Here is a 144,179-nt window from a genome sequence, read left to right as displayed (position 1 = left end):
ACCAGGACCATACCCCAAGAATGGTAGGCACCACATAGGGGTTAATAATGCACTAACATATTACAATAATACATGTACAGAGGTAATTGTGAAATATATCAACATTATTATATCTCCAAATTGGAGTACATCCATAAATAGTGCAAGAAACAGAAGTCCCAATAATGGTCAGAGGCATACCAAAAATCAAGTGCTGGGAATAAGCAGGCAAAAACCGCAATAGTGAAAGAGAGGTCAGTCGCTGGATCAGGGAACCTCTGGACAGCCCAACGCACGTTTTGATAAGACGATTGTTCTTCTCTTCATCAGGGGAGAGGCACCTTTCACTATTACGGGTCAAAGAGAGAAGACTGCTGAGCCAAAGCAGAAGAAGTCCTCGTCCGTAACTACTACTGAGGTGGTCGCGCGTCCTCCGTCACCTCTCTACGATAGTATGACAGTATGTCCTCTGAGACCTTTTTATGAACCATCCTCCCTACAGTAGCCACAGGGAGAATTAATTTATCTGAACTTAAGTCTAGCCCATTTCTTCCAAGCCTTATCATCATATTTGTCAATTCTTCCTTTGTTTTCTTCTTCTTAAAATCCCCTGAGATTTTTTTTTATACAATCACTACTTGATGCTAAGCCAATATCAATTTTCTCAACAATATTTTAGATTTTGTTCTTATGCGGATGCATTGCTCTTAAAATGTAGTAATACCTTTGTATCTTTTGTGTGGCTCGTTTGTTTTTCTGGCAAAGGTTGAAAACATTTTCCATGAAAAGAGAATTGATTAAGAAAAAAAAGTTAATGCTCCGTTGATAACTTAGGATTCTTTTTAAGCTGTAAGTCAATACTGTAGCATTGGTCCAAAAAAATAAATCAACGTCTATGGGAAAATTAGTCTTCACAGATAGATTTGTGATAAAATTACGGGCACTTCACTTCCTTTATAGGCTGACATCAGTTGTGATATTTTAGACAAGGTATGGCCATATTTGATTTTTAGTTTTAAATTTTAATTGAAATATAAAAATATACATTCTGCTTTGACAAATATTATTTTCATAAGTTATTTAGTTAACATCTGCCTTCCAATTCTAATTAAAACTGCAGGATGGGTTAAGAATGTCAATACAAATTTTCAGCTCTTCATTTGGATTTCTAACAAATTTAGAACTTAGAATATTTAGATACTGAATTCTAACATGTAAAAAATGTACCGTAAGTGTAATCATTGCATGTAGACAACTTTAGTATGTTCTTAGACAGTGATTATGAGCACCATATTCTTTGAGTTCTCTTTCTTCAGTCACATTGTTCAATGCATGGGCGAACCCAGGATCAAACTGGGGGGGGGGGGCGGCAAGCCATGGTCGTTCAGGTTGTAAAATATTAGAACGGAAAAGGTGAATGAAACGAAAATTTTAAAAGAATTAAATGTAATTATAGCAGTGCTTTATTAGTTATTACAATTATTTACTTGCAAATAAATTTGGATTTTTATTCTGATTACATGTCTTATACTAATATAACCTGGAGCGGGACCTTAAACAGCACCATGTGACCGGGCAACGTCACCGGTCACATGGTGCTTCCGGGTCCTAGACCCTACCCACAACACATACTGTATACAGCCCCCCATAGGGCTCCCATCTCATATATAGTCCCCCCTTAGGGCTCCCATCTCATATACCTTCCACCCATAGCGCTCCCATCTCATATACAGCCCCTCCATAAGGCACCCATGTCATATACAGCCCCCCATAGGGCTCCCATCTCATATACAGCCCCTCCAGAGGGTTCACATGATAGGAGCCCTATGGGGGGCTGTATCTCATATAAGGCCCCCACCATAGGGCTCCCATATTCATCCCCCCCATCATATACAACAGCTCCCCAGACCCCCCGACTGTCTGATTTAATATTTACATTTTTTTTACTTGTGGCAGCAGCTCAGCCTCCCAGCAGTCTCCCCAGCTTGTGACTGTGCCGGCCGCTCTGCACTGCAGGACTCGACACAACGGGGCGCAGAGTGATGATGTCAATGTCATCACTCCAGTTCAGTCCACGCTGTGCTGATTTGCAGTGCAGAGCGGCCGGCAGGCACTGAGGACGGGATTTTACAGCTCCTACTAGGAGCGGCTGCGGGAGCAGCGTTCAGCCTGCACTGCGGTACTAGTGGGTGGCGTGTGCCGATGCACCATGCCACCCTGTTGTCACGCTCCCCGGGTCCTCGGCTCCCCTCCCCGGGTCCTCTGCTCCGCTCCCCGGGTCCTCAGCCCCGCTCCCCGGCTCACCTGCCACGCTCCCCGCTCTCCAGCCTCCGGTGCCCGTCCTTCCCAGGCCCCCTGGTCTCCGATCCCGGCGCCCGACGGCTTCCCAGGCCCTGGCCGGCTCCCCTGCGTCCTCCTCTCAGCTTCCTTCCCTGGCTTCTGGCACCCGGGCTGCGCGCATGCGCATTAGGGCGCGCGCGCGGTCACTGACCCTTTCTTAAAGGGCCAGCGTCCTTTAACAGGAAATGAGGCTAAACAGGTACAGGGTATAAAGGGGTTTATTGTCCAAGGGGGCGGGGCCTGATCTTCGTGTTTCCTAAGCTAGGAGTCAGGTCTCCTGGTGTCGCTGTGCATATACTCACCTATCTCTCTTGTAGAGCCGTGCCTGCCTCGCCATCCAGTCCTGCCGTATCCTGAACCCCGAACGCTGTCCATCTGCCATCCTGACAGTCCGCACCATCTCGGATCCCTGCGGTGACCCGTCATCTCGCTCCAAAGGTTCCGGACCCCGCCTGACATCATCTCGGCTTCCGAACCTGAGCTGCGTCACCCGGACTACCACCCGTGACTCCGTGGTCCCAGGGACTTCTCCGCTATACTCGTGTGCACGGACTGTTCTGCTGTTTATAGTGTTCCAGCTACCGGACTCTTTACTACCATCTTGGAGTTCGGCCCAGTGGATCCACCTCCTGGGTCTGCCCGTCCACCTGGCCGTGACAGTAAGATCAGGCCATGGATCCCGCTGCAGCACTAGCAGCCGTACAGGAGGAACTCCAACGCCAGCGTGAAGTCCAGACCCGCATGCTGCAATTCATGTCTTCTGTAGACGCCCGCCTGAACATGCTACAACTGGCAGTTACGACTTCAACATCCCGGGCTTCCACTAGTCAATCCACGGATCCAGCTCCTGTGGCGACTTCTTCAGATACCACCAGACTTCGGTTGGCTTCACCACCCCGGTACGCCGGAGACCCCAAGACCTGCAGGGGATTCTTAAACCAATGCTCCCTCCATTTCACGCAGCTGCCGCATTTGTTTGCCTCCGACCAAGCCAAGGTCGCCTTCATCATGTCCCATCTAGAGGGTGAGGCACTGGCGTGGATGAACCCCTTGTGGGAGAAGGGGGATCCTGTGACCACGAACATCCAGGAGTTCCTGCAGGCATTCCGTGGTACCTTTGATGAGCCCGGACGCGCCTCCGCGTCTGCTTCGTCTCTTCTCCGGTTACGTCAGGGGACTCTGACGGTGGGTCAATACGCGATCCGGTTTCGCACCCTGGCCTCAGAACTCAGGTGGAACAACGAGGCCCTAACCGCCGCCTTCTGGGAAGGACTCTCAGGGCGAATTAAAGACGAGCTGGCGGGTCGTGACGTACCGACCACCCTGGATGCCCTGATTGCCCTAGCGACTCGAGTGGACATTCGCTTTCAGGAGCGATCCAAGGAAGTGTCCCGTGAGAGACGTCCGGTACGGCATTCCTCTCCCCCGCAGAAACCCTCCGTACTTCAGTCATCGACAGCTGGGGCCCCCGTCCACGAGCCCATGCAGATCGACCGAGTGCGGCAGTCTGAACAACGTCGAGCAGAGCGGCTCGCCAAGGGCCTCTGCTTTTACTGCGGAGAGGACACACACCTGCTACGCTCCTGTCCAGAGAGGCCGGGAAACTCCAAAGCCTAGGGTTGGTAGGAGAGGCCACCCTAGGTGCTGGGACTCTCTCTGACCCGGTTACATGGACAGTGCAAGTGACAACGGGAGAGACGCGGTTCACGGCTGAGGCGTACCTCGATTCCGGGGCAGCAGGCAATTTCATCCAGCAGGCCACGGTGGACAAGTACCAGGTGCCTGTTATTCCACTCGACAAGCCCCTAGTGATTGCCTCTGTGGATGGGAGACCCCTCTCTGACACCATCTCCTGGATCACCAGGCCGGTCGAACTGCGTATCGGTGCCCTTCACACCGAGAACATCGCTTTCTACGTCCTCCCACACATGTCCCATCAGATGCTGGGACTTCCATGGTTGCGGACACACGAACCATCAGTCAGCTGGGGCACTGGCTGGGGCACTGGCGAAATCACCCGATGGGGCTCTTCGTGTCATGAGAGGTGCCTAAAGTCCATACAACCCATCCGACGACCTCCGGTTCCAGAGAACCTACCGGGGCTGCCCTCGGCCTATTGGTCCTTTGCAGATGTCTTTGATAAAAAGGAATCCGAGGTACTGCCGCCACATCGTCCATACGATTGTGCCATCGACCTGCTCCCACGCTAAAAGGAGAACTTTATGTCTCTTATTCCCGAGGCGGAGAGGTCAGGCAAAATGCAGCAGTTCCAGAAGGCCATAGTCACGGAAGTAGGCAAAGCATTCCCCTCACAAAACGCTAGCGGCATAGGTCAGGAATCAGTGGACAACCAAGGCGTACAGCCGAGAGGGGCACAAGTCCAATCCACCAGAGGTAGGGGAACAGTCTTTAAGATGTGGGACAGTTTTCTCAGCCCCTCACATACCACAGCCCCTGAGGTGCGGGGTAGTGCCACAAGAAATCCTAAGTTTGCCCAGATGCTCAAGGAGTACCTTTCAGATCGAACAACTGTACTCTGACATTCCTCTGTGCCTTACAATTATTGGGTATCCAAGCTGGACACGTGAAATGAATTGGCTCTCTACGCCTTGGAAGTCCTGGCCTGCCCTGCCGCTAGCGTTTTGTCAGAGCGTGTTTTTAGTGTCGCAGGTGGAATCATTACAGATAAACGCACCCGCCTGTCAACTGAAAATGCTGACAGGCTGACTCTGATCAAGATGAACAAGGGTTGGATTGGACCAGACTTCACCACACCACCAGCAAATGACAGCGGAATTTAAAGTTTGTAACGGGAATTTCCCATGTACCTCCACTCACCCATGGTAACACACTTCTGGACTTTGGCTAATCGCTGGACTGCTCCTCCTTCTCCTCATGCGCCACTATGATGACCGTTACAATAGTTAGGCCGTTGTTTCAGGTATACCCCCAGTGGTAAATTTTTTCGCCCATTCTTTCAGAATGGGCATTACAACGACAGGAGACCCGCTCCTTTGCAATGGGAACAATGTTTTGAGGCCCTCATGCACATCTCTATCCAGGGACAATGTGGAGCCTCCCAATTTTTGGCTACCCTGCCAAAGGGCTATACTACAATAGACCCACTTCCTTACAATGGGCACTTCAGGTTTACAGGCCCTCATGCACGTCTCTATCCAGGGACAATGTGGAGCCTCCCAATTTTTGGCTGCCCTGCCAAAGGGCTATACTACAATAGACCCACTTCCTTACAATGGGCACTTCAGTTTTACAGGCCATCTTGCACGTCTCTATCCAGGGACAATGTGGAGCCTGACGCTGCCACCGACTGCCACACACGTGCGGTTTTTAAATGCAAACACAGACGCAATAAGAACCTAACAGGTTTTTAGGAGCGACAATTACTGAGAACTCTGACACTATCAGACACTGCTGACTGACGTGTATTATACACTACACTTGTGCGTTATATACTAGTTTGTGAAAAACGCACACAAGTGCACCTGTACGCTGCCACCGACAGGCACACACGTGCGGTTTTTAAATGCAAGCACAAACGCAATAAGAACCTAACAGGTTTTTAGGAGCGACAATTACTGAGAAATCTGACACTATCTGGACTGTTTTAGACTGTGTACACCAGCCCCAGATATGATGAAGGCTGGTATACGGTCACCACTAGGAATGGCTATATACCCTGCATGCCTGCCTGTATACAGCTACAATAGTCCTGAGAAGGACTTTTCTCGTCACTAGCCTGTATTCCGACCTGGCTATACCCTGCCTGTATACAGCAACAATAGTCTTGAGAAGGACTCTGCTCCTGTACTCCGACCTGGCTATACCCTGCCTGTATACAACTACAATAGTCCTGAGAAGGACTTCTGGTCACACTTTTTGCAGCCCTGCTACGGAAATAACTATAAAGGGCCGCAAACCTTTCCCTGAAGCAGCAACACTCTCCCTGCACTGACTGTCTGGATGGCTGTGTGCAGAGCACAGCGCGCCCGCCGGTATAAAGGCTCGGTCACGCTGTGCAGGCCGGCCAATCACTGCAATTCCACAACTAACAGGGCTGTGGCATTGCAGTGGTCTGCCAGCCAATCCCTGCATGACGGCTGGCTCTCAAAAGAGCGCCAACATGCAGGGATGAAGACCACGAGTACAGCACAAGTATTGCGAGATTACTCGGTCCCCGCCGAGTAGCCCGAGTACAGTGATACTCGTGCGAGTACCGAGTAGTGACAAGCATACTCGCTCAACACTAATTATTAAGCGTTTTTTCTTCTCAACTTAAAACCTTTTGGAGTTCAGCTGGTGTTTTAATGTTTTATCTAAACTTTTGGAGCATTGCTCATTGAACTTATAAGGTTAAAGCAGTTAGGGAAGCATGGCATCAGATTATCTTTAAACATTTTAATCAGTAGTTGTGCTCCATTGGCAATTGTATATGTATAGACAGTTATGTTTGACATTTTGTGAACCTTTCAGAATTTTCCCTAATTCTGCATAAATTTGAGCTAACACATCATCAGACTTTCACACAAGACCTAAAAGCAGATAAAGAGAATCAAGTGAAACACGTAAATCAAAAATCTTAAACTTTCTCATTTTGTAAATGATAATGATGACCCGATAGCTCATGGTTGTGAGTGGCAAAAGTATGAATGAAGGAGATTTCTGAAGATCTCTTGTTGATGCTCATGAGACTAGAAAAAGTCACAAAACCATCTCTAAAGAATTTGAATTTTAACAATCCACAGTCAGAATGATAGTATACAAATGAAGTAAATTCAAGACCCAAATTACCCTCCCTAGGAATAGTCGAGCAAAAAAGATGACTAAAAAGAGCAAGATCTCTAATAGTCTACTAGGTTACAAAGGAACCCAAGGTAACTTCTAAGCAACTAAAGGACTCTCAGATATTTGCTAATGTAGCTGTTTATGAGTCCATTACCAGGAGGACACTAATCAACAACATTGACAAGGAGAAAGCTCCTACTCTCCAATATGAATATTGCTGCCGATAAGTAGTTTGCAAATGATCACCATCACAAACTAAAAGACTATTGGAACCATATTTTGTGACCATATGAAACTATAATAGAGCTTAGGTTTAAGGGGAAGCATTATGTTTGGAGAAAGAAAAACACTGTTGTAGAGAATTAAAACCTTATACCAAATCTAATACAGGGTGGCAGTAGTATAATGGTTTGGGACTGTTTTTCTGCCTCTGCACCAGGATGGCTGCCACCATTGCTTGAACAATGAGTTCTGAATTATATCAGCTCATTTTAAAGGAAAACATCAGGACATCTACCCATGGGTTGAATCTCAAGAGAACATGGGACAAGCAGCAAGAAAACCATAAAAGGTGGCTACGACAGTTCTGTGAGAGGGTGCTCAAGTATGATCCTGTCCTGTAAATAAATAGACATAACTTCAACACTCCAGATAGGTGAAATGGGGAGGTTCATTATAAAGAGCAATTCAGAATATTAACAAATGTTTTGGTCAACAATAGACAACTCTCTTCCGTACACAGATTGCAATCTTGAACCTGTTAGGAGCTCAGCGCTTGTGTAATTCTGTGGCCTCCACTGCTAGTAGACTGTAGAAGAGAACCCTGCTACCGGTGGATGCCGCAGCATCACAGGATTTAAGTCTATGCAGCAAGGAATCAAAGTAAACCAAAGCACAGACATTGTTCTATAAAAGAATGGTTGAAGAACTATGAAATTAAAGTTTTGGAATGGCCAAATCAAAGTCCTGAGCTTAATCCTATAGAAATGTGGTAGGAGGACCTGAAATGAGCAGCTTATGGGAGAAAACCCACCAATATAACAATTGAACAGTTGAGAGGAATAGGCTAAAATTACTCACAGCCTATGTATAGGACTAATCAACGAATAAAGGAAACATTTACATATGATTATTGGTGCACAAGGCAATCACACAACATACTGAAAATCCTTTAAAGAGAATCTGTCAACAGGTTTTTGCTATGTAATCTGAAGACAGTATGAAGCAAGGGTTTACGCAAAGAATTCATCCATGCCCATCTTGTCAAGGTCCGATCTGTGGTTCATTTGCTATGTTTGATTAAGCAGCAGGACTTATTGCTCAGACTACAATGTCATGTGCACAGCAGTGCGGCACGTTCCCTCATATGATTGGCCCCTCACTATCAATGTACAATCTCTATAGAGATATTGGTGTGGGCGGGTGCAGCTCTCTCACCTCTGCTACATTGCTAACTCTAATTACTGATTGTGTCAGAACGGCTGCACCCAGTAATCTAAGTGATACATCGTTGGATTCAGGATTTTTTTGCCTACATCATGCTGCTCTCAGATGAGGTAGCAAAAACCTGTTGACAGATTCCCTTTAAAAACTGTGTGGAAGTTTACCTAAAAGAATTGATGTAATTTTATAGGCAAAGGGCAGTCACACCAGATATTGATTTGATTTCGATATCTCTTTTGTTGATTCACCTTGCAATTTGGTAATTGATGAAAAAAAATGCTTTTCATGTCTATACTTGTAATCCTTTTTTGCAGGATTTTATTTACCGCATTGCTTGAAAGTTTATAAACACCCAACTTCACTAATGTACATCTATATGTATAGATCTAAGTGAAATATAACAACATGGGTTTCGGGATTGGAGTAAATGGCGATCATGATTCTCGTTGTCATAACGACAGCAACAGATTATCCTTCCACGATGGCCCTGATTATATTAAATTGGAATGATAAACACATAATTTTAGAAATGTGATGATAGAGTCACAAAATGCTTCATTCAATCCTTAAAAGGAGGAAGTGGAAAAGTGATCAAAGTGTTACAGGAGAACTTTAAATAAGAAGAATGGCAATTTTCTTTGTAAAAGTGTGTATTTTCTGAAATGTACTACATTAAATGCGGAGTATAGGCTGCAGTGGATAAAAGAATGAAAGTGTCTTAACTTTAATTCCTTGTCAGTATGATTGGAAGATTGTGTAATCTCCGGAGCCTGACAACTTTACTACTGACTTTGGTTTTAGCAAACTGAGCAAGTGGTGCAATTTAGCCAAGATCAAAAATAAACTAAAAAATAAACCTGCTACAATTATAGTATGAAAGGGTCCAGTTACGGGTGACAGACAGTCATGTGGTTTCGGGCCATAGAAGGTCACAGTGTTTGGCTGCACAGAATGCTGTCTGACTTTCCATTGTTTCTGCTGTCAGTATTCATCGGTATAGGTAGCTTTCCTGCTGGATTCATCTCTCCCCCTTTTGGACCCAGCAGGAGCTCGCCTTCCACCCAGCTGCTGATCATCAGCATTCTTTTGGTGCTTAAGTACCCCTTCCTTCTTTGGCCTGTGCTGGTGATATTTGAAGTTCTTTCAAGCCTTGGTGGCTTGTACTATTCTGTGGTATCATTGCTGAAACTTTGCTAAACTTCTACCTGCGTCATCTGTAGATAAGTAATTCATGCATTTTCCCCTGTGTGTCCTCCTTGTGTCATCTGTAGTGTTTAGTAGGGTTGATGAAGAGCTCATCCCATCCGTTCCCTATTTAGGGTCCAGCACTAGGGATACCTAGAGTGAAGGCTCCTGCTCGGCGCATAGGTGCGGAACCTATCTAGGGTGATGAGGGACCCCAGGGACCAGCGGTAGGTTTGATCAGGGGTCACCATCTTCCCTTTCCCTAGACACAGGGTTTCCCTTCCATTTTGTCGTTCACTTGGTACTTCCTCGTTCTTAGAGGGACAGGTCCATATAGCAATGATGCTAGAGAGCTACTGATGCAGACACATGGCAGTCAACAATTAAAGTCAATAGGCCATTCTGTGCTTGATCCAGTACATCCTAGTCTACAAAATGGCAAGATTGGATTGTACATTCTTAACCAGTCAATGCTGTTAGGTAACACCGGACAACAATTTTTTTTTCGAACATTCTGTGTCCTTGAAAATTTGAGGTGATTATGATAAACTCACTCGAGCTGAGCAAAAATATAATTTCTTATAGTCTGTATCACTTAGCCATTTTGAGAAACATGAGATAAAGTTTTACAGATTATCATCTAAATGTTACCAGTAGCATTAGTTCACTGAACCGAAAGTGTTTTGATTCCGATTTCCATTTACACTCAACGTCCGGTACCTCCCGTATTAGTGTCCAGCAATAGCCAGCTGGCGTTCATGGATTCCAGTAGCCTTGATAATGCTTTACCATCTTGGCAATATCTTGGTGAAATTGTTCGCCATGTTCATCACGGACTGCACCAAGATTTTCAGGGAAGAATTCTAAATGTGAATGCAGAAAATGAATTTTCAATAACATGTTGTACTTCATCGCTTTGTATAGCTTCAAGAAGGCTTTCATCCAATTCGGTGTAGTTTGGTACTCGATAGTTATTGTAATTGAGAAATTTTTACAATATTAAATAAAGTATGAGCAATAAACTCCGTGACACCATACAAAGGTTAGTGTGCGTTTGGATTTTGCCAAATTCCCACATATGGCACAAACTCTAATAATGAAAAGGCAAAAAGGAGTTTTTAAAGTGCAAAAAATTGTACAAAATTTATTAAATCAGGTGAACATCCGTTTTGTTTAAAATAGAATTAAGAACCAGGACCATACCCCAAGAATGGTAGGCACCGCGTAGGGGTTAATAATGCACTAACATATTACAATAATACATTTAGAGAGGTAATTGTGAAATATATCAACATTATAATATCTCCAAATTGAAGTACATCCACAATTAGTGCAAGAATAGAAGTCTCTATAACGGTCAGAGGCATACCAAAAATCAAGTGCTGGGAATAAGCAGGCAAAAACCACGATAGTGAAAGAGAGGTCAGTCGCTGGATCAGGGAACCTCTGGAAAGCCCAACGCACGTTTCGATAAGACAATTGTTCTTCTATTCATCAGGGGAGAGGCACCTTTCACTATTACAGGTCAAAGAGAGAAGACTGCTGAGCCAAAGCAGAAAAAGTCCTCATCCGTGACTACTACTGAGGTGGTCGCGCGCCCTCCGTCACCCCTCTACGATAGTATGACAGTATGTCCTCTGAGACCTTTTTATGAACCATCCTCCCTACAGTAGCCACAGGGAGAATTAATTTATCTGAACTTAAGTCTAGCCCATTTCTTCCAAGCCTTATCATCATATTTGTCAATTCTTCCTTTGTTTTCTTCTTCTTAAAATCCCCTGAGATTTTTTTTTATACAATCACTACTTGATGCTAAGCCAATATCAATTTTCTCGACAATATTTTGGATTTTGTTCTTATGCGGATGCATTGCTCTTAAAATGTAGTAATACCTTTGTATCTTTTGTGTGGCTCGTTTGTTTTTCTGGCAAAGGTTGAAAACATTTTCCATGAAAAGAGAATTGATTAAGAAAAAAAAGTTAATGCTCCGTTGATAACTTAGGATTCTTTTTAAGCTGTAAGTCAATACTGTAGCATTGGTCCAAAAAAATAAATCAACGTCTATGGGAAAATTAGTCTTCACAGATAGATTTGTGATAAAATTACGGGTACTTCACTTCCTTTATAGGCTGACATCAGTTGTGATATTTTAGACAAGGTATGGCCATATTTGATTTTTAGTTTTAAATTTTAATTGAAATATAAAAATATACATTCTGCTTTGACAAATATTATTTTCATAAGTTATTTAGTTAACATCTGCCTTCCAATTCTAATTAAAACTGCAGGATGAGTTAAGAATGTCAATACAAATTTTCAGCTCTTCATTTGGATTTCTAACAAATTTAGAACTCAGAATATTTAGATACTGAATTCTAACATGTAAAAAATGTACCGTAAGTGTAATCATTGCATGTAGACAACTTTAGTATGTTCTTAGACAGTGATTATGAGCACCATATTCTTTGACTTCTCTTTCTTCGGTCACATTGTTCAATGCATGGGCGTACCCAGGATCAAAACTGGGGGGGGGGGAGGCAAGCCAAGGTCGATCAGGTTGTAAAATATTAGAACGGAAAAGGTGAATGAAACGAACATTTTAAAAGAATTAAATGTAATTATAGCAGTGCTTTATTAGTTATTACAATTATTTACTTGCAAATAAATTTGGATTTTTATTCTGATTACATGTCTTATACTAATATAACCTGGAGCGGGACCTTAAACAGCACCATGTGACCGGGCAACGTCACCGGTCACATGGTGCTTCCGGGTCCTAGACCCTACCCACAACACATACTGTATACAGCCCCCCATAGGGCTCCCATCTCATATATAGTCCCCCCTTAGGGCTCCCATCTCATATACCTTCCACCCATAGCGCTCCCATCTCATATACAGCCCCTCCATAAGGCACCCATGTCATATACAGCCCCCCATAGGGCTCCCATCTCATATACAGCCCCTCCATAGGGTTCACATGATAGGAGCCCTATGGGGGGCTGTATCTCATATAAGGCCCCCCCCATAGGGCTCCCATATTCATCCCCCCCATCATATACAACAGCTCCCCAGACCCCCCGACTGTCTGATTTAATATTTACATTTTTTTTACTTGTGGCAGCAGCTCAGCCTCCCAGCAGTCTCCCCAGCTTGTGACTGTGCCGGCCGCTCTGCACTGCAGGACTCGACACAACGGGGCGCAGAGTGATGATGTCAATGTCATCACTCCAGTTCAGTCCACGCTGTGCTGATTTGCAGTGCAGAGCGGCCGGCAGGCACTGAGGACGGGATTTTACAGCTCCTACTAGGAGCGGCTGCGGGAGCAGCGTTCAGCCTGCACTGCGGTACTAGTGGGTGGCGTGTGCCGATGCACCATGCCACCCTGTCCTCTCCTCACCACTCGTGCTGCCTGACGTACCCGCTACCTGACAAAGACAGGTCATAATAGGTGCGTGCCCCTGCTTCTGGGGCGGGGCAGCTGCCCCCCTGCCCCTTGCTGGGTACGCCCATGGTTCAATGGACTTTTGTTTAGCCCCTTTTACCCTGAACTAGAGTTGAGCGAGTACCTAACTATTCGTATTCGCTGTACTCATAAGGACTAAGACACACAGCATGAAAATCGGAGTAAGTAGAATGCAATAAAACATCGCATTTCACTCGGACCAATATTAGCCTGTGTGTCAGCACACATAAGCGATTATTTTCTCAGCCCTAATTGGACCCAGAAAATAGTCGCAGCATGCTGTAGGTGCAATGTGATCCTTGTTTCTCTCGCACCCATTGAAGCCTATGGGTAAAGAGAAAAATTGCACTGCACTCATAGTACACCAGTGTACTGCGAGTGCAGGGCGAGAATGGCAATAGCTGGCAATGGAGGACAGAGGGAGATAAATCCCTCCCTCCCCTCCGCAGCACTGGCCCGCCCCTCCTTAGATCCGGCCTACCCCTCCTCAGAGCCAGCCCGCCCCCTGCAGCTGTGTTCCGATCGCATGATCGGACCGCAGTCGCAGTGACACTCGCATGACATTTGGCTCCCGCTGTGCTGCCAGCATGAGCCGAGTGTTATGCGAGGATCGCAGTAGTCCCCAGTGTGGACCCAGCCTAACGAGTGCTGTCTAAAACTCGCGTATTCATTCCGAATAGCGTGTGCAATGCAACTCAATGGGGAAAACTCGCAAAGTAACGAGTAACCTGAATGCTGTACTTTTCGTGCGAGCAGCAAATAGTGCGGAATTTGGGTTACTCGTTACATTTTCAAACTATTATTTGGGGTTGCATACTACATCCAATCACCCTATTGTTAATGCCAGTGTGCGCCGTTCAAACACTGCAAGCGGCTTACACAGAGCTGATCACCAAGCGTACCTGAGCACAGCGATGCTCGTGCGGGTTAAGTTCACACATAAAGCATTCAAACTCCGAATCCAAGCTCTGTTTTTTTAAGTTGGTGTTCGGTTCGAAAACCGAACCTCGGGTTTGCTCATCGCTAGTCCTCAGTTCAAATCCCACCAAGGACAACATCTGCAAGGGGTTTCTATGTTCTCCCGGTGTTTGCGTGAATTTACTATGGTTTCCTTGAAAACTCTAAAGACATACTGATAGTGAACAGTGTTGCTGGTGTATGTAAAGCCCTATGGAATAGCACTATATAAGTGAATAAATATTATATAAGTGTAAAGAAATGATAACATTCCCCCGACAATTTAGCATGGTTATGAAGATACCAAAATTGCATATTTTTTAAAATTAATTTAAACCTTTGCTCTTTCTGGGATTTTCAGTCCAGTGAGAGATATTTATACAAAGAATTACTGATAAGACGGCCCACTGGACCAAAAATCCCAGAAAGAGCAGAGGTTTAAATAATTAAAATATGGATTGAACTGAATCTTTTCTCACAAAACTATATATATGAATCTGTTCAGCCCTTTCTCCTCTATATATGATGTGTCACAACACTCTGTGCAGAGCATCTTGCCTTTGGAGATGCTCTGCTGCACTTTTCTGTGTTACTAGCTAGCAGTGTGTTTGATAGCACAGGATTCCATGTTGGTGCTGATTACTCAGGTGTTCCACCTGTTACTATTCCTCTGTGAAGAGCATCTTGCCTTTGGAGATGCTCTGCTGCACTTTGCTGTGTTACTAGCTAGCAGTGTGTTCGTTAGCACTGGACTCCATGTTGGTGCTGATTATTCAGGTGTTCCACTTCCCTGGTATTTGCTCAGGTTCTTTACTGAGCATGCTCGCCCAGGACATCACCAGTTGTAATTTACCGTTCTGCAGTTGTGCTGTTGGTTTCTGTCTCTGTTCTGATCTATGTTCTCTGACCCTGGACCGTTATTTGATTCCTCTCTGCCCTCTCCCTGTTCCTGTCATGACCTCCTTCCTGTTTGACCTCGGACCATTACCTGACTACGTCTTTGCTTTCTCCCTGAACTTATTACTTGTTCTCCTGGACGTCTGACCCTCGGCTATTGCCCTGTCTATGTCTCTGTTTTCTCCTTGTGCTTATACAAGTGCTCCTGTTAACAGACCCTGGCTTTCCTGACTACTCTCAAGCCCACACTCCCTTTAAGTAGTGGCTACAATCACATAATGGCTTGTGGATGGGAAGCCACTGCACCACAGGCTGAGCATACTCTGGAGGGGCGTAACTAAGTGACTATTTGGTCTTCATTACGGTCTTTGATGGTGAGGATAGGCTGGGCTGGAGGTAGTCACCAGGTACCACAACAGGGCAGTCCATGGGTCTGCAGCAGCTGACCAATAAGTCAAGGCAGCAGTACCAAGTACAGAGGGCAAAGGTGAAGGTGTAGTCAGACAGTCCGCGATCATGGCAAGCAGCACAGGACCAGTATACAGAGCTGAGTTCAGGAGTGGAGAGATCAGACTGGATGGGTAAGTAAGCCAGGTCAATAAAAGGCAAATCAGAACAGAACACAGGCAAAGTCAGACTACACCTATAATCTGACAAAGGTACATACAGAGTTAGCTGTCATTCACTGAGCAGTGCTGCCTACTTGTATTTTCCTATCAAACGATATATCAGTCTCTCCAGCAACTTGGACTACGTGATTGGCTTTAAAGGTGTTGTCTGGACTTATCACAAAAGTCTGCAGACACTCTATGTGATTGAAGACTTGTGAATCCGCACATCATGTGCGGAGCATGCTGTCAGGATTCTCCAAGTGCCAGCAGCGAGACTAAACAGTCATGTGACCACAAGAATACAATATATATATATATATATATATATATATATATATATATATATATATATATATGCCTCAGTTTCGGGAATCGATCCAGTGACCAGTGATCCAGTGTGGTCAGTTTCCTTCTCTCCTGAGGCACAGCCTAGTTGGTCTCTGTCAATATGCATATGTTTCTTTCATCTTTGCTTTTCTTACTTTGTTTTGCGGGTGTCAGGTGTTTTTATTTGTTTATTTTGTCTCTGTCCTATCACATATCTGGTGGGGCTCCTTTCATCCGCCTTCTTCCTTTGCTCCATTCCATGATGGATGGATATGTGGAGTTGCAGCTCTTCAGTTAAGGATATTCTTGCTTTATTGTTTTTCCCTGCAGTTTGTTTGTGAGCTTCCCTTCCCAGCATTCTTCCCATTTTATAATGTTTTGGATTTTGGGGGTTTCCACTTATTCCATAGTCTTTTGGGGCTTTCCTCCACCTTCCCTGTATGACTGTGTGTACATGTTCTTAGCCTCGTGTCTCATCCTCTCCTGCACTTCTTGTATGCTTATTGTTGTTCTGTGTTACCCTTTGCTTAGGGTGCAGTTAAGAACACGACGTTGAGTGGGGGAACCATAACGTAATCTTTGGGTGCCAAACTCCGCGGTCAGGCAGAGACTAATCAGGGCCGGATTTAGGGCTACTCCTAGTCTAAATAGGGACCTATAGATTGCTAGGTTCACACCTCTCCTGGTTTGTTCATTTCTGTGTGAGTGAAAGGGCTCAGTCATAACAGTATACTTCTGGCCACATTCAGACTAGATTTCTACAGCCTCGCTCAATGCAGTGAATTGAGCGAGGCTGCATATGTCTAGTCTTAATGTGGCCGGAAGTATGCATGTTACATACTTGCGGTAACATGATTGATTGGCTTCACCACTGAACATGTTGTGAGTACAGAATTTTGTGATAAACCCAGACAACCCGGTTAACTCTATATCTACTGTATATAGAGTTACAGTAATTAATTTGGAGCTAGAAAACTGAGATTCAAATATATATATATTATTCAACTCAGAATTAAATGCTGTTAATCAGCACAATATTTGTAATGAAGAACAACAACAACAAAATAAAACCAATTGTGCCTGAGCATGGACATTCCTTTTTCCATATTACCTTATATAACCTTTCCATAATCAACAGCTACAATATGGCTGAATGAGTTTTAATCCTCTGCAGAGCGCCATTTAACAGACATTGATATAGTCTGACACACAAACTCTCGTGGCTTTTATCCTTCTATTGAGGCTTATACACTGTCATGAAAATTAATAATGCTATAACTTGCACTGTATTGTGGATGATACATTTCCGGAGTGATGGCTAGGCTTCTGGAATCTGGTCAAACAGACATATTAATTTATCAGCTCTGAAAAAGCAATTACTACAAATTGAGATACAAAATATCACTTGTCATGGCCTCACTAACCCAACTGTTTTGCCGCCTTTGATATAAATTGTGATGCATATTTTACCCAGAAATTAATACCAATAGTCTAACAAGAACACGGGGATGTGCAGGCTTAAAATTGGATTTTAAAGGTCAAATATACTTTATAGCATTTCTGGAATACAATTGTCACATGTATAAGGACAGGCTCAGGATTAGCATTCTCATTTACCATCTGAGACCATGCATATTTAAACATTGCTTTTTTCCTTTGGGCATTTAAGGGTTAATCCCTTCCCTTGTGCAGCAGCAGAGTTACTGAGCTGTCATCAGTTGAGCATTTCTGGGCTGTATTTAATGTCTCTGCTTCCTGGAGAGGTTGCTGGTTATTCTATTCAGTTAGGAGCTAGCCAGGGAGCAGAAAGGACATGTTCTTACTGCGTCTACTGTGATTGTTTTTGGAGATTGTTGTAAGTTGGTTATTCTACCTCCTTTTCTTTATATCCTTACGTGTTCACCTATGGTTATCCCCTGGTGCAGGTTTTAGGTGTGTTTGAGTTTTTGTTTACCCACGTCTGTTCTGTGTTGGTGGGGGTTTTGGGGTCTCCATCCCGGTCAGTTGCCTGGATAGTGGGGACATAGTCTTCAGGGCCAGGACAGTAGTCAGGGCCACGTTGGAGGCTTGACCCTCACTACCCTTAAGTCTACTTTTGGGATAAGGGACAGCATAGGGACCCCAGTCTTAGGGTCAACCGAGAAGCCCCTGTACCATCCTTGTTTCCCCTTTACAACAAGTTATCCTCATGTCAGATGTCATCTGCTTCATAATAATGTATCATAGCCTTTGGGACAACAATCAAGGAGGAGTGTGGGACTTTACGACTCCTTGGACATTATGAACCACCCATTTGACTCTTTCTGGTAGTACAATCTATTTTACAACTTAAGTTTTTCCTTTATGCTGTAAAAGACATTGCTAAGAAAGACATAAACCTTTTACTACACAACGGCTGGTTCAAGGGCTTTTTAAGGCATGACTTGTTCCTTTTAATTAGATTTAAAAATAATATAATATATTTAAATAAATTATAACAAACTTACACCATTAGTATAATAATATAATCAATAGCACAAAAAATAGGTTTAACATGAACAAATTGATTGTAAATAAATCAAACTCATTTAGAAGTTTGCTAAAAATTCACAGATTTTAGCCAATCAGAATTTTGGGATTCAATTTGTCCAAATCCAGCAAAATGGTGGTCAATCAGTTACCGTTTTTCTGGATTCAAATAGGTTAAAAATCAAAAACATATCTTTTTCACCTCATCCCTTATTTGTCCATTATACCACAGTTCTCCTCAGTTCTTTACTCTCTTCCTAAGACACCACCATTCTGGCTTCCATCTTTTCTTCACGCCTTACCAGTACTTCATTCATTAACTAGGCTTAGACACATGTTATGATGCAGGGCTACCTGACTTCATGGGGCAAAGCATATCATGATGTTAGAAGGTGCGTCAAGGCACCTCAAAAATGCCAAGATGAACAGAGCAGAGTAGGTGCCATAGGAAGCGAGCAAAAGATTATCAATGAGCAGCGGTCGAAGACACAAGTGAGGAACAAGGTGCCTATCATAATTTATTGTTTTTAATTCCTTACTGGATATATTTTTATTATACTTTGGGGCAGGAGACCTCAGAGCTAGAGATGAGTGGTTCCGTGGAGGTTCTGTTCAACGGCAGCCAAGGAGCTGAGCCTCCACTGGCTTGAGCTTGACCCGAACCCCGGAGCAAGTAACTAATTGGCAGTTTGAGTCTCCACCCACAAACAGCCAACCATAAGCAGATCACTTCCAGGAGAGGGTGGGTAGGCTTTTTAAAACAATTTTTTGAGTTACACACTACATTTAATCATGCTAATGTTACTCCGTGCTAGCCGTTCAAACATTGCAAGCGGCTCGCACAGAGCTGAGCACCGAGCATACCTGAGCACAGCATTGCTCACTCGAGTGAAGTTCACACAGCCAAACCTTGATTTTTTTTTAGGTTGGTGTCTGGTTCAAAAATGAACCATCAGGTTCGCTCATCTCTACTCAGAGCATAATAAAAGTCTGGGATATCACTAGGACATATATTTACAAACATTGAGGGCTAGACCTGTGGGACACCTAACGATAATGAGAACCTGGGGCTTGGGACCATTCCAGTCATATTGTGCACAAAAGGTCTGCTAAAGGGTAGAACTGAAACTGTTCAGAATAAAATTTACCTTTGTAATTACTCATGCAGAATTTTTATGCTGTCTATTTATATTAATCATTGTTATTTAATGGTCAATGATTGGTAATGGCCAGATCTTGTGAAGATCAGGAGTAGCACTAACCATCAGTGTTGGAAGTAGGGTTTCTCTGTCTCCCCAGAGGTAATGATTAGTGATGGGTGAGCACTAATATGCTCGAATGCTCGTTCCTCATTTCGAGCTGGTCAGACTCTCGGATGAGCTCAACGCAAGTAACAAGACACTATGGAAAGTCAATGATTGGCCTGTTCATGTCTCCGCCCACATACAGCCAGCCATAACTAGAACATTTCCGGTGGGAGGGTGAGGTTTGTTATTTTTGTCACACTACCCCCGAGAATGTTGTTTTATAGTTTCATAATGTTTAAGGTTTAAGGTAGACTTAGGTTCCTCGAGTTCAATTAAAGATCTAATCTAACATGTTATCCCACGGCAGAGCCATTCAGAGACTGTGAATGGCTCTCCTTGGAGTGCCTGTCCAAGCCTGTACATTGTGGTTGTTGTTTCATGGATGAAATATCAGAGCACCCGCATTACTAGGCCAAGCTCCGTGAGTACCCAAGCACCCTGAGACTTGATTGAGTAATTAACAGTGCTGAGCACACTCACTCATCACTAGTAATGATACTTCATATAGAACATGTGTGTGGCCACTTTTCATTTAGTCAGAATCCACGTTTTCTTTCTAGACACAAGAAATGTTATTAATAATCACTATTAGGTATGTGACCAAACTCGTGATAATTCATTTTCTCCAATGTCACCTCCAAGGAGGCTATCTTCTGTTGGACCTCTCAACTCAGGATTCTCCACCTCTTGGGTGGGTTGGTTTGACCTCACTTATACTATAGAACAATTGGTGTCACATACAGAATGTGCAAAATGAGAGCTTCAATTCTCAGCATTAGGGATTGTTCATACTTAAAGGGAACCTGTCACCAGTTTTTTGACTATTAAACCAAAAGTGTCACCTTCTGCAGCTCCTGGGCTGCATTCTATTAAGGTGCACCTCATTGCTGACCCCCCCTTGCAGACCCCAAAAAGAACTTTATAAAATCCCACCGTATTGTATGCTAATGAGCTGTGTTGGCCAGATGACAGCAGCGTCATCCTCGTACCCGACCATGATCTAGCGCCTGCGCAGATACATCGAGAAACAACATTAATGAGGATGGCACCACCATGGGGTTAATAGGAAACATGCCACCACACATGAGCACAGAAGCAAAAAACAAGATTTATAATGGGTATGTGGGGCACAGCTTCACTAAATGTACCAATCTAGAAAAACCACCGAGTCCAAGTAATCATATGCAAAACGTGAAATAATTTATTTGTACACACTTTAAAACACAATTAAAAAGGAGGAGACTCAAACAAAGAGTCCCTCCATAATGCAGCATGTATACACCATGGGACCTCAGATATTAGTATATACTGTAAAGCATGAACAGGCTAAAAAAAACACTGGTTTGCACTATACATAGTCAGTATACCCCTCAGGAAGCCACTCATGGTGGCGTAACGCGTGGGGCGTGTGGGCATTTACACCACCTCTGATTCATGCTACTTTGGTAATTATCAGTAAGCTTTCTTTATTTTGCACCAATATGACTGCAGGATTGTATTTTTGAGTATGTATAGTGCAAACCAGTGTTTCTTGTTAGCCTGTTCATGCTTTATATACTAATATCTGAGGTCCCATGGTGTATACATGCTGCATTATGGAGGGACTCTTTATTTGAGTCTCCTCCTTTTTAATTGTATTTTAAAGTGTGTACAAATAAATTCTTTCACATTTTGCACATGATTACTTGGACTCTGTGGTTTTTCTAGATTGGTACATTTAGTGAAGCTGTGCCCCATATACCCATTATTATTCTTGTTTTTTGCTTCTGCGCAAATGCATCACCGGCGCGTGCGAGGTAAACTGTTTTTATGCTCAGCCCGCGATAGGGGCAGAGAGAACTGCACCTGGACAACAGTGTGGGATGATGACGGAGGCGCCATCCTTTTCAATCATGACAGGAGGTCGGCGAACAAGGCGACAAGGAGGGACAGGAGCCGAAATAGAGGCCGCCCATCTGGCCAACACAGCCCATTAGCATAGAACACGATGGAATTTTATAAAGTTCTGTTTGGGGTCTGCAAGGGGGGTCAGCAACGAGGTGCACCTTCATAGAATGCAGCCCAGGAGCTGCAGAAGGTGACACTTTTGGTTTAATAGTCAAAAAACTGGTGACAGGTTCCCTTTAACATTTTTGGTGCCATTTTTTCCCCGTTTTTTTTCTATTGAAAAAAACAAAATGCTTTGCTATAGAATGATATTCTCATTCACACTTTGTGTTATTTTTTTTTCCCTCGTGTAAATTAAGCTGCGTTTTGCTGGGAGGTCATATAAACAAAAAATGCATAAAAAAGCTCACTCAAAACATTAAAATTCACAATTAAACGCTGTATTTTTTGCATTTATCTTATGAAAAAAGCAGCAACAACATTGAAGATAAACATGTCCCGAGTTTCTTGTGTCTAATGTCCGATTGGGAACCGTCAGGACGGACATCAGCAATGTGTTTTCTCTCTCCTTTCAGGGATTGTTTATTCTTGTAAAGTACCCCATTGCGACCTTTTAACAAGACATTTCAGTTAGTGGACATCCCCTTTAAATTTTGCTCTTTTCCCCCCCGTTAGCTATAATGAGTTAGTTGCCCATGCTCACCAAGTTAATCCTTTCATATTTGTCAAGTTCATCATAAAGCTGACAGATTAACAGTTTGCCTTTTCTTCCAAACCATCAATAAGACAGTTTTTCTTGAATTCTACGCTGTTTTTCTCCCGTAGAATGTTCGGTGCCATTCATCAGTATAGTACACAAAGGAAAGCTTTAGGGAATACTGGTCATGTCACACTGAGTTACGGCTTGTTCTGACATGACAAAACACAATAATTATAAAGCGAAACAAACAATGCCCCGAAAAGCAAGTGCTGTAAAATATGTAAGATTTATTGGAGACTGTGATTTTTTACGCCAGAGCGTGGCATGTACGATGCGTGTCACACCTTTTATTTTATACACAGCTTGGGGTGAGATTTACAGTCTAAGCTGAGGCTAAGCCTGTTTTCCTTTGCGTTCAATATGCATGCCTTGCATCCCTTCTAAAAGGCTTTAACTCATTATTTTCTTTGTGTTCTAAAATAGAGGTTTGGGAAATTCCAAAATCAAAATGTAATTGACACCGAACAAAAATATAAATGCAACACTTTTGTTTTTGCTCCCATTTTTCATGAGCTAAACTCTAAGATCTAATACTTTTTCTATGTACAAAAGACCCTTTTCTCTCGAATGTGGTTTACAAATTTGTCTAAAGGGTGCTTTACACGCTGCAAAATCGCTACCGATATATCGTCAGGGTCACGTCGTTAGTGACGCACATCCTCGCGCCGTTAGCGACATCGCAGCGTGTAAAACTAATGAGCGCTGATTAACGATCACAAAATCATTCCAAAACGGTGATCGTTGACACGTCGTTAATTTCCTTAATATCGCTGCTGCCACAGGTATGATGTTGTTCGTCGTTCCTTTGGCAGCACACATCGCTATGTGTGACACCGCAGGAGCGACGAACATCTCCTTACCTGCATCCACCGGCAATGAGGAAGGAAGGAGGTGGGCGGAATATTACGTCCTGCTCATCTCCGCCCCTCCGCTTCAATTGGCCGGATGCTTAGTGACGCCGCAGTGACGTTGCTATGACGCCGAACACACCTCCCCCTTGAGGGAGGGATTGTTCGGCGGTCACAGCGACGTCGCTGACCAGGTATGTGAGTGTGACGCTGCTGTAGCGATAATGTTTGTTACAGCAGCGATCACCAAATGTCGCATGAGCGACGGGGCGGGTGCTTTCGCGCCCGACATCGCTATCAATCGCTAGCGATGTTGCAGCGTGTAAAGTACCCTTAAATCTGTGTTAGTGAGAACTTCTCCTTTACCGAAATAAGCCAACCACCTCACAGGTGTAGCATATAAAGATGCTGATTAGAGAGCATGATTATTGCACAAGTGTGCCTTAGGCTGGCCAGCATTATTATTGCATGGGTGCGCCTTAGGCTGGCCAGCATGATTATTGCACATGTATGCCTTAGGCTGGCCACAGGAGGCGTTCATGTTTGAAGGCGCCCGTTACTACATCAACCACAATGAAAGGAAAGTGACTTGTAAGCACACGGTGAGCGGGCAGCCCTCCCAAAACAACTGCATTTTCGTTGTGAATGACCAGTCCTCAGCACTGATGTCCTCTCAAGAGACGAAGCACAGAACAGTCAGCATGACGAGCGACAGCTCCAACACCGTGCCCACTGACAACCCTACCAGCCCCCCGTCCAAGCTCTCCAGGTCCTCCGGGAAGATGCACAACTTTGGGAAAAGGTCAAACTCCATAAAAAGGAACCCAAACGTCCCAGTGTCGATGTGTGTCTGGCTGTATAAGAAGGAGAATTCTGGGTTGAAGTTATGGAAGAAGCGCTGGTTTGTGCTGTCTGACCTGTGTCTCTTCAATTACCGAGATGAGAAGGAAGAGGGCGTCTTGGGCAGCATCTCACTTCTGGGCTTCCAGATATCACCGTTGACGGCAGAAGATCACATAAACCGTGCACATGCCTTTAAGGCGTCGCATTCCAACATGAGGAAGTACTACTTCTACTGTGACACCATAAAGGAGATGGAGTTATGGATGAGGAGATGAACGGAGCCTTGCTGGTGCACTCCGAGCCTGTGCGACAAATGGACATGGCCACACTAAAAGGCCACTCTACAATGTGCAATCTTATCACAGCACAATGCCACAGATGGAGAGGAACCATATTAAAAGTTATGTTCCCACTATCCACTCTACATAGTTGTTCTCAAGTGTCTTTAGTAAAACATTGTTTTTGAATAACTGGTGGTCTCCCTCACTGAGTGGTACAACATCTTGTCCTGGTCAGCCAAAGCCATCAGCACTATGCAGCCAGTAAAGGTGTAATTCCCTTGTCAAACAAGTCCACACAACCAGCTATAATAAATCAGAAAAAAATCCCAGCACTCACTTTGGATCAAGAAAATGTTTTGTCTTTTTAATTACCATCTGTCTGGTCTGGACATTTCAGCTCCTTCCGAGCTTTCAACACCAGCACAAAACCAGCCAGGTCCATCCTCTTCATGTAACATGCCTTGGGGTAAGGGATGACTACCTTGCCCACAAGTGCCACCTCGCGCCACGTACAATTACTGCTGAATGGAAGCCTTGACTACCGCCTACTACCTGATGGCATCTGATTTTATTATTTTGATTAGCCAACCTGACATAAAGTCACATGTTTCTCAAATCACAATGATAACAATGCACTAATTAAATAAAGACCGATCAGATCACAGGTGGCTCTCAGGGCTTGTTCTTCCAGCAGCCCGAACTTTTTTTTATTTCTCAATCAACACAGTCATATGTGGGTTTGCTTTCTACTAAATGAGTTGTATTTTTAAATTAACAAGAATTTACAGGAAGTGAGTCATGACAGCGACAGGGGCCATCTGCTGACCCCCAGCTGTCATGGCAACCCTTTGGCACCCTGTGATCGTGTCACAGAGGCACAAATGGAGGCGGGGAACAGCGTGGTCCCTGTCGGAGCGTGTTAGACGATGCTGCCAAGAGTTTGACAGTGCACTCTAACTAGTTAATAGGTGATCCACCCGGGCCTGTTACTTGCACATGTCTGTTGAACAGATCAGCAGACATGTGCAGGGAATAATGCAGGTTGGCCGTGCAAGCCCGTATTAAAGGGACACACATGGCCAAGGATGTATATACCATATTTTTAAGTTTATAAGAGGCACTGGATTATAAGATGCAAGGGGTCCGTCTTATAATCCAGTGGTGTCTGACTCGTGGGGGATCAGAAGCAGTGGTGGAGCGGGGTCACAGGAGGCAGAGGCTTTGGTGGAGCAGGGCAATGCTGCGGGCAGTGCGGCAGGTGTCCCAGATGGCTTTCCAGAAACTGTCGGCGGTGCAGGCTTCAAAGCAATGGCGCCTGGAGTCGTCACGTGTTAAGATGGATCTATCAGCTCAATGATAAGCAGAAATCTCATCTGCACATGTTCCACCTCCTGGCTCCATTTTCCTTAAGTCGGCTGCTGGGAGATCAATGAGCTAGAGACGGTGCATGTGTGGCGCCCTGGACAAGCCAGGGGCCACAGGTAACAACACACAAACACCCCCACCCCCAGCAGTTTCACAGCAGACATCCCCAGTGAAACTTGATTCCTTTCCTCGGGCTCAGACAGACACACCAGGTGGGCGGAGTCAGGAGATGGAGACGCCCACCCAGGAGTTTAGCTGGCCTGAGGCAGGAAACAAGCCCAGACAAGTCCAGGAGAGGAAGAGAGAGGAGGTCTGCAGAGAGGCAGACGCAGACTGGGGCCTAGGTTGGAGCCTAGGGTTCCCGTGCAGAGAGTGAGGCAGACGGTAGTGGCCGTCTGCAGGGAGCCGGGCAGACAGTTGGTGGAACCGCAGGTAGCCGGGGCTGGGCGGTGGCCCACCGGTACTGAATCGGGGAGCCAGCTGGAAACCGGAGCGCAGGAGGAGCGTACGGAAGGTGCAGAAAAGGACTTACATTACCAACCTGGGGTTAGGGGAAAACACCGCAGCCGCCTGTGGGACCCGTCCATCCAGCCGTTTGTTTCAGCAGAGACTCTGTGTGCATCATTGGGCTGAGTAAGTACCACCGTGCTGTGCGGCACAGCACTGCCCCTGCGACCCTGCACCTCGCCAGGCCCTGTAGCCCGCCTGCCATCCATCCCTACCCCATCACCGGGCCCCGGGACAACCAACCCCCTACCCACGGAGGGGAGAACTAACAACTCAGCTGCTCCCTGTCACTGCTCCCGGGATCCCCGTCCAGAGCAGCGGTGGTGTCACCAAAATCACCACAACTGTGGGTGGCGTCACGGACAATCTCCCTTACCCAATCTCCTTTTTACTGTGGAGCCTGGGATAACAGACCGGGTCACGCCACCGTGATACCCACAGAAGTGACCTCGGGGCCCGGATCTGAGTACCCCTTATCCACGGGTGACACACATGCGCATCTTGAACCAGGAGCTCCATCTGCGCATATGACAACTCTGGGCACCACTAATTGAAGCCCTCTTCACCTGCAGCACAACAGTCCCAGCAGCCTGCAGTGCCCGCAGCCCTAGCAGCTCACAGCTCCAGCAGCACTGTGCACGCAGCCCCAGCAGCACAGCCCCCACAGCCCCAGCACAGTGCCCCTGCCTCTTGCTACCCCTCTCCACCACGTCCTGGTAAGCTACATTCGGATTAGAAAACGGACCCCTCATTTTCCTCCCAAATTTTTGGGAGGAAAAGCGCATCTTATAATCCAAAAAATATGGTATATTTCCTTGGTTGTGAAGGGTTAACAATCTAAATGCCGCTGTCAATCTTTGGCATCTAAGTACTATTATGCCGATCTAGTGATCCTGGTGGATTTCGTACCATAGACCATCAGACTAGCTCCCAATAGTCCTTCTTTTATATCTACCTTAAAGACGCACTCTATCTTTTCTCTCCTTTTAGCTCATTATTTGTGCGTTTGTTTTGATTTCTTGTCACTTTTCCATTTTATTTTCCAGACTGTAAAGCTTTTTTGAATATGTTATGGCTATATACAGTAAATTAAGATGCTTGTGAATATTGGCTTATGCATCTCCATGAACATGGATGCTCTTTTCAGTCCGCGAATATCATAGTGCAATACGTCTATGATCCAGATTTCTTCTAACTTTAAAGGAAATGTAAAATGTAAACAAGTCAGACAATTCTCCATAACCACGTGTGAAAACTCCTTCAAGCTGCATTATTTGTCTACTTAATAAAACTATAACATAGAATGTGTTGTGATAAACCCGAGTCCCCATCGAGCATGAATTATTCTACGGATTGTGTGTAAATTATTCCAGATCTGAAATGTGGTTTGTGAAATTTGCATTATTCTCTTCTTTGATCCGTAAAACTAGAGAAAGCTGCTGCTAATCAGATAGTCAGAAATATCCATTACATCTAAAAAGGGAAAATTGCATTAAACATTAAAGACTTTTTATCATATCCTCTATTATTTTAAGATATGTCACAAATTTTATAGTCTTTATTCTACCGTTATTATGGCAATGAGCATACACATTATTGGTGATATGCGGCAGGTTAACTATTGCATTATTTTAAAGGGGTTGTTAAGGTCTGAGATATTTATGACCTATCCTTATGCTGGCGACACACGAGACGATCTATTGTGCAATGCATCGTCGGGGTCACGTTTTTTGTGATGCACATCCGCCATCGTGTGACACCTATGAGCGACGCAAAACGTTTGCAAATCGTGTGCAAATCGTTTATCTGTCACACATCGCTCATTTTTAAAAAATCGTTTATTTTTCTATGCGCTGGTTGTTCACCCGGGGTAGCACACATCGCTCCGTGTGACACCCGGGAACGATGAACACAGCTTACCTGCATCTCGCGGCTCCCGCCAGCAATGCTGAAGGAAGGAGGTGGGCGGGATGTTTACGTCTCGCTCATCTCCGCCCCTCCGCTTCTATTGGCCGGCCGCTGTGTGACGTCGCTGTGACGCCAAACGTCCCTCCCCCTTCAGGAAGAGGATGTTCGCTGCCCACAGCAAGGTCGCTAAGCAGGTAAGTATGTGTGACGGCGGTTTAACAACTTTGTGCGACACGGGCAGCGATTTGCCCGTGAAGCACAAACGACGGGGGGCGGGTATGATCGCTCGTGTGATCGCACGATAGATTGTACCGTGTGACGCCCGCATTAGATTAGGTCATCAGCATTAGATTCGTGGGGGTCCAACAGCCACCACCATTAGCCATTACCAGTCAGATGAACACCATGAACAGAACCCGAATACCTCCACTCCGTACACTGTGTATTGGCCATTCTCTGGCACTGCAGTTCATCTCCTAAAATAATTTCAATACCAATGTGACTTACTAGATGTTATCATAGATCAATGTTCTCCAACCTGTGGCTTTCCAGCTGTTGCAAAACTACGGGCTGTCAATGAATGCTGCCAATCAAGTGTCGTTATGAGGAACTGACCAGTGACACTAAATGACCACTGATCAGCAACTTGTTTTAGGATTTCCTCCCCTCAATCCAATACATTGAACTCTGGTGTGCTTCACGTTTGACTTTGCAGGTGACTGGTGTGCTCTCATGTAATCATCTGTCGCGGGCGGGGAGGAGGGTGTCAGCACACTACGCTCACCCCTTCTGCTCGGGTCCGGCGGCTGCTGCTCAGTGGTGGCTCGAGCTGTGGGCCGGATCCCGGGGGTTCTCGAGCGGCACTCCTCGCCCGTGAGTGAAAGGGGGGTTGTTGGGTGTGGGAATAGTTTATTGTCCGTGACGCCACCCACGGTTGTGGTGATTTCACCACCGCTGCTCAATATGGGGATCCCGGGGATGGTGATGCGGAGCAGCCAGGTGTTGTGTTGCCCCTCCGTGGGTAGGGGTTGGTGATCCCGGGGCCCGGTGATGGGGTGGAAGGGTGCAGGGCCTGGTGGGCGCAGGGACGTGGGGGCAGCGCTGTGCCTTGCGGCACTGTGGTACTCACTCAGCCTGAGACGTTGACACAGTTTTACGGTAAACCACACGGCTGGAAAGACGGTTCCCACGGACGGCTGCACTTGCTCTCCCAGTAGGTGACGGTGACGTCCCTTTTCCTTGCACCTTTGTTTCTGTGTTGGTAGCGATGGATTTCCACCGGTAACCCGCTCCCCGGCTTCAAGCTGGACCGGAGGAGCTCTACTCTTTGCCCGCAGGCGCTGGCCCTGAGAGACTGGTCCCTTGGCGGTGGCGGTGTCTCTCCTACTCTGGTTGGGCTGTTGCCTTCAATCGGGACTTGGTTGTTGGGGGATCTACGTCCCCTTCACTGATGGATTTGGCAAATTATGGCGACTCCTAGCCTTGCCAGGGTCCGAGAGGCCCCTGCACTGGTGCTGACTGTCCTTCGGTACACTGCTCCAGACCGCCGGGCCACTACCCGTCCGCGGTCCTTCCAGGAACTTCCAAACGGTCCCCCTCTAGACAGTCACCGCCGTTGCTGACCTTGCTGACCTGTCCTGCACACAGCTGGACTACTTCAGGCTTTCTTTCTGTCACCACTCTTGCTTTCCTCCTTTACCACTTTACTTCTTTCTACTTTCACTTCCTTAACTCCTCTTAGCTGTTTACTCAAGCTCTTTCCTGAGCTTTCTGCCTGGTTTCTCCCGCCTCCAGAGCTGTGACCTCCTCGGTGGGCGGAGCCAATTGCCTGGCCCACCCCCTGGTGTGAATCATCAGCCTCTGGAGGAAGGCAACAAGGATTTTTGGTTAGCTTTGGTGTTCCTAACTGGGATGTAGGGTGTGGTGGTGTGATGACCTGTGTCCCCTGGCTTGCCCAGGGCGACACACATCTGCCTACCAAGACACAGACCTGTAAGACTTATAGTGTTTCTGTGTCCTGGCCCATGGCCTCCAGTTCTTCTACTACTTGCCTCTAATCTCCTGCCTTCATGTGGGCTCCAGTGCTTCTAATAACTGCTTCCTGTATGCCTCACCTTCCTGCTGCACCATTGTCAATCGCCCATGTGTCCACCCGGACCTTAGGTTTGGAAAATCCCCCTCTCCAGGTCAGTCAGAACAACTTGTTTGCTAATTAATGCTTGTTTAATAACTTTTATACACATTGTTCTTCAGATGTGCACTCAGGCTCGGAGAACTCAGGCTCAGAGGCAACTAGAGAACAGGAGAGTCCTCTGGTGGACCCCTTTTCAGTAGTATGTCACTTAACCTTCAAGTAAAGGTTCTAGTATGTATCGTGTGGCAGACACTTCCTGTTTGCCGAGGAAACAGAGAGCAAAGTTGGGAGGAGTGAATGATGGCTAGAGGGGTTGGCTGTAGAGACAAGAGAGAGGGAGTAGGGTCCCTGGTGTGTAGACGGTGCTTTACAACTTGAGCCTGTCAGGGAACCCGGAAGTATCTTTCAAGTTTCTGGAGCCTACAGCTCACCACAGTACGGGCTTAAAAGAGTCCAGGGACTAAACAGATGTTCCCAGGAGAGAGAGTTCCTTGGGATGGGCCTAGGCATGTCAAGAGGTTAGAAGTCATCTGAGACAGCGAGTGGACACAGATAGCTGTGGAGAGAAGCGGAGGCTTAGGCTCGGCAGCTAGAAGACAAGGACCCAGGCCGTGGGCTAGGCAAGATGAAGTACCCCTGGAAACTGCAACAGTAGAACCGGATGTTATTGGCCATTTCTGTCGTGAAGGAACAAATAAATTGTTTGATGTTGTGTTGTAAAGAGAATCTCCGTATAATGTGTTGCTCTTCCACATCTACGACTGTGACTGGCTGCAGGGAGGTGGACACTGCCTTCTCCTTAAGACTGAAGTAAATGTCGCACCCCTCCCCAGGGTGGATCACAAACACAGGATTTTTCTGTAAAAGGAGTGCGGAGCCCCCTAGGCCCAGTGTTGACTCCCCACTTCACAGACTGCAAAATTATCGTTAATGAGCGTGCCTAGCAACTCTCATTCATTTCTAATCTTGTAGTACAAATGGACCCTTATAGTTTGTAGAGTTATTTTCCACCTGGCTATGTGCGCACTGGGAAATGAAATTTCCTTGCGTAAATTCCGCATTCTCTCAAAGATTACCGCACCCGCGGTAAAAAACCGCGGGAAACCACACCCGAAAACCGCATGCGGTTTGCCGCGGTTTGCTGCGGTTTTACCGCGGTATTGTTCGCGGTATTGCCGCGGTTTTGCCGCGTGCGGGTTGGGATGTGCTTTATTGCATTCAATGCAATAAACCACATTGAAGAAAAAAAAAAAATACATTTAATTCTGATAGTAGGTAGACAGAAGAATAGATAGAGGGATAGATAGATAGACAGACAGATAGATAGAGGGATAGATAGAGGACAGATCGCTGCATTTCCCACGGTCGGCAGTGAGTTCACATTACCGGCCGTGGGAAATGACCGGTAATTACCTCTGCTGTCTGCTGCTTTCATTCAGCGCTGTGTCTGTGACAGTCGCGGCTGGATGGAAGCAGCGCAGGACCTGTGGATTACGCCGGAGCTTTGGTGCGGGAGGGGTTAATAAAATGGTGAACGAGGCTTGTTGGTTTTATTTAAAATAAAGGATTTTTCGGTGTCTGTGTTTTTTTCACTTTACTTACGGGTTGATCATGTCAGCTGTCACATAGACGCTGCCATGATCAAGCCTGGAGTTAATGGCGGTGGTCCCCCACCACCATTAACCCCTTGTATTACCTTCCTGCCACTGCTACACGGCGGCAAGAAGAGCCGAGATCACGCCGGTACTGCCGCATATTGCATGCGACAGTGCCGGGGCAGCTGCGGCTGATATTCTTGGCTGTGGGAGGGGGAGTGAGGCAGGGGACATTATCCCTGCCCCTCTCCCTCCCCAGCCTGAGAATACCGGGCCGCCGCTGTGTGCTTACCTCGGCTGGAAGGTAAATATGCAGCGGAGCCCACGTTCTTTGTTTTCTATATTTCCGTTTTCTTTCTGCGTGTGTTCTATGTGTCTGTGTCTATGTGTTCTATGTCTGTGATGTGTGTGTGTGTGATCTGTGTGTGTGTTTACTCTCTTCATGGCTTCCTCTTCCTGTAATGACATCACTTCCCTGCAAAACCGCAGACAAGCGATGCACATTACCGGAGGTAAACCGCGAAATACCGCAGGGAATAACGCAGCAAAACGCAGTGAACCGCACAGAATTTGCTGCCTGCGTTATTCCCTGCGGGATTTCATGATTAACATTGGAGTTGATGGAGTGAAATCCCGCAGCGACGTGCGGAAAAGAAGTGACATGCACTTGTTTTTGCTGCGGGATTCCCGCAGCAAAACATGCAGCTGTCAAATTCCGCCCAGTGCGCACAGGATTTTTTTTCTCCATAGGATTTGCTGGTGATTCACTGCAGAGATGTTATGAACATTTTCTGCAGCGAAACATGCAGCAAATCCGCGGAAAATCCGCGGCAAAATCCGGTAAGTGCGCACAGGCCCTCAGAGTCACTGGGCAAGTCTTTAGCTTTTGTAGAGTGTAAACTCTTTTGGTCAGCGGGGTCCTCCCTCTCCCTCTCTCTCTATTGCTCCTGTAGAGCATAAGCACTTTTGGTCAGTGGAAACATCTCTCTCTTCTGTACAGTGTAAACTCTTATGGTCAGTGAGATCCTCTTTCTTTCTCCTGTAGAGTGTAAGCTCTTATGGTCAATGGGGTCTTCCCTCCATCTCTCTATTGCTCCTATAAAGTGTAAGCTTTTATGGTCACTGGGATTCTCTCTCTGTTTCTCCTGTAGAGTTAACCTCTTATGATCAGTGGGGTCCTCTCTCTCTTCTGTAGATTTTAAGCTCTAATGGTCAGTGGAGTGTTCTTTCTTCTGTAGAGTGTTACCTCATATGGTCAGTGGCGCCATTTGCTACAAATCACATTTTTTGGGAGAAATTCAGTGACTTCTAATTTCAAAAGATCCACACATCTCTAGTCTCAACTCCTCCTTAAGCGCCGTATACACTGAACAATTATCACGAAACAAGTGTTCCCAGGAGCACTGGTTTCATGATAATCGTGCATTTTAAACATGCTACCGATCTCCAGAGGAATAAGCAAAACAATTGTTCGTCTGGTGAAATGATCTTTTGTCCCTGGCAGTGCATATGGAAACCACAACCTGCACTTCCGAGAACTTTGGCAGCTTATATGCCTATCTGACACCGAGTCGGCATGTGTAAACGGACTACGAAATGTCTGCTGATGTCTCTGGGGGTTAACTATGCATTGTGCAGTGTAAAGTAACACACCTTTAGACATTGTGAAAAAATCTTTAAACTGTGCCAACTAAAACATTATCTTTTGGAAGTCTAAAAAAGTTAAATTACAAATTTAGGTTTGCTACATCTGTATATATTTTCCCCAATAGATACATATTAATTAAAGTGCAAAACCTCCACAGTTAAAATCAGGTCAGTGTACGTCATATGGTTTCAACAGCAATTTTATGATACATTTTAATTACCAAAAATCCTGCCCTTGGCCACACTTCTTTTAGAAGAGCTTCTGTTCCAGCTGGTCAAATTGAAAACCTCTCTATTTCCTTTTCCCTATAGGGATATATATTTCTCTACAGCAACCGATCAAACTCACTGTGCCAATAACTAAAGGCATCTTCAAAAAGCTATGACAAAATGGAGAAGCAGGATTCTCATCCAGAACGAAGATCAGAGAATATTCAAGCTTTATTGGAAGAGCCACAAACAAATAAAACATATTTAAATATGTTGCATAAAAATGATTAGATATTTTGAGGTATACTTCTCTTTAATCAGAACATAAAAAGGAGGAAGTCTACGTATTTAAAGGGAACCCATCACCTCCAAACAGCGTCGGACTGGATACCGGAGGAATCTCCAGTAATGCCAGGCCTGGATTCGGGTATCTGCATTGCACTCCGGAGCTCTCACCTGAGCTCCGGCGTGCAGCCTAGACTGAGCCGTGAGCGCCAAGTGATTGATTCCCCGGCGATTGCGGTTCAGTTAGTGACAGCTGCAGACAGGCCGGGGTGATCTCTGGTGCGCTAACCTGAACTCCGGAGAGCACCGGAGATCACCCCGGCCTGTCTGCAGCTGTTATTAACTGAACCGCAATCGCCGGGGAATCAATCACTCAGCGCTCGCGGCTCAGTCTAGGCTGCACGTCGGAGCTCAGGTGAGAGCTCCGGAGTGCAATGCAGATACCCGAATCCAGGCCTGGCATTACTGGAGATTCCTCCGGGTAGATAGTCCGACGCTGCCTCTAAAATATACACTGCTCAAAAAATTAATGGGAACGCTTAACCAACCGAATATAACTCCAAGCTAATCAAACTTCTGTGAAATCAAACTGTCCACTTAGGAAGCAACACTGATTGACATTCAATGTCACATGCTGTTGTGTAAATAGAATAGACATCAGATGGAAATTATTGGCAATTATCAAGACACACTCAATAAAGGAGTGTTTCTGCAGGTGAGGACCACAGACCACATCTCAGTACCAATGCTTTCTGGCTGATGTTTTGGTCCCTTTTGAATGTTGGTTGTGCTCTCACACTCGTGGTAGCATGAGACGGACTCTACAATCCAGACAAGTGGCACAGGTAGTGCAGCTCATCCAGGATGGCACATCAATGTGAGCTGTGGCAAGAAGGTTTGCTGTGTCTGTCGGCTTAGTATCCAGAGGATGTAGGCGCTACCAGGAAACCGGCCAGTACACCAGGCGACGTGGAGGGGGCTGGAGGAGGGCAACAACCCAGCAGCAGGACCGCTACCTCCACCTTTATGCAAGGAGAAACAGGAGGAGCACTTCCAGAGCCCTGCAAAATGCCCTCAAGCAGGCCATAAATGTGCATGTAGAAATATCAAAAAACTGACCCGCACATCCAACAAATGTGAACAGGTGCTAACTGAAAAAACATAGTAACTATAAATACATACAGTCGCACACTGAAAAAAGCCAAAAATGTACAAGGGAAAATATGGAACTGCATTACTGCAAAAGAGAGATATTTAGTTTATGTATTGGCCAATTCTAGTGAGTCTTTTTCTGACTGGGCACTCCGCCCTAAGACCTGGCTGTTCATAACCATTATAGCAGGAGCCTAGCTGCCCATACATGGAGGTTTGCAGTCCAAATAGTGGCATTTTGCCCTGACACGGATGTTTTTAACCTAGATAGTGGCATTTAAGTTAGGTTCCCGGATTACAGAGATATACGTTGCCATTGGTTTCCGGGCTTACATGCATTGGCCAATACATAAACTAAATATCTCTCTTTTGCAGTAATGCAGTGCCATATTTTCCCTTGTACATTTTTGGCTTATTTCAGTGTGCGACTGTTTGCATTTATAGTTACTATGTTTTTTTAGTTAGCACCTGTTCACATTTGTTGGGTGTGCGGGTCAGTTTTTTGATATTTCTAGTGAGTCTCTTTCTGACTGGGCACTCCGCCCTAAGACCTGGCTGTGTTCATAACCATTATAGCAGGAGCCTAGCTGCCCATACATGGAGGTTTGTAGTCCAAATAGTGGCATTTTGCCCAGATATGGATGTTTTTAACCTAGTTAGTGGCATTTAAGTTAGGTTCCCGGATTACATGCGACTGTATGCATTTATAAATGTGCATGTGTCTGCACAAAGGGTTAGAAACTGACTCCATGAGGATGGCATGAGGGCCCGTCGTCCACAGATGGGGGTTGTGCTCACTGCCCAACACTGTGCAGGACGCTTGGCATTTGCCACAGAACACCAGGATTGGCAAATTCGCCAATGACGCCCTGTGCTCTTCACAGATGAAAGCAGGGTTACACTGAGCACATGTGACATACGTGACAGAGTCTGGAGACACTGTGGAGAGCGATCTGCTGCCTGCAACATCCTTCAGCATGACCGATTTGACAGTGGGTTATTAATGGTGTGGGGTGGCATTTCTTTGGAGGGCCGCACAGCCCTCAATTGTGCTCGCCAGAGGTAGCCTGACTGCCATTAGGTACCGAGAGGAGATCCTCAGACCCTTTGTAAGACCATATGCTGGTGCGGTTGGCTCTGGGTTTCTCCCAATACAAGACAATGCCAGATCTCATGTGGCAGTAGTGTGTGAGCAGTTCCTGCAAGATGAAGGCATTGAATCTATGGACTGGCCCACCCGTTCCCCAGACCTGAATCTGATTGAGTACATCTGGGACATCATGTCTCACTCCATCCACAAACGTCACATTGCACCACAGACTGTCCAGGAGTTGGCGGATGCTTTAATCGAGGTCTGGGAGAAGATCTTCAGGAGACCATTTGCAACCTCATCAGGAGCATGCCCAGACATTGTAAGGAGGTCATACCGGCACGTGGCGGCCACACACAATACTGAGCCTCATTTTTCCTTGTTTTCACTTTCATTTTGTCTTGTTTTGATTTTCATTTTGACTTGTTTCCATTTTCATTTTGTGTGTGTCTTCAAATCCAGGTCTCCATTGGTTAAAACATTTGATTTCCATTGATGATTTTTGTGTGATTTTGTTGTCAGCACATTCAACATTTGTACAGAACAAAGTATTCAATGAGAATATTTCATTCATTCAGATCTAGTGTTAAGGTGAACTCTTAACCAGAGATCACTAGTTGCCTACTGCCTGGCCTAATTGGTGTGGGTCGAGTGCATGCTTGAAAAATGAGATCAGACACAGTCGGATATTCATCTTTCCTCGACAGAAGTCAGGCCATGCTCTGCTTTATTACAACTGAGCTTGCTCTGATATAACCTTGCAAAGGGGCATGTCCGGATGTGTTCATTGGTCAGTGGGTCGAACAATGTATTAGTCCATGAGCTGATTGGTAGGCGTCATTGTAGGCGGGTCTATGACATCATTGGATGGATCCATGGTGATGGTGATGGGAGGGACGTCATCTGGTGGATCCATGCTGGATGGTCTGGTCTGTAATGTCATCTGATCTTTGGTTTGGTCTTCTCTTATATGGTATCTTCTTAAACCTGGACATTCCTTGCATTCCAGGCAAGGTGTGGAGAAACAGGCAATGACAGCCACCTTTATATCTGTGTCATGTATATGATCTGAAACCTGAATTATGTAAGGCAAATCGACATATTTCCCACAATGCTCTATGTCCAGAGGTTAATTAAGTATTTCATTTTATGGCTCTCCTCAACACTAGGATGTGTTATTTCAGTGTTCCCTTTCATTTTTTTAGCAGTGTATTTTAAATGGACTATACAGTTTTGTAGAAGATTTAGTTACTATAAAAGCCATACTAGCAATGTACAGGTTACTAGTATAGTACCTGAGAATATAACTTTTAATTCATGTGGAAATGAGGCGGACTATGGTGCACCCTTGGCGTGTCCAAGAGTTTGGTGCCGAGTCGACATACATGCCCAGAGTGTGTCAGGAGAGTGGGTGTGAAATCAGAAAAGGGAAACATACCAGCAAGAGGGTTTTGTGGAATTGAGGGGTATCATTAGATTCCCCTAACTCCAAAGATATTTTACTGCTCTGAAAAATGTCTCATTTCTCTTTTATTAATCCCTTGCTAACTCCTCATCCCTTGGTACCACCACTATGCAATTTGGCACCACATACAGCACAGGTGTAAGGAGGCAGAGAGGCTGTCACGTTCACCCCTGAAGACACCAATCGTATTAGTGTAATTTTTGTATTTCTGCAATGTTTTCCTTTGGTAACAAATGTTAATTTCACTGTGGGCCACAGTACTAATGTCGCACCCAGGGATATGGGGTACTCGTTTACGGGCAGATTCTCTATTGGGGATGTCATGGTGGTGGCCGTTACCCGTTTCCGTGCCCTGGGCCCTTTTTGTAATGGGGATATTTATATTTAAGGGAAGAATATGATAATGTTCATTTGTGATGCCACTTGTGGTGTTGCGGCTAAGTGTAGGGAGCCGCCGCTGCAGCATTTCTCTACTGGGGGCCGGTGGTATTGGCAGCTAGAATGGTAGACCCTCCGCAAGTAGGGTTTTACCCCAGAGGGTGTATGGTGCAGTGGTCGTCGGAAGAAGGTAGTCCACAAGTATTCAGTGCAACTTGTTTACTCACTGCTGAATATGTTAACTGGTTGCCCGAGGCCGGCTGGTTTCGCCTCCAGGTCCCCTTCGCCCAGTGCCAGTCTGGTTCTCTGGTACCTTCTTCCCCTGCACCTGTGTCTGGTAAGTGGGTCCCCGTGGTATAGAACAACTGGGGGTTCCTGTTCTGTGGTTTGTCCACTTCTGTCCGCCTGACGGTAGTGTAAACTCTGTGGGGTTGGAGTCTCTGGTCCTATCTCCGGTTCTCCCTTTGCAACTGAGTCTGGGTCGTTAGGGTCAGCAAGGTCCTTGATGGTCCCCTTTGCTGTGCAGCTGTTAGCTCTTTCCTGTCCTAGGGTCCTGTACCCTGTTGGTGCGTAGTTCCAGGAGTACTCCACCGGCAACCACTTCTTCTGGATACCAGGTCACCATTAACCCTAGTTAGGATGTCACTTTGCTTCCACCTTCACACTCCTACAGTTAGTGCAGTTCTTTCTACCATCCACAGTCACTGCTGTTCTGACTACTGACTTCCTGTGTCCTCTCTGTCCACAGTCTGCCCCTCCCACCTGATCAACTAATGGACTGGATTGGCTCCACCGCTAGGCGGCCATCCATTGGTCCCACCCTAGCTGGGTACCATTGTATGGGGGATTGTTTGGGGAAAACTGGGATTACCTGGGTATTTGGTGTTACCGGCACTGTGGTTCTGGGTACCTAAGGGAGTACGCCCTGCATCCTTGTGGGGATGCAGAACCTTGTAGCACCCTGATGATTTCAGGGGTGCTACACTAACCACTGGCCACAAGAGGTTATTGTCCTCCTTTTTACTGTTATATAGACTCTTGTTTCGAAAGGACAGGTCATACCTAGTCAGCGAGGGAGAGGGAGGCGTGATGGAGACCAGGGTGACTCAGTTCCTTTTTCAAAGTCATGAGTTAGAGACAAATTAGTGAGCCACAAGAAAGTAAGGACACATCAGAAAAATAATATCAATCATGGGTGTGGGTGGGAAGAACCAGGGAGCAAGAGGCTACCAGAAATCTACAGTTGCAGCAGTAATTCTCTGAAGCAGGCGAGTGGGGGTACAATGGGATGTACAACAGCTTTAATGCAGAAATAGTGTACTGGACTCTGGGGAACAGCCTTGAAAAGAAAGTGGATTCAGACAGACCTGTGGTGCATTTAGTAGGATGGTAGATATCAAGAGCTTTCTTATGTTAGCATCTTAACGAATGACGTCACCCATGTTGCTGTGTTATCAAACTGTTATTTTCCTGTCAAGTACTTTTTCACTTTGGTCATCGTTGTAAACTTGCTTCTGTACTGTGTAGACGAGAATGGCAAGCCTATCTCCTGTTACTCCCTGTACTTAAGTGGGATTATAAGTAAAAAGAACTTTGTTTTCAAAAGCTGGTGTGGTTTCCTCATCCTCGGGACAAAGGGAGCCGGTGCTAAGTAGAGCGTGGCTGAAATGACCATAGAGGTATCCTTCACAGAACCACCAAAACACATACCCAAGACCCTAAAGGCTGCTTTACACCAATCTATCGTGCGATAGATCGTCGGGGTCACGGTTTTTGTGACGCACATCCGGTATCGCTGGCGATGCCGGCCTGTGTGACACCTCCTAGCGACGCAGTATCGCTCACAAATCGTGAGTCGTGTACTGCTCGCTAGGTTCCATAATATCGTTTAATTTAGTTTTTCATCGTTTCCGGGGTAGCACACGTCGCTCCGTGTGACACCCCGGGAACGATGAACAGCAGCTCACCTGCGTCACGCGGCCACCGCCGGCTATGTGAAGAAAGGAAGTGGGCGGGATACTTACGTCCCGCTCATCTCCGCCCCTCCGCTTCCATTGGCCGGCGGCCGTGTGACGTCGCTGTGACGCCGAACGTCCCTACCACTCCAGGAAGTGGACGTTCGCCGCCCACAGCGAGGTTGCACGAGAGGTAAGTATGTGTGATGGGGGTTACTGACTTTGTGCGACACGGGCAGCAATTTGCCCATGACGCAAAAAGGACGGGGGCAGGTACGATCGATTGTGAAATCGCACAATCGGTCGTACAATGTAAAGCAGCCTTAAGAATCCCCATATTTCTGTAGTGTGCCAGGATGTGGAAAGTAAGTACCTCACGCATGACTCACGCCCCAAGCCATGTTACACAGCCCATATTTTAGCAACTTAATGAAGGCATCTTGTGACAGTTCCAGGCTAGCAAGACAGAACCTAAAACTGGGACCATCTATCTGAATCAGAAATGGGTGCGTAAGATGACTGTACTGTCAGGGTATGGAAAGTATTCAGACCCCTTTTTCACTCTGTTTCATTGCAGCCATTTGGTAAATTAAAAAACAAAACATTTTTTTTCCTCATTAATGTACACTTTGCACCCCATCTCGACAGAAAAAAAAACAGAAATGTAGAAATTTTTGCAAATTTTTTAAACAAGAAAAACTAACATATCACATCGTCATAAGTATTCAGACCCTTTACTCAGACACTCATATTTAAGTCACATGCTGTCCATTTCCTTGTGATCCTCCTTGAGATGGTTCTACTCCTTCATTGGAGTCCAGCTGTGTTTAATTAAACTGATAGGACTTGATTTGGAAAGGCACACACCTGTCTATATAAGACCTCACAGCTCACAGTGCATGTCAGACCAAATGAGAATCATGAGGTCAAAGCAATTGCCCAAGGAGCTCAGGGACAGAATTGTGGCAAGGCACAGATCTGGCCAAGGTTACAAAAGAATTTCTGCAGTACTCAAGGTTCCTAAGAGCACAGTGGTCTCCATAATCCTTAAATGGATGAAGTTTGGGACCATCAGAGTTCTTCCTAGACCTGGCCGTCCAGCTAAACTGAGCAATCATGGGAGAAGAGCCTTGATGAGAGAGGTAAAAAAGAACCCCAACATCACTGTGACTGAGCTCCAGAGATGCAGTAGGAAGATGGGAGAAAGTTCCACAAAGTCAACTATCACTACCTTTATGGCAGAGTGGCCCGACAGAAGCCTCTCCTTAGTGCAAGACATATGAAAGCCCTCATAGAGTTTGCAAAAAAACACATGAAGGACTCCCAGACTATGAAAAATAAAATTCTCTGGTCTGATGAGATAAAGATAGAACATTTTGGTGTTAATTCTAAGCAGTATGTGTGGAGAAAACCAGGCACTGCTCATCACCTGCCCAATGCAATCCCATCAGTGAAACATGATGGTGGCAGCATCATGCTATGGGGGTGTTTTTCAGCTGCAGGGACAGGACGACTGGTTGCAATTGAAGGAAAGATGAATGCGACCAAGTACAGAGATATCCTGGAAGAAAACCTCTTCCAGAATGCTCTGGACCTCAGACTTGGCCGAAGGTTCACCTTCCAAGAAGACAATGACCTTAAGCACACAGCTAAAATAATAAAGGAGTGGCTTGAGAACAACTCTGACCATTCTTGACTGGCCCAGCCAGAGCCCTGACCTAAACCCAATTAAGCATCTCTGGAGAGACCTGAAAATGGCTCTCCACCAACGTTCACCATCCAACCTGACGGAACTGGAAAGAATCTGCAACGAAGAATGACAGAGGATCCCCAAATCCAGGTGTGAAAAACTTGTTACATTATTCCCAAGACTCATGGCTGTACTAGCTGAAAAAGGAGTGTGCTTCTACTCAATACTGAGCAAAGGGTCTGAATACTTATGACCATGTGATATTTCATTTTTTCTTGTTTAATAAATTTGCAAAAATGTCTACATTTCTGTTTTTTTCTGTCAAAAAGGGGTGCAGAGTGTACATTAATGAGAAAAAGAGGAACTTTTTTAAATTTACCAAATGGCTGCAATGAAACCAACTGAAAAATGTAAAGGTGTCTGAATACTTTTCGTACCCACTGTATTTATTATACAAATACATAAAACACTTTTTATTAATACTAATATTTAATAGACTGTTCAGCTACACTGTGATATCACATGGCTAGTATACGCCATAATCAGATATTACACATATATAAAGTTACAATAATAATTATTCAACACCCAAAGTAGTTTCTCCAAATTATACTCCATACTACTGCAGCTTGGAATTATTCACTCCTTCATGTCAAGTGTCTTTAGTAGTTGGTCTGCAGGAAATGTGATACATAGCCAGGGAACTGCTTCTGGTAGACTACCGTAGGCCTGCAGTTTGCAAAATGCTAGTTGTTGTGAATGTCATTCAAGGGGGTGATGGTTTGGAGCTCCCTCTGGTGGTCAGGACTGGGGGTGAAGCCGACTGTGCCTCAAACAGGTGTGGGAGTTAATTGGGAGTTTGGGAAGCTCAATTGCAGATCAGCCTGGGTTATATAGAAGATCAGTGTCTGCTGGCTGGGGTTGGTTATTGATGTTGTTCCTCTGTCTCTGAATTGGCTTGGAGTTGTCCTTCCATTTATCCTGTGCCTGTCCCATTCCAGATAAGTTGCAAGTTATTTGCTTTATTGCCTGATCCACACCTAAGGGTGTTTGTTTTTCATTTTGCTTAAAATCTGTTTTCTTGCAGTAAAGGAATTGTCTTTCTGTTTTGATAAGCATGGGTGTTTCCCCTGTGCAGGTCCCACTGCAAGAAAAGGGAGATTCTCCCTGCTCTATTTCATTATTTGTACTTTTGTATTTCTTATGTTATTTTTGGTATTTTGATTCTCCCATTATTTACAAGAGTACCAGATATAGTGGGGAAGAGTCCTAGTGGTCTCAGTATTTTCTATTATCAGGAGATTGGTATTTTTCCCAGGGTTTTTGCACTGACCGCAATCAGTTATGTGTCCTATCCTGTTCTATCTAGGAAGTTGGGCCTCGCCTTTGCTAATCTTTATTTCCTATCTGTTTATTGTGTTTTCTTACATCACCGTTGCCTTTATATGTTGGGTTCTTGCTATTCCTTTGGGGACTACTCTGAGGCAAGATAGGTTTCCTCATTTCTATCTGTGAGGTGTAGTAAGTTTCTCCGGGTGTGATGAGGCGTTTAGGTGTGTTTAGGAACGCTCCACAGATACTTCTAGTGTGGTTTGACAGATAGGGGATTGCGGTCAGCTCAGGTTCCAAGTACTCTTGTGTTTTTTCTGCTTATGGGATTTTTGTGATCGTCCACGGAGACCAGATCATAACAGCTAGTGTCCTGACACAGGCAGCACAATCAGCTTACTGCATTGCCCCAGCTGCACTGACTCCCTGTTTTTACAAATCAAAGGAAGACATGGAGATTGCTATGAACGTGAATCAAAACTAGATGATTATAAGCTTTATTTTTTATATTATACTGAAAGGCATTTGTTAACTTTTGATTACTTCTCTTCTGCTTTCAAACATGTCACGATCACACCTATCCTGAAGAAGCCATTCCTCAACCCGACCTCTACGTCCAGTTATTGCCCTATATTGCTGCTCACGTTCGCTTCCAAATTCGAACAGTATGTCTATGCTGAACTTTTCTCCCACGTCTCATCTAATTCGCTCTTCAACAACTTACAATACGGCTTCTGTCCCTACGATTCCACTGAGACTGCCTTCAGTAAAATTACTAACAACCTACTGCCAAATCTGATGGACAATTCTCTATATTCCTCCTTCTAGACCTGTCCTCTGCCTTCGACACAGTTGACCACTCCTTCCTACTACAAATCCTCTCTTCCCTTGGTGCCAAAGACGTTTGCCCTCTCCTGGGTCTCCTTATACTTTTCCAATTGCATATTTAGGATCTCCAACTCCAACACTACTTCGTCATCCCACTCTCCCTCTGTAGGTGTCTCTCAAGACTCTGTCCTAGGACCCCTAAATTTTCTCGATCTAAACCTTTGGCCTGGAACAAATTTCCAGTACCACCTAAAAAAATAGTGATGTAGAAGCAATCCAATCAATTCCACTTTTATTATACATTTTACTTATCCAAGTTAGGGCTATCATGGGTATAAATGTGGGAATGTGATAAAAAAATATTTTGGTCATCTCAATTGCAGCACCAACATTTTCATAAGTGGAACGACGAAATTACAATCTTAGCGACATACATACAAGTGACTCTTTCTTTTCATGTTTTTTTAGTAGAAATTACAACTTATGCCTTTTATATGTTAGTGCATAGGTACTGTATATACTGTAAATATATATTAAATATATAAAATATATGCCTATTTTATATGTGTGTGCCTAATGTGACTATACACCCATTGCGCATGACGGAAAGTCTACGCAGACACAAGGCCTACACAAGGGCCCTGGGCTGTCATTGTCCTCTTCTGTTTAGGATAATTGAATTCTATCTATTCCAACCATCCAATAAACCTTACTAAGCCTCAACACTTATAAATATAAAACTTATTAGTTCCTCCATTACATAAAGCAACTTAGGTTTTCCATTTAATGATCTTTTAATATATAGCACGGATAATAAAAGGGTATGAGGAATGCTTATGTGTACGTCTTAATGGTAATGGCAGGTTTTATAGCACACATATTACTTAGTGATTTTTATTTTTATTCTTCTCTGTCTGTAAGTATTGTTTTGCCCTTGAACAAATTTCTCCTTTGTTTTATTGGTCGGTTATGTATGAAGAAATCCCTTAAGTGCAAGTTGTAGAAAATGCGAAGAAAAGACTATGTATGAGAAACTGTAGAGTTGAGTTCCAGCGTCACTCTATCCGGAGATATTGTGCATTATGTAATTCTGTTGTGGACAAAATCCAAGAGGTAGATCGGAGCCAGAAATGAGCAGCCCCTGATTTACACCCTACCCCAAAGTCTTTATTATTGGCTTGGAACCTTGGATGGCGGAATTCGGCCATTTGCTATAAGATCTGGTATTTTTTTTTTACCAGCGAATGCAGCCACAAATTATCAGAATCACAACCCATGAAGTGACCCCCCCATATCTAGTCATATTTATCCCAAAATAAATGTGTATTCTTTACACTAGTTAAAAAATGGCCTCTCTGGTTACCACAGGAGCATTTCTTCTATAAGGATATGTGTCCCGCTAGGTAAGGGTAGTACCAAGTGAACGGCAAAAGGAAATGTAAGGGAAATCCTGTGTCTAGGGAAAGTGAAGATGATGACCCCTGACCAAACCTACCACTGGTCCTGGGGTCTCTCACCACCCTAGATAGGTTCCGCACCTATGGAACAAGATGGATACCTGACCCTAGGTATCGCTAGTGCTGGATCCTAAATAGGGAAAGGGATGAGATGAGCTCTTTGTCAACCCCACTAAACACTATAGACAACACAAGGAGGACACACAGGGGAAAAGTGCATGAACTACTTATCTACAGATGATACAGGTTGGATGTTCAGCAAAGTTTTCAGCAATGATACCACAGAGAAGTACAAGCCACCTGCTTGCAACCAAGGCTTGAATGGACTGAAAATATCACCAGCATCAGTCCAAGGAAGGTATTTAAGCACCAAGATAATGCTGATGATCAGCAGCTGGGTGGAAGTTGAGCTCCTGCTGAGTCCAAAAGGGGGAGAGATGAATCCAGCAGGAAAGCTACCTGATCACAATGAATGCTGACAGCAGGAACAGTGGGAAGTCAGGGAGTATTTTGTGCAGTCAAATGCTGTGACCTTCTATGGCCAGAAACCACAATACTGTCTGTCACCTGTGACACACCTGTGACAATATACAACCAGCCTAGGATATTTTTTTTAAGTTTCTGGAGAGGAGCTGCATGTTGTTTCAGAAGCGGTGTTCTTATCAAATGTCCTCACTATAAAAATCTGTGTATCAAAGTAAATAATACCAAAAAGTTTTTAGGTACTCTTACATTGAGAGGTTTATCTCTCAGCTATGGCAAATAGCCCCTTGCTGATCAACATGCTTGAATATTTATTATTGTGCCTTTTGCTGCATTGCATTGATATAATCAAAATTGTCATACAGAATATGTAAGCATACCATAGATAGTACTGTAGATAATAAAAGAAAAAAAAAAAAAAGTATTGGGCCGATGCATATAATTGATTATGGAGGTTGTGAACCACTTGAAAGCACATTTTAGACCCAGAATTCTGAAAAAGTATATAAAAAAATACTAGTCTGATGGGCTAAATCTAAAGATGATGTTTTGAAATTTTAATCTTCCGACTTTGCTGAATTTTGCACAAAAATTTTAATTTTTGGCAAATAAATTTGCAGAAATCTTAAAGCTGGAAAGCTTGTAATTGCTCTGAAAACATATGTAAGGGATAGGAGAGAGAGAACTCTGGTGACCATAAGAGATTACACTCTACTGGAGAGAGAGGACCCCACTGACCATAAGAGCTTACACTCTACTGGAGAGAGAGGACCTAACTGACCATAAGAGCGTACACTCTACAGGAGAGAGAACCCCACTAACCATAATAGCTTACACTCAACAGGAGAGAGAGAGGATTCCACTGATAATAAGAGCTTACACTCTACAGGAGAGAGAGGACCCCACTAACCATAAGAGCTTACACTCAACAGGCGAGAGAGGATTCCACTGACCATAAGAGCTTACACTCTACAGGAGAGACAGGACTCCACTGACCATAAAAGCTTACACTCTACAGGAGAGAGAGGACTCCACTGACCATAAGAGCTTACACTCTACAGGAGAGAGAGGACCCCACTAACCATAAGAGCTTACACTCAACAGGAGAGAGAGGATTCCACTGACCATAAGAGCTTACACTCTACAGGAGAGACAGGAATCCACTGACCATAAGAGCTTACACTCTACAGGAGAGACAGGACTCCACTGACTATAAGAGCTTACATTCTACAGGAGAGAGAGGATCCCACTGACCATAAGAGCTTACACTCTACTGGAGAGAGAGGACTCCATTTGATACAAAGTAATAAAACTCACACAAGACAAAGGCAAGGGGCTTAAACTGAAACGCACGCACACCGCAAATATCCACAGAGAGGAGACAAAAAGACACCAGAGAGGATAAACCAAAGGCGAAGGTCACACCAAGGAACTTTCATACAGTGCAGACAACAAATCGCTGGTCACCAAATGGAAGCTCGCCACGGATGCCGAGATATCGCAACAGCTTAGCAGATGCTATCTTCGGCGATAACTCAGAAGACTACCCGGACTTAAGTAGGAGGAGACCAGCTGAAGGGGATGATTAGAAACCTGGTACTGTGAGAAGCCACACACTGCCCCAGGAGGCATTAACTCTTACAATACTTAAAGCAGTGGTAATAAAACAACCGACGCCCGGCAGGACAGAGCTCCTCAATAGAAGTCAGGTTGCTCCTTGGATTCTGAAGTGTGTACAGAGTCCAGCCTGGAAAGTAGCAAACTTCAGGTGCAGATCTGGGTAGCTCATGGTAGTTTGTTTGTTGGACTCAGTAAAGTCCGACATGGAAGTAGCAATCCGCGAACGCAGATCTGGACTGCGCATGACACATACATTCAGCGTTATGAGGTGCTTTTAACTGTTTCAGGTTTCAAAGTTCCAAGCGATTAACAGAAATGAACCGACCATTTTTGGGCTTTTTTCCCCACTATGAAGCCACTTCATACTTTACAAAAGAAGTCAATTGGAAGACTAAACGCCCTCCTATATCTTTTTATGTGGTCCATATCAGTTACTGCAGGAAGGATACATTTATGGTTTATATACTCTCCATCAAACAGTTCACTTGTATCGTTCTCTCTCTTATCACTATACCAGATCTTTGATGATGGATCATCCAGCAGTGTACAGTGGAACCTTGGTTTACGAGAACAATCCGTTCTGGGAGTGTGCTTGTTAACCAAATTACTCATCTAACAAAGCTAAATTTCCCTTACGAAATAATGCAAGCTCAGACAATTCGTTCCGCAACTTATTCAATGTCCCATCCTGGTCCCCTATTGGGCCATTCCACACATGAACAAACACACACAAACACGCACAAACACACACACACCCACATATTATGCTCACCTTACCTTCCATTCCATCGCCGGCCTCCTGGTTCTTATAGTTCACCAGTACAGGATGTGTATCGTGTAACCATCGCCATGATGGAGGAACTTCTGCTGCCAGAACACTGACGTCAAAGGCATGAGCCGCTTGCCTCTGATTTTCCAGCGCACTGCCTTTGAGAAGCGGCTGACAGCGGAAGTTCCTCCCTCGTCGCGATGGTTACCCAATACACATACCAGGCGGACTACAAGAACCATGAGTCTGGCAATGGAACGGAAGGTAAGGTGAGCATAATATGTGGGTGTGCGGGCGTGTTTGTGCTTGTTTGTGCGGACTGCAAGAGCGGGTCAGAGCGTGGTTAAAGTACGGAACCGGAAGTGTGTGCGGTGAGTATTTGCTCGTACAGCAAAGCTTGCTCGTAAACTGAGTTACAAATTTACAGTAAGCTTTGCTCGTATAGTGAAATACTCGCAAACTGGGTTACTCGTAAACACTGTATAGTATAATTCAATTTTAACATTAAAGTAATTTATTTTTTTCATTTTTATTTGTACTATATTTTCCCATCACAAAAAAACTAAGAAACTTTATTTTGTTAATTATTATTTATATTTTGACTATATATAAAGTTGATAAACAAGAAAAAGAACGAATTGATAGCGACCAACTGCAGATTCACAAAACACTTTTTAATAAAACCCATTGAAAAATTGCTTTTATAATCTTTTTTACTAGTCTTTCTATTTCCTGCTGTGCTTTGAAAGTTTAAAAATATTGGATCCATTAACACAATGTGACACTACGTTTAATGGTACAATCATATTTTAAAACCCTGTCCTTAATATATATGTAGCCCTGTGAAGGTTACAAGCTGGTGAACTGCCTGATTCAGATGTTTCTACTTTTCCATTCTTAAGTGGACTGAAGAAATATATTTGACTTGATTAAACCTTTAGTTTCTCCACAAATCTTCCAGCTTGCTAAAAAGCCGCATTATTAAAATGAAAAAAGTTCAGATCCAATGGGAATGCTAATTGGCAAAACCATTTTTCTCACTGCATTAAGTCCTAGCAGCTTAAACTGACCTTAAAAAAAGTACATTGAAACTGACCTATAGATGGGACCAGAACAGGGACGCTATTAATATTTTAAGAATGAACTTTTGATATTTTAGTTTTTTTGAAAAGTCTTGGAATTCCTTTTGAACTACCGTATTTTTTGGATTATAAGACGCACTTTTCCTCCCAAAAATGTGTTATTGTATTCTCAGTGTCCCAATATGTTGTTGTGGTGAGTTTTCGCTGTGCGTCAGACATCCGTTGGTCTGAACACACGTGCCACGAGGATAGCATAACAACATGAGGTAAGAGACATGCCTAAATCAGGAGAACTATACAACATTTCTAACTGGAGGTATTTGCTATTAAAATTATTATTACACCTGCTACATATTGGGATATAATCTTGAAGATTAAAGAAGAACTCCCATCAAAGTTTTTATTGTCTTAATATATTGCAGTCATCAAATTATATGGCACTGTGTACTTACAATTGCTCATTTTGCCCATCTACGCAGTTAATTCTTCTCTTTTCTCTGCTCTTTATAGAAACAGAAAGTCTCTTGTTTCTACATCAATCTTTCCCTTTTTCAACTCCTTACCCAGATGATCTCTTCTCCCCCCCAGCCAGGGACTTTTGCAGTGATTGGTCATGCAGGGAAAAATACTTTCTGTTTCTACATAGAGCTTAGAAGGATTTGGCAAGTCACTTTTTCATCACATGATGTCATAGACCAATTGGAAAACAGATGAGCTAACTGGGTAGAAAGGCAAAATGAGCAATTGTGATATATAATAAAATGATTGTAATATATCAAGGGGATAAAAAAACTTTGATGAAAGTAATTCATTAACTCCTTCCTGCCAAAAGCTGTAACTGATGTCCAAATTAAAAGTAGCTTATCACATTTAAGCGGGCTTTACACGCTGCAACATCGCTAGCATCGGCTAGTGATGTTGAATGCGATAGCACCCACCCCCGTCTTACGTGCGGTATTGTGTGATCACTGCCATAGCGAACATTATCGCTACAGCAGCGTCACACGCACATACCTGCTCTGCGACGTCGCTCTAGCCGGCGAACTGCCTCCTTTCTAAGGGGGCGGTTCGTGCGGCATCACAGCGGCGTCACATGACAGTTGTTCAATAGAAGCGGACGGGCGGAGGTGAGCGTGATGTAACATCCCGCCCACCTCCTACCTTCCGCATTGCCGGTGGAGGGAGGTAAGGAGATGTTCGTCGTTCCTGCGGTGTCACACATAGCGATGTGTGCTGCCGCAGGAACGAGGAACAACATCGGTAATAAACAGAAAACGATTTTTTGTTTCAGGATGACCTCTCTGCGGCAAACGATTTTCACCGTTGTTGCGATCGTTTAAGGTCGCTCATAAGTGTCACACACTACGATATTGTTAATGAAGCTGGATGTGCATCACAAACACCGTGACCCCGACGATAATTCATTAACGATATCGTAGCGTGTAAAGCCCGCTTTACACTTAACCTTACATCATTGAGATGATGCAAGCCCAAGCGTTATCATGTTTTGGCTATCATGTACAATTGAGCTGGAACCGGAGCAAGCTCTAATCCTAGCATTAGTAATCTTCAGATGTCTCTGTTAGTAGTGACAGTTGTATAGGAGAAGTTTGACATGGGGAGATTGCTCCTTCTGTCAGCCTATCAGCACCCATGGAGCAGCCAAAGGTTTAACAATGGTCTTTGTCTTTGCATTACACCTCAACCTATAAGATCCTAATAATGGCAGAGTCAAAAAGATAGATGATGTACTGTTCTACATAGTGAGTGCAATTAGAGTTGAGCGAGTACCTAACTATTCGTACTAGCTATACTCATAACGAGTACTAATACTTGCGTATTCATTACGAATAGTGTGTGCAATGCAAGTCAATGGGGAATACCCGCAATGTAACGAGTAACCCGAGTGCCGTACTATTCATGCAAGTAGTGAATAGTGCGGAATTTGGGTTACTCGTTACTTTGTATTTGCCCATTGACTTGCATTGCACATGCTATTCGGAATGAATACACGAGTATTCGAAAGTACTTGTTATGAGAATAGCGAACTCGCTCAACTCTAAGTGCAATGTATTATTTATTTTATCAAAAAATTGCATGTTCAAGTCCGTTTGTGTAGCTAGTAAAAATTAAAAATGTATAGAGTGCCTACAAGTAGTATTCAACCCCCTGCAGATTTAGCAGGTTTGATAAGATGCAAATAAGTTAGAGCCTGCAAACTTCAAACAAGAGCAGGATTTATTAACAGATGCATAAATCTTACAAACCAACAAGTTATGTTGCTCAGTTAAATTTTAATAAATTTTCAACATAAAAGTGTGGGTCAATTATTATTCAACCCCTAGGTTTAATATTTTGTGGAATAACCCTTGTTTGCAATTACAGCTAATAATCGTCTTTTATAAGACCTGATCAGGCCGGCACAGGTCTCTGGAGTTATCTTTGCCCACTCCTCCATGCAGATCTTGTCCAAGTTATCTAGGTTCTTTGGGTGTCTCATGTGGACTTTAATCTTGAGCTCCTTCCACAAGTTTTCAATTGGGTTAAGGTGTCAGGTTTCTGGGTTTTCCAGTTCTCTTTTGACAAAAGCTTGCCCTCGGTTAACATGGAGTTTACTGGTCTGTTGCCCTACTTCCTGTCCAGCTGCTTAAAAGGCCGCCTCTAAGCCTAGTCCAGTGCCTGAGTATACTGCTTGCTGTGTGCTCCTGCCTTGCTGCTTCTACTTCCTGATTGCCTTTGGATCCTCCTGAAAGAATACCGACCGACTCTGGACCATACCCGGTTTCTTCAAGCTGTGCCTGGACTCCGTCTGCCGTCTGTGTTCAGCACTTCTGCCCGGTTCCTTCCGGTTTGTAACCACTCTGGACTATCATCCCGTACGGACACTCCTGGACTTTACCACTTGCCCCTTGTGTCCCGGCTGCTGCGCATTTAGGCCTTCCGGGGTGATTGCCGGACAGTCCCTGTATAGGGGTTCGCTCTGGTGGTTTCCCTGGGGGAGTCCGGTGCGTGGCCCCGGGAATTCCCTTCGCTCCGTTTCGGGAAAGTATCTCGTGTGTTTGTTCTGCTGTGTTTGTTCCGTTCTGTACCTACCGTGGTTACATATTATAAACATCTTGTACCAAGAACTCGTCTCTGGTTGTCATTGCCCTAACGCTATCGAAATCCTCAGAACATACAATAGTATTACATTATACTCAGGCCATAAGAGGATTTCGCTGGGGCAATGACTGAGACACGAGTAGATCAGCTCTTTTCCATGATTAACTCCTTACAGCAGGAGATGGAGGCGGTACAAACTAAACTTAGAGATGTGGAGGCACAGCTGGGCCATGATCACCAGGTACTGGGTCCGGCTATTCAGGATTTGCAAGTCAGAGTGGAGGCTCAGGAAGCCGTCCCCACTACGTCCGTATCAGCTGCCGGTATGCCTAGGTTACCCCCATTCCGTTTCAATGGTGATCGTAGTCAGTTTCGTGGATTTGTTAACCAATGTATACTGTTTTTTGATGTACATGCTGATTATTACCGTTCTGACCGGTCAAAAGTGTTATGTATAATCATGTTATTAACCTCACGAGCACTGGCTTGGGCTAATCCTATGATAGAGAATCGGGACATTCGTTTAAATCACCTGGATGACTTTCTGACCACAATGGCGCAAATGTTTGATGATCCGAATCGCCGTGCTACCGCTGAATCGGCTCTCCTTTCCTTACGTCAGGGAAAGCGTTCTGTCGTTGAATACGCCACTGAGTTCAAGAGGTTAGTGGTAGACACCGACTGGGGAAACAATGCATTATTGTCTGTTTTCAGAAAAGGTTTGTCCGGTACCATCAAGGACGAGTTAGCTCGTTCCGAATCTCCAGGGGATTTTGAACTGTTCCTCCAGCACTGTGTGCGTATTGATACCCGCTTGACGGAACGTAGACAGGAAAAATGGGCAGCTGTAAACCGTGTAAACAACTTTGCGTTTCCTTCCAGAGAACCCGCTCTCAGGACGCCACGGGAGGCCGAGGACGTTCCTATGCAAGTGGACTCTCTGCAAAAGCGAGAGACCAACGAACGTCGTGAACACCGGCTCCGTGAGCGTTTGTGTTTCTATTGCGGTCAATCGGACCATTTCTTGATCGACTGCCCGAAACGTCCAAATCGCCCAAATAAGGTATTGGCAGCCATGGCAGAGTGTGACAACACGGACGCAGAGTCCGATATCTCTGAGGCAAGTGGACACTTGGATGCGGTATTTCCCTTGACTGTAATGTCAACCTCACCGAAGGACTCAGAAGGGAAATATACCCATTGCTCGCTTCCCATTCAGATCCGGTGGGAGGGACAGCTAATACCTACCTCTGCAATGATAGACTCTGGGGCAGGGGGAAATTTCATGGACTCTTCTTTTGCCAGGAAACACGGTATCCGGACTCAGCAAAGATCCTCACCGGTTACCATGGAGACGGTAGACGGATCTCCGTTAATCTCTGGACCAGTTGATCGGGAAACAGTACCGCTAGAATGCGTGATGAAGCCAGGTCAGCAGGAGACCCTTGTTTTCATGGTAATTTCTTCTCCTCATTTTCCGATTATTTTAGGTATTCCGTGGCTACGGTCTACAAATCCTGTCATCGATTGGGAGACTAAGGAAATATCCTTTCCACCGCAGTGGTCCGACCATTAGTCCAACTGTTCCGGTTCCAGTAACACCGACTGCGGAGGGCACTGTACAGGTACCTGTTTTACCCCCGGTTTATCATGACTTCGCTGATATATGCGACAAAAGAAAAGCCGATCAGCTTCCCCCGCATAGACCGTATGATTGCCCCATAGACTTACTCCCAGGGGCGGAGATCCCGTTTGGTCATGTCTACCCGTTGGCGGCACCTGAGCTAGAAGCACTAAAAGAGTACATTGATGAAAGTCTAGCCAAGGGATTTATTCGCCCGTCTACCTCACCAGCAGGGGCACCCATCTTTTTCGTGAAAAAGAAAGAGGGGAATCTGAGACCCTGTATTGACTACCGGGAACTGAATAAAATAACCATCCGGAACCGGTATCCGTTACCGTTGATTCCTGAGCTATTGGAGAGGGTCCAACAGGCAAAAATATTCACTAAATTGGATCTCCGTGGGGCATATAATCTACTTCGCATACGTCCCGGAGACGAGTGGAAGACCGCGTTCCGATGTCGGTATGGACATTTTGAGTACCTAGTGATGCCTTTTGGACTTTGTAACGCTCCCGCGGCTTTCCAACATCTAGTTAACGATATTTTTAGGGATATAATGGACCAATTCATGGTGATTTATCTGGACGATATCCTAATCTTTTCTGATTCCCTACAGGAACACCAGGAGCACGTCAAGACCGTACTTACCCGGCTGAGGGAAAACCACCTGTACATTAAGCTGGAGAAATGCGAATTCCATTGCTCACAAATACAATTCTTAGGTTATGTCATCTCTCCTCAGGGACTGAACATGGAGTCTGGCAAGATACAAGCAATTCTAGACTGGCCGGAACCGGGAAACATCAAAGAGGTACAACGCTTTGTCGGTTTTGCCAACTTTTACCGACGCTTTATCCGTAACTTTTCAGAGATCGTTCGTCCCATCACTCTGTTAACCAAGAAAGGACAGAAGTTTGTGTGGTCCACCCAGGCCCAGGAAGCTTTCCATCGTCTCAAGGTTTGTTTTACCTCAGCGCCAATATTAGTACATCCGAATCCCGCACTTCCCTTTATCGTGGAAGTCGACGCTTCCGACTATGCATTAGGGGCCATCCTTTCTCAAAGGACTGGGGACAAGAGTCTCTTGCATCCGTGTGCTTTCTTTTCCCGCCGGTTGTCCCCTGCAGAAAGGAACTATGACATTGCGGACAAGGAATTGTTGGCGATTATTTCAGCTTTTAAGGAATGGAGACACCACTTACAGGGAGCCGCGCAGCAAGTGATAGTACTCACAGATCATCGTAATCTGGAATTTCTTAAGTCTGCCAGATGCCTGTCTCCACGACAAGCCCGTTGGAGCCTATTCCTTAACCAGTTCAATTTTATCGTTACCTACCGTCCAGGTTCACGTAATGGGAAAGCCGATGCCTTGTCCCGAATCCACGCCGTGGACTCCGTGCCTGGAACCCAGTCTCAGACCGTGTTATCGGATGCCAATTTCGTTGGAGTAATCCAGGACCAGGACTTGTGGAAGGACATCAAGCTGGCCTATGATGGTGACGTATTTCTTGCTGCCCCCCCGAATGATGTAACTCTTGTTCTTCGGAATGGTGTGTGGTTGAGAGAGCGACGCATTTATGTCCCGGAGGCCGTAAGACTTCGGGTTCTCAAGTTAGTCCATGACTCCGTGTTGGCTGGTCATAGGGGGGTACAGAAGACGCAGGAATTTTTGAGCCGTTTTTTCTGGTGGCCTACCTGTTTAAAGGATGTAAAGGACTATGTCCACTCATGTGTGGTTTGTGCCCGGTGCAAGGTCCCTCGTGTGGCTCCTACGGGACTCCTCCAACCGTTACCCGTGCCATCTCGCCCTTGGGGGTCTATCTCAATGGATTTTATTGTGGAGTTGCCGGTCTCAGGCGGTCACAATACCATTTTAGTGGTGGTGGATCGGTTGACAAAAGCTGCTCACTTTATTCCGTGTACCGGTCTTCCCTCAGCCGCAGAGACAGTGGATTTGGTTATCCAGAACGTATTCCGATTGCATGGGGTACCAGACGAGATCATCTCTGACCGGGGCGTGCAGTTCACGTCTAGGTTCTGGAAGGGGTTTTGTACGGCACTCCAGATTGATGTCTGTTTGTCTTCTGCATACCATCCTCAGACAAATGGGCAAACCGAACGGACTAATCAAACCCTGGAACAATACCTTCGATGTTATGTCAGCCATCTGCAGGACGATTGGTTGAAGATGCTTCCGTTGGCGGAGTTCTCGTATAACAACACTCAGAGCAGCTCCACTAAGGTAACGCCCTTTTTTGCTAACTTGGGTTACCATCCGAATGTTTTGCCTAGGTCACCCGTAGCGGTTTCGGTGCCAGCGGTGGAGGACCGAGTGACAGAGCTACGACAAAATCTGGAGATTCTAAAGGACACTGTGGCTACGGCTCAGGAGCGTTACAAGAGGTCGGCAGACACTCACCGGAAACCGGCACCCATGTATAAGGTAGGGGACTCTGTATGGTTATCCACCAAAAACCTGAGGTTGGGTGTTCCTTCGCAGAAGCTGGGACAAAAATTCATCGGTCCGTTTAAGATCACCGGGATCGTGAGCCCTGTGGCCTGTCGGCTGCGGTTACCGCACCATCTGAAGGTACACCCGGTCTTTCATGTTTCTCTCCTCAAACCTGTTTCTCCTAATACGTTTCATGGTCGTGTCGTGCCTCCTCCTCCGCCTGTGATGGTCGACGGCGAGGAGCAGTTCGTGGTTGAGGACATTATTGACTCCCGGATCCATCGTCGTCGGCTTCAATATCTGGTACGTTGGCAGGGGTACGCCCCCGAGGACGATTCCTGGGAACCGGTGGGTAACATTCGGGCACCCCGGAAGATTGCTCAGTTTCATCGACGGCACCCGGACAAACCTGGCCCTGATCCGTCCTGAGGCCGTTTCTGGGGGGGGAGTAATGTCAGGTTTCCGGGTTTTCCAGTTCTCTTTTGACAAAAGCTTGCCCTCGGTTAACATGGAGTTTACTGGTCTGTTGCCCTACTTCCTGTCCAGCTGCTTAAAAGGCCGCCTCTAAGCCTAGTCCAGTGCCTGAGTATACTGCTTGCTGTGTGCTCCTGCCTTGCTGCTTCTACTTCCTGATTGCCTTTGGATCCTCCTGAAAGAATACCGACCGACTCTGGACCATACCCGGTTTCTTCAAGCTGTGCCTGGACTCCGTCTGCCGTCTGTGTTCAACACTTCTGCCCGGTTCCTTCCGGTTTGTAACCACTCTGGACTATCATCCCGTACGGACACTCCTGGACTTTACCACTTGCCCCTTGTGTCCCGGCTGCTGCGCATTTAGGCCTTCCGGGGTGATTGCCGGACAGTCCCTGTATAGGGGTTCGCTCTGGTGGTTTCCCTGGGGGAGTCCGGTGCGTGGCCCCGGGAATTCCCTTCGCTCCGTTTCGGGAAAGTATCTCGTGTGTTTGTTCTGCTGTGTTTGTTCCGTTCTGTACCTACCGTGGTTACATATTATAAACATCTTGTACCAAGAACTCGTCTCTGGTTGTCATTGCCCTAACGCTATCGAAATCCTCAGAACATACAATAGTATTACATTAGGTCAGGAGACTGACTAGGCCACTGCAACACCTTGATTTTTTTCCCTCTTGAACCAGGCCTTGGTTTTCTTGGCTGTGTGCTTTGGGTCGTTGTCTTGTTGGAAGATGAAATGACGACCCATCTTAAGATCCTTGATGGAGGAGCGGGGAGGTTCTTGGCCAAAATCTCCAGGTAGGCCGTGCTATCCATCTTCCCATGGATGCGGACCAGATGGCCAGGCACCTTGGCTGAGAAACAGCCCCACAGCATGATGCTGCCACAACCATGCTTTACTGTAGGGATGGTATTCTTGGGGTTGTATGCAATGCCATCCAGTCTCCAAACGTCACGTGTGTGGTTGGCACCAAAGATCTCGATCTTGGTCTCATCAGACCAGAGAACCTTGAACCAGTCTGTCTCAGAGTCCTCCAAGTGATCATGAGCAAACTGTAGACGAGCCTTGACATGACGCTTTGAAAGTAAAGGTACCTTACAGGCTCGTCTGGAACAGAGACCATTGCGGTGGAGTACGTTACTTATGGTATTGACTGAAACCAATGTCCCCACTGCCATGAGATCTTCCCGGAGCTCCTTCCTTGTTGTCCTTGGGTTAGCCTTGACTCTTCGGACAAGCCTGGCCTCGGCACGGGTGGAAACTTTAAAAGGCTGTCCAGGCCGTGGAAGGCTAACAGTAATTCCATAAGCCTTCCACTTCTGGATGATGCTCCCAACAGTGGAGAAAGGTAGGCCCAACTCCTTGGAAAGGGTTTTGTACTCCTTGCCAGCCTTGTGACCCTCCACGATCTTGTCTCTGATGGCCTTGGAATGCTCCTTTGTCTTTCCCATGTTGACCAAGTATGAGTTCTGTTCACAAGTTTGGGGAGGGTCTTAATTAGTCAGAAAAGGCTGGAAAAAGAGATAATTAATCCAAACATGTGAAGCTCATTGTTCTTTGTGCCTGAAATGCTTCTTAATACTTTAGGGGAACCAAACAGAATTATGGTGGTTTCAGGGGTTGAATAATAAATGACCCTCTGAATAAACCTTATACAATTTAAAAAAAAAAAAAAAAAAGATTCTTTTTTGCTGCAGTGCATTTCACACTTCCAGGCTGATCTACAGTCCTAATGTCACAATGCCAAGTTAATTCCGAATGTGTAAACCTGCTAAATCTGCAGGGGGTTGAATACTACTTGTAGGCACTGTACATTTTAAGTGTAAAAGTTAATTTTTACACCGTTTTCAAGTGTAAAAAATGTGCATGACAGACATTAGCTGCATTCAATAGGAGCTCTGAAAAGCTACTTGGGATTAGTGTGGTAGTCGGCGGTCAGAACCTCAGACCTCAAACCTGGGAATATCCTTTTAAGTTTTCAAATAGTTTTCATATAGTAAGATGAAAATAATCAAATTTTTATTATAATCAATAGGTTTGTATAAATCTATGATGGCTACCATATTTTTCCTTTTATAAGATGCACTGGATTATAAGACGCATCCCAAATTTAGAGAAAGAAAAATGGTAAAAAAAAAGTTTTATTGAATATGGGGTCCGTCTTATAATCCGCTTGTATCTTACCAGGAAAATGCGGCAGCGGTGATAGAGTGGGGTCACAGGGAGGCAGGAGGCAGTGGTGGAGTAGGCGCGGTGGGTGTCTCAGCTATGCTGCCGGCACTGTGAGGCAGGAGCCATCCTCGACGATTGTAAGTAACAAAATGTCACTTCCGAGCGCCCTTTTCCTTTAGCCCGCTGCTGGAAGATTAATGGACTGGACGTGGCGTTTCAGCTCCTGGCGCATCTTTGAGCTGAGAGTTCAATCTGAGCACGCGCTGACTCCGGGCACTATTTCTTTGAAGCACACACTGCCGACATATTCTTTAATCACTGGGAATTGCTCCTGTATCGCCAGGACACCAGCAGCATCGCTCTACTCCTGTCCCCTCCATCTTACCCTGCTCCACCGCATTCCCCCACCCCCGGTAAGCTACAACCGGATTATAACACGCACCCCCCATTTTCCTTCCAAATTTTAGGGAGGAAAAGTGCGTCTAAGGCTATGTGCGCACAATGCGTTTTTGCGCATTTTTCGGGTGCGTTTTCCTGCATTTTTGGGCTCAAAACTGCATGACTTTGCTTCCCCAGCAAAGCCTATGACTCTTCATTTTTGCTGTCCGCACTCAACTTTTTTTTTAAGCTGCGTTTTTCAGCTTAAAAAAAGAAAAAAAAATGGATGTCAATTCTTTCCTGCGTTTTTCTGCGTTTTCCCCAGATGCAATGCATTGAAAAAACGCAAAAAAACGCAGAGATCCAAAACGCAGCCAAAAACGCACCAAAACGTGGTAAATACGCGTGCGTTTCTGCATTTTTGTGCGTTTTAGCGGCCAAAAACGCACAAAAATGCCCCGTCAAAAAAACGCAGCATGTGCACATAGCCTTATAATCTGAATACGGTAGGTGTTTGTCCACTATGGTCATAAATAGGTATCCCGGAGCCTAGTGTGTGGAGCAATAGTGAGCATGTCCGACCACCAATGTTTAAGTTACATATAGCGTGACTAAGAACATAGATTTTATATATATATATATATATATATATATATATATATATATTATACTGTGGATGCCTTCCTTGGACACGTGCACCTTGAAGGATTGTGTGCCGCCTGGAACTTCTGTTTCTGCATATTCTTTCTTTCTATATATATATATATATATATATATATATATATATATATAAAATCTATGACTCAATGGCACCAAACAAATACACTTGTGCTGTCCTATATCACAGCTCGTTCTATATTATAGTCCATGGGTGTATAATTAATTCATGCATCTTCTTCATTACTGTTTTCCGCATATTCTCGCAACTTGAGCTATATTACAGCATAAATCTTGCAACGTTTATTTTTCTGTCCGTGTGATAGAAGCTAGGCCTATTTGACACAAGACTTATCCTGCTGCTGAGGCTAATTGATAGCTTGCAGGGCGCTTGTATTTTCCACTCCGCAGTCTTTGCTTTGGGCACAAATTTACTCCAACGATGAGAATATTTTGACAACTTCATCCACAAACGATGAAAATTTGCAATTTGTTGTTATTGTTTCCGGGTGCAGTGACCCAGTTTTTTTTTTTCGTTTTTTTAGACTGAAATAGCCACATTTATATTTATATACATTAAAAATGCATTACCATTGTATAAAGAAAAACTAAATGGACTAATGCAACTGAATAAAGGATATTTTTAGTAAAATCCATGAGATGAGCAACAATTATTTCTTTCTATTGTTAAACCAAGTAGTTAATTTATCATAGTAAAAGTGCATCTCACATCCCATTTTTTAACTACAATTTTATTTGCATCTATGTTTAATTTATGCAACAAGGCAGAATGCGAATAATATTTCTTGTATACTAATGAATTCTCAGTAGAGTAGATTTACAGTGGCCCGCACCCAAACCCACTGCATGGCTGCCAGAATGTCAGTTTTAGTTCTATTAAAAAAATGTTCTTTTCTAATTATTCATTTATTTTAGTTTAATCATTTTCTAATTTGCATAAAAAAAATTAAAAAAAGATTACAAAGTGTATCTAAATAAGACAAAGGATTTTCATATAATAAAATTAAATAAATTCTAGAATTATCAATTTTGTTTAAATAATATAATTTTCATAAACAATTTACATTTTTAAGAGTGTATTATTTGTCTAATTGTGTTGATATTGTAATGCAAGTCAGTACTTACGGGTACTACAGATGGAAGAGTAGTTAGGCAAGCCGGGGTCTGGTAACAGGAGGACACATATGGATACAGGGAGTACATAGAGGTGTAGTCAGGTCACAATCTGAGGGTCAGAATTCCAGGAGGGCACGCAATAGATTCAGGGAGAAAACTGAGACGTGGTGAGGTAATGGTCTGAGGTCAAAAGCCAGGAGGTCATGGCAGGAACAGGGAGTGGGTAGAGAGGAGTCAAGCAACGGTCCAGGGTCAAGAAACAAAGATCAGAAAAGATGCTGAAACACAGGCCAACAGCACAACTGCAGAACCAGAATGTACGACTGGCAAGGTTCTGGAAGAGCATGCTCAGTAAAAAAGCAGAGCAATTACCAGGAAGATGAGAGACCTGAGTAATCAGCACCTTCCAGAACCAGCATTGAATCCTGCGCTGTCAATAAACCTGCCAGCTCAGTAGCTCAGGAAAACACAGCAGAGCATCTCCTAGTGTGCAAAATGCTCTGCACAGAGGAATTGTGACAGATGTTTATTTTTAACTCCTTAGACAATTTTCTCTTTCCTGATAGAGTCTCATTTTTCACATCTGTATCATTTTGTGATAACTTTGGAATAGCTCCTCCAATCCGAGTGATTCTAAGAATTTTTTGTTCTTGATATTTGTACATATAATAAAAGGTGGGCATCCCAAAATGAATTTGTCACAATTCCATGGTGCAGAACATTCTGTATTGTTCTCCCATGCTCTTCTGCAGAGCCGGTATATGTTGCCTATGGTGCAGAGCGTTTTGCAGGATGAATGCTTTGCTGTTTTTTTCACAGCACTGGGTTTCATGCTGGTCCTGGGAGGTGCTCTCGCAGAAGCTTCTCGTTCCCAGTGATTGCTCTGCTTCTTTAGGGCGCATGTTAGCGCAGGACGCCGCCAGTTGTACTTCCTGTTTACAGTTGTGCTGTTGGTTCCCGTGGCGCTCAGTGTTCAGATCTTGGTCTCTCGACTCCAGACTGCTTTCTACCTGTCTCTGCCTGTCCTTCCCTGTTTCTGCCTTGACTTCCCGGCTTCTGACCTCGGACTTCCTCCTGATCTCGTCTTCACCTGCTCCCTGAATCTTGTACGTACTGTCCTGGAACCCTGATCTTCTGCTTGCATCCTGACCTTGTCTCTGTCTGTCCCGTGTACTGTCGTGCCCTCTTGGTTTATGATCTCGGCCTGTCTGACTACCTCTACATTTACAAGTAGTGTCTAGCACCACCTTGTGACAGTCATCACAAAATTCTAGAAGTGTCAGTTTCGTTTAGCTTTATTTACATAATATAATTTTCATAAAGTAATTTACATTTTTAATAGTGTATTATTTTCCTAATTGATTTGATAGTTCTTTGTAACCCCTTAGTGCCGAAGACAGATTTGACTTTTCTGAGTCTCATTTTTCATATCTGTGTCATTTTGTGATTACTATGAAAATAGTTCCTCCAATCCAAGTGACTCTAAGATAGTTTTTTTTTTCTTGATACTTTCTACTTTATGATAGTGGTAAATTTATATTAATAAGACTTACATTTCTTTATAAAAATATCAGAAAATTTACAAAAATGTTCAATTTTTCATTTTTATGCCCTTATAGCATAAATTAATCGAACACAAAATAAATTGTAATAAGTATTATTTCCCATATAAGCTCCAAAGCAAAATAAATAGTCCTGCACCACTGAGTCAGCCACAATCAGGAGTGGGTATAGTGAATAGCCGCTATATAGGTGGTGCACAATCTTGTTAGACCAGTACATTGACACTTAAAAAAATAGATGAAATTTATAGATAGCACTCACCATAAAGCATTCTTGTCTTTATTGTGTTCAGATAAAAAGACGGCCGGGGGCAATCGGGTGTGGAATGCAAACAAACAACAGCTGTTTTACGGTAAATGTGCTTCCACGGGTCCTGTATGACACTATGGTGAGGGCCATTTATAAATTTCTTCTATTTTTTTTATATTATTTCCCATATTCCCATATAGGTAGCATCATATTTTAAATGTCCTTTTATTTTTTTGTAGGATGCTAGGAGGGTTAAAAGTTTAGTAGCATTTTTTAACAAAATTTTTAAAATCAATTTTTTTACAGACCTATTCAGTTTCTAAGCAACTCTAAAGTGCCTATATATAAGACCCCCCAAAAGTGATGTCATTTTAAAAATTGCACCCTTCAAAGTATTTAAAGCAGGAAGTTTTTAACTTCTCACTTGTTTTGCAGTAGTTCATTCTATGTGGAATGAAAATAAATTAAAAAATTTAAATTTTCAACTAAAATATTACTTTGTCCTCAAAACTCTCACCTTCGCAAGCTGTGATGAGAGTCAAAATAAAGAGTCTAAAGAAATAATACATAAACTTTATTAATTAACAGTGCATATGCTGCCCAGATGTATATATAACGCATATACAGTCATGGCCAAAACTATAGACACCCTTGAAATTGTTCCAGAAAATTAAATTTCTCCCCGAAAATTATTGCAATTACACAGCTTTTGTCATACACGTTTGTTTCCTTTGTGTGTATTGGAGCAACAAAAAAAGAAAAAACAAAAAAGAGAAAAAAAAGGCAAATTGGACATAATTTCACCCACAACCCCCAAAATACTCTGGACAAAATTATTGGCACTTTTTTGAAATTGTGGATAAACAACTTTGTTTCATGCATGTTATACTCATTCATAGTCATCTGTGGCAGTAACAGGTGCGGGCAATATGAAAATCACACCTGAAATCAGGTACAAAGAGGAGAAGTTGACTCAATCTTTGCATTGTGTGTCTGTGTGTGCCCACTGAGCATTGAGAATAGAAAGAGAAGAGAACTGTGTGAGGACTTCTGAAACAAAATTATTGAAATATATAAACAATCTCAAGGATATAAGTCAATCTCAACATATCTTGATGTTCCATTTTCCACTTTGTGCAAACAATCAAGAAGTTTACAACCCGTGACACTGTAGCTAAATCTCCTGGACATAGACGGCAGAGATTAATTGATGAAAGGTTGCAACACCAATGAGTACGCGTGGTGGATAAGCCACCCCAATCAAGTTCCAAAGAAATTCAAGCTGTCCTGCAGGCTCAGGGTATATCAGTGTCAGCTCGAATTATCCATCCAAATTTGTATGAAATCAAACTCTAAGGCAGGAGACTAAGGAGGACCCCACAGAGAAATAAAATAGCTAGACTGTAGTTCTACAAAATGTACGTAAGCTAAAATCCTTCCGGGAAAGCGTCTTGTGAATAGATGAGACCAAGATAAAGCTTTTTGGTAAAGCACATCATTCTACTTTTTACTGGAAATGGAATAAGGCCTACAAGGAACCTACAATCAACTATGGTGGAGGTTCAAAGATGTTTTGGGGTTGTTTTGCTGCCTCTGGTATTGGATATCTTGACTGTGTGCAAGTCTGATCATAAACTCAGAAGATTACCAAAGGATTTTGGGTAGCAATGTACGAGGGGCTGCTGATAAGTCTTTGGCTTTGTAAGCTTTTTTTGTTTCTATGGTAACGAATGTTACATCACATGAAAGCCTTATGTGTCTGATATATGTTTTCAAAATTTTGTTTGTTGCTTATGGCAACAGTGTTCTACACACGTGGGAAAACAAAATGGTCTAATGCGATAGTCACAGCAACTGAGAGCAGAGGAGTGATAAATTTCTTGTTTCTGCAAAGAAAGTCCGCAAAGGAAACTCATGGTGATATGTCGCAGACATTGAGGGATCAATGTCCTTCATATTCCACAGTTAAGAACTGGGTTGCCAAATTTAAAATGGTCCTCTTCAGCACCAATGATGAAGAATGTCCTGTACGACTGAGAGTGTTGTTCTGGAGAGCGTCGATGCTGTGCACAACCTCATACTGGAAAATCGACGGATTTCAGCTAAACCAATACCAGACATCGTGGGGATTTCCCGTGAATGTGTTTGTGTCATTATCCATGAACATTTGGACATGAGGAAGCGATCTATAAAGTGGGTCCCCAAATGTTTGACAACAGATCAGAGAGGCATGCGAGTGAAAACTTCCCGGTCCATTTGTCAGTGTTTCTGGACTGATAAGAACTTCCTGGATCGACTGGTCACTATGGATGAGACCTGGATTTATTTGTATGACCCTGAAAACAAAGAGCAGTCAAAAGAGTGAAGGTACAGTGGTTCTCCTCATCCAAAGAAGTTCAGGGTGCAAAAATCAGCCACTAAGGTGATGGCATCTGTGTACTGGGATAAGGAGTGTGTGCTGCTAGTGGACTACCTTCAAAAGGGGTCCACCATCAATGCCAGGTATTACATTGAACTTTTGTACCAATTGAAGGCAGCTCTGAAGGCCAAAAGGTGCGGCAAGCTGTCCAAAGGAATCTTGTTTCTGCAAGACAACACCTCTGCTCACACTGTACAAGCAACCACGGCAAAACTGGCAGAGCTGGGCTTTCAACTTGTTGACAACCTACCTTATTCACCAAATCTAGCTCCCTCCAACTATCTGTTTCCAAACCTGAAGAAACACCTCAAGGGTACGAAATTTCACAACATTTCTGATGTCATGGCTGCTAAGGATGCCTGGTTTGAGGCACAACCGAAATCCTTCTTTTTGCTAGGCTTACAGAACTTGGAATACTGATGTAAAAAGTGTGGTGAACTCAGTGGAGAGTATGTGGAATAAATGTAAAGATTTATCATCCTATCTTGTTTCTTTCTGGGTAAAGTCAGAGACTTATCAGCAGCCCTTCGTAGTACCCAGTATCAGAAAGCTGGGTTTGCATCCCAGATCATGGGTCTTCCAGCAGGACAATGACCTCAGACATACTTCAAGAAGAGTTCTGAAGTGGCAGCAATGAGTCCATATCTAAATCCCATTGAGCACCTGTGGAGAGATCGTAAAATTTATTTTGGGGGAAGACCCCTTCAGATATAATAGACCTGGATCAGTTTGCAAAAGAAGGTTGGTCCAAAATTCCAGATAAGAGGAGTAAGAAGCTTGCTGATGGTTATAAGAAGCGATTGCAGTTATTTATTTCAGAATGTGCAACCAAATATTAAGTTGAGGGTGCCAACAATTTTGTTCAGTCCATAATTGGAGTTTCCCCCCTTTTTCTCGTTTTTTGTGTTGTTCCAAAACACACCAAGGACATAAACATGTGTATAACAAAAAACGTGTAATTGCAATTATTTATTGGAAGAAATACTTAATTTTTTGGAACAATTTCCAGGGAGCCAACACTTTCGACCATGGCGGTAGTGCACAAGACTATGCATATGTTGAAATAGCAATACAGGGAGCAACACTAACACAGGGTTTATGGTTGCAACAAAATGTTTATTAATGTATATACAATATATACATTTTCATGTGCAATTTAATCGCTTACTAATAATACATCATCTAAATTATCTTGATTTTTCTCATTGCTCATTAGCTAATGGCCATAATAATGAAATGCAATAGATAATGTTTACTATTTGTCTATAACAATATTAGTACCAATCAGGCTGTTATGCCAAGATATCTCTACAATATAAAATAGTTTTATGTGTTTTTTATATAGAACATGGTTGTTAAGAATTGTTGTACAGGATGGAAATACCTGGATATGATTGCAATTGGTAAAATTAAAATAAGTTAGGAGAAATATGGTTTTCACAGCTGTTTGAACAGGAATAAAATATTTGTAAGAATGTATTCTGATTCATACAGTTTTATGTTTTACTGAGGCATGTTTCATATGTCAGTGAAAAATACAGACGTTTTTTACTGACGTGTTAAAAACACATATGTCCCTCCATGTGCCGTAATTCACGGTACATGTGGGTTCTACATGTTCTATCCGTGTTCAGTGATCCTTGATAGCACATGGAGATAAACTCACTAGTGATGAGCGAGTATGCTTGTTACTACTCGGTACTCGCACGAGTATCACTGTACTCGGGCTACTCGGCGGGGACCGAGTAATCTCGCGATACTCGTGCTGTACTCGTGGTCTTCATCCCTGCATGTTGGCGCTCTTTTGAGAGCCAGCCCTCATGCAGGGATTGGCTGGCAGACCACTGCAATGCCACAGCCCTGTTAGTTGTGGAATTGCAGTGATTGGCCGGCCTGCACAGCGTGACCGAGCCTTTATACCGGCGGGCGTGCTGTGCTCTGCACACAGCCATCCAGACAGTCAGTGCAGGGAGAGGGTTGCTGCTTCAGGGAAAGGTTCGCGGCCCTTTATAGTTAGTTCCGGAGCAGGGCTGCAAACAGTGTGACCAGAAGTCCTTCTCAGGACTATTATAGTTGTATACAGGCAGGCAGGGTATAGCCAGGTCGGAGTACAGTAGCAGAGTCCTTCTCAGGACTATTGTTGCTGTATACAGGCAGGGTATAGATAGAAGTATATGGTGTGCACTCAGCTATAAGTGACTTATATCGCAAGCCTACTGACCGCAATTGTATGCTTCTATACAATAGCTGTCACCCGAAATCCACAAAGAACAGCCTACCAAGGTCACAATTTAAAAGGATTAATCGTATAGTCTCGGATGACACCATCAGGGAACAGAGACTGGAGGAGATGACTGAGAGGTTCCTCGAACGGAACTACCCTGAGACTCTATTAAGAACAGAAAAGGAAAAGGCACTTCTTCCCACTCCCACAGAAAAAGAGGGTATTAAATATGACAGAATACCATTTATACACACGCATCATCCCTCTATGCCTAAAGTATATAATATCATTCATCGTCACTGGCCACTTCTCAAAAAGGCATACCCAGATATAGGATCATTTATCCTTCCCCCACTAATGTGTAAAAGAAGACCACAAAATATAAAAGACTCCCTGGTTAAAGCCGATTTTGGTAGTGATAAATCCAATACCCAAACATTTCTGGCGCCTAAACGCACTGACACTTTTCCATGCCTCAGTTGCTCTTCCTGCTCGAACGTAATAAAGGGGGACCATTTTATGCACCCCAGATCTGGAAAAAAGCTTTCAAATTAAGGAACATTTTACATGCGAAAGGAATTTCGTAGTGTATATAATTAAATGCCCTTGTGGTTTATTGTATGTCGGGGAAACCACTCAACATGTAGGTGACAGAATTGCCAGCCACAAATCCACTATTAGATGTGGGAAAGTATGGCTTCCCATTCCTCATCATTTTCAGGAGGCCAGACATAGTGTAGCGCAATTACGGTTCCAAGTCATTAACAAAGTTTACAGACCCAGACGTGGCGGCAACCACATAGAGCTTTTTTAAAAAAACGAGAAAGCTTCTGGATATACAAACTCCAAACCCTAACACCTAAAGGGCTTAACAGAGAGATGGATTGGCCTCTTTAAATGTATATAAAAAAAGTCTTTTCAAAAAAATTGTTTATGTATTTCTTTGAATCTATAGGACCATTTGGCATCATACTAATCTTTCTCAATATATTCTTTACAGAAAAACTAAGAAAAACTTCTACCACCTTTTCTGCCTCTACTACGCACTCACTGTTAGATGGTAAAGTATATACTGGCACCACAACATAATATTATAGGCACCATACTGTTTTTGCACTTTGTAGCATATTGGGACCCTTATGTTCTATATATTAATTGTTCTTCCTCCTAGGTCATGCAAATAAAATATGCCTTGTACATTTGGCATCAAACCATTAGGATGTATTACTTGTGCTGAAAAATGTCCCTGCTTACACTGTATATACTCATGTTTACTGTATTAGATATTATATATATGCCATCTTCAGTTTGACACTTTCATGCTGTATTGCATAGTGCCTTCTATTATTCATCCCTCATTCCTTGTCTCCTGTACCTAACTACTTATTTAACGGACACGCACATCCATATACAAGGAAAACGTCTTCCCAGTACTGTTATTTCTCTAAGTGTGGCAAATTGTAAACAGCGCATGCGCGGGCGCCACTACCACATACCTAACGGTACCTTACTTACACTAATACAAACGCATAGCGCTACTGCGCATGCGCCGGCGTCTGACGTGACTTCCGGTTTTCGGAGGTAAATAGCCGGCAAACCCGGCTTTCCCTTGCAGCAGCCACAGTCTGGGAAGACGGCTTTCTAAGGTATGATGTGACACTACACCCCCCCGCTTTGGAGCACTCATTTGCAAGCTATTAACTATGTCTCTTTACTCCATAGAGGGTCACCTAACATTTCTTTCTACTTACCCCCTATATGAGGATATTACAGGTAATATACATTAAGCTCAGGAGTTCCACTAGACTATAGATTGTACTACCTGATACTTGCTCCCAACTCTGATATACATTACTTCCTCTAGATAATAGCAAATTTCCTTCTGCAATCCACTCCCTCCAACAAGTGGCATTCAATAATCTTGACTGCTCCAAGGTACTGTTATCTTACATTATACATATATACGGTCACATATGTATATAATAATTTTTAATAAGTTCTACTTGTGTTTCTCTAAAGGAACTACAAACTATAAGAATTATTACAAGATATACAAGTAACTATACCTTACAACTCCATGTGGAGTTAAAAAAGGTACTTTAACCTGCTTTCATATAACTTTTACCATGGTTCCAACAATATTTTTTTTGACTATACACGTTCCTTGCTCTATAGGATATAGAGTCTGGAACCATAACTAAGAACACCACATCCAGAACAGGGCTCTGCATTATTTCCACAACTATTGGAATAACGATATACAATATTACAAGGTAGCTGTATTATCCACTATAATACTATAGATACTAATTACTGGCTTCTTCAGAGAAACTCACCACGACTCTCTATTTCATACTATAGGGATTACAATCCTAAATGTCTCACGGATATATCCATTAGACTTCTCCAGAGCAGACACACCCTGAGACCTTGTATCTATCAGGTAATCTAATCTAGATACATACATTTCAGTCATGGGTTTCATATATTTAGATGTTGATCTATTACCTACTCACCCTTATACCTTTATTTGCAGGATTTGCTTTCTATTATCAATAGAGAAAAACAAAACCCAGGGTGTCCCCTCTACTCTCTCTTTTTCTGCACTTGCAGCTTTCACCTTTTGGACACTAGTTCCCCCACCTTTATGGAGGTAGGTGCTATATTTTCGTGGCACATTGCTGTAGCCACTGTCCGTTTCTAACATGATACTCCCATGGTAACTTACTATATTGTGTTATATATCATATGTCCAAGGATTCTATATTGACATGTAAAAAGTTTTTTCTAGTAATTCAATGTTTCACAAAGAATTTTTTTGGAAAAAAAATTTTTTTCTAAAATTTTTTTTTCTCAAATATGTATATATGTATCTATATGTAAATAATGTTCTTTAATCTTGAATATTGATTCTGTTTCATTCTGTCCTCCCACAGTATAATACGGCGTGAAGAAGGCCTAGATTGAGGCCGAAACGTCCGCTTCCATTTGTATTAATTTTACCTACTATTCACCTATATCATTGAAAAATAAAAATATAAAAAAATCTTAGATTGAAAAAAACAAATCTGTTGGTCTTTCTATACTTCGTATTGAATTGAGAGTGCAGTGTCTAAATTGCATACAGGCAGGGAATAGCCAGGTCGGAATACAGGCTAGTGACCAGAAGAGTCCTTGTCAGGACTATTGTAGCAGTATACAGGCAGGCAGGCAGGCAGACAGGGTGTATAGCCATTCCTAGTGGTCACCGTATACCAGCCTTCATCATATCTGGGGCTGGTGTACACAGTGTAAAACAGTCCTGATAGTGTCAGACTTCTCAGTAATTGTCGCTCCTAAAAAGCTGTTAGGTTCTTAGTGCGTCCGTGCTTGCATTTAAAAACCGCACGTGTGTGCCTGTCGGTGGCAGCGTACAGGTGCACGTTTTGCACAAACTATTATATAACGCACAAGTCTAGTGTATAATACACGTCAGTCAGCAGTGTCTGATAGTGTCAGACTTCTCAGTAATTGTCGCTTCTAAAAACCTGTTAGGTTCTTAGTGCGTCCGTGCTTGCATTTAAAAACCGCACGTGTGTGGCAGCGTCAGGCTCCATATTGTCCCTGGATAGAGACGTGCATGATGGCCTGTAAACCTGAAGTGCCCATTGTAAGGAAGTGGGTCTATTGTAGTATAGCCCTTAGGCAGGGCAGCCAAAAATTTGGGGGCTCCACATTGTCCCTGGATAGAGATGTGCATGAGGGCCTCAAAACATTGTTCCCATTGCAAAGGAGCGGGTCTCCTGTCGTTGTAATGCCCATTCTGAAAGAATGGGCGAAAAAATTTACCACTGGGGGTATACCTGAAACAACGGCCTAACTCTTGTAACGGTCATCATGGTGGCGCATGAGGAGAAGGAGGAGCAGTCCAGCGATTAGCCAAAGTCCAGAAGTGTGTTACCATGGGTGAGTGGAGGTACATGGCAAATTCCCGTTACAAACTTTAAATTCCGCTGTCATTTGCTGGTGGTGTGGTGAAGTCTGGCCCAATCCAACCCTTGTTCATCTTGATCAGAGTCAGCCTGTCAGCATTTTCAGTTGACAGGCGGGTGCGTTTATCTGTAATGATTCCACCTGCGGCACTAAAAACACGCTGTGACAAAACGCTAGCGGCAGGGCAGGCCAGGACTTCCAAGGCGTAGAGAGCCAATTCATGCCACGTGTCCAGCTTGGATACCCATTAATTGTAAGGCACAGAGGAATGTCGGAGTACAGTTGTTTGATCTGCAAGGTACTCCTTGAGCATCTGGGCAAACGTAGGATTTCTTGTGGCACTACCCCGCACCTCAGGGGCTGTGGTATGTGAGGGGCTGAGAAAACTGTCCCACATCTTGAAGACTGTTCCCCTACCTCTGGCGGATTGGACTTGTGCCCCTCTCGCCTGTACGCCTTGGTTGTCCACTGATTCCTGACCTATGCCGCTAGCGTTTTGTGAGGGGAATGCTTTGCCTACTTCCGTGACTATGGCCTTCTGGAACTGCTGCATTTTGCCTGACCTCTCCGCCTCGGGAATAAGAGACATAAAGTTCTCCTTTTAGCGTGGGTCTAACATTGTTACCAACCAGTAATGATTGTCGGCCAAGATGTTCTTAACGCGAGGGTCACGAGACAGGCAGCTTACCATAAAGTCAGCCATGTGTGCCAGACTCTTAACAGCCATCACTTCAGTATCCTGACCAACACGATGACTGAACATGCTGTCCTCCTCCTCCTCCTCCTCATCATCTACCCTGTCCTCTGGCCAGCCACGCTGAACCGAGGATATGACTGCATGTCATATCCTCAATTTGGCCGGAGAGTTGCTCCATGTCTTCATCCTCCTCCTCGTCATAGTCCTCCACTGCACGTTGTGATGAGACGAGGCTGGGCTGTGTGTTATCACCCACACCCACTACTGTTTCTTGCTCAAACTCATCGCGCTCCGCCTGCAATGCATCATGGTTGTTTTTTGAGCAGAGACCATTTTAGAAGGCAGAGAAGCAGTATGGTGACGCTAATAATGTCGTCATCGCCGCTCACCATCTTGGTGGAGTCCTCAAAGTTTTGGCGGATGGTACATAGGTCGGACATCCATCTCCACTCCTCAGGTGTTATGTGTGGAGTTTGACCCATTTCCCTACGGCTTAGGTGATGAGGGACTCAACAACTGCCCTCTTCTGCTCACATATCCTGACCAACATGTGCAGAGTTGAATTCCAACGCGTGGGGACATCACACACCAGTCTGTGAGCCGGAAGATGCAAATGGCGCTGAAAGCCGGCAAGGCCGGCTGAAGCAGTAGGTGACTTTCGAAAATGTGCAGACAGGCGGCGAACTTTTACCAGCAGATCAGACAGCTCTGGGTATGACTTTAGAAACCGCTGAACCACGAGGTTGAGCACATGGGCCACGCATGGACCATGTGTCAGCTGGCCTCGCCTCAAAGTCGCCACCAGGTTCCGGCCATTGTCACACAAAACCTTTCCTGGCTTTAGGTTCAGAGGTGTGAGCCAGTGATCTGCATGCTGTTTCAGAGCTGTCCACACCTCTTCTGCATTGTGGGGTTTGTCACCTATGCAGATTAGCTTCTGCACAGCCTGTTGCCGCTTCGCCGAGGCAGTGCTGCAGTGCTTCTGTGTCGCCCTGGACAAGCCAGGGGCCACAGAGCACAACACTTTCACACCCCACACTCCCTGCAGGCACATCATAGTCAAAACACAAAACCCTTGTTGCCTTCCCCAGGGGCTGTTGTCCACACCAGGGGGTGGAGCCAGGCGGTTGGTCTCCACCCACCATGAAGTTCACAGTCCTGGAGGAGGGAAAACACAGGCAGTGAGAGTTAAGCTAAGGAAGTGGAAGGAGGAAAGTAGTAGAGAGGAGAAAAGTGACAGCAAAGAGCCTGAAGTTGGTCTGGGTGTGTGGCCCGGACAGGACAGCAAGGTTGGCAGGATGTGGTGACCGTCTGCAGTGGAGGCCGATTGGAGTCTGACGTAAGGACCGTGGACGGGTGGTGACCCGGCCGTACCGGATCGGTATACAAAGAGAAGCCAGCACCATTGGCAGGGGCCTTTCGGATCTCGGCAAGGCTTGGTGTCGCCGTGAATTTGCCAAATCCGTTAGTGAAGGGGACCTCCGGGTTTCCAAACAGCCAAGTCCCGATAGAAGGCAACCGTCCAACCGTGAAGGGGAGACACCGCCACCGCCAAGGGCAACCGTCTTCCAGGGCCAGCGCCTGTGGGCAAAAGGGGCTCCTCCGGCCCATATCCAGGTCGGGGAGCGGGTTACCGGTGGGAAACCATCACTACCAACACTGAACTTAGGTGCAGGGAGAGACAGTCATCACTAACCTGCAGGGAGGAACAACCGCAGCCGTCCGAGGGACCCGTCCATCCAGCCACTTGTTTTACCGTGAACTGTGTCATCATCATTGGGCTGAGTGAGTACCTCCGTGCCGTGCGGCACAGCGCTGCCCCTGCGACCCTGCACCTCATCAGGCTCCGCAACCCGCCTGTCATCCATCTCTACCCCATTACCGGGCCCCGGGACAACCAACCCCCCTACCCACGGAGTGGAGAAATAACAACAAAGCTGCTCCCTGTCACAGGCTCCCGGGATACCCGTCCAGAGCAGCGGTGGTGTCCACACAATCACCACAACCGTGGGTGGCGTCACGGACAATATCCCCAAAACCCAAACCACCCCTTTTCACTCACGGGCGAGGAGCGCCGCTCGAGTCCCCGGGATCCGGCCATCGCTCAGACTGGGTCCCAGCTTCCACAATATTAACCCAGTGTGCCGTCAGCGAGATGTAGCGGCCTTGCCCACAAGCACTTGTCCACGTGTCTGTGGTTAGGTGGACTTTGGCTGAAACAGCGTTGTTCAGGGCACGTGTGATGTTTTGTGACACGTGGTTATGCAATGCGGGGACGGCACACCGGGAGAAATAGTGGCGGCTGGGGACCGAGTAACGTGGGACAGCTGCCGCCATCAGGTCGCGGAATGCTTCTGTCTCCACCAGCCTAAAAGGCAACATTTCCAGCGCAAGCAGTCGCGAAATGTTAGCATTTAGAAGTGTGGCATGTGGGGCGTTGGCAGTGTATTTGCGCCTGCGTTCAAAGGTTTGCTGAATGGATAACTGAACGCTGCGCTGGGACAAGGACGTGCTTGATGATGGTGTTATTTCTGCGTGGGCAACTGCAGGTGCAGGGCCGGAGGAGGCTTGTTCGCGGGCAGCATGGACAGGGGATTGGCTCGCATGCACAACAAGCGAAGACGTAGCAGTGACATCAGCAAGCACTGCTCCTCGACTCTGTTGTACATCCCACAAAGTCGGGTGCTTGGCTGACATGTGCCTGATCATGCTGGTGGTGGTCAGGCTGCTAGTTTTGGTACCCCTGCTGATGCTGGCATGGCAGGTGTTGCAAATGGCCTTTTTAGAATCATCTAGAGCCAACTTAAAAAACTGCCAGACTCGGGAAGACCTAACATTTGTACAGGCACCTTGTGTTGTGTTGTTGTTCCGGGGAACGGTTGCCTGACGTCTGCCTGGGGCCACCACCCTGCTTCTTACTGCCTGTTGGGATGCTACGCCTCCCTCCCCCTGTGCACTGCTGTCCTCACTCTGCATATCCTCCTGCCAGGTTGGGTCAGTTACTGGATCATCTACCACGTCGTCTTCCTCTTCCGCACCCTGCTCCTCCTCCTGACTTCCTGACAATTGTGTCTCATCATTGTCCACCCCTTGTTGAGACACGTTGCCAACTTCGTGAGAACGTGGCTTCTCAAATATTTGGGCATCTGTACATACAATCTCGTCATGGCCCACTTCAACAGGAGCTGGCGAGAGGCCAGAATGTGTGAATGGAAACGTGAACAGCTCTTCCGAGTGTCCAAGTGTGGGATCAGTAATGTCCATGGACGTGTACTCGGCCTGGTGGTAGGAAGGAGGATCAGGTTCTGAAATGTGCGGTGCAGTATTACGGCTACTGACACTTGACCGTGTGGAAGACAGAGTGTTTGTGGTGGTGCCAATCTGACTGGAAGCATTATCCGCTATCCAACTAACAACCTGTTGACACTGGTCTTGGTTCAAGAGCGGTGTACTGCTGCGGTCCCCAAGAAATTGGGACAGGACGTGCGAGCGAGTAGATGTGGCCCTTTGTTGTGGCGAAATTAGAGCTTGCACACGACCTCGGTCTCTGCCTGCACCACCATCACGTCCACTTCCTTGTTCGTTGCCAACGCCCTTGCGCATTTTGCAATGCTGTGCTGATGTGTATTCACTAGACTTGTGCGTTATATCCAAGTTTTTGCAAAACGCACACAAGTGCACCTTAACGCTGCCACCAACAGGCACACACGTGCGGTTTTTAAATGCAAGCACGGAGGCACTAAGAACCTAACAGGTCTCTATCCAGGGACAACGTGGAGCCTCCCAATTTTTGGCTGCCCTGCCAAAGGGCTATACTACAATACACCCACTTCCTGACAATGGACACTTCAGGTTTACAGGCCCTCATGCACGTCTCTATCCAGGGACAACGTGGAGCCTCCCAATTTTTGGCTGCCCTGCCAAAGGGCTATACTACAATACACCCACTTCCTTACAATGGGCACTTCAGGTTTACAGGCCCTCATGCACGTCTCTATCCAGGGACAATGTGGAGCCTCCCAATTTTTGGCTGCCCTGCCAAAGGGCTATACTACAATAGACCCACTTCCTTACAATGGGCACTTCAGGTTCACAGGCCCTCATGCACGTCTCTATCCAGGGACAACGTGGAGCCTCCCAATTTTTGGCTGCCCTGCCAAAGGGCTATACTACAATAGACCCACTTCCTTACAATGGGCACTTCAGGTTTACAGGCCCTCATGCACGTCTCTATCCAGGGACAACGTGGAGCCTCCCAATTTTTGGCTGCCATGCCAAAGGGCTATACTACAATAGACCCACTTCCTTACAATGGGCACTTCAGGTTTACAGGCCCTCATGCACGTCTGTATGCAGGGGCATTGGTGAACCTCACAATTTTGGACTGCCCTGGCAAAGGAAAATACTACAAAGACTCACTTCCTCAAAATGGGCACATTAGACTCAAGAGGCCTTCATGTACATCTCTTCTCAGGGACATTGGAGTGCCACACAATGTTTTACGTAAAATCTTTCATGTATTAATCTCAAAAAGTAACATACACCAGCTCTATCTCACTATTGGGTATGTGCCCTTAACATTTCTGCCATGAAAATTCATTTTGGTGTCATTTTTGAAGGTTTTCTGGTGAGTCCGTAAAAATGGCGTAAAACGCGGACAAAATTGTTCACAGCTGTGACTTTTGAGTGATAAATGCTTCAAGGGGTCTTCCCCATGCTGTTGCCATGTCATTTGAGCACTCTTCTGAGACTTTTGTGACATTTTTAGGGTTTCTACATGCTGCCGGGGGTCATTTCATAAAAATACTCGGGTCTCCCATAGGATAACATTGGGCTCGGTGCCCGGGCCGAGTACACGAGTATCTTGGGATGCTCGGCCCGAGCCTCGAGCACCCGAGCTTTTTAGTACTCGCTCATCACTAAAACTCACCTGTCCCAGCTCCTGATATCCGTGGTGCTGAAGCCTCCCGGATGCTGTCTCTGGCCACTAAGTCTCTCACCACTGCAGCTACTTCCGGGTTGGCTGTGTGGTGCCTAAATGAACATGCATAAGAATAATGAGCCGGCTAGGAAGTAACAGAGAGCAGCGGCAAGAGACAGCATCACTGGAGAAGGCGAGTATAAAAAGCTTTTTATTATCAATGTACGTGTTTTTCCGGTACGTGTTTCACGGATCACACCATAGTGTGGTCTGTGACATCAATGATGCCAGAAAAAAATGGACATGTCTCCTTGCGGAAATCATGGATACGGATGTACGCCGCACGGAGACACGGTCAGTGAAAAATCACTTTGTGCGCAGACCCATTGATTTTTAATGGGTCTGCGTATGTCCATGATTCTGCTACATATAAAAACTATCACGTACGTATCAGAATCACTGACGTGTGAAAGAGGCCTACCACTGTCTTCGGTGATTGCACTCAGCACTAGAGATGAGCGAACCGGTCGCGGTTCGGCTCGAGGTCGGTTCGCCGAACGGCGCTCCCGTTCGAGTTCGGTTCGTCGATCGTTCGACGAACCGAACTCGAACTGCATAGGAAACAATGGCAGGCAATCACAAACACATAAAAACACCTAGAAAACACCCTCAAAGGTGTCCAAAAGGTGACAAACAACTCACAACACAACACAAACACATGGGAAAGTGACAAGGACATATACTCATGTGAAAACAAAAGAGCTGGACAAGGAAAAAGAGGACGAGACACACATATAGGCATGGCATGCCCTTCTAAAATCATGTAAAACACCGCAAGGTGACTCCAAGCGGAGTCTCCCTTTTTTCCAAAAATTGGGCCACACAGACACCCACCCATTCAGTGGCAGCACTTGTGCCCTAGTTGTACACTTCACAGCTAGATTTGCATCAAGCACATTCAAAAATACGCTATTCTTAACCGTCCCCAGGATGACACCGGGGTAGGTAGCAAAGTCTTTCCTGAACCATGACTTGTTCATCTTGGCTTCTTTTAAAAACAATGTAAGCAAGGGTTACTCCAAGCGGAGTCTCCCTTTTTTCCAAAAATTGGGCCCCACACACACCCACCCATTCAGTGGCAGCACTTGTGCCCTAGTTGTACACTTCACAGCTAGATTTGCATCAAGCACATTCAAAAATACGCCATACTTAACCGTCCCCAGGATGACACCGGGGTAGGTAGCAAAGTCTTTCCTGATCCCAGCTCTGTTCATCTTGGCTTCTTTTAAAAACAATGTAAGCAAGGGTTACTGCAAGCGGAGTCTCCCTTTTTTCCAAAAATTGGGCCCCACACACACCCACCCCTTCAGTGGCAGCACTTGTGCCCTAGTTGTACACTTCACAGCTAGATTTGCATCAAGCACATTCAAAAATACGCCATTCTTAACCGTCCCCAGGATGACACCGGGGTAGGTAGCAAAGTCATTCCTGATCCCAGCTCTGTTCATCTTGGCTCCTTTTTAAAAACACTGTAAGCAAGGGTTACTCCAAGCGGAGTCTCCCTTTTTTCCAAAAATTGGGCCCCACACATACCCACCCCTTCAGTGGCAGCAGTTGTGCCCCAGTTGTACACTTCACAGCTAGGTTTGCATCAAGCACATTCAAAAATACGCCATTCTTAACCGTCCCCAGGATGACACCAGGGTAGGTAGCAAAGTCTTTCCTGATCCCAGCTCTGTTCATCTTGGCTCCTTTTTAAAAACACTGTAAGCAAGGGTTACTCCAAGCGGAGTCTCCCTTTTTTCCAAAAATTAGGACCCACACACACCCACCCATTCAGTGGCAGCACTTGTGCCCTAGTTGTACACTTCACAGCTAGATTTGCATCAAGCACATTCAAAAATAGGCTATTCTTAACCGTCCCCAGGATGACACCGGGGTAGGTAGCAAAGTCTTTCCTGATCCCAGCTCTGTTCATCTTGGCTTCTTTTAAAAACAATGTAAGCAAGGGTTACTCCAAGCGGAGTCTCCCTTTTTTCCAAAAATTGTGCCCCACACACACCCACCCATTCAGTGGCAGCACTTGTGCCTTAGTTGTACACTTCACAGCTAAATTTGCATCAAGCACATTCCAAATCCACAAGCATTTACTCTCCCCAGGATGACACAGGGGTAGTAAATTCCTGGTGGATCCATGACTTGTTCATTTTGATGAACGTTAGTCTGTCCACATTGTCACTGGACAGACGCGTGCGCTTATCTGTCAGCACACACCCAGCAGCACTGAAGACACGTTCAGAGACAACGCTGGCAGCTGGACAGGACAAAATCTCCAAGGCGTAATTGGAGAGCTCTGGCCATTTTTCTAGATTTGAAGCCCAAAATGAGCAAGGCTCCATTTGCAAAGTCATGGCATCGATGTTCATTTGGAGATACTCCTGTATCATCCTCTCCAGCCGTTGACTATGTGTCAGACTTGTTGTCTCTGGTGGTCTTGCAAAGGAGGGTCTAAAAAAATTATGAAAAGATTCCATAAAATTGCTGTTACCAGCACCAGATACAGACCTACTGGTACGGGTAGACTGTTGAAGATGACGAGACCGTCCCATGTTTGTCAAGTTACAACTGCGAGAATCACTCCCTGCACCTGCACGGTTGTTTGGTGGAAAAGCCGAGCTAAGATCGAGTAACAGCTTCTGCTGATACTACTGCATACGTGCGTCCCTTTCTATGGCTGGAATTATGTCACAAAATTTGGACTTGTACTGGGGATCTAATAGTGTGGCAATCCAGTAGTCATCATCACTTCTAATTTTGACAATACGAGGGTCATGTTGGAGGTAGTGCAACAAGAAGGCACTCATGTCACAAAAAATCGTGTAAAAAACACGTATAGGAGACTTATTCAAAAATATCAAATTTTATTAATATAAATATAACCAAGAAAGGTAAAATCATTGTACATACATAGAAGTATGAGGTAAGTGGATTCTATATTCACCCACCCATCAATGAACCACCCAGGTCAGCCCATCATAGTATAGAGACCATAGATAAACAACAAGTGCAATAAGTGGTAAAGGCACATCATGTGAACGAATAGTCACATCAAACAATCACCCTATATGAACTTACCCATGGTGTAAAGATAGGAAGCCAAACGAGGGTGGTTCAGAGGTGGACAGGCAAATACCCTTCAACCCGGACGCGCGTGTCGCCAAAGCTTCATCAGCGGGGTGCAGGCGATTCGCCACTTACCTCATACTTCTATGTATGTACAATGATTTTACCTTTCTTGGTTATATTTATATTAATAAAATTTGATATTTTTGAATAAGTCTCCTATACGTGTTTTTTACACGATTTTTTGAGTCTATTTTGGAGTATATTCTATGACGTCCTTTTGATTGGGGTTTAATATTTAATCCACTAGGATGAAACCATATTATGAGATTTTCCCCTACTCGTCTATGCTATATTTTGTAAGAAGGCACTCATGTGTCTTGCGCAGCCATGCGGACTAAGTCCACGCTGTGTTTGTGGCATAGAGGTGCTAACCGTTCTTTCTTCCTCTGATATCTCCCCCCAACCTCTTTCAACTGAAATTTGACCAAGGTCTCCCTCATCTGCTGAGTCTTCCATGTCCATGGACAGTTCGTCCTCCATTTCTTCATGTTCTCTTGCACCTTCCTCAACATTTCGCCTGCTACTATGTGCCCTTGTTGATCCCTGTCCCCCATGGTCCTATGCCTGCTGCGTTGGTGATGATGAACGTCTGGACCTTGGTGATGTTGTTGTCCCTTGCACATATGAATCCTCCTGTAGTTCCTCCCCTTCCTGTTGTCCCACCCCCTGAGTCCGAATAGTGTTTAGCGTGTGCTCCAGCATGTAAATGACTGGAATTGTCATGCTGATAATGGCATTGTCAGTGCTAAACATATTCGTCGCCATGTCGAAACTGTGCAGATGGGTGCATAGGTCCTTGATCTGAGACCACTCCATCAGTGTGATCTGCCCCACCTCTGCATCTCGTTGGCCCAGGCTATACGTCATGACGTATTGCACCAGGGCTCTGCGGTGCTGCCACAGTCGCTGTAACATGTGGAGAGTCGAATTCCAGCGTGTCGCCACATCGCATTTCAGGCGATGAACCGGCAGGCCGAAAGACTTCTGGAGAGATGCAAGTCGCTCAGCTGCGGCGGTTGAACGGCGGAAGTGAGCAGACAGTTTTCGTGCCCTGGTCAGAAGGCCATCTAGGCCGGGATAGTGTGTTAAGAATTGCTGGACAACAAGGTTCAACATGTGAGCCATACAAGGCACGTGTGTCACCTTGCCCAGGCGAAGGGCCGCACCCAGGTTTGCAGCATTGTCGCACACGGCCTTACCAGGCTGCAGGTTGAGTGGAGACAACCATTTATTAAACTCGGACCGCAGAGCTGACCACAACTCCTCAGCTGTGTGACTCCTATTCCCAAGACATGGCAAGCTAAAGACCGCCTGATGCCGTTGCGCTCTGCTGCCAGCATAGTAATGAGGCGTGCGTGATTCCTTCTGCGCAGTGAGAACGCTGGGGGCCTGACCAGGCAGGCTTGGGGCGGAGGTGGAGGACCCAGATGAGTTGGAGGAGGCAGAAGCAGTGGCGGAACTTGGACAGACAGAGGATTGACACACAAGTCGTGGGGACGGCAAGACTTGTGCAGCAGACCCTTCACCATCTATCACCATAGTTACCCAGTGCCCAGTCAGCGACATGTAACGTCCCTGTCCATGCTTACTGGTCCAAGTATCGGTGGTGAAATGCGCCCGTTCACACACAGAGTTTCTCAGGGAAGCGGTGATGTGTGCGACATGCTGGTGTAGCGCGGGCACACCTTTCTTAGAGAAGTAGTGGCGACTAGGCATCTGGTACTGGGGCACAGCGACAGACATAAGGTCTCTAAAATCCTGTGTGTCCACTAGGTGGAAAGGCAGCATTTCGGTAGCCAAGAGCTTACAGAGGGATAGAGTCAACCTCTTAGCTTTGTCATGGGTCGCAGGAAGTGGCCTTTTATTTGTCCACATCTGAGGGACAGAGATCTGGCTGCTGTGTGTAGACGGTGTTGAGTAGGGTGTCCCTGGAAAAATGCAGGTTTGTGAGGAAAGTGCAGGCGGAGACATGATGTTGCCTTCATCCAACGTTGGTGCTATCGATGTCTGAGAGAGCTGTACACACACTTGTTTCCCCTTCCAAACCAACTGACGACCTACCAAGCAAACTGCCTGTTGCGGTTACAGTGGTGGAAGTTGTGCGTGGAAAACCAGGTGTGACAGCTGTCCCCACAGTCCTAGAAGAGGAAGAGCGCGCGGATGCACTGGAAGGGGGAGGCCGTGGATGGTTCGCTCCGCTAGGCCGCATTGCAGCACGGTGAGCTTCCCACCGGGACCTATGATATTTATTCATGTGACGATTCATGGAAGAAGTTGTCAAACTGCTGAGGTTTTGACCTCTACTAACAGAATCACGACAAATTTTACACATCACATAATTTGGGCGATCTTTTTCTATGTCAAAAAAGGACCAGGCTAGGCAAGGCTTAGAGGGCATGCGACCTGCTGAGCCCCCCCGACTAGTGCTCAGAGGCAGAGTGGTGGCTGATGATGCAGTTGTAGACATGCTACCAGTGCTCCGACTCTGTCCAGGAAGGCGCAAGGTAACTTCGTCGTCGGTTGCATCCTCCTCCACCGCCTCTGTTGACCTCCTCGAGTGCCTGACTGGGGGTTGACAGTAGGTGGGATCTAGAACTTCCTCATCAATTGTTGTGTTTGCACTCCCCTCCCCCTCAGACCGAGCCTCTTCTTGCCCTGACCGAATATTTAAGTTGTCATCCCAATCTGGTATCTGCGTCTCATCGTCATCAGTATGTTCCTCATTGTCTATAACCACAGGTGTTACAGTTTGTGACAAAGGGTCAACATTATGCTCAGAAACTTGGTCCTCACGGCCTGAATCAGAGTCACAAAGGTTCTGGGCATCACTGCAGACCATTTCCTGGTCTGTACGCACTGTAGCTTGGGAGCAGACTTCTGATTCCCAGGCTATAGTGTGACTGAACAGCTCTGCAGACTCAGCCATCTCAGTTCCACCATACTGTGCAGGGCTGATGGAGACTTCAGAGCTGGGAGAAAGCAAGTTTGATTGGGATGACAACTCAGAGGACTGGTGTTTTTTGGATGCGGTACTTGAAGTGGCTGAGAGGGCACTTGTTGGACCACTTGAGATCCATTCAAGCATTTTCCTTTTTTGGCTATCATCTACCTTTGTTCCAGTTGTTCGTGTCCGTAAAAAAGGGAGCACATCGGATTGTCCACGGTAAGTAGTAGACATCTTACTTTTGCTGGTAGATGGTCTATCTTCAGCAGATGATAATGGAGCTTTGCCACCTTCCCCACGGACAAACCCTTTTTTTCCTTTTCCACCACGCCTCTTCCCCTTTCCACCCGTCTCTGTCATTTTGCCACTCATGTTGATTGCGACAAGATTGTGCACTGAAAATGTGGTAGTAAAAATTGAGAGGTGGTGTAGATTGCAGCGGTGGTCTAGCTTTATTAACAGCAGAATAATAAAGAATAAATATCCCTGACAATGCAACTACGGCCCTTAAACTGGCAGCATAAATTGCTAGTATCATGGCTTAGTTATAATGAGTTGGAGTGTGCAATGCAGGCAGACGTGCTGCAAATATCTTTGCACTAGTGGGACAATACAAAAGTCCAACAGCCACGTCTAGGATGCCACTAGGTACACTGAGTGTTTGCTAGTATAATGGCTTAGTTATAATGAGTTTGAGTGTGCAATGCAGGCAGACGTGCTGCAAATATCTGTGCACTACTGGGACTATACAAAAGTCCAATAGCCACGTTTAGGATGCCACTAGGTTCACTCAGTGTTTGCTAGTATAATGGCTTAGTTATAATGAGTTTGAGTGTGCAATGCAGGCAGACGTGCTGCAAATATCTTTGCACTAGTGGGACAATACAAAAGTCCAACAGCCACGTTTAGGATGCCACTAGGTTCACTCAGTGTTTGCTAGTATAATGGCTTAGTTATAATGAGTTGGAGTGTGCAATGCAAGCAGACGTGCTGCAAATATCTGTGCACTACTGGGACTAACAGAAGTCCAATAGCCACGTTTAGGATGCCACTAGGTTCACTCAGTGTTTGCTAGTATAATGGCTTAGTTATAATGAGTTGGAGTGTGCAATGCAGGCAGACGTGCTGCAAATATCTTTGCACTAGTGGGACAATACAAAAGTCCAACAGCCACGTTTAGGATGCCACTAGGTTCACTCAGTGTTTGCTAGTATAAAGGCTTAGTTATAATGAGTTGGAGTGTTCAATGCAGGCAGACGTGCTGCAAATATCTTTGCACTACTGGGGCAATACAGCAGTCCAACAGCCACGTTAAGGATGCCACTAAGTTCACTGAGTGTTTGCTAGTATAATGGCTTAGTAACAATGAGTTGGAGTGTGCAAAGGGCAGGAGGGTACAGTGGCAGGGTTGTGGGTCTCTGGGTAGAGGAAAGGAAGCCTGCCTTTCTATCCCTCCTAATGGGGAAATGCAGCGAGGAAATCCCTGACCTTAGCTACACAGACGCTGTCATCTTCTGTAGCTGTTAAACTCTGTTTTCAGGACCTGTCACCTATGGCTCTGACCCTGCCGGTATGAGCCCTTAAAAGGACTGATAGAAAGTGCTATCCCTATGCTGTCCAGCGCTGTGTATGGAGCGTATACAGCAGTATCGGCGATAGGAGCTGTGCCAGTGATGTCTGACACCAAGGACGCAGAAGGCAGATAATGGCGTGCTGGAGGAAAATGTCCGTTTTTATAATGCAGGGACATGTGACATGGACATCCTATCACACATGCCGTTGCTTCTCTGGCTAAAAGTCCACTTAGCTGTGTGTGTGTCTGGGATTGGCTGACATAATGGCCCTCCCCACTACACGCGCGCGCTTAGGGAAGGAAGACAAGGGAAAAAAAAAAATGGCGATCGCCATTATCCATACAGCAGTGATCTGAATGCGCTGTTCCCGCACACTATACACTGAAATGTCATAATAGTGTGAGTCACAGAGTGACTTACACTATTACAGCGGAAAGTCAGCTAGGAATTAGCTGTTTTTTTTGCTGCTAGAACCGTTCTCGAACGTATCTAGAACTATCGAGCTTTTGCAAAAAAGCTCGAGTTCTAGTTCAATCTAGAACAGGCCCCAAAATCACTCGAGCCGCGAACTGGAGAACCACGAACCGCGAACCGCGCTCAACTCTACTCAGCACCTTACACTTACAATTGTTGTATTTTAAGTCTGCACGCCGACTAGAAAACAGAAGAACATCTGTGCTGCATTCATGTACAAATTAGCAAAAACAGAAACAGAGAATTGTTCCTTATATCTTATTGTTAAAGACGTTAAAAATAAAGATTAAAAACCCCCAGAAACAAAGCTCATGCGTACGGCTGATGTTCTTGTCCACATGCTATCCATGGTTATAACTGATAGCACTCAGACCTGTGATATTTTATAGGGCTGTGCACATGGCTGATTTTTTTCATTGGATAAAGTGTTCACAAAAAAAATATGGGTGACATATGGTTTTGATCTGAGTATTAGATCAAAATCAGAAATACAAGTCAATGGGACTGTGGAAAACTTGGCCTGCCCTCGGATGACATCAGAATGCAGACCAATTTTCACGGACTGATGTAATGGAGAGGGTAAGGACATTTTTTTTTCTCTCCACCTCCAAGATAAACTGGTGCCACTCTGACCAAACTCTGATCAGAGTCTAATCAGCATAAGTGAACTGTATACCTCCCAACATTTCAAGAACAGAAAGAGGGACAGGCTGTGGGCTTTGACCATTCCCGTAGACGCACCCATTGAGCGTTGAGGGACATTCATCAGATGCTCAAGACTGAAGGGGGCATAGACCTAATTCCAGGACTGTCCACTGCATCCAGGTCGGTTGAGACTAGAGATGAGTGGATGAATTCATGAGACTCCGGTCCAGCATCCAGGTCAGTGGTACTTGGCGGCTGGACAGGAGCTCCTGCTAATTTGAGCATAACCCCTATTACCACTTTTTTTTTTATAGTGTGAGGAAACCAGACTCCCTAGAATTTCTCAATGGCAGCCATGAACAATGCGTTTGATATACATTTCATAATTATACATTTCACATAATTTTTATTCTATGTTTTATATTTTATCTCTCATTTGTCTTTATTGTTGCCTTAATTTCGCATGTTAGTTGCAATCTGTTGTTGAATGCTACACTGGAATATGCCTGGAAGCCGGACCTCATGGGCATTTGTGACACAATGCCTGCCAATAACACAACAGTCATTCCAATGTCATCCCTCCTGCACAGAACATCCGAACGACGCTCCAGCATAAGTCATTTGTCAACAATAACACAAAGGTCTGTCTTCTCCAAAATGACCGTGAAGCGCTGCTGAAATATTCATTCCAAAAAATCAAAACAGCAGACAAAATGAGTAGCACTGAGATTTAGCACGTGATGACCTGTTACGCATGGACAGTAATTTGCTCCATGTTTCTCTTGTCTATAAAAAGCTCAACACAGCCGATCTCCCGGCCGGCGGAATCTACATTTTTTTGCTTAATACAAACAGTATAATTGAGAGCAGCGACGATGCCCTTCTTTTGTCATTCAAGTATCCAACATTGAAATGAGAGAACAGAATTATTATTTCCCTATGATTATTTCACAAGCACGTGAACTACCGTAATATACTATTGTAATCACCCACTGCAAAAATTCCCGATAACTCACAGGCAAAAAGTTATTGACCGATACTATGTAGTTCTGTACAATACAGATGATGCCCTTGGGAAAGATGTTGCTTTTTATTCAATGGTGAAGAAAAATGTAGATTTTGTTCTGAAAGAACTAAATGTAAAAAAAAATACATTATTCTTACTGAAAGGGATGAAACGTGGCTTTGTTTCACTTCAGGCAAAGTCTCAATTTATTCCCTTTTTTTGCATAGTAAAACATAGTATTTGTTTGGACTTAAGAACACAGGCACAGAGTAGGCCATAGGGTTCATGTGATTCCTTAGTACTGAGTCTTTCAGCCTCTATTCACATGGCTCTGTATGTACAGAGATAGTCTCCATTGGAATCAACGATATAGGAAACACATCCCCAACCGTTTCTACTGGAATCAACGAAATAGGAAGCAGGTCCACAACCGTTTCAACTGGAATCAACTATATAAGAAACAAGTCCCCAACCATTTCAACTGTGCCGCCCCAGCAGCAGTCGAACTGCTCGGATCCGGGGTTGCTGTGGCTCGAGGGTCTCCGGACCGGGGGCTTGCGGCCACTGCAAATGTAAGGAGATATTTACAGGGGATGAATGTTCATGATGCCACCTGCGGGTTGCTGTAAAGGGGAGTACCGCCACTGCCGTTGGGACTACCGGGGCAGATGGTGTGGGGCAGCCAGGTGCCAGTCCCTCCGTAGATAAGGAAGGCCCCGGATTGTGGGGATTTGGTGAACGGGTGGCTTTGCCTTGGGAAGCAGAGTGCAGGGGTCAGATTACTCACTGTGGTAGTCATGGTGCTGGATCAGATGGATTAAGCACACTCTCACACGGATGGTAAACCAAAGTCTCTAGACACCGCAGTCTCTACGGGGGGAGCCCGTCCAGGTCCCGCTCCCACCAATGTCACTTGGTAAGTCCGGAGCCCTGCCTCCGTACACAAATTGATTGACAGTTGTGGCCCCTTGGCTTGAAGCTTTCGGGGCAACGCTACACGTGTGTATGGCAGCTGTGCTCCTGGTGGCTGGCACTTGGGATTTCAGTGGGTTGTTTATTTTGGAGAACCCTATCCCCCACGTTGTGCTGATGTCTCCAATCTCTGAGCTCTTGGGGAAAGTTCATAAAGGGACTATCCTCGACAGGTTAATTATCAGGTTGCGTGAAGCTACTCCTTGATCTAGGGTCCAGTACTCTGCCATGCTTGGTACTGGTAAGGTGGCTGGGCTTTCTGGTGCCAACAGTCTTTCTAGACTGCGTCTGTTACACTCCTGTCCAGTGTTCCTAATACCGGTCCCCAACTCCTGTGTTCCCGGACCAACGTTTGCGACTCAACCTGTCGCCTCCCTGGGAGCTCCAACTCCCCTGCTCCTCACTCTGAGGGCTAACTCTGTTCTCCTTGTCTCCCCTCCCACCAGTCTGCCTGACCCCTAGGTGGGTGGCCGTGCTCCAACTTGACCAACCCACTGGTGTATCTGTCCAGCCCTGGTGTGAGGTGTGGTTGGGATTTGTAGTGCAGATGTCAGTGACACTGTTGATGAGAACCTGGAACCATGGGAGGGTAGGCCCTGCACCCTGGAGTACAGGATGCAGATCTCTGTAGCACACTGGTACAGTCAGGGGCGCTACACAACGATATAGCAAACACGTTGCCAACCGTTTCTACTACAATCAATGATATAGGAAACACATCACAAACCGTTTGTACTGGAATCAACGATATAGAAAACACATACCCAACCACATACCCAACTGTTTACATTGGAATCAACGATATAGGACACAAGTACTCAACCATTTCTACTAGAATCAATGATATACAAAACACATCACCAACTGTTTCTACTGAAATCAACTATATAGGAAACACGTCCCCAACAGTTTCTACTGGAATCAACTGTATAGGAAACACATCCCCAACAGTTTCTACTGGAATCAACTGTATAGGAAACACATCCCCAACCATTTCTACTGGAATCAGTGATATAGAAAACACATCCCCAACTGTTTCTACTGGAATCAATGATATAGGAAACACCTCCCCAACCATTTCTACTGGAATCAATGATATAGGAAACACATCCCAAGCAGTTTCTACACTATGAGCCGCTTTCTAAGACAATAAATGATGTTGCTCCATATTTTTATAAAAAGAAAATAAAAAAATCCTAAAACATAAAATTATGTGATATTTTCATTTTACCAAAATTTCTACAGTCAATTATATGGTTTTGACTCTATTGGCAATTTTTAGAAACATTGTGGTTAGACATGAGCGGACCCGTGGAAGTTTGGTTCGGCAGATTCGTCCGGACTTTAGATAAAGTTCTGTTTGGGACCCGGAATTGATTGGAACCCCAACTGAAGTTACTAATTGGGCAGTTCAGATCTGCATCCACATGCAGCCAGTCATAAACAGGTCACTTCTGAAGGCGGGTGGGCAGGGATTTCCTTTTATTTTGTTTGGTGTACACTACATCAGATCATGCTGTTGTTAACCCCAGTTCGATCTGTTCAAGCAGCTCGAATTGGGCTGAGCACCAAGCATACCTGAGCACAGCGATGCTCACTCCAGTGAGGTTCATATATAAAGCATCCAAACTCCGAAACCAAACTCTGTTTGTTCTGTAAAGTCTGTGCAAACACTGAACCTCAGGTTCTCTCATCGCTAACTGTGACCTTGCGGCAGCCATAATAAGAAGGTCCAACAGCCACATGTGTCCTCAAGACATTGATTGGGGCACAATCCATTGGATGTCATAGCAGCATAGATTGTTGTGGATAAACATGAGACATCTCTGTGGTAGGTGCTCAAGTAGGATCCAGTCCCGTATGTAGCAAAGAGCAAACACTTGGCATTCAAATAGTTAAAGAAACTGGTATTTTATTGAGTAAGCTGAGAAAGCTTGACCAGATGCAGCACAGATGTTTCGGTCTAACATAAACCTTTTGCCACACAGCGGTGGACACTGTGCGCTACACCAGAGCTAATTTCACTCACAAGCTGAGCAGACCATCTACACTGCACACTGATGAAGGTCTATGTTAGACCGAAATGTCTATGCTGTATCTGGTCAAGCTTACTCAGCTTACTCAATAAAATACAAGTTTCTTCAACTATTTGAGTGCCAAGTATATGTTCTTTTCTTCATAGCAGCATAGATGTCATATTGTTCGTGTTGTAATGCAAAATGACACTAGCCTACTCCCTGATGCTTCATCAGTATGGGAAATGGTGCCTTCATTATCTCTAGCATTTTCTTTGCTCTGGCAAATGCATATATATCTCTGGTTGAAATTGTCATTACTAAATAGGGCATATGAATAGAGTTTGTCTTGTTAGGGCAAATCCTTTACTTTTTGCAGTTGGTGGTATTTAGAGGAGTTGTCCACTACTTGGACAACGCCTTCTCATTCCCCATGTTTGCTCCTATTGAAATAAAAAAGCTTAGATTCCCCTCGCTGCCAGTGCCGTTCCTGTAGTGTTGGCACATGCGTTCCCAGTGCTCAAGTAAGGTTATTAAGTCACACGAGCCCCGCGCCCAATCAGCACCGACTTTACTTTCCCCTTCTTCAGATGTATAAAGTAGAGGAAGTGAGTGGCAACCACATGTCTCACTTCTTATTGATGACTTATATGTCCAATGCTGGGGACAGTGAAGCCGACAGTGATTAGGTATGGGACTCACGTGACATTACATGCATATGTGAGCACTGGGAGAATGAATGATGGCACCACTGGAACAGCCCCAGCACCAAAGGTGAATATAAGCTATTTTATGTTAACGAGGACAAACATGGGGAGTGAGAAGGGTTTGTCCAAGTAGTCGACAACCTCCTTATCACTAGAAGTCCCAGAAATTTCGAGCTCTCCCCTGAAGTCCCGAAAGAGGATCAAATGACCTTTAGTCCAAACTGACCTAACTAAGTAGAAACTAAATGGCTAGACTCAATGGAAAACAACAACCTCCTGTGGTGCAACAGTAATGGCCTTAATTACAGAATAAAAGACGGTGATTATAGGATGTTAGCTAAAATCCTTCAGGTCATTCCACCCGTCTCTGGGTTCCAAAGGTAGAAATGTTAAATGACCCCTCTCTGGGACTTCTAGTGTTAAACACATCCATAACCTGCAACATGGTCTCATACCCTCTAGTTGTTCCTTGTGCTCATTTATCAAACTGGCACCAGACCACTAGCTTGTTGTTTGGCGTGCCATCATGCAATTACAGGGCAGCATGTGCTGTATACACTAGGATGGGGCACACCATTTGAGAAAAATAGTGCAGCTTCTATGCTTGGTCTTTAAAATATTAATATATCAAGTTCCATATAATCTTATAAAGCTGTACAATACGTTCGTTATTATTTTTCCTAAGTCACATTTACTTCTGATTAATGAATAAAACAGGGATCTGATTAAGATAAGAACACGGCTCTGCTCGGTATGTTTTAGATAATTAATGTTTATTGTCTGACTATTGGTGCCTGAAGATTTGCGACTGTTCACATTGGCATTTATTACTTCATCCACCATTTCTTCTGAAACAGCAAAATGCCTCTGGTGCTTTTACCAGTCAATTGAAAAAGATGTTTGCATAGGCTTTACATGGTGAGATGAGAACTCTGACCTTCTCAGGCTTGTGTGAATATTGATTTTAATTAACTGGTCCAGTAGAAATACATTGTTTATGGCTGATTTAATAATCCCAATATCCCCTTCATTGGACCCTTTGCATAACCTTATATAAACAGGGACATACATTAATGATGATTCAAAATAATATACTGTTAATACAAATAAGAACGTAAGTCTGAGGATTTAGTGGAACCCTATACAATAACATATATAAAAAATTTAAAAAAAATAAATAAAAAAAACACTTGTTTATGGATGTTAAAGTTTATGATGGTATATAGTGAATTGAGATAAATACAAATAAAAAGTGGTCATGTATTTTTAATAACTACCAAGCTAAACCATTGTTATGGACTAAACAAGACAGCAACTGTGGACTGGGACTACAGTGTTTTTTGATAATAATCATGAAACTTTTACATTTTTTGTATGTGGAAATTTCAATAAAATGAATATAATTTTTGATATCGACTCGGGTGTCTCCTGTTTGCCTATAGCTCATGGCCCTGTTCTACGGCCTCTCTTTGAATTCTTGTGCACCCCTATAATCTATTCTAAACTATGCTACCCAACTACTGCCCGACCTCCCCTCTCTGACAATCCCTTCACCAGCTTCCCATTGCCCAATGACTGCAGTTCAATACTTTAACCATGACCTACAAAGCCACCCGCAACCTGTCTCCTCAAGACATCTGTGACCTAGTCTCCCAATACTTACCTGCACGCAACCTCCGATCCTCACAAGATCTGCTTCTCCACTTCCGCTTTATCTCCTCCTCTCACAATCGCATACAAGATTTCTCCCGTGCCTCCCCCATTATCTTTAACTCTCTGCCCCAGCATATCAGACTCTCACCTACCTTGGAAAGCTTCAAAAGGAACTTGAAGACCCACCTCTTCCGACAAGCCTACAACCTACAATAACCCTAAGTCCACTATATCACTGCCCTATACCACTGCCCGACCAGCTCTGCCCTCACCTACTATATCCTCATCCTTACCTTGTAGACTGAGCCCTCACGGTCAGGGTCCTCCCTCCTCCTGTACCAGTCTGTGCCTTGGTGCCTTGTATTGTTCATGATTATTGTACTTGTCCCTATAAGGCTAAGTTCACATTTCCGCTAAAATTTATCAGTCGAAATCCGCCGCTATGGTAAACAACGGAATCCGTTTAGCGGATTCCGTTGTGTCCCATAGACTTGCATTAGTGGCGGATTGCGACTGATGACCCTGCGTTGCGTCCGCTGCGCCGCAGTCCGTCGTTTTTTGACTGACCGCCGGGCGGGGAGCAACGCAGAATGTAATGTTTTTCGGGCCGTCGAAAACAACGCACCACACAGGAATCCGTCGCCATCTGTCACACTTGCAATATATGTCTATGGTGCTGGATTCCGTCGTAATCCGTCTTATGACGGACTCCAGCGCTGGATTCCGTCATGCTCTACTGAGCATGCCCAGCATGTTTGGCACGCCCACTGGGCTGTCCCAAACACAAACGGATCATGACTGATCCGTCAAAAAATGGACGCACAGCGGATGTAACGGACGCAACTGATCCGTTTTTTCACAGGATTCCTGTGAAAGGAATCCTGTGAAAAACACATCAGTTGCATCAGTTGACATCTAAAAAACAACTGATCCGTTGCTGACGGACCTGACGGATTGAAAACAACGGAAGTGTGAACTTAGCCTTACAGATACCCCTTTTCATATGTAAAGCACCATGGAATAATGGCGCTATAATAATAATAATAATAATTATAGTATTTCGCATATGCGGCATAGTAAATGTTAAGTACAGTATTATATCAGTTAGGTATTTTTGTTGGAAATTCTGTTGAAAAATTTGCCCTTATTTTCCAGAATGTGATACTGTTTTTGGCACTAGAAATAATAACTATGATAGAGCAGTAATACTGTATTTTCCAAAACATGGCATGGATTATTAAAAAGGGAAATGAAAACTACTGATATTTATGGTGTTTTTAACACATACTAGACATGAACAGATCCAACCACGAAGGATCGAGGTGGAGTCAAATTTCCTGATATTCATGATTCTATGCAAATTTGAACTCTTTGAGATTCCGTTCCCGATAATGCCCTGCTGCTATGCCATTACATTATCTTTCCCAGTTTATTGAGCGGATTATCATACCTTGTACACTGCTGGCCAGTACCTGGGTCATAAGAGATTCCAATGGAGCACAGCTGGGCAAAGGACTGGCAGCTTGTACGACAATATTGGCTGTAGTTTCCAGATTCACCAGGAAAGTGAACTATAAAGATCATGTTGAAACCAAATGTGTTTTTGTTGTGGTCTCTCAACTAAATGTAAAATTCTTGTTCTCCCGTTCATGGAATTTTTGGGGAAAATTCAGTGAAGCTGGCAAATTTTAATTTGAAACGATCTGCTCATCTCCAATAGACAAAAAAAAAAAGTGTGATAGGTGGGGATACTTCCATCGGGGTCCAACCCTCTGTAGAAAATGAAGGTTTCATGACCCCCACTCTGACAGGAATATGGTTAGCAACATCTAAGACAATGAGGAGAAGAACAAAGGTTGAACAGATATGTTGATTCTTTCTTTAGCATTTAGGTACATTTCAGAAACAATGGAGAGCAGTTGCTCAATTGTTAGCCCCAGGTTGTTTCTTAAAGGGGTTGTCCACAATCCCTTCTCATCCTCCATTTGTTCCCTTTAAATTAAAAAGCTTATACTCACCTCCTGTGCCAGCACTATTCCAATGGTGTTGGCCCTCACATTCCTGGGGCTCACGTGAGGCTGTGACATCTTGTGAAACTTGCCCTCAATCACTGCCGACTTCTCTCTAGCCCGGCATTGGACAAATTATTATTTAACAGGAAGCGAGTGGCCAGCCACAGCTCTCACTTCCTGTTCATTAATCATTTGTCCGAAGATGAAAAGATAGAAGACGGCGGTATTTAGGCACAGGGCTTGTGTGACATAAGAACCTTATCTAAGCCCCAGGAATGCAAGTTGCCAACATTACTTGGACGGCGCCAGCAATAAATGTTTAAATTAAGCCAAAAAATATAAATTCCCTAAGTATTTGCCAGTCGAAATTTTTCAAAAAAACACAGGGATTAATCTCTTGATGATTATTCCTACCTTTAGCGAGTGTAGTGGGGATAGTAATCTTTTGTCCCAATGCAGACAGGACAGGAGGTTTGGATTTGGATGCAGGTAGTTGTCCCACAGCCAGAAGGATGGAGTGTATGAAGCAGACAAAATTGTTGAGATCCTAAGACACACAAAATAGATTTCTTTATATATTTTGCAGTTTTAATTATAAGTTGAGACAAAATAGGATCAAAGAAAAGGAGAAGATTAAGGGAGGAATTCCTGGGATATTTTTGCATCTTATGTGTTTAGCATTTCTTTAATGTATGACTCAATATTTATTCACTGGAAAAGATCATGAAACAAGCATCTTGAATTTGAATTTCTTTGAAACCATATTAGTAATCTCAAGGATAAAAATAGATTAGTGTGAGGATGATGTTCTCTATTTGTTGCACTTGGATTAAGCATGTATCCTTTACAAGTTTGCCTATTTCTTAAAATTGAGTCATTGAGCTATCTGAAGACTACTTGGAAGTTTGTTTGTAGATAATATATATGAGTTTTGCTGTGCATATAAAATTATTGTCCAAATGGAGTTCGGGGTATTATTTGGCAATGCCATGAAGGAAGCAGGAAATGTCATTCTTCTTGGCCATGAAGACATACACATTGTGTACCTTTTAAGGCCTCTTTCACACGTCCATGTCTCCGGTACGTGTCTGGTCTGTTTCCTCACATACCGGAATCACGGGCACACATAGACCCATTAAAATCAATGGGTCTGCGCTCACGAGCGTGTTCTGCCATGGACCCTGTGTACGTGTGGAGCATACGTGTGCCCATGTGCTCCACACGTAAACATGTCCGTTTTTCTCCGGCATCACGGGAGTCACACGGCCCGCACACGGACCACACGGAGGTGTTCCGTGTGACACGCACCGGAGAAAACACACGTGTCTGAGGAAAAAATAACAAAACTTTACTCACCTTCTCCAGCCCTGCAGTCTCTGCCGTTGCTTTCACTTGCTTCTGACCGCCGCTCATTATGCTCATTGCATTTTCACTTCACTGCGGCCGGAAGCAGCAGCAGCGGGGAGTCGGCAGGACCGGAGACCGAAGATCAGCACCACGGACAGCGAAGCCAGGGACAGGTGAGTAGAAAGTAGAAGGTTCCTGTTCACAGATAACACACGGAGAACACACGTGTGCCATAAACACGACTCACGGAGGGCAATACACACCTTTGACATGTCCGTGAAAAACGGGCGTGATTTTCACGGATGTGTGAAAGAATCCTAAGACTTAGTGCCAAAGTGTAACTTGGCCTGGTTGAATGGTTTTTGCTCTCTTTGATCAAAAATTGCTAACTACGTACCTTATGTTTTTAACATTTATATCAATTTTGGAATTCATATATTCAGGAATCGCAGTGTGCTGACGCATCATGTATGTATGTGTCTGCATATTGGTCACTTAGCTTATTTGTCCACCTGTACATTATTTCAATACTGAAGGGATGTGGGCCCAATATTGTTTGTTATCTAGATAATCTAAATTATTTGCCTTTTGTATAAGCCTTGTGGGCTTTTGTCTTTGTGTTTTCAAGGGTGGGAGAGAGGGGGGTAAGATCAGGGCTCGGACAGAATTCATGGTTACACTGGGGGCTCGGACCTGGCTACCATCAAACCTATCTCCGAGATAAGGGACAGTGCAGGGTCTCAAGTCTGAGGGCCAGCCTCGGGGCTCATGTCCTGTCGTCACTTACCCCGTGACACTCTCTTTCTACTTCTTAGTATTGCTATAAGTAGCACTGGTTGACATAATAGTATTGGTAGTAAAGGTATATTTATTTCTCAGGTTGTTAAACTAAAATGACATGATAAATAATAATAATAATAATAATACTAAATAATAAAAACAATTCAATCATATATATTTACATAAAAAAATAATAAAAATACTGTATATATAATACATATAAACAAAACAAACAAAAAAAACATAAGAAGGCCTAGTCTAGATTCCTTTTTTGCGAATAAAGCACGCTCATTCCTTTGAATTAGGAAAGTTCGGTATGTAACAAGAGAAAACCACAGTATGTCAGACACTTGCTGCACTGCACTTGTACGATTTCGTAGGTAAGCAAATTTCACACTGAATGCGGCAAGATTTCTTTTTTTCCCCAGTCCGGAACACGTTGCCATAGCAACTGGAGTTCTGAAGCTTAAAGGAAGTGAATGATCCGGTCTAATCAACAATATAATATAAGAGCATTAGTGTAAAACACAGTTTCACTGAAAATATCAACGGTATCGTAGGTTAAAACAATCGAGTCTCTTCTGCAGATTTAAAACTCTTCCGATGTTCCATGCGTTGTCTCTTAGTTCCAGAACGGGGGGCGGGGGGGGCGTAAGCTTTCAAAAACATTTTTTGGGGGGAGTTTTCGCTCAGGTTTTTTTCTGCAGCAAAACCTCAGAAAATAACCTGAAGTTTTGCAGCTTTTTTTGTTGCGGTTTTGCGCTTCCTCATTGATTTGTATTGGTAAACAACCGCAGTGAAAGAATTGATATGCTCATTCTTTCAAAAACGCAACACCAAGGAAGTTGACCAAACAGTCAGGAAAAAAATGCAGGTGTTTCGTGTGTGTGCATCAAATTTCAGGAATCTCATAGACTTTACTTTAGGGACTCTGAAAGCAGCATTTTATTAGCATGGATTTGCATAAAACCAAGGCAAAAAACATGCTAAAAACACAGCAAAAACGCCCTGTGTGAACACACCCTAAAGCGGGCTTTACACGCTGCGACATCGCTAATGCAGAGTCGTTGGGGTCACGGATTTTGTGACGCACATCCGGCCGCATTAGCGATGCCGCTGCGTGTGACACCGATAAGCGATTTTGCATCGTTGCAAAACCGTGCAAAATCGCTAATCGGTGACATGGGGGTCCATTCTCAATTATCGTTACTGCAGCAGTAACGAGGTTGTTCCTCGTTCCTGCGGCAGCACACATCGCTGCGTGTGACGCCGCAGGAGCGAGGAAGCTCTCCTTACCTGCCTCCCGGCCGCTATGAGGAAGGAAGGAGGTGGGCGGGATGTTACGTCCCGCTCATTTCCGCCCCTCCGCTGCTATTGGGCGGCGGTTCAGTGACGTATCAGTGACGTCGCTGTGATGCCGCACGGACCGCCCCCTTAGAAAGGAGGCGGTTCGCTCGTCACAGCGACGTCGCCGGACAGGTAAGTATGTGTGACGGCTCTGGGCGATGTTGTGCGGCACGGGCAGCGATATGCCCGTGTCGCGCAACAGATGGGGGCGGGTACCCACACTAGCGATATCGGGACCGATATCGCAGTGTGTAAAGTAGCCTTTAGACTGTGTCCGCACTTTGCGTTGTCCTAGTTGCAGTTCAAAACGCATGTTTTGGCAGAAATTGCTTTTGCCAAAGTTGCTTTTGACCACTAAATCGCGGTGAATACGCATGCGTTTTTTACCGCGTTTTAGCCGCGTTTTTAGCAGTTTTTACATGCTTTTCCATTGCGTTTAGACAGATGCGTTTTGAACATAAAGACAGTGATAAATAAAGTTTAAACAGTCAAACAGTATGAAAAAAGGGAAACAAAAAGGAACACATAATTTTTGTAATAATAACGAAAATAGTTATATTTCATATAATTATAGCGGTTTTATACTATTTATCGCTAAAATAGCAATAAATTAATATTTTTCATTAGTTTAATTGTTGGACTATGTGTGTGTAAAGGGACATATCATTTCATTATTTTGATGTCAAAAACGCATGTGTTTATGTAGTCCAAAACGCAGTGTTTCTGTACCTAAAAAGCATGTAAAATGCTGGAATTTTGATGTTTGTTGCTTTTAGCAACTTCTCATTGACTTCAATGTTATCAAAACGCAGCCCAAATGGCAAAAACAATTGACATGCTTCTTCTTTGAACGCTGAGTTTTTGCCCAAAATTATGCAAATTAAACGCTGCGTTTGTAAACGCAAAGTGCGGACAAGAAATTAACAATTCCCATAGATTTTGCTGGAAAATCAAAATGCATGCATTTTGGCATGAAAATGCTGCAGTTCAAAATGGATCCAAAACGCAGGTGAAACGCAGGTGAAAACGGAAAGTGCGGACATAGCCTTAGGCTATGTTCACACATGGCTTTTTGGTGCATTTGTTTTCCTGACCAAAACTTCATTTTGAGCCAGGAAATCTCCTTTGAGTCATCTGTGTTTTTCGTGAGTTTTTGGTGTGTTTTTTAGTGGCTTTTTTGGTGCGTTTTTGATGAGCTTTTTTCTACAAAATGGGTTGTATCAATGAAAAAACACTGCAAAAAATTGACATGTTCATTCTTTGAAATCTACAGGAAAAACGCAGGTATTTGACAATACAGCCAGGAAAAAAATCTGCAGGTGTGTGTGTGCATGAGATTTCAGAAATCTCATAGACTTTGCTGGGACTGTAAAAAGCCACGTTTCATTCGCATGAATTTGAATAAAACCAAGGCAAATCTGCAGCTAAAAAATGCAGCAAAAATGCACCACAAAAGCCCTGTGTGAACATAGCCTTAGCAAAAGTATACCAGAGAGTGTCATTAAATCATAACTTTTTAAAGGCATCTTTTTTTTAAAGGTATTGGCATGGTAGGGTTAAAAATGTAGTTTCCGTCTTCAGTTACTACGCAATAGCTAATTTAAAAGGGTCATCATATAATGCCATAATTGAAAGTATTACATTTCCTTAACCAGAACCTAAAAAACAAATCCAAAATAACCCCTACAGAGCCCAATTCACAGGATATGGGGGTATCCCAGAAGTTAGATTTCCAGTTATCTATATATATAATTGCCTTATTCTGTCTGTCTGTCTGTCTTGCTCCAAAATGACGTCATTACAGTGACAACCGTCGCCACAGCGCGTGCACTAAAGAGCCTGCGACCAACGGCTCAGCTAAGGCTCCCTGCACACGTAACCAGGGTACACATCGGGTTACTAAGTAAAGCGCTTTGCTTAGTTACCCGATATTTACCCTGGCTACGTGTGCAAGGAGCCAGCGCTAAGCGGTGTACGCTGGTAACCAAGGTAAATATTGGGTAACCAAGCAAAGCGCTTTGCTTAGTTACCCGATATTTACCCTGGCTACGTGTGCAGGGAGCCTAACTGAACAGGCCGAACTACGGGCCGACAGGACGATGTCCGACACTTCCCAGCTTGGCTCCGCATGTATACACTGAACCCACACACACACACATTCACCTGTCCCCAGCCATGCAGTCCCCGGCACGGACGTCCTCAGTGCCATGGGCCCACTCGGCTCCACCCACCCCACATTCCGCCCCCCGCACAAGGAGATTTGCGGTCGGGAAGAGAGAGAGAGGTAACTGCAAATCCACTGAGTGACCGCAGTGAGCCACGCGATCAGCTGTGCCGTCGGTCAGGTGAGCCGCAGCCACAGCTGCAGTCCTCCACCCGAGAGCTGTGTCCGTGGGTCACCTGAATGAGGGCACAGCTGATCGCGCGGCTCACTGCAGTTGCTGCGTGGAGCTGACACAGAGCGGTCATGTTCTATTGCAGCTCCTGTCAGCTTTATGTAGCAGATCTGAAAGCGTCGTGGGACCTCTGTGGATTACGTCGGACCTGGAGGGGTATTTGGGGGTTTAATAAAGTGGTGAAAAAGGGGTTTTTTTTGTCTTTTATTCCAAATAAAGGATTTTTTGGATGTGTTTGTTTATTTTCTTTAACTTACAGGTTAATCATGGAAGGTATCTCGAGGAGATGCCTGCCATGATTAACTTAGGACTTAGTGGCAGCTATGGGCTGCTGCCATTAACTCCTTATTACCCCGATTGCAACCGCACCAGGGCAATTCGCGATGAGTCGGGTAGAGTCCCGGTACTGTCGCATCTAATGGATGCGGTAATTCCGGGCGGCTGCTGGCTGATATTGTTAAGCTGGGGGGCTCCCCATAATGTGGGGCTCACCTTCCTGAGAATACCAGCCTTCAGCCGTGTGGCTTTATCTTGGCTGCTATCAAAATTGGGTGGGACCGCACGTCGTTTTTTTTTTAATTATTTATGTATTTTACTGCACGATATAGGTCTGACTGCAACTAATCATAGGCACCGGTGGGCGGGGGAAGCAGGAAATACGAGATTGAATAATGAGCGGCCGGCATTTTCAAAAGAGGAAAAGCTGCCAGAGCTTTGTGACAGCTGTGCAGCACCACGAACATGATCAGTGAGTATGAGAGGGGGGAAGAGGGGGGAGAGAGACCAGGAGTGATTTTAAATGATTTACATCATTCTGCAGGACATGCTGAGCATGCGCAGTAGAACGTGACGGAATTTGTCAGCGGAGTCCGCCATTTAGCGCATAGCGGCGGAATCCGCCACCATAGACAATCATTACACACCTTGGCAGATTCCAACGGAATCTGGCAAAGTGCGTTATTTTAACGACCCAAAAAACGCTACATGTAGCGTTCCCTCCGCCCGACGCTGCGTCAAAATAACGACTCAGCGTCGTCCAACGGATGCAACACAGACACTTGCGTTACAGTACGTCGTCAATATAAGTCTATGGAGAATAGCGCAGTGCATTAACGGACTGCGCTATTCTCCATAGTGGTGGATTGCGCTGAACGCAAGTGTGAAAGCACCCTTACCCCGCAGGATGGGGGCACATGTCAGGATGGTGGCTGCACCACAATGAGGGCACATACCAGCATTGGGCCACATCACAGCATCAGCATATTTTTACTTAAAAGGGTGGTTCACCCATATTTTTTATTGTCTAGTTTCATATTATATTGAGAAACAATGTTTCTCTCAAATACCCTGTGTTGGCAATAGTGCCTGTGAGAGGCGCTATTGCAGACCGCTGTTCCCGCTCCAGTGACGTTACCGCCAAGTGCCGCACACGACACATCCGTGCATCCGTGCAGCCGGCTGCATTCTTCCAGACTCACTGAACGGTTGGCGGTGTTTCACCGCTGTGACAGCCCATCTGCTCCCTGCTCCCTCCTCCCTCACAGCAGAATGCTGCAAGCAAGAGACGCGACGCTCTGTGCTGTGAGGGAGGAGGGAGCAGAAGACGCGCTGTGCAGTGACAGCAGTGAAACACCGCCCACAGCTCAGTGAGTCTGGAAGAATGCAGCCGGCTGCACGGATGTGACGTTGCGGCACTTGACGATGACGTCACTGGAGCGGGAACAGCGGTCTGCAATAGCGCCTCTCACATGCACTATTGCCAACACAGGGTATTTGAGAGAAACATTGTTTCTCAATATAATATCGAACTAGACAATAAAAAATATGGGTGAATTACCCCTTTAACTGTACACTGTTCATGGCCTTCTTTCATTACAAGCCATGGACATCATTAAACATTAGACTCATCTATTAAAACTGTTCCTTCTGTTGTTTGACATTTTAAAACCAATAAACAATTATAAGAATACTAAATTAAACCTAACCCATCCAGTCCATTCATTACCTTTATTATTCAGTCTGCTAACCTACATACACATTCTAGACCACCCGATACATTAGAATCGGGCCACCTTCTAGTCAATAAATAATCACCTATCCCATGGAGAGATGATGATAACTCGACAACTTGGTACAAATTCTTTAAACTGCAGTTAATATAAATTATCAGAATATCAGTGAAATCAGGAATGTGACAGAGCAGGGGTATCATGCTGACATAAAAAAAAGTGACTTGGGGAATGATTTCTGACTCCAATGCAATACAATGAGCACAGTGGCTAAGCTGGAGTCACTGATAGCTGTGATCTAACAAAAAAAGCTACAAATTAGACAAGCAACCATTGCTGATAGGGGTTTTTCCAAAAACAAAGTACATTTTTATCAATAGATCTTGGAATAATAATATTTTCCACAATTGGATGTGTAAAAAAAGTTCCTGTGCTGAGATAATCTTTATATGTGTCCCTACCATGTGCTGTGTAATGGTTGTGTCTTACCGTAGCGGGACATGTAGGGCCAATTCACAAAAAATAGCCACATATTAGTAATAATAACCATATATTTTTATTAAACATAAAAGACAAAATAATCTAAAATTACTCAAGGAAGGGAATATAGTGAAAAAATATACCAAAAATTTAACCCGCCACAGCAGAAAAGGTACATAAAAAAATGTGCATATATATCTATATATATAATTGCCTTATTCTGTCTGTCTGTCTGTCTGTCTGTCTTGCTCCAAAATTGTGTCCTTACGGTGACGAACAGCGGATTGGCCTCTCGCCTTGCCTCGCCTCCGCCCCCCCGCACGGATTGGCCGTTCGCCTCGCCTCGGCTCCGCCCCGCCGTACGGATTGGCCGTTCGCCTCACCTCGGCTCCGCCCCCCCACACGGATTGGCCGCTTGCCCAGGCTCCGCCCCCCCACACAGATTGGCCTCTCTCCCCGGCCCCCTGCAGGCATTGGCAACTCGGCCACGCCCCGCCCCCCTCACGCATTGCACGCTCGCTCTGGTCCCGCCCCCCGCACGCATTCCCCGAACCGATAAAGAGACCCGACTCCCAGGTGAGAACAGACACACACACACACACATCAGATCACACTCACTCTCACACACACACCTCACACACACACCTCACACAGACATCAGATCGCATCCACATACTCACAACATCCCGTGATATCGCTTGCTTCTCGGCGGTGATACTGTGCAGTGACCTTCCAGGACCTGCCAGAAGATTACATGGCCGGAAGCATGTGGTATCTCCGGATGTTGTGATTGTGTTAGCGCGTATGTGCGATATCTTCAGTGTGTGTGTGTGTGAGTGTATGCGATCGAATGTGTGTGAGTGTGTTCTGATGTGTGAGTGTGTGTGTGTGTGTGTGTGACGCCCTGGGCAAGCCAGGGGTCACAGGTCATAACACCACACGCACCCCACATTCCCTGCAGGCACACCGAAGTCAAACACAAATCCTTGTTGCCTTCCTCCAGGGGCTGGTGTCCACACCAGGGGGTGGGCCAGGCGGTTGGCTCCGCCCACCGAGGAGTTCACAGCTCTGGAGCCGGGAAAACCAGGCAGATAGAGTTGAGGAGGAGAAGAGATCAGTTAGGGAGTTTGAAGGAGAAGGAGTAAACAGTAAGAGGAGAGTTGAAAGTGACAGAGAAAGTACAGCAAGAAGCCTGAAGTTGGTCCGGGTGTGTGCCCCGGACTGAGACAGCAAGGTTGGCAGACGGCGGTGACCGTCTGCAGGCGAGACTGATTGGAGGTTGCCGAAAGGACCGTGGACGGGTGGTGACCCGGCGGTACCGGAGCGGTATACGAAGATTAGTCAGCACCAGGGCAGGGGCCTTTCGGATCCCGGCAAGGCTAGGAGTCGCCATAATTTGCCAAATCCGTCAGTGAAGGGGACGACTGTCTCCCAACAACCAAGTCCCGTTTGAAGGCAACAGTCCAACCATTAAGGAGAGACACCGCCACCGCCAAGGCACCAGTTTCCCAGGGCCAGCACCTGCGGGCAAGAGAAGGGCTCCTCCGGCTCATATCCAAGCTGGGGAGTGGGTTACCGGTGGGAACCCATCGCTACCAACTGACTACATATAGGTGCAGGGAAGAGACCGTCACCATCACCTGCAGGGGATATCAGCAGCGCAACCGTCTGAGGGACCCGTCCAACCAGCCGTTTGTTTACCGAGAACTGTGTCGTGTTTACTGGCTGAGTGAGTACCTCCGTGCCGTGCGGCACAGCGCTGCCCCTGCGCCCCTGCACCTCCACAGGCCCCCTACCCGCCTGCCCACCATCCAACCCCATCACTGGGCCCCGGGATCACCAACCTCTACCCACGGAGGGGCAACACAACACCTGGCTGCTCCACACCATCACTCCCGGGATCCCCAGCCAGAGCAGCGGTGGTGTACACTCAATCACCACAACCGTGGGTGGTGTCACGGACAATCCACAATCCCCACACCCAAAATCCCCTTTTCACTCATGGGCGGGGAGCGGCGCTAGAGTCCCCGGGATCCGGCCCATCGCTCGAGCCACCGAGCAGCAGCAGGCCGCAGCAGCCGCGGCAGCCGGACCCGAGCAGTAAGGTGAGCGCGGCGTCCCCTCCTCCGCCCGCGACAACTTGGCGTCACGAACAGGATCTTACCGCTCTGCCATCTGGTAAAGGTGCGCCTTGTTACTGCCGGAGGTGTCCGGCCAGAAAATTTCAGAAGCCGCCATCTTTGGCACGAAAAGTCCCCGCTCGAGCGTCTTCTTGAGTAGTGGAGGCGCGAAGGCCAAAACCCCGCCCCGATAGAGGAGGGGCCGGAAAGAAGCTAAGGGGGACGCGATGGCGGCTGGCTGCATGTGAGCGCAGCTATAAAAGCAGGGACGCCAGGACTCTGCAGGCACCCTGTTCCTGGAAGAAGTCACCAGCAGAATGTGGATGCCGTTCCGCAGCACCGTAGCCCCTGCGCCGGGAACCGCGGCGTGGGTGGAGATCCGGACCGCGCAGCTCTATCAAAGGCTGCAGGTCAAGATACAGCTCCTCATGGAGGAGTGGGAGGCCGACATGGCGGACGTAATAGCGACCGTGCGGAGACGCGAGGAGGAAGCTGAGGAAGGGAGGGTGAGTGACCCACGCCCCGATGCCCTTGAAGGGCCGGTCATCGCGGCTGCGGGACCCGGTCCAAGCCCTCTCGCCCTGTTACCTCCCTCGCCACCCGTCTCGGAAGCTGTGACCCCACCACTAGGCCCGCTGCCACCGCAACCGGTAGCGACACCCAGCATGCCCGCCCCGGCGGGCCGACCTGTAGCCGGAGCCCGTAGTAGATCGGAGGTGCTGCCCTGGAAGGCCCCAAAGACTGAACCGGAGGCATCCCCTGAGAAGTCCCCCGAGCCGGAGCTGATGACCCGCTCCGAGCCGAAGGCCCAGCAGCGGAAAGCCCCTGTGCCCATCCCCCACACCTCGGCTGAGGTTGCGCCGGGTTGTCGCTGCAAGGCGGCGCCCAAGGCCAAAACACCGCAGGACCTGCCGCCCAGATCCCTGACAGTGGGCAGCGTCCAGAATGTCCCGCGGGGCCCGACCCGTGCGCCGGAGCTCGCAGCAGCACCGTATTGGGACAGGGAGCTGGTACCGTTGGGTCCGTAGATCGGCGAAAGAGAGAAGAAGAAAGCGGAATTGGTGGCAAGGGCAATCCGGGAGAAGGAGAACCTCCGCCAGGCGACGTTCCGTGTCCGGGGGCCGCTGTATGAAGGACAGGTGAGGCGGTTTGATGTCCGCCGGGGCTATGGGTTTATCTACGAACCCGGCCTGGAGGCCGAAGTGTTTATAGCCCGGCGGGACGTGAATGCCCACCTGCCCGAGGAGCACCCCGGCCGTAACCTGATGCCGGGCGACATAGTGCAGTACACCCGGCACTGTGGAGAGAGGGGGTGGTTCGCCCTAGATGCGAAACTGAGGGGCAGCCAGGAGAGCCGAGTGAGTTCTGCACCCCCTCCCTCAGAGGAAGCCGAATATTCTGAGTAGGGCAGTGGAGCACCGTTGTCCAGTCCCCGTTGGGACCACCACTGTGTTTTGTTTAAAAAAGTTTGAAAGTTTGAAAAATGATAAGCAAAGATGATTACCGAACAGTCACCTGATTGTCCTAACCGTGATTGAGAGAAAACCGGCCGTTGCCGGCACCGTTGTCCCCGTGGGGACCGTTTAAAAAAAAAGTTGGCATGGAGGACTTTCCATAGACAAGCCCGTGAACTTGCAGGGCAACCACAAACGTTAGTGGCATGTAAATAGTTGTTTTACCGTTACCGTTTCCGCAGTGCCGCCTCCGGAGACGCAGGTTGGAGGGAGGGCCCGCAGTAGAGCCGGCTGGGGCCCAGCCACCACAGGAACCGGTGGCTACCCTCTGGAGGGGAAGGACAGATCCCGCTTGGGTAACTTGTGCTGGACTGGGGTCAAGGGGTGCTGCCTGGGTTTTAGGGGCAGCATCAGGGCCAGGTTTCTTGGGTGGGAGAGAGCGGAAACCGTAACTGTAAACCGTTTGAAACCGTTTAAGTAAGAGTACCTCCTGATGTGGGAAGAAGTTATTTTAATTGTAAATATGTTACCGTTTTTCTATTTTTCAGAAAACAAAAAGGAAAATAAAACCGGTGTTGGACGGGCAGCCCGAGGACGGTCTGCATTTTGCTAAGGGGGAATGTGACGCCCTGAGCAAGCCAGGGGTCACAGGTCATAACACCACACGCACCCCACATTCCCTGCAGGCACACCGAAGTCAAACACAAATCCTTGTTGCCTTCCTCCAGGGGCTGGTGTCCACACCAGGGGGTGGGCCAGGCAGTTGGCTCCGCCCACCGAGGAGTTCACAGCTCTGGAGGCGGGAAAACCAGGCAGATAGAGTTGAGGAGGAGAAGAGATCAGTTAGGGAGTTTGAAGGAGAAGGACTAAACAGTAAGAGGAGAGTTGAAAGTGACAGAGAAAGTACAGCAAGAAGCCTGAAGTTGGTCCGGGTGTGTGCCCCGGACTGAGACAGCAAGGTTGGCAGACGGCGGTGACCGTCTGCAGGCGAGACTGATTGGAGGTTGCCGAAAGGACCGTGGACAGGTGGTGACCCGGCGGTACCGGAGCGGTATACGAAGATTAGTCAGCACCAGGGCAGGGGCCTTTCGGATCCCGGCAAGGCTAGGAGTCGCCATAATTTGCCAAATCCGTCAGTGAAGGGGACGACTGTCTCCCAACAACCAAGTCCCGTTTGAAGGCAACAGTCCAAGCATTAAGGGGAGACACCGCCACCGCCAAGGCACCAGTTTCCCAGGGCCAGCGCCTGCGGGCAAGAGAAGGGCTCCTCCGGCTCATATCCAAGCTGGGGAGCGGGTTACCGGTGGGAACCCATCGCTACCAACTGACTACACATAGGTGCAGGGAAGAGACCGTCACCTGCAGGGGATATCAGCAGCGCAACCGTCTGAAGGACCCGTCCAACCAGCCGTTTGTTTACCGAGAACTGTGTCGTGTTTACTGGCTAAGTGAGTACCTCCGTGCCGTGCGGCACAGCGCTGCCCCTGCGCCCCTGAACCTCCACAGGCCCCCTACCCGCCTGCCCACCATCCAACCCCATCACTGGGCCCCGGGATCACCAACCCCTACCCACGGAGGGGCAACACAACACCTGGCTGCTCCACACCATCACTCCCGGGATCCCCAGCCAGAGCAGCGGTGGTGTACACTCAATCACCACAACCGTGGGTGGCGTCACGGACAATCCACAATCCCCACACCCAAAATCCCCTTTTCACTCACGGGCGAGGAGCGCCGCTAGAGTCCCCAAGATCCGGCCCATCGCTCGAGCCACCGAGCAGCAGCAGGCCGCAGCAGGACCCGAGCAGTAGGGAGAGCGCGGCGTCCCCTCCTCCGCCCGCGACATGTGTGTATGCGATCGGATCTGTGAGTGTCGGCAGAGGAGCACGACGTGCAGCACAGCTGCTGGGACCGCCTACCGGTGGGCACAGGGAGAAGTGGGGTGTGTGTGTGAGTGTATGCGATCAGATGTGTGCGTGTATACTGTCTGATGTGTGACTGTGGAGCACGATGGGGAGTGCGCAGCATGGGGGATGGAGCACGATGGGGAGTGCGCAGCATGGGAGATGGAGCACGATGGGGAGTGTGCAGCATGGGGGATGGAGCACGGTGGGGAGTGCGCAGCATGGGAGATGGAGCACGATGGGGAGTGCGCAGCATGGGGGATGGAGCACGATGGGGAGTGTGCAGCATGGGGGATGGAGCACGATGGGGAGTGCGCAGCATGGGTGATGGAGCACGATGGGGAGTGCGCAGCATGGGGGATGGACACGTTTGGGAGTGCGCAGCATGGGGGATGGAGCACAATGGGGAGTGCGCAGCATGGGGGATGGAGCACGATGGGGAGTACGCAGCATGGGGGATGGAGCACAATGGGGAGTGGGGATGGAGCACAATAGGAGGTGCGCAGCATGGGGGATGGAGCACGATGGGGGGTGCGCAGCATGGGGGATGGAGCACGATGGGGGTTGCACACCTCCCCCCAAAACACACACACACTGCCACACACGCACTGCATAACACACCACACACACACTGGGAACCACAAACACTGCCCTACACAGACACCCACACACACAGACAATGCCGCACGCACACAACACCCAACACACAAACACCGCGGCACAAATATACGCACATGCCGCACAACACACACATTGCACAAAACATACCTCCCCCCAAAACACACACACGCACTCCACACCCACACAATCCGCGCAACACACACACACAACGCTACAGACACACAGCGCTCCACAAATAACGCAACACACGCAACACACAAACAGCACCGCTCTCACCCCCCCGCCACACCCAGACAACACCCAGAACATGTACAGCGCCTACACAATCACTTGGTAACTACAGACAACAATATCTATATATATAACAAAAATCATACATTAACTACACAATACGTAAATTCTAGAATACCCGATGCGTAGAATCGGGCCACCTTCTAGTATATATATATATATATACTACCCGGCTTCGCTCGGGTTAATAACTGTTGTTAACAAAATTTATTCTGCACACAAAACCACAAAACAAATAGAGGTGTAATTATTAAAAGTTCTGTCTCTTTCCAGGTATGTCTCTTTCCAGGTCTGTCTCTTTCCCCATCTGTCTCTTTCCCCGTCTGTCTCTTTCCCCATCTGCCTGTCTCTGTCTCTTTTTTTGTCTGTCTCTATCTCTGTGTTTCTTTCCCAATCTGTCTCTTTCTAGGTCTGTCTCTTTCCCAGGTCTGTCTCTTTCCCGTCTGTCTCCCCGTCTCTTTGTCTGTGTCTTTTCCTGTCTGTCTCTTTCCCTGTCTGCCTGTCTCTGTCTGTCTCTTTCCTTGTCTATCTCTATTTCTCTTTCTCTTTCCCTGTCTGTCTCTATCAAGGTCTGTGTCTTTCCCCATCTATCTTTGTCTGTCTCTCTGGTTGTTTTCTCCTTCCCTGTCTGCCTGTCTCTGTCCCTGTCTGCATGTCTGTCTGTCTCTTTCCCCATCTGTCTCTTTCCAGGTCTGTCTCTTTCCAGGTCTGTCTCTGTCTGTCTCTTTCCCCATCTGTCTGTCTTTTTCACCGTCTGTCTCTGTCTGTCTCTTTCACCGTTTGTTTCTGTCTGTCTCTTTCCCTGTCTGTCTCTATCTCTCTGTCTCTTTCCCTGTCTGTCTCTGTCTGTCTCTCTCTATCCGTCTCCCCACCGACATCTTATTACCTCACATATAAGCTTCTTATACTATGAATGTCTTTTGTTCCTATAGCAACCAATCACAGCTCCTACTAATAACCTGTAGTTTCAGGCTCCATTTACTTTAATGAAGGCATGTTTTTTTGAGAGTAACTGTAAAGCGCGGGGTTACATTTTCCTGTCAAAACATAGTCTACGACGTTCCATGGGTCACATGAGGTGTTTGTGAAAAAGTTTCTGATTGTAAATGCGACGGTGCGGATACATTCTTTGTTTAACTTTTTCCCCATTATGTAGATAGGGGCAAAATTGATTGATAAATTGGAATGCGTGGGGTAAAAACTTTGCCTCACAACATAGCCTATGATGCTCTCAGGGTACAGACGTGTGAGTGTGCAAAATTTCGGTGATTGTAAATGCGATGGTGCAGATACACTTTTCGTTTCACTTTTTCCCCATTATTTAGATAGGGGCAAAATTGATTGGTAAATTTGAACGCGCGGGGTTAAAATTTCGCCTCACAACATAGCCTATGACGCTCTCGGGGTCCAGACGTGTGAGTGTGCAAAACTTTGTGGCTGTAGCTTCGACGGTGCAGATGCCAATCCAGGACATACATACATACATACATGCATACATACATACACACATTCAGCTTTATATATTATATATATATATATATATATATATATATATATACACATTAGCAGCCACACCTTTTATAAAAATAAATAATAAATAGAAAGTGCAGTGCTGATTCAATGAAGCCACAAATAAGTTGCAATATAGTGCAATAATATGTATAACATTAATGTAAGAACAAAAGATTTGTCAGTCTCAAAGTTCAAATGAAAGTGCAAGTGCATACACATTTATACAAAACAATACTGGTGATGGCAAAGAATGGTAATCACACACAGATTGAGCCATAATAATGTCAGTGTGAGATCAAGAGTGATTACCTGAGGTCATGATGAACAACTGCTTTGTCGGCAACAGGTTCCGACGCGCGTTTCGGAGGGTCGTCTTCATCAGGGACATTAGTCTTATCGTTCCACAGCTCCTGGCCAAGCAAGGACTCAAAAATAAAGTATACAGACTTTCATCATGGGATCACAGCTGATTCTTTCTGTGAGGTAAAACATCTGCCTATTTTTAAACAATGTTTTACCTCACAGAAAGCATAATATGTGATCTCATTTGGTCCTGTGTGTACCCTTTTGTTACCTCCTTTGGCAAGGAGCTACGGTATGTGCCGACCATGGGCCTGTACGGTCAGACACTGCCATTACACAATACATAGCAGGGACACATATATAAGATTATCTCAGCACAGGAACATTTTCTTTAAAACCGCCAATCATGGAACTAATTATCCCAAGATCTTTAGATTAAAATATACTTTGTTCATGGAACAAACCCTTTAAGAAACTAAGGATTAACAAAAAAGTGAGTAATCTGTCACCAAGTAAGGAAATATGAGAACATGAAGACACAGACAAGTAGTTCTCACCCACATGATGCGAAAGGAGCCTAAAAAAAACATTTTTAGAACACCGTCTCCACGTCTCCATCCATAATATTGTTATATCTGGCCTTTTATCATGATTCTATAATTTAAAATGAAACACGATGTCCTTGTTTCGAGCTGATTCACGTTACCATGGGAACCATGTGCTTATTTTTATTAATACGGAGGTTTTATTTCTCACTAAACAAAAATAGGGCTGCGAATCACATATTGACTTTTTCAGGCTTTTTACTTAAAAGCTTATTCCAATTAAAGTTTGACTTTCAAACATTCTCTTACATGGTTGTGCGTTTTTTGTTTTTAGACCAGTCTGAGAAAGTGCAAATGTATTTTTTTGATTAGAAAATGAAATTTTGCAAGTTATACAAGGTAGAGAATATCGCTATATCATCTAGATAGAGTGTATAATGGACAATTGGGTATATATATATGAGTCCAACAATGTAGACCAGTTCACTCCTGTGAATCACCTGGAACCTCAGCTGACCTGGTTAACTCCGTTGTGCCCGGATCAGGACGTAGGAGTCCATCCATACAAATGTGAACAACAGCAGAGCAGAGTCCAGCAATAACGTGAGCAATCCAGGATGCTGTTAAAAAAATGTTTTCTTTCTTTTTATTCATAAATTCATTAAAATATAATGGTCCAAGAAATTCAGAAAAGCATTATCGCAGGAAAGTAGCGCAGATAGGACTACGCGTTTCAGCGGTAAAATCCGCCTTCTTCACGGTCCAGAATTCATGGTCGTCTATGTGTCTTGGAGTCACTCATTACCATCTAAGGCTCTATATATATATATATTTGGTGCTCAAGGAGTTAATGTCAGTTTTGTTGTCAGCAGCTCCTAGCAGAGCATTTCAGTGGCAGCTGGTTTGCAACCACGCCCCTTTGGGTTTAAGAAGTGGTGTTTCCCAGCAATCCTTGCTGAAGATACAAATCCTTTGTACTCAGGCCGCCTTGGTGGAAGGTTCTGTTGAGGAGTGTGCCTGAAATTGGACTTTATCCTTTTTTGTTGCTGTTTTTCCCTGTTTATTTTACCTTTCCTTGTGCCGTATTAGTGCAGTGGTGAGGCTAGCGTCCCTCACCTGCCAGCGCACTAGCCAGGGTATCTACAGGGTTTCTCAGGGTCATGGTTTCTCGCTCAGTGACAGTTGAGAAGACTGTATAGTGCATCGCTAGGAGAATAGGGACAGCTGAAGTTGAAGTGTCCCATCTACCCCTCTCACTAGCGCTAGTGCCCAATGTTGTTATAGTGTCCCCGGTGTTCCCCCTTACTTGTGGTACTGTTTGTTGTATTTTTGTTGTGCGTCAGGTTTCCCATAGATCTCAATGCACATGCCACGCTTGTCATACCCAGCAAGCGTGACAGATACCTGGCTTGATGTGTGCACATACTCTTCCTTTTTAAATAATTTTCATTAAAAATACTTTTAATTAAGAATATTCCTGTTCCAGACTGTGTAATTCCATCACTTTCAGTGTTGTGAAGAAATATTTGCCACCTTACCAATTTCCTTTATTTTTTACATGTTTCTCCCAATTTAATTCTTCAAATCAAACTTCTTTAAATTTGATACAAAGATAATCAAAGTAGCTGTAAAATTATTTTCTGAAATTATTTAATTTATTAGAGGAAAAATATTATCAGCCTCATCTGGCTCCATGTGAAAAAATAATTGTCCCTTTAACTACCACATTGATTAATTAACCAAGTCTAATTTCACTTGACACACCCAGCCTTGATTACTGACTATTGAATCTAAGCCATCACCTAAGGAGTACCCTTCAATTTAATTTTATTATTTTATTTAGACACGTCCTTCAATTGCTGTTGCTTCACAGGTTTTGGAGCAGTTTTACTTTTTCTTCAGTGCCTCCCTGTTCCAAAGTTATTATAGTCAGATAAAAAGATGCAAATTTTCCATTTAAAATTGTTAAATGAAAAAATCTGGAGCTTTAGGAAAGCTGATTTCAACAAATTAAGGGAAGAGCTTAATCGTATGGACTGTCACCAAGTCACAATAAATGGGGCAGGTTTAAGGATATACTACTAGAATTCTGTGGAAAACTTATACTCTCTGGTAATAAAATGTCCAGGAATAAAGAGAAACCACTATGGATAAATAAGATAGTACAAAGTATTGCAAGACAAAAAAAAGGCATTTAAAGTATTGAAGCCTGAGAATACAGTATACCATATCAGGAGTATAAAAATCTCAATAGGAAATCTAAAAAGAAATCAAGCTATCAAAGTTAGCTACAGGAAAACAAATTGGCAGTGACATTCAAGTAAATCCTCAAATATTTTATAAATACATTAATGCCAAACAGAAAAAAATGGAAGGTATCAGCCCATTAAAATATAGTAATAAAAATGATAAAGGACAAAGAAAAGGCTGAGATATTAAACAGGCACTTTTCATCCATGTTCACCAATCAACTTAAATTAGCAAATTAAATATTGACAAATCCACATATATTGAAGCAATTGAGTTCAGTAATTGACAGGCTGCTATATCTCATTTTGTCAGACTCTCTTGTAACAGGGTTGGTGCCACAGGCTTGGAGGATGGCTGTTGTGATACTGATATTTAAGAATGGTAAAAAGGTGGACCATGCAACTACCAACCGGTAAGTCTGACAGCAGTGGTGTGCAAGGTTTTTGAGGGCATTATTAGAGATGCAGAAATGTATTGCTGAGAATAAGGTGGTAATGGACAACCAGCATGGATTCTTGAAAGATAAGTCGTATGTAACCAACATGTTGGGTTTCTATGAGAAGCTAAGCGCAAATCTAGATATTGATAATGCAGCTGATACAAAGGCATTTGATACTGTGCCATGTAACAACCTTACATTGAATCTCCAGAAGCAGGGACGAGGGAAAACTATAAGAAGATGGGTAAGGAATTGGCTAAAAGACAGGATACAAAGAATTGCCATAAACAATATATTTGTTTATTGGTATCTAGTCAGCAGTGGGATTGCAGTGATCTGTGATAGGACCAATTCTTTTCAATCTCTTTATTAATGACCTTGTAGATGGGATTGATAGTAAAGTATCAGTCTTTGCTGATGACACCAAACTATGTAGGATATTAAACATACAATTGACAGTACAATATTACAAAATGTTCTGGATAAGATGTCTGAATAGGCAAACACTTGGCAAATGATATTCAATGTTGATAATGTAGAGTAATGCACCTAGGACTGAGTATATATTAGATTAAATGTAAGTAAACTTGGGAGGCGGGACTACAGAATTGTAGTAGGACTTGGGTGTTCTGTTTACAAGTAAGCTGAACAGCAGCACTCAATGTCAAGCAGGAGCTGCAAAAGCAAATAAGATTTTTGGGTGTATAAAAATAGAGAGGAAAAAAAAATCCAGCGCCCAACGATGTAAAATCAAACAGCTTAATTCCAAAATCATTTAAAAACGTTGAAAAAGGAGTCACGATGATTAAGGACTCCTTTGTCCGAAACATGTTTGTCTCTACCTGAGATATCTCTATTTTTTATCAAGTCATATTCCTTTTTCTACGTTTTTAAATGATTTTGAAATAAAACTAGTTGATTTTACATCGTTGGACACTGGATTTTTTTTCCTCCCTTTACAATTATTGTATTTGTACAAGAATCTACCGTGACGTCACTGTGAAGAGCAGTGAGCTGTCTTGTCTACCTTGGGGAAACTTTTTTTTTTTATAAAAATTGAGATTAGATCCCATGATGCCAATGTATTCTTAGCCCTGCATAAATCACTTGTAAGGTCACATCTCGAATATGGGATCCAGTTTCGGGCTCCACATTTTAAAAAGGATATTAAGAAGTTAGAGTCCGTTCAAAGGTGGTAATTAGATTATTACGAGGAATAGAAGACCTCCCATATGATGAGCGGTTGGAAAGGTTTGACTTGTTCAACTTAGAAAAAAGATATCTCAGAGGAAATCTCATTTATATGTATAAATACATATGTGGTCAATAAAAAAGAATGGATAATGACTTATTTCTTCCAAAGTCAATACTAAGGACCACGGGGTACTCAATAGTGGAAGTAAGGTGATTCTGACAGCTTAATAGGAAAGGGTTCTTTGCAGTTAGAGCAGTCATATTGTCGAATATAATATCGCAAGTGGTAGTAATGGCAGTCACTATTCACTATAACAGCTTTTAAAAAAGGGCTGAATGATTTCCTCAGTACAAATAACATTGTGATTTAAATTGAAGTTGATGGACCGAGGTCTTTTTTCCACCTATGTAACCAACTTGACGTATACCTCAGAAATGCTCTTTGGGCATTTACTTTTTCTCCTCTGATACTGGCCAATCAAAACGTGGACATGGCCATAGAGAAATTTGTATATGCTTAGTTGATTGAATGAAAAATTTGTATCTGTATTTCTAGGTTCATAACTTTGGAATTTAAGGGCACAGAAGAAAAACAAAAACTGTTCCAGAAACAGTGGATCAGCACCAAATGGAGAAGGTACTCAGGTTAATTAAAAAATATAGTAAAAGGTGCTCTTTAAACAGGTTGACTACTTTAGTGCAGTCATTCTCACAAAGTTACCAGCTCTTCCATGTAAAATAGCTACATCAGCTTTTAATAGAATCTGTATGGCAATAGTAAGCAGACAAGAAGGTCTCGAAAAGCAGCACATGATGCCACATTCTAAACACATTCCAATACAGATGCTAAGGCACTGGGACTTCTCCGAACCAGAGTAAGACCATTATACACAAATAGAGAATACTTGGATCAGTGGGGAACATTCCTTGGAATGGCCATCATACCAAAATTTCATTAAGAGCTCTTCAAAGACTCATGTAGATGGTCAAAAAAGAAGCCAAACAAAAATGTAAAAATGGGCAGACCTCACTTGCCTCAGCTAAGGCTAAAATGATATATGATTTCACAATTAGAAAGAGACTAGGAAAAATGTAATCCATTGGAATTGATATACAACCCCTGATGAAGAGGTGAAACGCGCGTTGGGATGACCTAGGAGGCTTTATACCACTGAATTAACTGCTTAGTACAATTGTCCTGATCAATTACTAATCTTAGGGATTTTAAGGGAGGATATTAATTAGGGTTGTGCATTCTAGTTGAGCGGTACTCAGTGCATAGTGGTTGCACACATTGATTTAGCACTGACAATTAAGTAACCTTTTATATACTGTTGTAGTTTATTCTGAAATAAATATAAAATTCTATATACAAAATACCCTTCCTCTCCTCTATACCCCCTTTTTTCATTCATTAATGTTGTTCAGTGATAATTAATCTTGCCACTATTTGCGTACTATTATATGTATGTTCATTATACTGAAATTTTATGTGGTATAGCCAACCTGTATAGACTTCTTGCTTTTTTAATATTTTATATATTCATAATAATTTAATAAAAATGTAGTATTTAATAATTGGGTCTAGTATCACTTTTTTGCTGCGATGTTGTTATGGAATTAATTGGGTGGTTCCCTATACGGAATAGTTAGGTCTTTCTTTAGTGACCTATTATATAGATCCATTGGAAGCAAACTGCAAATCCCTGCTGACCCACCCCCAAAATAAAAAAAACAACAAAAAATACAAGAAGGTTCTTCTTGCATTTGCTAAAAACATTTAGATAACCCCCAAAATTTTCGGATTATAGATGAGAAGTTCATTTAAATTTCAGATTTCCTGGCTATGTTGAATATTTCCCAAAATGTTAACTTCTGTTTAATAAATTTGCCATGAGTTGCAATACTGGAAAGCTTTTGAATTCTAGGAAAATACATGTATAATGTGACGCCCTGGCACAGCCAGGTTGTCACATAAAGAGTTAATCCTCCTTGGTAATATGATCTCACACGGTGCAGCATGACAAAGCACAGCCCCCAGTGTAAGGGAAAAGCAGAGGAGAGGGGAGGGGCTGGAGCAGAAAGTGTGAGGAGTGCAGACAGGACGGAGGTCTGGAGTTTAGCTCCCGGCTGGGAGTGAAGTGTGCTCTGAGAGGGCCGGGACAGGCCGTAGTGAGGAAGGGGCCAGAACAGGTAGCCGGAGCCGGGCGGTGGCCCCTCGGTGCCTGGGTACCCGGATCACTACAGGGGAGTGGATTCCCCGTTCCCGGCTGAGGAGCAGTGGAAGAGAGTGGAGAGAAAGACACTTGCTGCAGGGAAAGAACAACCAGGGCTGCTGCACCGTGTGTGGGACACTAACACCCCGTACCAAAGGCTGCGGACACCGGCAATTCTAGTTCACCAGTGACTCCGTGTGACTTTCTTGTGAGTACACCCGTGCCCTCGGGCATCGCACTGCAGCACTGCGCCCTGCCCCCTGCTTACCCCATCACTGGGCCCCGGGACAACCAACCCCCCTACCCACGGAGGGGACATAACAACTACGCTGCTCCCTGTCATCGCTCCCGGGATCCCCTTCCAGAGCAGCAGTGGTGTTCCACCATCACCACAACCGTGGGTGGCGTCACGGACAATCTCCCCTAACAAAACCCCCTTTTACTGTGGAGCCTGGGATCACAGACCGGGTCACGCCACCGTGATACCCGCAGAAGTGACTCTGTGGCCCGGATCTGAGTACCCCTGGTCCCCGGGCGAAACATTTGGCGTCACGAACAGGATCGAACCCATCCAGTTACCTGGAGGAAGTGCGCCTTATTCTGGGCTGTCAGCGGTGATCCGCTGCAAAAATCTTGAAATCCGCAATTTTAGCCGCCATTTTAGGCGCCAAAAACAACAACTTGGCGCCTTCTTCTCCGAGCGGTGGGCGCGAAAAAGAGGCTCCGCCCCCTGAGAACGCGGGCGGAAGTGAAGCTCCGGAGGACCGGAAGCGAAAAGAGAAACTTTAAAAGCTGCTGGAAGGACTGCTCCCGAGTACCAGGGGGGAGCAGAAAGAAGGAACCGCAGCTTATGTGACAAGGACTGTAAAGGCAGGGACGCCAGGACTCTGCCAGCATTTGGTTCCTGGAGAGGCCGCCGCAGCGATGCACCGACCCGTTACCCCTGCTACCGGTAGCGGAGCCCGCAGCACCTGTTGGGGAGGACCCAGACCTGGGGTCCCCAGGCCTCACCTTTGTCACCGCCCTGCCACCGGCCCCGGCAGTCCGCCCGGCCACGATGGAGATGACGACGGCTCCGGCAGTCCGCCCGGCCGCAACGGCAGCGAAGTACCGGTCCCGTTGACCAATTTGGGGCTGTTCCTGGACTGGGGTCAAGGGGTGCTGCCTGGGTTTTAGGGGCAGCACCAAGGCTAGGTTGTTTGGGTGGGTGACTGAAGGACCCGTTACACAGTTATTATTAAAAGTGTTATTTGTTGTTGCAACGTTGAAGCAATGTGCATCCCGCTGTGGGAAGATTGAAAATGTTTAAAATGTTTTATTCTTTTCCAGTTTAATAAAATGTCGGTGCCTAGCCGGCCCGAGGACGGGCCGTGTTTTGCCAGGGGGGTGTGTGACGCCCTGGCACAGCCAGGTTGTCACATAAAGAGTTAATCCTCCTTGGTAATATGATCTCACACGGTGCAGCATGACAAAGCACAGCCCCCAGTGTAAAGGCCCCGTCACACTAAGCAACATCGCTAGCAACATCGCTGGTAACGAACAACTTTTGTGACGTTGCTAGCGATGTTGCTGTGTGTGACATCCAGCAACAACCTGGCCCCTGCTGTGAGGTCGTTGGTTGTTGCTGAATGTCCTGGGCCATTTTTTAGTTGTTGCTGTCCTGCTGTGAAGCACAGATCGCTGTGTGTGACAGCGAGACAGCAACAACTAATGTGCAGTGAGCAGGGAGCCAGCTTCTGCTGAGGCTGGTAACTAATGTAAACATCGGGTAACCAAGAAGCCCTGTCCTTGGTTACCCGATATTTACCTTTGATACCAGCCTCCTCCGCTCTCACTGTCAGTGCCGGCTCATGCTCTGTGCACATGTAGCTGCAGCACACATCAGGTAATTAACCCGATGTGTGCTGTAACTAGGAGAGCAAGGAGCCAGCGCTAAGCATTGTGCGCTGCTCCCTGCTCTGTGCACATTTAGCTGCAGCACACATCGGGTTAATTAACCTGATGTGTGCTGTAACTAGGAGACTGGGGGCTGGTCACTGGTTGCTGGTGAGCTCACCAGCAACTCGTGTAGCCACGCTCCAGCGATCCCTGCCAGGTCAGGTTGCTGGTGGGATCGCTGGAGCGTCGCAGTGTGACAGCTCACCAGCAACCTCCTAGCAACTTACCAGCGATCCCTATCGTTGTTGGGATCGCTGGTAAGTTGCTTAGTGTGACTGGACCTTAAGGGAAAAGCAGAGGAGAGGGGAGGGGCTGGAGCAGAAAGTGTGAGGAGTGCAGACAGGACGGAGGTCTGGAGTTTAGCTCCCGGCTGGGAGTGAAGTGTGCTCTGAGAGGGCCGGGACAGGCCGTAGTGAGGAAGGGGCCAGAACAGGTAGCCGGAGCCGGGCGGTGGCCCCTCGGTGCCTGGGTACCCGGATCACTACAGGGGAGTGGATTCCCCGTTCCCGGCTGAGGAGCAGTGGAAGAGAGTGGAGAGAAAGACACTTGCTGCAGGGAAAGAACAACCAGGGCTGCTGCACCGTGTGTGGGACACTAACACCCCGTACCAAAGGCTGCGGACACCGGCAATTCTAGTTCACCAGTGACTCCGTGTGACTTTCTTGTGAGTACACCCGTGCCCTCGGGCATCGCACTGCAGCACTGCGCCCTGCCCCCTGCTTACCCCATCACTGGGCCCCGGGACAACCAACCCCCCTACCCACGGAGGGGACATAACAACTACGCTGCTCCCTGTCATCGCTCCCGGGATCCCCTTCCAGAGCAGCAGTGGTGTTCCACCATCACCACAACCGTGGGTGGCGTCACGGACAATCTCCCCTAACAAAACCCCCTTTTACTGTGGAGCCTGGGATCACAGACCGGGTCACGCCACCGTGATACCCGCAGAAGTGACTCTGTGGCCCGGATCTGAGTACCCCTGGTCCCCGGGCGAAACATTTGGCGTCACGAACAGGATCGAACCCATCCAGTTACCTGGAGGAAGTGCGCCTTATTCTGGACTGTCAGCGGTGATCCGCTGCAAAAATCTTGAAATCCGCCATTTTAGCCGCCATTTTAGGCGCCAAAAACAACAACTTGGCGCCTTCTTCTCCGAGCGGTGGGCGCGAAAAAGAGGCTCCGCCCCCTGAGAACGCGGGCGGAAGTGAAGCTCCGGAGGACCGGAAGCGAAAAGAGAAACTTTAAAAGCTGCTGGAAGGACTGCTCCCGAGTACCAGGGGGGAGCAGAAAGAAGGAACCACAGCTTATGTGACAAGGACTGTAAAGGCAGGGACGCCAGGACTCTGCCAGCATTTGGTTCCTGGAGAGGCCGCCGCAGCGATGCACCGACCCGTTACCCCTGCTACCGGTAGCGGAGCCCGCAGCACCTGTTGGGGAGGACCCAGACCTGGGGTCCCCAGGCCTCACCTTTGTCACCGCCCTGCCACCGGCCCCGGCAGTCCGCCCGGCCACGACGGAGATGACGACGGCTCCGGCAGTCCGCCCGGCCGCAACGGCAGCAAGGTACCGGTCCCGTTGACCAATTTGGGGCTGTTCCTGGACTGGGGTCAAGGGGTGCTGCCTGGGTTTTAGGGGCAGCACCAAGGCTAGGTTGTTTGGGTGGGTGACTGAAGGACCCGTTACACAGTTATTATTAAAAGTGTTATTTGTTGTTGCAACGTTGAAGCAATGTGCATCCCGCTGTGGGAAGATTGAAAATGTTTAAAATGTTTTATTCTTTTCCAGTTTAATAAAATGTCGGTGCCTAGCCGGCCCGAGGACGGGCCGTGTTTTGCCAGGGGGGTGTGTGACGCCCTGGCACAGCCAGGTTGTCACATAAAGAGTTAATCCTCCTTGGTAATATGATCTCACACGGTGCAGCATGACAAAGCACAGCCCCCAGTGTAAGGGAAAAGCAGAGGAGAGGGGAGGGGCTGGAGCAGAAAGTGTGAGGAGTGCAGACAGGACGGAGATCTGGAGTTTAGCTCCCGGCTGGGAGTGAAGTGTGCTCTGAGAGGGCCGGGACAGGCCGTAGTGAGGAAGGGGCCAGAACAGGTAGCCGGAGCCGGGCGGTGGCCCCTCGGTGCCTGGGTACCCGGATCACTACAGGGGAGTGGATTCCCCGTTCCCGGCTGAGGAGCAGTGGAAGAGAGTGGAGAGAAAGACACTTGCTGCAGGGAAAGAACAACCAGGGCTGCTGCACCGTGTGTGGGACACTAACACCCCGTACCAAAGGCTGCGGACACCGGCAATTCTAGTTCACCAGTGACTCCGTGTGACTTTCTTGTGAGTACACCCGTGCCCTCGGGCATCGCACTGCAGCACTGCGCCCTGCCCCCTGCTTACCCCATCACTGGGCCCCGGGACAACCAACCCCCCTACCCACGGAGGGGACATAACAACTACGCTGCTCCCTGTCATCGCTCACGGGATCCCCTTCCAGAGCAGCAGTGGTGTTCCACCATCACCACAACCGTGGGTGGCGTCACGGACAATCTCACCTAACAAAACCCCCTTTTACTGTGGAGCCTGGGATCACAGACCGTGTCACGCCACCGTGATACCCGCAGAAGTGACTCTGTGGCCCGGATCTGAGTACCCCTGGTCCCCGGGCGAAACAATAACACTCTCAGTGTTTATCGGGGGAGAGATATACATTTCTTTTCAGTATGATCTGTAGAATCCACTTACTTGGTGAATTTGGAAATGGAATATAACGCTCCATACAACCTGCCAGACCTTCACCCAGCTGTACTCCACTGGGACTAACTGATTTTTGATAAGCTATGTACCGGCCTCCAGGTATGATAATACACTCGATAAGGAACTGTGATTGACCACGTGATTTCATAGCTACCATGGAAAGCCGGCATGGCAGTGCAAAATGTCTTTAGCCTCCTCCTTGATGCTTCACCGGTCTGGGCATGGGTTTTTTTTGTGATCCTTTTAAACCAATTCCCAAATTATTCAATTTCAGATGGAACAAATAATTTCAGGAAATTTGGCTCAAATCTATCTTCTACAAATCGATATACTCATCCCTACTTGTGTAGACTGAATGGTCAGACGTTGACCTTTTTGGAAGACATAGATCCCATCAAATCTCATAAAAAGCGAATATAACTTGCTGCTGAAGAACAACTTGCATAGTAATAGTAGTGTGATAGAGTAGAGATGCAGATACTTGGAATAACTTATAGAACCATGAGTTCTGCTATCTGAAAAATCTAAAGGAGGACATACAGTTAGGTCCAGAAATATTTGGACAGTGACACAAGTTTTGTTATTTTAGCTGTTTACAAAAACATGTTCAGAAATACAATTATATATATAATATGGGCTGAAAGTGAACACTCCCAGCTGCAATATGAGAGTTTTCACATCCAAATCGGAGAAAGGGTTTAGGAATCATAGCTCTGTAATGCATAGCCTCCTCTTTTTCAAGGGACCAAAATTAATTGGACAAGGGACTCTAAGGGCTGCAATTAACTCTGAAGGCGTCTCCCTCGTTAACCTGTAATCAATGAAGTAGTTAAAAGGTCTGGGGTTGATTACAGGTTTGTGGTTTTGCATTTGGAAGCTGTTGCTGTGACCAGATAACATGCGGTCTAAGGAACTCTCAATTGAGGTGAAGCAGAACATCCTGAGGCTGAAAAAAAAGAAAAAATCCATCAGAGAGATAGCAGACATGCTTGGAGTAGCAAAATCAACAGTCGGGTACATTCTGAGAAAAAAGGAATTGACTGGTGAGCTTGGGAACTCAAAAAGGCCTGGGCGTCCACGGATGACAACAGTGGTGCATGATCGCCACATATTTTCTTTGGTGAAGAAGAACCCGTTCACAACATCAACTGAAGTCCAGAACACTCTCAGTGAAGTAGGTGTATCTGTCTCTAAGTCAACAGTAAAGAGAAGACTCCATGAAAGTAAATACAAAGGGTTCACATCTAGATGCAAACCATTCATCAATTGCAAAAATAGACAGGCCAGAGTTAAATTTGCTGAAAAACACCTCATGAAGCCAGTTCTGGAAAAGTATTCTATGGACAGATGAGACAAAGATCAACCTGTACCAGAATGATGGGAAGAAAAAAGTTTGTAGAAGGAAGGGAGCGGCACATGATCCAAGGCACACCACATCTTCTGTAAAACATGGTGGAGGCAACGTGATGGCATGGGCATGCATGGCTTTCAATGGCACTGGGTCACTTGTGTTTATTGATGACATAACAGCAGACAAGAGTAGCCGGATGAATTCTGAAGTGTACCGTGATATACTTTCAGCCCAGATTCAGCCAAATGCCGTAAAGTTGATCGGACAGCGCTTCATAGTACAGATGGACAATGACCCCAAGCATACAGCCAAAGCTACCCAGGAGTTCATGAGTGCAAAAAAGTGGAACATTCTGCAATGGCCAAGTCAATCACCAGATCTTAACCCAATTGAGCATGCATTTCACTTGCTCAAATCCAGACTTAAGACGGAAAGACCCACAAACAAGTAAGACCTGAAGGCTGCGGTTGTAAAGGCCTGGCAAAGCATTAAGAAGGAGGAAACCCAGCGTTTGGTGATGTCCATGGGTTCCCGACTTAAGGCAGTGATTGCCTCCAAAGGATTCGCAACAAAATATTGAAAATAAAAATATTTTGTTTGGGTTTGGTTTATTTGTCCAATTACTTTTGACCTCCTAAAATGTGGAGTGTTTGTAAAGAAATGTGTACAATTCCTACAATTTCTATCAGATATTTTTGTTCAAACCTTCAAATTAAACGTTACAATCTGCACTTGAATTCTGTTGTAGAGGTTTCATTTCAAATCCAATGTGGGGGCATGCAGAGCCCAACTCGCGAAAATTGTGTCACTGTCCAAATATTTCTGGACCTAATAATAATAATAATCTTTATTTCTATAGCGCCAACATATTCCGTAGCGCTTTACAATTCAGGAGGATCATATACAAACAAGTAACAGTTATAGAAATACAATATTTAGAGGGAAAAAAAAATACAACCCTGCTCGTGAGAGCTTACAATCTACAATGAGATGGGGGGAGAGGCAAGGTTCAAGTGCTTATTTACAATGACAATCCAACCATCTCACGGAAATGGGGCTGGATAATGGTTTCCTGGACCAGTGGGCCCGAGCCTTGAGATGCCTTTGGGTGCCATGGAGTTTGATGTGGAGCTATGTTGTGAGAGGTTGTAGAGGGACTATGTGAATCGAATCTGATTAGGGAGTGTGATAGGCCGCCCTAAAAAGATGCGTCTTTAGGGTGCGTCTGAAGCTGAGTAAGTTGTGATTTGTCCTAACTTCTTGGGGTAGAGCGTTCCAGAGGGTTGGTGCAGCTCGGAAGAAGTCTTGGATCCGGGAGTGGGAGGTTCGAATTAGTGTGGATGTTAGTCGAAAGTCGCTTGCAGAGCATAGAGAACGGGTGGACTGATAGACGGAGAGGAGGTTGGAGATGTAGGGGGGTGCTGCACTGTGGAGAGCTTTGTGGGTGAGAACAAGCAGTTTGAATTGGATCCTATGATATATGGGCAGCCAGTGCAATGACTGGCACAGAGCAGAGGCATCCGAGTAGCGGTTAGCCAGATAGGTGACCCTGGCTGCTGCATTAAGGATTGACTGTAGAGGAGAGAGTCTAGTTAGGGGGAGACAAATTAATAGAGAGTTACAGTAGTCCAAGCGAGAGTGGATCAGGGCCACGGTGAGGGTTTTTGTCGTTTCCATAGTGAGAAAGGGGCGGATTCTAGAGATGTTCTTGAGGTGCAAGCGGCAGGTGCGGGCAAGAGATTGTATGTGGGAGGTGAAGGAGAGATCAGTGTCAAGTATGACCCCCAGGCAGCGGGCTTGCGGCCTAGGACTTATCGTTGTGCCACACACAGAGAGGGAGATGTCAGGTTGAGGAAAGTTGGAAGATGGAGGGAAAAGAAGAAGTCCAGTTTTGGAAAGGTTAAGTTTCAGATAGAGAGCAGACATGACATTGCAAACTACAGTCAGGCAGTCACTTGTGTTCTGTAGTACAACGGGGGTGAGCTCAGGGGAGGAGGTGTATAGCTGTGTGTCATCAGCATAAAGATGGTACTGCAAGCCAAATCTGCTGATGGTCTGACCAATTGGGGCAGTGTAGAGGGAGAAAAGAAGAGGGCCAAGGACTGAACCTTGAGGGACCCCAACAGTGAGAGGAAGAGGAGAAGATGTGGAGCCAGCAAATGATACACTGAATGAGCGGCCAGAAAGATAGGAAGAGATCAGGAAAGAACAGTGTCCTTTAGGCCGATAGAATGGAGCATAGAGAGAAGGAGATGGTGGTCAACAGTGTCAAAGGCAGCAGAAAGGTCAAGAAGAATAAGCAGAGAGTGGTCACCGTTACGTTTTGCTGTCAATAGGTCATTGGTCACTTTGACAAGGACAGTTTCTGTTGAGTGTAAAGGGCGGAAGCCAGACTGTAAAGGATCTAGAAGAGAGTGAGTGGAGAGGTAGCGGGTGAGACGAGAGTAGACCAGGCGCTCCAAGAGTTTGGAGATGAAGGGGAGATTGGAGACTGGTCTGTAGTTGCTTGTGCAGGATGGATCGAGAGAAGGTTTTTTTAATAATGGAGTAATGATAGAGTGTTTGAGGGAGGAGGGGAAGATACCCGAAGAGAGAGAGAGATTGAAGATTTTAGTTAGGTGAGTGGCGACAACCGGAGAGAGGGACTGGAGTAGAGGTGTGGGGAAGGGATCAGTAGGGCAAGTTGTAGGACGAGAGGAGGATAGGAGCCTGGAGACTTCCTCCTCTGTGACTGGGTCAAAACTGTAACTGTACACCTGTCATAACAAAGCTCAAGCGCAGTTGGATTTTTCAACATTATGATAATCCAAAGTATACAAGCAATTCTACTTATGATTGGCGCTAAACAAACAAAAATAAGGTTTCAGAGTGATTAACTATCACTTATATTCTCATTGAGAAGGTGTGACAAGGTCTTAAAGTAGAATCTCATGCTTGACAACAAAATCTTTCAAATTTAGCTAAAGATGGTAAGCAAAGGAATTGTCACAATGTGAAGGATGGCGAGGGAAAGGGTACTTCTATACTGTCCCTCACGCAAGGGGACCCTAGGCTATCATTGACCTCTGCATTACCCCTGAAGGTGGGGATGCTGGATTCCCATGCTTCACTATTCTACTGACCAGAACAAATCTGTTATCTCACCCGAGACAAGAATAGTGCAGGAATATAATGGAAACACAGATTAACACAGACACGGTAAAACCAAAACTCAAGCATACTGCAAACTCACAGGAATAAACAGTAAGAGATAAAGGAAAAAAGCAAGAGCTGGAAGGCAGCAACAAAAGACGACCAGGGTTAACACCACAACTACTCACATCAATAATGCACAACAACCACCTGGATCACAGCACCTCACCAGACCAGTATAGAGATGCTATACTTGGCATTAATGAAATAGTACAGGCAGCATATATTGGAGGAGAGTGAATCTGCTTCCCCCACAGCATGTGATCAAAAAGACTACCAAGAAGCCACAGACTCTTGCTAACTCTTGATAGCCTGCCTAAGTCTGTGGGTCAATGCCTGAGTCTCCCTGTGCTGATTACAGACATCAGAGACGATAGCAGAAAGTGCCAGAATCGTTAGAATCACAGATCCTGACGCCACCATAACAGTTGACGATGCCTTCAAAAATCTTCTTGTGACAGGAATGTATTTCTGGAAAGAAATTCACTGAGAACAGCCAACTTTAGTATTACATGAGAGATTCTGACGCTCTCTAAGAGTAGACATAGCCAAGGTCGACTTTTCACTTGAGTTCTGTAGTGCAGTATATATTCTGTCTTAAGACATAAAAAAGGAGAACATTTGCTATGTGAGTTTTACAGACAACCTTATCTAAAAGTGATCTTTCAACTGATTTACAGTGCAATCGTGATAGAGCAATGGAAATATACATAGTATATAGAGATTATATGCAAATTGCTATGACTGTCACTTGCTAATTATCTGCAGTCACTGCATTATTATCGTGGCACTGCATTATTACATTTTCCTATTTTTCTTCTGTTATATTACTTGGAAAGACAGTAGGAGCCCTGCGACACAACAGTAACCTCTTCATTTTTACAAATATAATATTATCAGCAAGATATAAATCCTGCAAATTTAGCATACTTTTATTAAGCAGGCAAGTAAATGTAACATTCATTAAATATTACTTATACTATACTACACTTTAATTATAAAGTTGGTCAAGAGTTTAATTTGTGTTTTGGCATTTATATAATACTTTATGCCATTTCAACGAAACAAGATAAAATGTATTATTATAAAGTGAATAGGTTTTTTTGTTGTAAGCTCTATAATTTTCCTGGAAAAAAAAAGAAAAATCTCTCATATCTTTTGAAATGGGTAGTCCGGGGCTTTGGACACGGAAACAAATTATCTATTGTGAAATTCATGAATTCTAATGACTCATTTTGTTATAATGCTAATAATCAATTGGTCTGAAATAGCACAGCTCAGGACAAAATGGGTTGTGGAAAGGTCACCGCTATTCTTTATTTAAAGTTCCAAAATTGCCGACGTTTTATGCATTGTACGGAGCGCATTACAGTAAACTGATTAATCTGATGATTTTATAAAGCGTCTAAAATCATTTAATGCATCCTTGCTCTAAGCGATAGGAAAATAAATGTTAGAAGTTGAAAAGAATGGCTGTGTGTCCAGAATTAATTAACTAATTTGTACCGGAGATTAACAAATTAAAAATATTCACAAACATTATGTGAGACATTTAATACATTAGACACAACAAAATAAATCAAGTATAATACTCTGAATAAAATGCGGTGAAATTTGTGTAAACCCCCCCCATGTCTTTGAGAAGACCACTATTTTATCTAGACCTGATCTCTAGAGACAGGTTTCTAGTTCTTTCAGTTACGGTGTGTGTGTGTGTGTGTGTGTGGGGGGGGGGGGGGTGACTTGACCCCTGTAAACCTTCCTGAAGACCTGGAAGACCTGTGATCTTATACTGTGGCTGTATATTAATGTATTAATTGCTTTTACCTGTTATGGAACCGTGCACACGGAATATAGTGAGTATGTCCCACCAGCTACCGCTAAATGGCACTGAGCTCGCCAAATTGGGCCAGGAGTTTCAGATAGATAGGCACAGGGGTGGGGCTGCTAGGGCAAGTGAGATAATCCCAGCCCATGGTTGTAGAAAAAAGAGGAGGGGAGGAGAAGGGACAGGGAGTTGTAGTTGGGAGAAGAAGAAGAGTGAAGCTGTTTAGACAGAGCGGTTCCTGGGCAGGGTTGACCAGCATGGACGCAAAGCGTGGGGCCAAGTCTTAGGGACAGCCACCGTGACCACAAATTCTGAGAACTCCTGAGGTGGAACCCAGTGCAGCCAGAATGCCTAAACCTGCAGTGAGAAGGGCCTGTGCTCCAGGAAGCCGGTGGGACTCTGTGACAGCCGTTCTAGGGGAAGTGATTTTGAAGTATCTAACCTTTCCGATTATGAAGTGGTGCCTCTACTATGGAAAAGAATGTGTATATGAAAAGGTTATCCACAGTAAAGGTAAAGTGTTGGATGAAAGCCCGGTGTCTGACTTTGACTTATTGGGACAAGAGCCTACCACCAAGGTAAAGGAGCCAAAACCCCCGAGAGCAGAGCACGCACTCAAAATCTGCACACAACCAACCCCCTTTTCATGTAGCATGTCGGTCAGGAATACAACTACAACCCTTGGCCTCGGCAAATCCCTCGATCGACCCTACAGGTGCACACAGGACAATCTTTTTTGAGTTCCATTTTATTATATAAGTTTGGATGGACGTTTGAAAGAGATTTCACTGTAAAGGTGCTTACATACTGCGTTCCTCCCCCTGTTCAGTGGCCCCATTGGGGCTTCAATCTGAATCGTCCAAACGGGATTTAGACGTATGCACTGATGGGGCTACTAATATAATGGTGTAGACGGAGTTACTGTGTGCTCTGTTGTGCACCATTTTTGGGGGTATATTTTTACTGAAGGTGGACACCCAGATGTGGTCTACTATGCCTTGTTATCCTCCACTAATAGGCGTATACCCATGAAAATGGTGTACAACAGAGCACACGGTGACTCCGTCTGCACCATTACAGTCAGTGGTGCCTTTGGTGCATATGTTCAAATCTTGTTTTGTGGGGGGCTTGGACGGAAGCCCTAACCACTGAATGGAGAGAGGAATGCAGTGTGAAAGCACCCATAGGGGCTGTAGTTATCTCTCCAGGTGAGATGGATCCTCCAAGTTTGGAATAGCAGTTGCCAAATTGAGAATATGGATAAGTGGCTCTGTGTGCTGCAAGATAGATGAGCTGGGGTGCTGTAGTGTAACTGGTTGTAGTGTAGGTGCTAAACTGATTAAACAAACTGGGACATTGGCAGATGATGTAGTAGAGCTAGAACCATGGAAGCTGGTGTAGTAGAGCTAGAACCATGGCAGCTGGTGTAGTAGAGCTAAAACCATGGCAGCTGGTGTAGTAGAGCTAGAACCATGGCAGCTGGTGTATTAGAGCTAGAACCATGGCAGCTGGTGTAGTAGAGATAGAACCATGGCAGCTGGTGTATTAGAGCTAGAACCATGGCAGCTGGTGTAGCACACCTGTAAAAATAGGTCAGACTTGGAACAATTGCAGATTTTGTAGCAGAGCTGGAACTATAGCAACTGATATAGCAGAACTGGAACAACGGTGACATATATTAAGCTATCGTCACATGTCCAGTAATAATTCGTTAAAACGGTCCAGCAGCTATCCACTGGCAAAAACATTTGGCAGACACAACTTTTTTGTGCATTCTTAAATAACTGATTTCCGCTGGATCCGTTTTTTTAACATTGAAGTCAATGGAAAATGGATCCGTTAATGAGTCATCCGTTCTTTCTTTCGTTTGCAAAGGATGTGTTTTTTCCCATTGAACTTGATGGATCTAGGTCTTTTTTCAACCCATGTAATTAACTCACTTTACTTACTGGTTCATTTTCAAATGGAAGATAAATAGTAATCTGTTATTGGATCCGTTTTCCATAGACTTTAATGTTACAAAAACAGATCCAGCTGAAATCAGTTATTTAAAATTAGACAAAAAAAGTTGTTTTTTTCACAAATTTTTTGCCAACGGATCGCTGCTGGATCGGTTCCATGGATGATTCATTTTAGTGGACATATAAACATAGGTTTCTTTAGAGCTTGCACAAGGGCAACTGATATAACAAATTTGGAACGATGGCAACAGGTGAACCAATGGAGAAAAGCTGTAACAGATATAACTAATGTAACAGCAGGAAATAATGTGACTGATAATGCTAAGTTGAAACTGTGATGCAGCAGTGCTGGAATGGCAAAAGCTGACATACTGTAGCAGGGGTGGAACGATGGCAATTGCTATATCAAAGCTTTGGCACATTTGGGAAACAAAACTGTTGATTTGGAACAGCTGAGCTGATAAATGGAAGACTGGAAGCTTGGAACAGTTGAGTTGAGCAACTGCATTGCAATAATGGCACAGGATACCAACTATCAGAATACCAAGGAGTCAAGGCTAAATGACCAATACCAATGATGTCATTTGATCACGACACTGTGAGATGAGACATAATTGGCTAACAGCAATAGGCAATAGGAAGGGTGAGTAACAAATACTGTGACAGAACCATGGCAAAGTATAGAGTGTTAGATGAAGTGGTCCTGGTATTTTGGGTAACTTTAATTTTCATTGGTATCTGAGCTAGAGGGTGGAGACTAGGGGCTATGATGTTTCCTGTACACAGCACACACTGACATGCTCTATGTCTTTAGGTAGCATATGTGCAGAATAACAGCAGCATGGAGGACATTATACAGCAGCAATGAGCAGGCTAAATGTAAAATTTGCACTGTGTTAAGGGTACTTTCACACTTGCGTTCAGCGGAGTCCGTCACTATGGAGAATAGCGTAGTCAGTCAATGCACTGCGCTATTCTCCATAGACTTGTATAGACAACGCACTGTAACGCAAGTGTCAGCGTTGCATCCGCTGGACGACGCAGCGTTGTTATTTTGACGCTGCATCGGGCGGAAGGAACGCAGCATTTAACGTTTTTTTGAGCAGTGCAATCCATTGGATTTGACTGCGCATGTTCTTTTTTTTTTTTTTAAATCACAAACTTTATTTTGTCTCTCGGTGGCCGAACGTTCAGCTGAGAGCCCGCCCGCCGGCATGTGAGAGCGCTCAGCTGAGCGACCGGCCGCCGGCATGTGAGAGCGATCAGCTGATCGTTCACAATAGTCTGCTGCCGATAAAACTGTAAAGAAGAAAAAAAATAAATAAAAAAAAAAAAAGCTTTCCGTTGTTTTGTACGATCTGTAGCATCCGTTGTGCCACTATATGCAACGCATCCGTTGCATCCGTCACACAACTCAATGCTACAGAAGCCGTCCAATGCAAGTGTGAAAGTAGCCTGTTAGCCAGTAGGCAGCTGGAACTGGCAGTTTGTCTTATCTTGAGCAGGTATTTAGATAAATGATAGCCTTAGATAGATAGATAGATATATAGATAGATAGATAGATAGATAGATTTTATTGAAGGATGTGTTGCCTTCATATTTGCTATTTGCATTTTGGAGGCTTTCACCCACATTGGTTGATTGGTGTTGCAGATATATGGATGGATGAATGGATGGATGGATGGATGGATGGAGAGCAAGATAGAGATAGATACACTCCCTGACAGAAGTTCTGTCGCTTATCCATGTTATGTAAATAAAATCTTAAAACCTGACTTTAAATTCATCCATTGGTCTTATAAATTACTCTTTTGAAAGCTGAAACCCTCCCAAATTTGGTTTAGGATATGAAAATAAAGTTGCTGCAAAGCTGAAATACTGATCATTTAATGAACACAGAAAGGTCAGATTTTGGCAAGTCAAAGGTTTTGTCGCCCAAAGAAAGTAATGTGAAATTCAAACCAATTAACTTCTAATACAAAGATATGTTGCATAAAATTGGTGAATGAAGCTGTGGTGCTATTAGAGCCATATTTAATATTTTGTGTGACTTCCATGAGCTTGAAGGACTGCATCCATGCGGTTCAACAATGATTCATACAATGTATTGATGAAGTCATCAGGAATAGCAAAGAATGCAGTCTTACATGCCTCCCAGAGTTCATCTAGATTCTTTAGTTTTGTCTTCCAAGCTTCCTCTTTCATCCTACCCCAAACATGCTCAATCGTGTTCATGTCTGGTGACTGGGCTGGCCAGTCCTTGAGCCTCTTGATCTTCTTTGCCAGGAGGAACTTTGTTGTAGAGATGGATGTATGAGATGGAGCATGAGATGGAGCACAATCCTGCTTCAGAATTTGACCCCTTTTATGAATGAGAATGTAAGAGTTAGCTATTTAGGCTATTGATATTGCTTTCCACCTTGCAAATGTTTCGCACACCCACATACTGAATGTAACCCCAGACCATAATCTTTCCACCACCAAACTTAACTGTTTTCTGGATCCATATGGGCTCCAGTAGGTCTCCTGCAGTATTTCCTGTGGCTGTGGTGTAATTCAACTGAAGATTCATCAGAGAAATCCACCTTCTGCCATTTTTCCAGCGTCCATCTGTTTAGCAGGCTGTGGGACTTGGCAAATGCCACACGGTTTCTTAATTGCCTTCTGTTTAGTGCTGGCTTCTGGGCACTGATTCGACCATGGAGGACATTTCGAGACAGAATCCGACAAACCTGTTGACACAGGGACTTGAGGTGACCAGGCCTGTTGGAGCTCTGCTGCAGTGGAAGAGGGGCTGTCTTTAGATTTTCTAACCAATAAATGTTCCTCCTGAGCAGTTGTATTGCGGGGTCTGCCAGACCTGGGCTTGTCAAAAACATCTCCAGTCTCTTCAAATCTTTTTTTAATTCTTTGTACTTGACACTGAGACACATTAAAGGTGCCAGCCACCTCTCCAGTGGATCTGGTCTTCAGCCTCTTGACAATCAAGGCTTTGGTCGCAGGGTGGATTTTTGGCATGTTGTCAGAGGTCAATTGCAGTTCAAGTGAAGGTCTGGGGTGCTGGTTTTCTTTCTATACACACCCACTAATTAACCGATCATTTAGTGAGCACAGAAGAGGATGTAAACTAGGATTGGGTGCATTATATGACAAGGCGACAAAACGTTTGTCTTGCCAAAATCTGACCTTTCTGTGTTCATTAAATGATCAATATTTCAGCAACTTTATTTTCATAACCTAAACCAAATTTGGGAAGGTTTCAGCTTTCAAAAGAGTAATTTATAAAACCAATGGATGAATTTAAACTCAGGTTATAAGTTTTTATTTACATCACATGGATAAGCGACAGAACTTTTGTAAGGAAGTATAGATAGATAGATTTTAATGAAGGACGTGTTGCCTTCATTTTTGCTACTTGTATATTGGAGGCTTTCACCCACATTGCTTGATTGGAGGTGCAGATGGATGGATGGATGGATGAATGGATGGATGGATGAATAGATTTTATTGAAGGACGTGTTGCCTTCATATTTTCTACTTCTATTTTGGAGGTTTTCAACCACATTGGTTGATTGGTGTTACAGATAGATAGGTGGATGGATGAATAGAGAGAAAAATAAATAGATAGTATATGTCTCACAATATTATTTGGTATAAAACCATTTCCCCAGCTTAATGATACCAAAAAAGATAATACGATAAAACAAGCATTCTTTCAGTCTCTCTTGAGAAAATGACAAAATTATATTGACGGGAAATGGCAGCATAATATCAATTATGATATTCTGTTTCTGTTTTGCTAATTACCATGCGAGATGAGAAGCATTCATGTGCATCTGCATGACTCACGCAAGATGCCTGAAGCCTCCATGGTAAACAATGTCATTTGTATATATCATGCAGTATGTATACAGAACATAAGCAAATTATTTTTTTTTTTCAGCTTCCATTTATCGAATCATTCAACAGGGGAGCAACACTGAACCCGGAGATCACAAAAGCAACCGCAAGACACTAACCTTTACTCAGCGTGTCAGCCGCATCATTAGTGGCATAAAGAAAGCCTTAGCTTTATCTAAATTTAACTTGACACCGAGCCCTGACTGAAACGTGCGGCGGCATTTATCAGGCCGGCTGATGTTTACTGGAGGTTGGGGACTCATAATTATATCTGTCGTTCTGCTTTACACAGGCTTTGCTTTAGGATGACAGTTATAAAAAGCATTTTCATGTTAATCAAGGTATAGAAATGTCCTGAAATCATTCTTTCTTGGTGCAAGGAACATAATTCAGCTCCAAAGATGAAAATGTGATGGTCGGTTTAACTTGGATAACTTTACTTAAGAAGTAACACTGTTGGAGAAAATATACTAAATTATAGAAACTTTGCTGTATGGAGATAATGTGGCAAATGTCCTAATCCAGTCTAATATTTCCGGTATGTTTCAGTGGGGTTTATACACAGTGGATTTATCATTGTGGATTTACTTGGAGAAAACTCTGCTCTATGCCACAGTAGCAAAGTTGTGAATGAGCTTCCATGAAATCTCATCCGCACGCAGTGAAGAAAATCAGAGTAAATTGCTCAGTGCTGTGAATGCGATATCCCCAGCATGTCAATTTTCACTGCGGATGTTGAGCAAATCCACATTTCCATGACGAAATTCACAGTGATTGGCTGATTCATGTACAACTTTAAAGGGAAAATATAACCAGGCCGCAGCCAATAGAATAGGAACAGAATTAGTGGAAAAACCATAGAAAGATGTCTCATTAAAATGTAACTCTTAATAAATACCTTAAAAAGTCAAGGACCATAGTGTTCACTAAAACAAAAAATTAGATCCAGCAGAGTGTATAATAACACAAAAGAACCAGGAGGGAGAGTAAAGCCCGCTTTACACACTACAATATATCTTACGATGTGTCGGCGGGGTCACGTCGTAAGTGACGCACATCCGGCATCGTAAGTTACATTGTAGTGTGTAAAAGCTACGTGCGATTCCGATTGAACGGTAAAACGTTCATTGCACACACGTCGTTCATTCCTCATGAATTGAACGTCAGATTGTTCATCGTACCCAGGGTAGCACACATCGCAGTGTGTAACACCCCGGGAACGATGAACAGATCTTACCTGCTTCCTGTGGCTCCCTCCGGTAATGCAGAAGGAAGGAGGTGGGCGGGATGTTTACGTCCCGCTCAGCTCCGCCCCTCCACTTCTATTGGCTGGCTGCTGCGTGACGTTGCTGTGATGCCGAACGTCCCTCCGACTCCAGGAAGTGGACGTTCGCCGCCCACATCAAGGTCGTATGGACGGGTAAGTACGTGTGACGGGGGGTTACTCGTATGTGCGGCACATTCAACAAATTGAACGTGCCGCACATACGATGGGGGCGGTTACGATCGCATACCATATCGTATGCAGAATCGTAACATGTAAAGCAGGCTTTAGAATATAAACTGGTCGTAAGTAAGCCCTAATAGGAACTCTCCCTACCTAGCAATGGAGGGTATGATACCCTAAAGTTTATGGCGCCCCCATTCACCGACGGGAAACCCTATAAAGCCCTGTTCAGCTCTGCACAGATCAAAAAAATCACACCAAAGGAATAAACAAAAGACCACCATGTAAATAGATGGAAGGTCAAAAAACATTATCTGGTAAATTTTGTCCCAAAAACATTACAAAAGACCACCATCCAAATAGATGGAAACTCAACAAAAAGTATCTGATTTTGTTTTGTTAACTTTCCATCTATTTGGATGGTGGTCTTTTGTTATGCTTTTGGGACATTGTCTTTAAAAATTTACCAGATAAGTTTTTTGACCTTCCATATATTTAGATGGTGGTCTTTTGTTTATTCATTTGGTGTGATTTTTTGATCTGTGCAGGGCTGAACAGGGCTTTATAGGGTTTCCCATTGGTGAATGGGGGCACCAGAACCTTTAGGGCGTCATACCCTCCATTGCTAGGTAGGTAGAGTTCCTATGAGGGCTTACTTACGGCCAGTTTATATTCTAACTCTCCCTCCTGGTTCTTTTGTGTTATTATACACTCTGCTGGATCTAATTTTTTGTTTTTCTGAACACTATGGTCCTTGACTTTCTAAGGTATTTATTAAAAGTAACATTTTAATGGGACATCTTTCTATGGTTTTCCACAACTTTAAAGGGAACCTGTCACCAGATTTGGTGACTATAAGGCCTAAGGCACACGGCATGAAAATCAGACCAAGTGGAATGTGATAAAACATCACATTCCACTCTGACCAATATTAGCCTATGTGTCAGCACCCATGAGCAATTATTTTCTCGGCCCCAATCGGACCGAGAAAACAATCGCAGCATGCTGCGACTGTAATGCGAGATTCTTTCTCTCGCACCCATTCCAGTCTATGGGGCGAGAGAAACATCGCACTGCACTCGTAGTACACCGGTGTACCGCGAGTGCAGGGCGGGAATCGCAATACGCAATACGCAAGCCAGCTACGGAGGAGAGAGGGAGATAAATCCCTCCCTCTCCTCCACAGCGCCAGCCCACCCATCCTCAGTACTGGCCCGCCCCTCTTCAGTGCCGACTCTTCAGTGACACTCGGCTCCTTCTGTGCTGCCAGCGTGAGCCAAGTGTCATGCGAGGATCACGTTAGTCCCCTGTGGCCCCGGCCTAAGCTGCGGCCATCACCAGTGAGCTCTTATACAGTATGCTAGAATGCTGTATATAAGAACCCAGGCCAATGTGTAGAACGTAAAAATGACTTTATAATACTCACCTAAATGGTCGGTACAGTGCAGACTGGTCAGATGGGTGTCTCCGTTCTCCGGGTGCGGCGCCTCCTCTTTCGGCCATCTTTGTCCTCCTACTTCTGAAGCTTGGGTGCATGACGCATCCTACATCATTTATACTAGCCGGCATTGAGGTCTTTTTTAAACATTGTTTTTTTTAAACATTCATATTACTGAATAGCGTTATACAGGGCTGGTTAGGAACTGAATTTGGGCATACAGGTATCAATGATGATGGGTTGGAGGGCATAGGAGACCTGACAACTTCTCTTTAAAAGGGGAAATGCTTCATATGCATACTAAATGTTCAATCTGTAGCGTTGCCCCAAAGCGGTCAACAGATACTTTGTTTCACAACCTATGGAAGCTTTGGATAAAAGAATAGGATTGCAAAATCTTCAATTCACTTAGACATTATTGAATTAGGACTAAAGATGAGCGAATAGTAACTATTCGTGTTCGGATAATGCTTACAGAATACCAAGTACTATTCCGGTATTCGGCACAACAAGAAGAATGCTCGGGTACTCAATGACTTGCATTAGGTTCATTATTCGTGATGAATACCAGAATAGCACTTCGGAATTCGATACCGGATAATTCCAACACAAATAGTTACTATTCGCTCATCACTAATTAGGACCATTAAATATCAATAATACTTTTTCACACACTGAATATTGCGAAAAAATGAAATGTCTCTTCCTGCTCTTTAGAGTTTCAACCATTTAAATTTGAAGGGATTGTCCTGTGAATATACAGTAAGTAGGGATTGGTGGACCCAGACTGTAAAAGTTTGGATCTGCCGGATCTGGATGGATGCAAGCTGCTATTTTCAGGCTGGGGGCTCCCAATAACTATGGGTCCCCCCCCCAGCCTCAGAATACCAGCTTCCAGCTGTAGGCCTTTATAATGTCTGGGTATCAAAATTGGGGGGAGGAGGGAACCACACATCAGGTTTTTTTTAATTATTTATTTAAATATTTATAAAACAAAAAGCCGCATGCGGTTCCTCTTATTTTGATACACAGCCAAGATAAGCCCAAGGCTGAGGGATGCAACCTGCAGCCGTATGCTTTATCTGTGCTAGGTATCATAATATGGGGTACCCTAAACCAATTTATTTACTTTTATACCATGATAGATGCATGTAGGGTCTGTGATTGGAAGCAGTCAGCGGACACACTGACACTCAGGATGGGGGAGCGTCTGACTGCAACCAATCACACACGATGGTGGGGGGGAGCAGTGCATATGCATGAGCCTAATGAGTGGAAGTGAATGAGCAACCAAGGGAGCAGGTACCTCCACAAAGGAGCCTTAGTAAGTATAGTGCTCCTAACCCCTATCCCTTCCACAACCATTTTTAATCGCCGAATTCTGGTTTCCATAGACTTATCTGGATGGACGCCAATCTCCATATATCTGTTATCAATTCCGGGCGGAACCAGATTTTTTAGATTAGGTCCACCGGTCCCGGTTATCTGCGAGATCGCCCATCACTAACAGTAAGTTATCACCTATCCAAAGGATAGTTTATGGATCTGTGGGGGTCCAAATGCTGGGAACCACATCGATTAGTAGAACGGAGCCCTTTTATTCTCAACTAGCACTAAAATTGACTGTCAGTTTGTGCCTGTCCACCACTCTATTCATTTTCTATTGGGTTGCCGGAAAATACCAAGTGCAGAGATCGGCAGCGTTAAAGGGAATGAATGGAGCAGTAGTCGGGCATGTGCACTGCAACTAGATTCTAATGGGGATAAAAGTGGCCTGTCAGAGCTAAAAGTTCCCCAGTCTTCAGTTTTGATCAGTGTGGGTCCCAGTGGTCAGACCACCACTGATTCATAAGTTATCATCCACTTTATGGGGGGTAAATGGTTTACACAGGTCAACAGTAGTGATGAGCGAGTATGCTTGTTACTACTCGGTACTCGCACGAGTATCACTGTACTCGGGCTACTCGGCGGGGACCGAGTAATCTCGCGATACTCGTGCTGTACTCGTGGTCTTCATCCCTGCATGTTGGCGCTCTTTTGAGAGCCAGCCCTCATGCAGGGATTGGCTGGCAGACCACTGCAATGCCACAGCCCTGTTAGTTGTGGAATTGCAGTGATTGGCCGGCCCGCACAGCGTGACTGAGCCTTTATACCGGCGGGCGCGCTGTGCTCTGCACACAGCCATCTCATATTCCCTGCTTTCCCCGCCCACAGGCGCCTATGATTGGTTGCAGTGAGACACGCCCCCATGCTGAGTGACAGGTGTCTCACTGCCCCAATCACAGCAGCCGGTGGGCGTTTCTATACTGTGCAGTAAAATAAATAAATAAATAATTAAAAAAAATCGGCGTGCGGTCCCCCCAATTTCAATACCAGCCAGATAAAGCCATACGGCTGAAGGCTGGTATTCTCAGGATGGGGAGCCCCACGTTATGGGGAGCCCCCCAGCCTAACAATATCAGTCAGCAGCCGCCCAGAATTGCCGCATACATTAGATGCGACAGTTCTGGGACTGTACCCGGCTCTTCCCGATTTGCCCTAGTGCGTTGGCAAATCGGGGTAATAAGGAGTTAATGGCAGCCCATAGCTGCCACTAAATCCTAGCTTAATCATGTCAGGCGTCTCCCCGAGATACCTTCCATGATTAATCTGTAAATTACAGTTAAAAAACACACACACCCGAAAAATCCTTTATTAGAAATAAAAAACAATAACAAAGTCCCTCATCACCAATTTATTAACCCCGACAAAGCCTCCATGTCCGGCGTACTCCACAGTCCTCCAGCGTCGCGTCCAGCTCTGCTGCATGCAGGTGACAGGAGCTGCAGAATACACCGCCGCTCCTGTCAGCTTCACACAGCAACTGAGGTTAGTAGCGCAATCAGCTGCTGTCAGTCAGGTAACTCACGGCCACCGCTGGATCCAGCGGTGGCCGCGATTAACCTCAGTGACAGCAGCTGATCGTGCTACTCACCTCAGTTGCTGCATGGAGCTGACCGGTGCGGCGGTGAGTAGCGCGATCAGCTGAGCTGTCACTGAGGTTACCCGCGGCCACCGCTGCATCCACCGCTGGATCCAGGTAACCTCAGTGACAGCTCAGCTGATCGCGCAGCTGTCTTCAGTTGCTATGTGAAGCTGACAGGAGCGGCGGTGTATTCTGCAGCTCCTGTCACCTTCATGCAGCACAGCTGGATGCGACGCTGTAGGACTGTGGAGTACGCCGGACATGGAGGGTTTGTCGGGGTTAATAAATTGGTGATGAGGGACTTTGTTAGTGTTTTTTATTTCTAATAAAGGATTTTTCAGGTGTGTGTGTTTTTTAACTGTAATTTACAGATTAATCATGGAAGGAATCTCGGGGAGACGCCTGACATGATTAATCTAGGATTTAGTGGCAGCTATGGGCTGCCATTAACTCCTTATTACCCCGATTTGCCAACGCACTAGGGTAAATCGGGAAGAGCCGGGTACAGTCCCAGAACTGTCGCATATAATGTATGCGGCAATTCTGGCCGGCTGCTGACTGATATTGTTAGGCTGGGGGGCTCCCCATAACGTGGAGCTCCCCATCCTGAGAATACCAGCCTTCAGCCGTATGGCTTTATCTGGCTGGTATTAAAATTGGGGGGACCGCACGCCGTTTTTTTTAATTATTTAATTATTTATTTCACTACACAGTATACACACACCCACCGGCTGCTGTGATTGGGTGCAGTGAGACACCTGTCACTCAGCGTGGGGGGCGTGCCTCACTGCAACCAATCATAGGCGCCGAAAAGCAGGAAAGCAGGGAATACGAGATTGTTTAATGAGCGGCCGGCTTTTCAAAAGAGGAAAAGCCGCCGGAGTTTAGTGAACAGCTGTGCAGCGCCGCGGCAGTGATCGGGGAACGGTAAGTAAGAGAAAGGGGGGAGAATGACCGACAGACTGTGATAGGGGGACAGACAAGACAGAGAGAGACCGACAGAGCGAGACCGACCGACGGGAGATAGAATGAAAAAAAAAATGACCGACATCGCTAGTAAAAAGCACAAAACGTGCGTTTTGGACATCGGAGTGCCACACAATGTTTTACGTAAAATCTTTCATGTATTAATCTCAAAAAGTAACATACACCAGCTCTATCTCACTATTGGGTATGTGCCCTTAACATTTCCGCCATGAAAATTCATTTTGGTGTCATTTTGGAAGGTTTTCTGGTGAGTCCGTAAAAATGGCGTAAAACTCAGACAAAATTGTTCACAGCTGTGACTTTTGAGTGATAAATGCTTCAAGGGGTCTTCCCCATGCTGTTGCCATGTCATTTGAGCACTCTTCTGAGACTTTTGTGACATTTTTAGAGTTTCTACATGCTGCCGGGGGTCATTTCAGAAAAATACTCGGGTCTCCCATAGGATAACATTGGGCTCGGTGCTCGGGCCGAGTACACGAGTATCTTGGGATGTTCGGCCCGAGCCTCGAGCACCCGAGCTTTTTGGTACTCGCTCATCACTAGTCAACAGTTCTATTGACAGTTCTATTATGTTTGCATTTTATCATCCATATAACGATTGCAGGACCTGCCCTAGAATGCAATTATTTTCTATGGAATCATAACTATGGAGTGCAACCGAGTGCTACGTACCATGGACCATTTACTTCGCTCTATTCTGTCCCAAAACTACATGGACAGGTCTTTTTATGCTTTTATACATTACTTATGTAAAGAAAAATTACAATTCATGTAACTTTGACAGTTCTGAATAATTTATGTGAATGTGTGGTCAGTGTGAGCCTTCAATTGAATTGTATAAAAAAATCAGTAAGAAAACATCAGGAATGAAAGGTGCAATTGCCCTGAATAAAAAAAGTAATTTGTCAGAAGATTACTTTATCAGAACTGCACACAGAACATGTAAATCTTGAGAAGAAGGACAAGATTTCAATGTTGTTTTATGGAAAAATGTTTAAGTAGGGAAATGTAAAGCTGAAAAGAATTTCATTAATAATAATAGATGCTTAAAGTTATTGTACAAGATTAGAAAAAAGTTTTGCTCTTTCGTCCAGAAACATCACCAATCTTGAAAACGGGTTGTGGCTTATACTGTAAATAAAGGGCCATTTACACGCTGCGACATCGCTAACGATATATCGTCGGGGTCACGGTGTTTGTGACGCACATCCGGCGTCGTTAACGACATTGCAGCGTGTAACACCTATGTGCGACCTTAAACGATTGCAAAAGTGGCAAAAATCGTTGGTCTGTGATACGTCGTTCATTTACCAAAAATCGTTGTCTGGTCAGTAGCGAGGTTGTTTGTCGTTCCTGCGGCATGTGTGACACCGCAGGAACGAGGAACAACCTCGTACCTGCGGCCGCCCGCAATGAGGAAGGAAAGAGGTGAGTAGTATGTTTGTCCCGTTCATCTCCGCCCCTCCGCTTCTATTGGACGGCCTCTTAGTGATGTCGCTGTGACGCCAAACAAACCTCCCCCTTAGAAAGGAGGCGGTTCGCCGGCTACAGCGACGTCGCTAAGCAGGTATGTGCGTGTGACGCTGTCGTATCGATTTTGTTCACTACGGCAGCGATCACCACATATCGCAGGTACGACGGGGGCGGGTGCTTTTGCGCACGACATCGCTAGCAATCGCTAGCAATGTCGCAGCGTGTAAAGCACCCTTAACTGAGCTCTAAGTAAGTGAATAAGGCTGAGCTGCAATATTAGGCACATGCCCTGGGTAGAGATGAGCAGACCCATGGAAGTTTGATTCGGCGGGTTCAACCCCCCAGCCCAAAAATATTAGCGTGCAGGCACCCAGAATTGCCACATCCATTGCATGTGACAGTCCCGGCGCTTTACCAGGCTCTTCCCGATTGCCCTGGTTCCATGGCAATCAGGGTAATAAGAGGTTAGTGGCAGCTAATAATGGTCTAAACTAAAATATAGATGTGTCCATGTGGCGCCCCTGAGGCTCTGGTTGCCACAGGGTACTGTACCTCAGTTAAGGTGTGGTATCCATCTCAGGTAAGGGGGGGCTTAGTCATCGGTGTTTCCACATTCCATCTCACATACAGTCAGGTGCTTCCCACTGGGGAGCTGTCTTGGGGCAGACGAGGGGTGACCATGTAGAGTCATGGGACTTTCCAGTCGCAAGGGCAACCGCCAGGGGGTGGGCACCACTGGGGGTAGAAGTAGGCGCAACACACACACACAGACAGACGAGTCGGGATCATAGTTCTGACAAGACACCTCTGGAACTCTTCTATCTACACAGGGTCCAGGGCTTGGAGCGGGAGCTCAGCCCGGGTTCCTAACTTCCACGGGGAACACCCTAAGGAAAGGACTGGTGGTGGCCCCTCAAAGACTGGTGGTGGCCCTCACTTGCTTGGGATTGATTGGAGCCCATGACAGCAGAGATCAGCACCTCGGCACAGCTTTAAATCAGTGAGTAAAAAGAACCTGGAACCGCAGTTCCTGACTCAGACTCTGAATAGCGACGCCCGCGCTGCGGTGCTTCCACGAGACCGCCAACCCCCGTCATCCACCTGGGGCCCGCTCCGCCTGTAGGGAGCGAC

The sequence above is a fragment of the Anomaloglossus baeobatrachus genome, chromosome 9, assembly GCF_048569485.1.
Source record: "Anomaloglossus baeobatrachus isolate aAnoBae1 chromosome 9, aAnoBae1.hap1, whole genome shotgun sequence".
NCBI lineage: Eukaryota > Metazoa > Chordata > Amphibia > Anura > Aromobatidae > Anomaloglossus > Anomaloglossus baeobatrachus.
Note: the sequence above shows the minus strand (reverse complement) of the source record.